At 41.7% G+C, this 138,895-nt stretch overlaps 1 protein-coding gene across 3 annotated transcripts; it reads right to left on the bottom strand.

Moving 5' to 3' along the window:
• Positions 1-17,623: 17,623 nt before the first annotated feature.
• PGR (progesterone receptor) lies at positions 17,624-124,407 on the bottom strand. 3 transcript variants are annotated; one of them, XM_089512777.1, is made up of 8 exons: positions 122,534-124,407; positions 114,662-114,813; positions 78,909-79,025; positions 37,677-37,982; positions 35,746-35,890; positions 29,532-29,662; positions 25,627-25,784; positions 17,624-18,723 (listed from the first exon to the last, which is right to left on the bottom strand). In XM_089512777.1, the coding sequence occupies exons 1-8, from the start codon at positions 123,829-123,831 to the stop codon at positions 18,568-18,570; spliced, it is 2,463 nt and encodes an 820-aa protein (XP_089368903.1). In that variant the 5' UTR covers positions 123,832-124,407; the 3' UTR covers positions 17,624-18,567. The 3 variants fall into 3 exon arrangements, with proteins under 3 accessions (XP_089368903.1, XP_089368905.1, XP_089368904.1); XM_089512779.1 differs by lacking the exon at positions 37,677-37,982; XM_089512778.1 differs by lacking the exon at positions 25,627-25,784 and having other exon boundaries at positions 18,579-18,723.
• Between the last annotated feature and the right edge of the window lie 14,488 nt (positions 124,408-138,895).

Raw genomic sequence — 138,895 nt, 5'->3', positions numbered from 1 at the left:
TTAAGAAGATATGGTAAATAAATTATAGATTTTTGTAGTATCCTCTTTTGTTAATTATCTGTATCTGTACATATATGGATGTAAATAATAACCAGTCTGGAATTTCTGGTGAATTTTGCTACTACCAGTTAACTGTGCATTAATTTTACACTAAAGAATGTAAAATATTTAAAAGAATTAAACTTACCTATTGTTTCTTTTGGTATTTGCATTCACTAATTTTATTCATCCAAGTGTAAGCAATCTATTGCTCTTATTTTATTCTAACACCATGGGAGGTTATAGATTCAAACTACAGGAAAAGAGATTCCACCTAAACATTAGGAAGAACTTTCTGACAGTAAGAACTGTTCGACGGTGGAATACACTGCCTTGGAGTGTGGCGGAGTCTTCTTCTTCTGAGGTTTTTAAACATAAGGTGCACCTGCACTGAAGAAATGGCCCAGTCTGAGACCACTTTAACTGCCTTAGCTTAATGCTGTAGAATTCTGGGAACTGTAGTTTTGTGAGACATTTAGCCTTCTCTGCCAGAGAGCTCTGGTGCCACAACAAACTACAGAATTCCATAGCACAATCATAGCAGTTAAAGTGGTGTCAAACTAGATTATTTCTTCAGTGTGGTTGCAGCTATAGGCTGGATGGTAATCAGCTGGGTGTGCTTTGACTGTGTCTTCTTGCATGGCAGAAGATTGGACTGGGTGGCCCTTTCGGGCTCTTCCAGCTCTATGAATCTATGATTCAGTACAACGTTCCACTGAGAATGCCTTGGGGAAGGGTGCTTCTGATGGGAAGAGAAGTTGGTAAACATACTTTGTTTTTAGTGCCTTCACGATGCAGACATTACACTGCCTGAGGATACTATAGGAGCCTCACCCTCCTGCCCAGTTCTCCATGTGCAGGATCTAAATGTAGTGGCAGTTCAAAAGTGACTTGCAAGGGACAGCATGTGAAGATGTCAAGTTAGCATAAGAGACAAGAGGCAGGTTAGCTTCTCGGCTGTGGTAAGATATGGCTGGGGGCAGGAGAGTGAGCCTTCTAACTCAGTCAAATGGCAGCTGTAACACTGGGTACCTTATAGACTGGGGAGAGGGAGTTAGATCTTTTAGGTATTGTTGAACTGCAGCTCCCATCAAGAATAGTTACTACAGCAAATTGGGAGATATGCTGGGTACTAGGAGTTTCACTTCAAGAATGTCTGGAGAACAACAGAATTCCCAATCCTGTAAACATCATAAAACAACCAAAATAATAACAGCCAATGTAGCCAGAATAGAATAAATGCCATATGTTCCCTGCAACTTTTACCTGCTGCAAGATCTGCTGCTACTTTCTGAACCCCTGAAGCTTTATATTGAGTGAATATAGTCCTTATACTAGGTTTTCAAGGGAATGGGCACTAATTCCAAGAAAGTCTATTATCTAGGTAGGGTTGCAGGCAATTATCAGATGTAGCTGGATCAGACTGTTAAACCAAGTTATTTAAAAGGCCACGTCTGGAAGAACTCCCAGACTGCAAGCCTGGGTCAAAGTGTTAATGTTAAGTAAGGGTGGAACCACTTTGTTATTCTCCAGACTGATTTCAGGTGAGATAAGATTATCCATGTCCTGTAAATTCTGTTAAAATTCTGGGTGCCATTCCAGATTCAATCTGCTGTTTGAATCTTCAAATGGAACCCATAACAACCAAGCAAGCCTTGCTGTGTATGCATGCAAAACTCACACTCAGGCAAGAGGCTGCTAAGCATGAAGCAATCAATGCCTTTTTTGAACACTGAACAAAAACATGTGGCAGATAAATACATTCTTGCACCATCAGGCACTTTCAAACTAACAAGGGTTGGCCTTTAAATGAGGTCTAATTTAGATATTAAAGTGCCCATATAGACAGGCTAAAATAAGGCTGCTTCGGGTCACTTTGGAGGTATGCTGTTTAAATGATGCGTGCGTCGTAAGAATCCGGAAGCCGCAGCAAAGTCATGCTCCAATCCTTAGGACTGGAGCATGGCTTTGACATGGCTTCCAGACTCTTAAGACACATGCATCATGTAAACAGCATACCTCCAAAGTGACCCGAAGCAGCTTTATTTTGGCCTGTCTGTATGGGGCCAAAGTTTGTATAGACTTTTTAACATGTTTTAGATTTTAATGTATCTATTTTAGCTTTTGAAATTGTTTAATTGCTTTTTAAATTTTACATTTATACATTTTAATACTTCTGAATTGTTTTTAAATTGTATTGTTTTAAATGCGCTGTTCACCACCTTGAGTCCCTATATTGGGAAAAAGGTGGGATATAAGTAAATATCATCATCATCATCATCATCATCATCATCATCATCATCTGCAGAAAGGATTTACATGGCTTCTACCACAAGCAACAGCAATTCCCTTGTGGATTCCATAGATAAATCTCAAAATGGACCAATAGACTCATCCATTTCAGTTCATGCAGAATACATGAACAAAGGTGGTGAAATACATAAACTCTGCAAAATCAGTAAAGCAAGCTCCTATTTCAGGCTAGGGAACCCTTTACCATTGGGTAAAATATTGGGAATGTTAAAGTTCCCCACCACTGTCTCTGGACTTGCTGCGGGGAAAAACCAGGCCTAAATCCTCTTGTTCATCTCAGCTAAAGCAGACCTGCTAAATCAAGTGTTCAATGGTAAGTAGTTTGTACTTAGGTGAATCCCATAGCTTCAATGGGTCTACTCTAGTGTGGACTACCAATAGAATTCAAGACCAATATTTAGCCTTGGTAACTTCAATAACAAGCATGGAATTTATAAAATAGAACTTGGGTTTTGTCTAGAAAAATCTTATAATGAATGAAAAACTACAACACTGGGATTGCAGGTATTACTGTTTATTACTGGTAGTTAATGCAACTGGCACAGGCTATGTTCAGTGGACTGAAATGTAAAAGATGGAGTAAAGAATTTCACAAAGCATCCAACTCATCTATGATCATCTGAGGCCACATCACAGCTCAGTGGCATATTATTTTCTGTGAAAGCAGTAAAATGTTTGAACATAGTGTGAAATCATCTCACAATTAATTTGACAAAAGGGCAGATTTTATGTTCTTCATATTGTAGGAAATTTACTGAGGCTATAATCCCTTGTTCATGGATTATTGACATTAATAAATTAACCAGCATGAGAGATTATCACACCAGAGAAAATGACGGGAGCATACTGTGATGCTCCTGTCACTATCGTGCTTGTGTGCTAAAATTATCAGACAATGTTGCACAAAGCCGCCATAATCCCATTGTTATTGCCTTAATAAAGTAATTTTACAGCCTCTTTTCATTCACAGAAAGTCCCATGAATAAAGCAGCCGTAGAATTCCTCTTTATTCACCTGATGATGATGGGATTATGGTGACATTGCACGACATCGTCTGATAATCTTAGCACACTAGCGCAATAGTGATGGGAGCATACCGGTATGCTCCTGTCACTTTCCCTGGTGTGATAATCTCCATGGTTAATGGCAATGCTGACCATAACTCCAATGATTTTTAGCATGGCCAGTGGCTATGCTGGCTAAAGATAATGGCAGTTTTAGCAGAAAACATTTGGAATACTAGGTTGGGGATGGTGGTCTAACACATTTTTGTACACTGCTGGTGTCTAGTGTCGATTGTGGGTCCAAAAGACCTGTAACAACTTTGAGAGGTGAGGGGCAGTTGCTCACAGAAGTTCCTTTTAGAGAACTAGCTGTATAATTTTTGAATTGATAATACTAAATCTAAGGATTTTTTGGTAAGATTCCAGAGAAAAGCAGATCCAAATGACTTGTGATTCTTCGCACTTTTCTGGAATAAGTGAAACATGCCTCAAATTCTCTTTTCTTTCACCTTTGGTTGTTCAGCATGCAGTTATCACAGAGTGTATAGTTGCCTCCACAATAGATTTTTTTGTAAAAAAAATCCACCATGTGGTTTGTCTTGATGTGACATACTGTGTACCAATATTTGAGAAAGCCAGCATGGTGTAGTGGTTTGAGTATTGGACTATGACTCTGCAGACCAGGGTTCGAATTCTGACTCACCCATGTAAACCCACTGCAAGTCATACTCTCTCAGCCTTAGTGGATGGCAATGACAAGCCCCTTCTGAAGAAACTTGCCAAAAAATCCCCATGATAGGTTTGCCTTAGGGTTGCCATAAGTCAGAAATGACTTGAAGGCACACAACAACAACAACAACAAACCAGTACTTGATAAGAGGTGTATTCCCTGTGAAATAGCCTACAGACTATTAGGAGCTGGTTTATACCATGTCACTATGGGGATATCTAACCCAGCATTTTCTGACTGTCACTATCTAATACCTGCTCCTTTTAGTTTGCCTTTCTTCAAGCTGAGTCCATATATTCTACATGTTTTGACTGCAACTTCCATTACCCTTGCCATTGACCATGCTGGCTGCGAATGATGGCTTTTGCAGATAAAAACATCTGGATGGGCCATAGTTGGGAAGGCAACTCTGACAAGCTGCTAGGGACTGAAACTGGGTGTCTTCTTCATGTGAACTTGGTCCCTTTGTGTGTAAAATGCAGGAAAAACAGCCACATGAGCAGACATCTTTCTGCAAGGTGCCTGAATTCCGATGGGAGCAGCCACAGAGTCAGAGTGGCTTTGCTGCAGCAGGATTGTTCTGCTTCCTTTTCACAGCATGCTGATCTATGGGTCCAACTGCAAAAATGGCAGCTGGATTGTTTTCCAATTGAAATACTGCTTTAAATTCTTCAGTGGTGGTGTCAAGACTCCTGGCTTTCCATTGTCCTTCCACTAACATAATTCAGATACATAACTAACCTAGCAGGAGACCCTTTGCCAAAGAGCATGGTGTACTTTTTGATATATAAACAGCAAAGGGCTTCATGGGAGCTTTCAGTGACCTTCACCGTCTGTACTGAAAGGAATCTTTTTATTTTCTCTGTCTCTTTTTTAAAAAATAAAAATAAAAATCTGCCAACGTAAGAGACATTCATTAATGAAGATTTACTGTGTTACAGTATACTTCACATGCCATTACCAGCAATGTATTTGGGTCTCCTTATAAGGGGCTGGAGTCCAGCCTGGAGGAAAGAAATACACACATATTCCTGCTGTTCTTATGTCCTTGCTTTTCTTGGGAGCCTCCCACATTAGATTCATAACTGAAGATGACATATTTTATCTCAGAATGTTTTACCGGAGGAATTCCAAATAAGTATATATTTTGTATGCTGGGGTTTTTTTCCCTGTGAGTATATCAACAGGCATAAAAAAATCTGTGCAGGAGCACAGCTACAATGGCCAATGCAGTAAGATAGTTGTCACTTCAAAGAACAGGGAATAAGAGATCACAGAGAAAATGTGTGCTTCAATGGAGTGGCACAACTGTGTTTTTGCTTTGCTAACAGCTGCCCAAAGTAGTTTGGTAATTTTAAACCATACCACTGGAGACAGAATATGATTCAGTTGTATGGGCTTCTCTTACTATGAGAGAGGGAAATGTCCATGATATGAAGAGGTGCTCATCATGCAAATTGGAATGTTTGGTCCCATTTTGCAAAATACACTTCTGCTGTCTTTATTAACTGGGCACAATGATGTGGGTTTGACAAGTTCATATCACCTTTGCATTGTTTAAGAGTGTAGTGTTGCAAATATAAACTGGCAGTTGCTTGGAAGTTGCCAATCATTCACTCAGATCTCATCCACTCAAGTAGGACATTTCAATCCCCTCGTCACATTTTGTTGTAGAATCCACACAGGACCAGGCTTTCATTGGACACAGTCTACAATATTATCGCCTGAATAGTTATAAACAATGTTTTGGCCACTTCCCGTGTACAGTATTTTGTTTTTAAGGACTAAAAAAATGGCTACAGTAAAGTTTTCAAAAGAATGGCATTGCATTTTTCCCCCGAGCTTTTTTTTTTTTTTTTTTTTTTTTTTTTTTTTTTTTGCCAATGTAATGTATTAAGACAAAAATGCCCCATGTTTTGTTTTGTTTTGTTTGCAAAACAATTATGTTGAGAAGGAGAACTGATATACTGTAGTTGTCAGCTGGTTGTCCCCGTGTTGACAGTTGTGAAGAACATTGGCATTCTCAATGGGTTGAGGGAATACAAGATGGTAACTAACTACACAGCTAACCCCCAATACATTGGAATTTTCATTTGGGTCAGAAAATCCCCTACAAATCATTCAGTGATTGATGGATAGATGGATGAAAAGACAGATGGACAGAGATACATAATCCTGCCATCTGAGGGTTAAGGTGGCATGGACAATAGTGCCAGATAGGGTGCTCAGTGTGGGGAGTTTATAGAACTAAGTTACAAATGACCTGAATACTTGAAGGACGGGGATTGTATTGTATCTGGCAATTTATTCACCTTTATGGGAATATCACAGCAAACCAATGCAGGAATGGCCAAGCATTTAGGAAGATCCAGAACAGAGAGAATTAAGGGCAAACACAATCAAAGTGAAGTGCCCTCCTTTATTTCATTGTCAAGATTATTTCCTCCCAGCAGTACTCATAGTGGACAGATTTAGTTTTCGGATGCTGAGAAATTATCACTGTAAAGGATCTTTGAATCTTACCCAGTTCCCAAGGTTGATCGAATGCGACCCCATGATAGCCTAGCCTGGGATAGCAAGAATCATATCATCAAGGGAACACATCAGTGACTGCCATAGTCATGTGCAAAGTGCCTGAATTCCAGTATTACATTTTTGTGTGTGTGGAGGAACAATATGGATAGTAGCTGATTGGGCAACAGGTGATGCTGGGTATCTTTTGAACCACAAACTTTTAGTCTAAATATCACCTCCTTGCTAGAAAGGGGAGGTGACACAGATAGGAAGGAAGACTGGACAGATGTCTTGCAGTGCATTCATGACCACACTTGTGTAACTTTTACAACATACCAGTTTGGCCAACCTTGTAGAGAAACCCTAGAGAAGGGTCTGTACTTGCTAATGAGTTCAGGAATGAGACGGGTCTCTGGAGCTGAAGAGGGTCAGCTGCCAAGACTAAAGAGCAGGCACTTTTTATCTTGAATAATGCAGTGGGATTTTCAGTTATGTATTTAGGAGGGAATAAAAAGGAGTAAATTCTTTGTGGTTTTATTTCTCTATTACATTTGAATATATATTTTGTATTCAGCACTTTAAGATTGCATCCAAATATTGCAATGCAACTGAGTAGCTCAGGCAGCAGTCCTGCACTGGAACTCCATTGGACACACAGAATATTTGAGAGCGTGCATATGTGCCAAATTTAATATGCAATGTGTTGCGTTCTGTAAAAATAATACATATTGGGACTTAAACTGTGATTGCGTTTACAAGTCACAAAACCCAGAAAGAGGTACACCTGCAGTTCAAGAAACAAGAGCTTCTGCTAAAATGAAAACCTACAAGCTAGCGAGATATAGATATCTTAATGAGGTAATTATTATGTCAGTCAACCAAATATGCACCAGCAAAGTCATCTGATGATTGTATTTATTTCCAGTTATTTCATTGCTGAGATTTAGATCCTGCCATTCAAACAAAAGCTCAAAATGTGGCTTAAAATAGACTGCAAATATTAACAGTAGTTTCCTCCTAGGTAAGACTTTAGGGCAGAAATTCTGGGACCCTTTCAGTGGAATGAGTAGGTTCAAAATATAGCAGGGCCACTGTAAGCGAGGTAACACACACTACCATTTAATGAGATGCAGAGAATAACTGTGAGGCCACTAAGGCCAGACCCTTTTAACTATTGCAGAAGGGAATCATATGCATAATTGTACTGAATGCAGCCTTTCATATAGGAGAAACAGGAAAGATCTTGGTCAACATGGAAATAAAAAATATTTAATAGATGTCAAAATAAAATATGTTCAAAGTCACTGTCATAGGATGAGATAAGCATGCTGGCAGACTGGTTTCAATAAGGATCTCTGTTCTGGCAACTGATCCCATTCTTCGTAGGGGAAGGTCAAAGAAGCACTGTGAACTGAGCATTTGAAGCCAGATATTAAAATGAAAGAAGAATTTAAACAAGCAATGTTCTTCATGAGTGGCATGTAAAAGAAGTGCTCCAGAGTTCCATGTTTTCCTCACGCCTGTTATTAAGCCTGGCATGGTACCCACCTGTTTGAATAAAGTGGGTGTTTTGCATGGAAATATTTCATGATTGGATTCATTATATTGCATTAATTTTTATGCACACTTGCTCGTTTGGGTTTTGGGTTGCTGTACAAAGTCTATAATTATCTAACTTCATCACTGAATGCTAAAAGAACAAAATGTGAACAGGGCTAGAGCCAAAGATTGGCATCATTGGGCACTTACTGAGGCCCATGTGCTGCTAATTCTTCTTGCTACCTGTTTGCCCGCCTCTTCAGAGTTAAAGTAAAAAGAACAAGAGGATCAAGAAGGGAAAGTTATCACAGCTTGCCTCTGGGGAGGCAAACTGACTGGATTTGAAGAGACTGGCAAGCAGATAATCACAGCAAGTTCCATGTCAGTGGACATCTCTAATAAAGTGTTCCTTTTCCTAAATTGATGAACCCCTGCCACTATCAGAGAAAAGGAACCTTGTAGTATGTACCAAGTAACAGGGTCCACAGAATGACATTACACCAAGGACATTATCTTTTATTAAAAGGCCAGGTAACATAAGAGGCCCAGCTACCTGGCATAGCACTGGCATCACCTTAGGCTCTGCCTTTTTGCTGGGACTCTGGCAGCCACATGAAGATGCCACGGGTTGGCAGCAGCTTTGACAAATGTAACTTTGCCAGGAAATTCAGTAAGAGCACAGTTAACAAAGAGCAATATGGTGGTCCAGTTGCTGCGTATTTCAGAGTTTATAATTTAGGCTACTCTTATAAATGATTACAGAAGCCCTCCACATTTGTTGGTGTTGGGGTACAGGACCCACATGAAAGTGGAAAAGCACACACACATAAAAAAACCACTTTTTTTTTTTTACCCAAGAGAACACCTCTCTAGGAATCTCTAGGTCCTATGATCTGCATCTGTCAGATGCTGAGCATAGAAATGTGCTGGAGGACCTACAAATGCCTAAATAAGTTTTCTCTCAAGAAATCCCTAGGTCCTTCAGTGCAGCTTTTGGCAAAAGACATTTCTAGGGAGAACATACTAATCAAATATGTGATTCACATAGAAATCTTATCAACAACTATTTGACATCATGTCTTTATGCCACCCATGGGCTTCCCAAAGGCTTTCATTTGTAATTTAGTAAGGTCTTCTATGGCCAGGTTGGTGAGTATACAAAGCAGGTGTCCTTAGTTGTAGAACTCCTTAGTAGAGTAGTAGTGGGTAGACAAGATTGCACTGTTTTGTATTCCTGTTGGGTCATAAAAATAGGATTTGCTGCTGTTTCTGTTTGAGTTTTTAAAACTTTCTAAAATATTTTGTTTCAGATAATTGTTTTATATAATCTATATATTATTTTCCTGAGAGGAGGGGATGGCAGTCTGAGATGTAACATAAACCATCTAACATGGAATTGAAACTGATGCAAAATATTTTCTTGCTTAAATTCTGGTAGTTTGATTGATAAAATTGATTGATTTAACTTATATCCTGCCTTTCCCCCTAAATGGGATCCAAGCAACTCAAAGAGGCACAACTTTGAAAATAAATAAAACTCAATGAGTGAAAATACTTGCAATACTACCTGCAACCGAAATGCCAGATTGTCTTGATGTTCTACCAGTCACTTCGAGGTGTACCACTGTTAAGGGCTCCAATCAGCCTGTTATCTATCCAATACTCCCCTATGGAAGCTATTTCCCCACTTGCCTGCAGTACAGAAGTACACAGGCATAGCTCCATTCCCTCCATGACCAGGACAAACTGAGAATGTCCTCCAAGTACCTGGGTAAGTAGTCAGCCACAGAACCCCAACCCCTCTGGTATTCTGGGGTCAGACCCACAATCACTCTTTTCATATTTGCTATCAAGTTGATAATAAAAGGGGTGTTGAGGTGGGTACCTAAGAAGCACTCCCACTGCAAACCATCTAGCCAGACCATATTTGAAAAAAATGGTTGACTCTATCAAGGGAGAAGCAAGAGCACCTAAGGCAGTGAGGTCACCCAAGACTAACCTCAGCATAATCCCTTCTCTGTTGAGGGTGATGATGGGCTTCTGACTTGAGGTGGGTGTGCATACACAAACAAAAAGGAGCTCCACGATGGAAGGAATTTTCTTTTGTTTGGGATTGTCACACCAAGTATCTGAACATTTTCTCAATCTCCCAACCATTCTTCTCTCCTGGTAAAACCATTTGTCAATGAGGCAATCTATTCATCCTGAAAATACTGCTCCAGGATGTGATTTTGAGTATAAACGTAACTGCCTACACACTAGTAATTTGGTCTAGTCTGGAACCAGCAGACACTCTGTTCGATTTCAGCTGGGCACCTCAACAGCTAGCCAACCCATATTCTGTTGGCAGCTACTGAGCCACTTCCAATCTGCTTGTCATGAAATTGGAGCTACACTTCAGGAAAGGTGAAGTATTGCCTCTTAGCAACCTTCAATGTCACTATTCAACCCACTTTTTCTTCATTCGTTCTTGTGTGTGTGAGAGAGAGAGTGTTTGTGTGCGTGTTGATTCTTTCAATAAAACTAAAAACCTTTTTTAAATTGCCTCTGGAGTTCTGTATGATTTGGAACTGTTATACAAAGAAGAATATCCCAGGCTGAACACTGCCCCAGCCAAGGTATACTTTTAATTGAGCTATATAAATTTCCTCACTATATATTAATCTGTGGGTGCTATCTCAGTAATCTAGCAGTTTGGGTAACACCTGGCACTGCTACAACCTACCTCCACACCACCAAAATTAAATATGATCTTGACTGATAAGAGGCAAAGTATAGAAAATATCTCATGTATCATTCTTGTTAGTGTAAATCTACACACAAGTTAAATTGTGGCCATGTTACATCACCCCTTGGTTTAATCCCAATCTTGTGCAACCAGTTGGATATTTGTGGTGAAAGTGTCTGCTTACTCATAATGGAGGCCTCTGCAATCCCAGTTAATGAAATGGTACATTGAGGGCATGAATGAATAGTTTTGCATCACCCAAGAATGCACAACGGCATGTGCAATTGTTCCACTTACACAACTGTGAACTGAACATGGGCATTGAGCAATGGCCAAAAAAGTATACTACAGGTGCCAGGGAGCTTATGTGAGTGTAGCACACCAAGAGGGTGCCAATCATTAGTTTTTGCAGCTTTGTTCTTTACTACCTAGCACATCTAACTCTATACAGTTCAATTTACTTTTTTGAAAGTAAAGGTGATTTTCCACTTGGGTTGCAGTCTACCAGAAAGAAAGGCTCTTCTTACAAGATTATTTTGTTGCCTTATATGAGCTGAGCTAGTTGAAATGGAGCTATTATATGAAGGTGGAGTAATTTCTAGTTCATCTCCCAGGAGTCTTGCAAAGGCAGAGAAATACAAAATCCTTTTTCAAAGACTGAATCCTATCAATAGCTAACATAGCTTCTTAACAAAAAGTCTAGAAGATATATACAAGGTGATTTTTAATATGAAAGATAGACTGTACTTGGATTACATCAATCCCACCCACAAAACACTCATATCTAAAAGCAATGCTTTCCCTTTATTCTACTGTTATTCATTACCCTATCTCCCATTTGTTAGGAATAAGTAAATTGTTTCAATTACTGATCTGTAATTGGTCTTCACCCCTGTTAGCCACCATGGCTGTTTATCTCAATGAAAGAAGCAGCTGAATTATTCTGATTTGTTTTCTGTTGTTCCCTTTCAAAAACATTCAGAAAATTTAGGCGATTCCAGACACAACAGCCATTTTTCTGAGGCCCACTACAGCAAACATACATATGCAAAGCATCACAGCTATAAAACAGAAGCCTTGAAACTTACACTTTCTGCTCATTGTAATGCCTTTAAGGCCCCTTTGTCTTCCATCATTCTTGTGGCTCTCCAGTTCTTATATGGCAGAAAACCTGGAACTTCTTGTTGTCATTTAACAATTCACAATGAATTAGCCAAGTGTAGTAATTAAATAATCCAGAAATAAAGGCCTGTGTCATCCAAACAGTTCTACTATTCTTGATATACATCAGTTCTTTTTTCTTCTCCATGCTACCTTATTGATGCTAGGGAACGCTGATATAATTTTTAAATCAACTCACCCACAAAATACAATGAAATACAATTTAAAAAAACACCTCATAGATAACTGAATCAGCTTCTTCGGGACAGAATGTGATGGATAGTTAGGCCACATAATTCAAAGGTTTCAGCTGTGTAGATCATTACACTTTGATGAAACAGTGGCTTCACATCAATTGGTTCAAAATCTTTAACTCAGTTAGCACTTTCAGCTTCTTTCAGTGTGAAATTGCAAGTCAGTTTCTTGTGTCATTATAAAATGATTAAATTTGACATACTCAAATTTTAACATGGCGTATTTATTTCTGAAACAAATATGTTCTGAGCAATGTATTCATAGACATATATTTCATGCAGCCATGGAAACCCACTGGATGACCTTGGGCAGGCCACAGACTCTCAGCCTTTGAGAAAGGAACGGTAAGCCTTCTTGGAATAAATCTTGCCTAGTCAGTTTACAGGTAATGTAGAGGGACGGAGGAAGGAAGTAGGAGGGAGAAAGATGCATTGCCAACATCGAGACAAGCTTGGATTTAGGCAGGGGCAGCAGATGGATTGATTGCTGTGAGGGTGATGAATTCATGCTCAGTTTACAGTTGTGTCTTCCATAGCTACTCTGGTTTGTACAGGAGGTATCCAGCTGTTGGATCCTATTTTTGATAGAGTGGCATTAGGAGTGCTCCCAAACAACCACTAGTGAGTGCATCAACTATACAACCAAGAGTGAATTTGCTTGCCTATGTTGGTGAATTTTCTGTCCCAGAAACCTAAAAGACCTGCTTTGTTGGAAGTACTCAACCTTAGTGCCGATTGTTTTTTTAAGCTGGAATTCCAAAATAAAGCCTTACAGGCACCTTGCATTTGGTTCAAGGTTCCAGAGAATGAGAGCAATAAAGGGAGGAGTGGTGACAACTGTCAGCATCGATGAAACATTAGTCTATAAATCCAGAAAAGCTTGAAAAAGTTACTGTTTTGGACCACAGGTTGCAGAGACTTTGAAAATGCCCATTCACCATACAGCCTGGGGGATTCTGAGAGTTACAGTTCTAAAACAAACAAACAGAAAAGAAAAAACAATCCCTGCCCTGGTTTTGTTCTATAGCTCCCATCAAAGGGATAGGAAAGTCTGCTAGTTTTATTTTCTCTCACATACATGTTTTTTAAAAATCCACAAAGTCTTTCCATCCAAAATAAGAAGACATTTATGAAATGTGGGAAATGGTCCAAACGGGACATAAATTATATTTGCACTAGCCAATAGTGAGTGTTTTCTTGTCACTTCTTAACGTACCATGAGGAGCTCCTTCTGACGACCCCCCTAGAAGCATTTAAAAAGAGATTGAAAACCCTTCTCTTTTGTCAAGCCTTCCCCCCTGAAGAATGAAGTTGTGTATTCTGTTGCCATCGATTATCCGCTTTACCTTTTGAATGATTGTGTTGGAGTTTTTAGTGTTATATATTGTATACTTGTAATATGGATTTTTATGAGATATGTTGTACTTGGTTTTATCGACTGTAAACCGCTTTGATCTTTGGAAAAGCAGTATACAAATAAAAAAATTTATTATTATTATTATTATTATTATTATTATTATTATTACTATTATTATTAATCTGTTTTAAAGATGAAGCATGTGTCAGAAGAAAAATAGAAAAAAAAAACCACAGGCAGAAATACTAAATCAGCACTAATATGACTGAACTGAAGCCATAGGGATTTAAATCCAGAAGTCTTAGGGTTTAAGCACTTAAGAGTCCTGGATGGATGAATTTGATCAATTGCAGTCTCTCTCATATTTGGTTTTTGTTTTTGTTTTTTAAAAAGGGCCAGGTTCTTTTGATCCTTAATGTGGAAAAACTGAACTGAAAATAAATTCTCACTCATCTCTTCTCAGGTCTTGTCTGTATACCAGGTAACCAGATATCCTCCCTTTCCAGGACATGTCCTACATTGCAACTTTCTGTCCAGGAGGAATTCCAAAATGTCCTCCATTTTGAGCATGACTAATTCATATTTTTCCCTCCTGATTCGCTGGGGATCTGTTCCGGACCCCAGACCCCCCACGAATTGGAAAAATCACAAATATTCAAAGCCCATTGGTTAAAATGGGTGTGCACTCCCACGTGTCATTTTGTCCCTCCTCGCTTGCTGACCACAAAGGAGCAAAACCAAGGACTCCAAGTCCACAAATGGGGGGGGGGGGGGAGGTTGAATATTTTAGTGTTTTACCTTTTGTTTTGTATTGTCCTACATTTTTCTTGAATGTCCTACATTTGCAGTGCCTTGTCCTCCTTTGTGGTCAGGACATCTGGTCACCATGTCTGCACAGGGCAGATAGCCTGTTTTCCCCCTGGTCTGGGATTTGTAGTTATTTGTTATTGTGCAAATATAGCAGACCAGTCTTGATATAATACTCAGGCCTCTTTCAAAAACTTGAGCTAAATGGTAAAAATGAGTCATTAGACACTAGAAAATAATGAGTGAATGAATTTTGAGTGAGTGAATTTTAAGAAGACAACTTCTCCCTGCCATACTTCCTTTTAATAATCTATACTACAGATCCAAATTCTTTTCATTTTTGACCCCCGTAGGCACAGCACTTTTGCACACACCTGGAAGAGACCTTAATCCGAAAAGGGGCTATGGTGAATAACAAGTTTCTTTTCTAAAAACTTTTTTAAAATGTTCCTCCCCCCTTTTGCCCTTTTCTATTACTCAAAAGGATGAGGAGGAGGACTGGGGAGGAAATTAAATTAAAAACAAACCCTGTGCTTGATACTAGGTCATCCTGACATCAAGCAGTAAAGGCCAATAAATCTAATAAGGCTGACAGATCAGACTGAGCCTAACAGTGTTTCCACACGGTTCTGAACTGCACAAAGCTGGGAAGATTTTGGTGACTGGGTCTGTATTAAGAACCACCCCCTCTCTTCCACCAGAGGAATGAGAAACTAGCAGCATACACCAAGGAAGAACTCCTGTTTCTTAAGAAAAGCAAACTCCACGCCTTAGGGAGCTGGAGATGTTTAGCCTAGAGAAAAGAAGGTTAAGAGGTGATATAATAGCCCTGTTTAAATATTTGAAGAGATGTCATATTCAGGAGGGAGCAAGCTTGATTTCTGCTGCTCCAGAGAACAGGACCCAAAACCATGGATGCAAGCTACAGCAAAAGAGATTCCAGCTCAACATTAGGAGGAACTTGCTGACAGTAAGGGCTGTTTGACTGTGGAACACACTCCCTCGGAGTGTAGTGGAGTCTCCTTCCTTAGACCTCTTTAAACAGAGGCTGGATGGCCATCTGTTGGGGATGCTTTGATTGAGATTTCCTGCATGGCAGGGGGTTGGACTGGATGGCCCTTGTGGTCTCTTCCAACTCTATGAGTCTATGATTCTATGATTCCAGTCAACCTGGTGTATATTGAGAACCAGTTGGGTGTTGTTGATAGCACTGGACCTGGAACAAAGGAGTTCAGTAGTCTACCAAGATGTTGTTAGACTACAGTTCCAAGCATTCCCAACTACTGGCCATGGATGTATGCGGTATGGAGTCTTATCAATATCTGAATGACCACAAATTTTTCACCCCTGTCATAAAGAGATGTAAGCATCAAGCTCACCCTGGGCCAATTTCAGTTTCTCAACATTTTCCACCTCACAGGATTATTGTGTGGTAGCAGGGAGATAACAGTAACATAGGGTGCATCTACACTGCAGAAATAATGAAGTTTGATATCGCTTTAACTGCCATGGCTCCTTCCTACAGAATGCTGCAAATTGTAATAATAATAATAATAATAATAATAATAATAATAATTTGTTTTATTTATATACCGCTATTCCAAAGATCATAGCGGTGAACAGCAAGTAAGCTAATCAGCAAGTAAGCTAATTTGCCCCCAACAGTCTGGGTACTCATTTTAGCGACCTCGGAAGGATGCAAGCCTGAGTCGAGCTTGGGCCCTTTTGCTGGTTTTGAACTCGCAACCTTGTGGTTTCGAGTGAATGGCTGCAGTACAGGCATTTACCCACTGCGCCACCAGGATGTGGTGAGTACTTTTGTGAGGCACCAGGATGCTTTGGCAACGAGGCTAAAGACCTTCTAAAACAGGGGTAGGCAACCTTTTTGGGCCGGGGGCCGGGTTGCTATCCCTCAGGCGACTGGGGGGCCGAAGCCGGGGGTGGAGCTTCCACCCTCCGGGGGCGGGGCCGCGTGCTGGGGGTGGAGCTTCCACCCTCCGGGGCGTGGCCACGTGACAGGGGTGGAGCTTTCACTCTCCGGGGGCCAGGCCTCCCCATCTTTGCAGGCCCCAGGCCCTGTCAGAGGCTGGCAAAAAAGTCTCTTGGAGGACCCCAGCGACGGCACCGGGCCTCCTGGAGGCCCCATGCGGCCGCCAGGGCCCTCGAATAGGGCTCCGATGGCTTCAGCGGGCTTTCCAGAGGCCCGATGCAGCCGTCGGAGCCCTGTTCGAGGGTGCCAGCGATAGCATCGGGCCTCCAGGAGGCCCGATGCGGCCGCCAGGGCCCTCAAATAGGGCTCCGACGGCTTCAGCGGGCCTTCCAGAGGCCCGATGTGGCCATCGGAGCCCTATTCAAGGGCGCCAGCAATGGCATCGGGCCTCATGGAGGCCCGATGCAGCCGCCAGGCCCTCGAATAGGGCTCCGACAGCTTCAGCGGGCTTTCCAGAGGCCCGATGCGGCCGTCGGAGCCCTATTCGAGGGTGCCAGCGACGGCATCAGGCCTCCAGGAGGCCTGATGCCATCGCCGGAGCCCTCGAATAGGCTCTGATGGCCGGATCGGGCCTCCTGGAGGCCGAAGTCGCGCGAGACTTCGCCGCCATTTTGGGTGAAAAAATGGCGGCGCCCAGCACGCGCCCTTTTGCTGGTCTAGGCGCCGTCATTTTTTCGCCCAGCGGTGGCGGCAGCGGCAGCAACCGCCCCCGGGGGCCGCAAGGAAGGCCTCCGGGGGCCGGATCCGGCCCGCGGACCAGAGGTTGCCGACCCCTGTTCTAAAACTACAAGCCCCTAAATTCCATAGGTTGGAACTACAGCACATAAAGATGTGTTGAACTGCATTATTTCTACAGTATAGATGTACCCATACATTAGCAAGAACTCCCTGAACAAGGTGAAACTGATATTCAAATACAGAAGCAGATGTATTCATGCAGGAGAGATCCTTGAAATATAGATTTCCATGCAGAATCCATCTATCTTTGGAGGCACCATAAGTAATGCTTTTGAAAAAGTAATTTGTCCTTAACTGAAAGGTGGCCTTTTGCCCACACTCATTAGTTAAAGGATAACACATTGATAACACATCACTAATCTGTTAGTAAGATGCCATCAATACATTACTTTGTTTATATTTTACTTTATTTTATTTTTAAAAAAAAACACTTCCAAAGAGAGAGAGAGAGAGAGAGAGAGAAATGGCTAAAAATGACCACCATCACTACTCTGGCAATAACAGAATAATTAGCATGTAGCATTTGCTCCATGAAATATTACCAGTGTTGCCGCTTGTGTTAGTTTACAATGGTATGTCATTATGCCCTTTCTATTCCAAAAAGTAATGTATTATGTCCAAACTCTGCACTTTCCAAACAACAACAACAGCAGCAATTAAAAGAAGAGAAACTTTATACCTCTAAAGTGCTCTCCCTCTTATGGTACAGTATAGGCACCTCCTAATTTTTGTGATGGCATGACAGTGAAAGAGGTTGGAGAGTAAAAGGAATATATTCTCAGTTTAGAAGACAATCTGCATTTTAATTTCACCATAATCTTCGATATTTATATACATATACACATATAGTCAAACACACACACACACACACAAATGTATTAAAAGCTATAGCTTTACTCCATTGCAGGAATTTAAAAATGAATAATATGAAAATGTACAAGTAACTTCCTCTTCTTAAAAAACAAAAACAAAGCGATTGCTATTGTATTCCTCAGCAGAAATCCAATCAGGCCCATTATAAAAACATTTCTTATGACAAATATTGGTCATACTTGAAAGAAAAACTGTTGTAAAGGAATCATGGAGGATACGGTGCAGTATTTGAAGGTTTGCAGACAAAATAGGCAGAATACAAACTTAATCACATTTAGAATGAGACACATTAAAATACGTAAGCCCTAATTTAGTCAAGACCGACTGAGGTCTCATTGATTTTAATGGGGCTCGATCCAATCCATAAACCAGTACACATGTGAAGTGGAACAGAGACGGCAAATATCTTGGCACTGCAAAATCCCAACCCCTCAAAAATCCTCAAGATATTTTTGTAGAAAAAATGCACATTTTTGTGTGTGTGTTATCTTTACAAACAAGAGAGCAGAGAAGAGGCATTTCACTTTTTGTGAAAGAGAAGAGGTTTCACCATTCCTGCTAGGATCTTGGGTAGTTGCGCGGCAATGACTTCTGACATCATCTCTGGAAATTCAACACTTAGCGCACGGGACTGGAGAAATGTGTTCAGACAGTATAGGTGGAGCTGTTTCACAAGCTATATTTAGAAAGAAGAGAAACACCAGGCATGATACACAAACCACACAAGGACAGACATCCTACATTTTCGGTGTAGTCTACCAAAGGCAGAACTTCTGTATGGCTTCCTGCTCACTATCCCAGGACACACAGTTTTGCTGTGATAGCTCTCCCGAACAGCCACTGGATGGCTGGAGGAGAGCAGATGAGGGGAAACTGGAGAAGCTGTGCTCCACAGTCAAACACAGACCGATGACAAGATCCACCAAGATCCCCTGCTTTCCAACAGCCACTCAGTGGTCATAACCATGAATTTAGAGGGGTTGGGCTTTGCCAGACAAATCTAACCTCTTTCTTTGATAAAATTACAAGCTTGGTAGATGAAGGGAATGCTGTGGATATAGTATATCTTGATTTCAGTAAGGCCTTTGACAAGGTTTCCCATGACATTCTTGCAAACAAGCTTGTAAAATGTGGGCTAGACAAAGTAACTATTACATGGATTTGTAACTGGTTGACCAGCCGAACCCAAAATGTGCTCAACAATGGCTCCTTTTCATCCCGGAGGGAAGTGACCAGTGGGGTCCCACAGGGCTCTGTCCTGGGGCCAGTGCTATTCAACATCTTTATCAATGACCTGGATGACAGAATTGGGAGCATACTTATCAAATTTGCAGATGACACCAAATTAGGAGAAATAGCTAATACCCCAGAGGACAGGACCAAGATTCAAAATGACCTGAATAGACTAGAAAGCTGGGCCACAGCTAACAAAATGAAATTCAACACGGAGAAATGTAAGGTACTGCACTTAGGGCAGAAAAATAAAATGCACAGATATAGGATGGGGGACACCTGGCTGAATGAAACTACATGTGAAAGGGATCTTGGTGTCCAAGTAGACCACAAGTTGAACATGAGTCAACAGTGCGATGTGGCAGCTAAAAAGGCCAATGCAATTTTAGGCTGCATCAATAAAAATATAGTGTCTAGTTCAAGAGAAGTAATAGTGCCATTGTATTCTGCTCTCGTCAGGCCCCACCTGGAATATTGTGACCAGTTCTGGGCACCACAATTCAAAAAGGACATTGAGAAACTGGAGCATGTCCAGAGGAGGGTGACTAAAATGGTGAAAGGTCTGGAAACCTTGTCCTATGAGGAACGAATCAGGTAGCTGGGGATGTTTAGACTGGAGAAGAGAAGGTTAAGAGGTGGTATGATAGCCCTGTTTAAATGTTTGAAAGGCTGTCATATTGAGGAGGGAGCAAGCTTGTTTTCTGCTGCTCCAGAGAACAGGACCCAGAACAATGGATGCAAGCTACAGGAAAAGAGATTCCACCTCAACATTAGGAGGAACTTCCTGACAGTAAGGGCTGTTAGACAGTGGAACAAACTCCCTCAGAGTGTAGTGGAGTCTCCTTCCTTGGAGGTCTTTAAACAGAGACTGGATGGACATCTGTCGGGAATGCTTTGATTTGGATTTCCTGCATGGCAGGGGGTTGGACTAGATGGCCCGTGCAGTCTCTTCCAACTCTATGATTCTATGATTGTTGTGACAAGTGAAGAGAATGCCAATATCAACAATGACCCAAAGGAGACATACACAGATATAAGTTGGATTCAGTTTGCATACATGACAGGACGTTAGTCAAGGGGTGTTACAAGTAATGACATTTCCTGTAACAAAGTAATGTATTGTTGTTGATGGCCGCAGTGTTTTTGTTATCACCATCATCAGCCCTCCTTTCTCACAAAATTTGGACTCAAGGCAGCTAACAATTAAAAACAAACAAACAACAGAGCTAAAATCATACAAAAAATAAACATTAAAATAGAATTAAACTATTGACAATATTAAAATGACTGAAAACTGCACTTCAAAAGGTAAAATACTACTGAAAGGTAAAATGCACAATGTAATAACATTACCTGTAACATTCTAGTTTGTTGGGTAATGAGAAACTAACAAAGTTATTTTTCAAAGAAATATAATGACTGCTAATGTAACCAACACACACACACACACAAATATTGAGTGACATTTACTATCTGCTTCACAATGAGATTTTTAGGGATCATTTTGGGTGATTTCGGTCTATTTTATCAATCCTTCTGAAATGTTTCTCAAAGTTTTTTCAGTAAAAATAATGGCTGAGTTCATGTATCAGACATATACATAGCCATGCTGTGGCTACAATCTGTTTTCTGATCTTACCTTTGAATCCCACCTTACAATCCTGCCAGCTGCACTTAGGAATGGTGTTCTGCAGTGCTGGTAAGCAGGGCACTGGAGGATAACACATCCAGCTCCCTCTTGCCAACAACGGGTAGTGTGCTGAGCAGAAGCTGTGACCCCTGCAGTGGGAAGGGACTGAACACTTCATTTCAATACCGTGCTTGCTAGCATCGTAGAAGTCTGAGCCTTGGTGCAGCTGGCTGGATTTTAAGGTGGGTTTTGGGACAATATATAATCATGGCAATGGTACCATAACCATAAATGTAAATAGGAAACAGTTATGAGGTTGTCAGGCTAGCTAACTAATGGGATGCCAGTCCATGTGTTTCATAATGTGTTACATAATGCATTGTGACCAAAGGGAACAACAAGTATTGCTAATGATTTACTTTATTAAAGTAGCATGTAAGAGGTTCAAGTAACATATTACTTTAAGAAAAGAATGTGAAAAGCTCTGACTTCAAATGGTCCCTAAAATTCATAGACGGCTAACATTTCCCCCAAGCTCCTGCATCAGCATGGTGGAGCACACAGCATCCCTGCCCTAAGTCTTTTAGAGATCAGGGGATTGGTGGGGGAATGCTGGGAACAATCTTCGTCTTTTTTCAGTGGCTGTCCCCATACTCCTGGAATTCCTTCCCCTGGTCATTTGTACATTGATCCTTTTAATCTCAAAGACTTTCTTGTTTTCCAGTTTGCTTTATACTATATTTTAATGGTTTTTGGATTTCCATCTGGATAATTTGGTCTACAATTGTATTGCATTTGTTTTATATTTTGTGTTCTCCTACACACACACACACACACACACACACACACACACACACACGTTGAGTCTCTCCTACCTAGAATGCTTGGGATCAGAAGCGTTTGGGATTTTGGCTGTTTTTCGACATTGTAATATTTGCATATGTGTAATGAAATATCTTGGAGATGAGACCCATGTCTAAACATGAAATTCATTTATGTTTCATATACACCTTACACACATACCCGGAAGGTAATTTTATGCATAATATTTTCAATAATTTTGTGCATGAAACACACACACACACACACAAATAAACACACACACATTGATAGGGATGGCTGTTTTTTTGTTGTTTTTCATTTCAAAGGGACATGTTTACTGATAGTGCCATATAAATAAATGATGTTATTATTATAATTATTATTGTTATTATTATTACCACTACCACACCTTTTTCTAAGCCCGGGACTCAGTGCATCTTACAAATGTATAAACAAATGCAGTATTTAAATTAATTTCACTCAAAAATTAAAACAGAATCAGACTAACAATAGAATTAAAAGTACTAAATCGTCGTTAGAAAGGAAACAACAAAACAACAAATAAACAACATAGCACATTCTGAAAAGTCCTTCTTCCTTGGAGCATCAACCCTCAAGGGTTTGGGGAGGGCATGGGCTGGTAGGTAAGTTGCATTAATACAGGTGTTATTATGCAAAGATTGTCCCAATTACCTCCTTCCACAAAAACCTTTAAAAGGCATAGATGAGGAGTGTGATGGGAATTTGTGCCTGCTTATGTCACCAACAGAATTCCAGCCACTATCTCAACATCTGTCAGGAATCTGTCAGAAACTGCTGAAGGTAAACCCATGTAGTGAACCACATAACTACAGCATCTTGATACAAAACCAGGAATTTAAAACTCCTTCTGTCTGAAGAACTTTTTATTTTAACAGGCATTTGGCAACTTGCTGGTAAGGTCTTTTAATGGGTTGCCTGTCCTATACTTTTATAGTCACTATTATATTACAGCAGGCTCTTGATATCTTCTGGGGGTTTGTTCCAGGCCCCCCTGTAAATGCTAAAATCTGTGGATCCTCAAGTCCCATCATGTTCGATGGTATAGTAAAACAGTATCACTTATATAAAAGAGCAAAAATTAAGGTTTGCTTTTTAGAATTGGGGGGGGGGGGGGGGTAATTTTCAAATTGTGGATGGCAGAATCCATGGATATGGAGGATCCATGGATATGGAGGGACACTGTGTTGTTGTTGCTGTTGTTGTTATTAACTTTTTTTAGATAATTTGTTTTCATTCATAATATGAGCAATCTTGGATCCATGTTGGGAGATATACAGAATATTAAACAAACAAACAAACAAGCGGATTTACATGAGCGACCTGTCTTGTTCATCACTGCACTGCAGGTGGCAGCTTCTCAGCCAAGAATCTTCCCAACTTGTATTAACTACAACCACCCAACCTACCCATTAAAACTGAGAAAGAACAGGTATGAAGAGGGGCAGGTTGAAAAGAGGCACTGGTGGACTGCTCTACCATCTTTTGTGATTCCAGTCTTTCTATTTGGCCCCAAATCCAGTCTAAGTCTAGTTTGCCCTCCACTCCCAATCCTAAATGCTCTTCTCTTCTGACTTGACCATAGCTATGAAATGCTATGTAGAATGTGATGTTGCCTCCAATATTTTCCCTGATTCTCCCAACTCTGGCTCAAGATCTGACCATGGATTTCACCATGGGAAGGAGTGATATATTCAGAGTCCAGGTAATTCAAACCCCCATATATTATTAAGGTAATAAGGGACAGAACTGTGGAGAAGAATTTCGGGGTGGCTATCAGGGTTTCTGGATGGTTTGAAAAGGAGGTCCGTGATAGGTAAGCATCTGCCTTTCATCAGTTGTCCTTCCCCCTATCATAAAAATGTATAAGAACAACAGCCCTGATGGCGCAGTGGTTAAATGCCCGTACTGCAGTCACTCACTTAAAACCATAAGGTTGTGAGTTCAATACTAACCAGGGCTCAAGCTCGACTCAGGCCTGCATCCTTCCGAGGTTGCTAAAATGAGTACCCAGATTGTTGGGGGCAATTAGCTTACAGTTGTAAACTGCTTAGACACTGCTAGTTCAGTATGGAGCAGTGTATAAATGAATCTGTTTGTTTGTTTGTTTTGTTTAGCATTCTTTTTGCAAATTAACTTTAATATCTCAATTGTCTTTATAGCTAAGGCCATGTGGTCTCAATAAATTAGGGAGGAAGAACCTCACGTGGAGTAATCAAAAATATAGATCCTTAGCCAAGAGTTAACTGTTACATAATTTAAAAGCCAATTAATATCCTATGGCTTAGAACAGAGAAAGCTGCCTTACATCAGAGGCACTTTGACACTATGTAATTATAGCACTATGATTCCACTTGAACTGTCACTGCAACAGCATGTGGACTCCTGGAGTCTGTAGTTTGGTACGGCTCTACAAGCTTGGGCTGGGAAATTAAAATACACTTCAATAAACACTAAATCCCATGAATCCATAGCATGGAAACATGGCAGTAAAAGTGGAATCACAGGGCTAGAATTGTGGAGTGTGAAAGAGACTCAAGTAAAGACCACGAATCCATCCAGCTCTTGGCTATCAAGATCTCCTCAGACTTTCCACAAAGAGTTTTCTCATCACCTACCTGGGACTCCTACAAACTGAATTTGGGATGTCTACCTACCAAATATGTGTTCTCAGCTATGACCCACCCCCATTTGGGGTATAAATTTACACAAATAACTGGCAAACAGCGAAACGCATCTGAGCAAGTAGACTTAAATCTACAAAAGCTCATGCTGCCAACTTCTTTCTTTAGTTAGTCTCAAAGGTGCTACAGGATTTCTCTGGCAAATAGCAAATCACATAAATAAAAATGATAATTTTTTAAAAAGTATAATATATCCTATAGTTGGGTTATCATCATGAGACCCTCCAGAAGTTGTAGAGTTGCAATATCAGCATTTCTCACATTGGCAAGGTCAAATGAGCCATGTCTGCATGAGCCAGAATACTCTGGAAGCAGCCAAGGCATCTTCTGACCCCAAAGCTGCCCTCAAGTCCCCCAATTACATGGACTCTTTGGAGCAATGCTGAGTGGCTGTTCACACATATGTCTCACTGTGCATCTTGCCAGCACGAGTCACTCCCTCTGAGGCTGCAAACAAGGTGCCCAGTATTGATCACATGGCTGAGAACCTTGTTCTGACCTCAGAGAGAATGACTCACACCAGCTATGGCAGAGGGCGGCACAGCAGGCAGCGTTGTAAACAACTGGTCAGGACTGATCCAGAGGGTTCTGCATTTTCTGGAAAGATCGAGAACAAATACTGAGTTTTTACAATTTGATTTAAGAGTGGTATAATGTGGGTTCAGTGCTGACCTGGGCATACATCATTAGGACAGGATGCACCAGAATTGGAAATTGGGTCCTATGTCGACCAGACCGATCACCATGAGGCTGGGGGGGAGGATGTGTTCTTTGGTCCATGCGGACATGCCCAGGACTTACAGTTCAACAACATCTGCAGGACCACGCAATTGCCACTCCTGATGTATCCATTCCTGCATACTCTGGAAGGAATCTGTGATAGGACACTTCTGTACCTTTGATGATTTCCCTTCTCTTCCTTTCCTGCAGGCCTTCAGTTGGGTGATAATACTATTAAGCACACTGGGCATGACTTCAAATGTCACATATTAGATCCAGTAAGCTCTGAACATGCAGGATGAGCTGAGGCAAAACAGCCAATATGCACAGCCCTCAAGAGGGCAAGGGATGCACAAAGCAGATTCTATCTCCTCAATGGGAAGCCACAGGTTTCTCTGCCCTGATAGAACATTGCACCCAATACTATTAAGAATTGCTAAAATAAACTTACATCATGCATGGAGTCCATAAGTTTGGTAAGCTGATAGAACCGTTGTGAACTGGCCACGACCCCTTTCTGTCGCAAGCCGATTGCCTTGACCAGCTCTCTGATATAACTTGACCTCATCTCATCAAATTGGCTTTGGCTCCTGAGACCTTCCAAAGGAACTGTGTTTTAAAAGAAAACAAGCAGAATACCCAATGTTGTACTTCTGTGGCTCAAAATTCTGAAATAAAGGAAAAGGTGTATTCTGTTGTCCCTTGATCATGTATATTCACTTTTGCTGCCCACAGTTTGCTGGTCAATCAAGAGATGAAACATCTCACTATGAAGGTAAAAATTCTGATTAACAGTCATTCTTAGTTGCTATTAAGTATTATCAATACTTGTATTGATATAACAATCATAGTGAAATGGCATTCTGAAGATACTTGATCTCATCAGATTTCAAAAACTAAACTAGATTAGCATTTGGACTGAAAACTACAAGGGAATACTGAGGATCTCTAGGAAGGATATGAGAGAATCCTGCATGAAATTCTGGAGGGCTGGTGCCTATCAGGGTTGACAATACTGAGACAGATAGCTGGTTGTCTGACTCAATGTAAAGAGGTGACATGATAGCCATGTTTAAATATTTAAAGGGATGTCATATTGAGGATGGAGCAAGCTTGTTTTCTGCTAAGACATGGAACAAAAGATTCAAGCTACAGGAAAGGAGATTTCACCTAAACATTAGCAAGAATTTCCTGATAGTAGGAACTGTTTGACAGTGGAACATGCTGCCTCAGTGAGTGGTGGAGTCTCCTTCTTTGAACTTTTTAAAATAGAGGCTGGATGGCCATTTGTCAGGAGTGCTTTGATCTTCCTGCATGGCCCTTTAGGTCTCTTCCAACTTTATGATTTTATGTAAAAACAACAGTGATTAGCAAAATAGAAGACTGTAGAAAAGAGAAAGACTGCATTCTAGATGGGTAGACTCAGTCAAGAAAACCACAGCCCTGAGTCTGCAAGACTTGAGCAGAACTGTTGATGACAGGGTGACTTGAAGGTCTCTCATTCATAGGGTCTCTCTCAGTCGAAGTTGACTTAATGGCAGTTAACAACAACTAGGAACGTGAAAGCAGTTATAAAGCATGGAAGTAACAGGGGGCAAAAAAGAAGAGAAACTGTGCTTCACAACTGAAATAACAGCTGTCTAGAGCAGGCAGCTGTAAGACTAGTATATCCTGGATCTAAAATTACTTGGCTGCACCACCATTTGCCAGGGAACTTCATGTAACCCTGTCAATCAATATCTAATGTTACCAATAATAACATCTCCTATAGTGAGCCTGATCTTGTAGCCAGGGGCCTCTAGCCAACAACATGACACTGATTGCTGTTTTTAGAACCCTTTAATGTGTTAACTAAAATAAAACAAATAAACACTGAGACTATTTTTGCAGGGAGCTTTTCAGTTTCTTGGCTTTCATGTTTCTACAATGGTGGGTTTTTCTCTCTATTTCTTCCTGAATATGACTGATTATGTAGAATTTTCTCTTATGTAATAGCAAGAATCAATAATAGAAAGGCTGCCAAAAAATCTTTAACAAAGAATGATAACAACAAAAAATTATATGCATGGCTCTTAGGGCCAATACAAAACTATTAGGAACAAATTGTACAAAATTATATTTTAAACTGCAATTGTTTATGCATTTATTTATTTATTCAGTTATTCATTCATTTTCCACCTTTTTCCCAGTCCAGGACTCAAGGCAGCTTGTTGTTGTTGTTGTTGTTGTTGTTGTGTGCCTTTATGACATTTCTGACATAGAATCATAGAATTACAGGGTTGGAAGAGACTACAAGGACCATCCAGTCCGACCCCCCCTGCCACGGAGGAACTCACAATCAAAGTCCCCAGCAGATGACCATCCAGCCTCTGCTTAAAGACCTCCATAGAAAGAGACTCCAAGGATATTCTATCACAGAGTCTACTTGGCACAGTTTATTCAGAGAGGATTTCTTTTGCCTTTGCCTTCCTTTGAGGCTGAGAGAGTAAGACTTGCCCAAAGTTACTTAGTCAGTGTCCATGGCCAAGTGGGGATTCAAACCCTGATCTCCAGAGTCCTAGCCCAATGAATGATCAAAACACTACAACATGCAGGCAGCTTACAAAGATTAAAACGAATACCATTTTAAAATTCATATCATACAAAAAATATTAAAATATAATGAAACTCAAATATCCCAAGTAGCTTGGCATTAGGAGTCATAGTTTAAAAACATTTTTTCCTAAGTTCTGGAGTTGTCTTGTGCCATGTTTGACTGCAGGTCATCAAGCCCAGTTATATCTACTCTGACTAGTAGGTGTCATAATCTCCAAATCCATGGAGGAAGAAGGAGAGAAAGAGGAAATAATAATAATAATAATAATAATAATAATAATAATAACAATAATAATAATAAAATTTATTTATATACCGCTATTCCATTCAATCACAGTGGTGTACAACAATTGCAATAATGATACAATACAAGATAAAAATTGCAATAGATAATTAAAACTTACAAAACAGTGCACAGTATACATAAAATCAATATTAAACCAAGCCAGCAATATACTCAAAGATGTTAATCATATGGGGGGGGCACACATATCACAGTACATCAGGGAAGGCTTGATGAAACAAAAAGGTCTTCAGTCTCTTTTTAAAGAGATCCAGGGAGATGGCGGTGCGGAGCTCCTCGGGGAGGGTGTTCCAGATCCCAGGGGCCAAGATGGAAAATGCCCTTTGAGAGGTTGACCTATATCTTGTAGAAGGGATCCTCAATAAACTCTTCCCAGATGACCTGAGTGTGCGGGGCAGATTATATGGGGAGAGGTGGTCCTCCAAGTACCCTGGGTCCAAGCCATTTAGGCCTTTATAGGTTATAACCAATACCTTGTATTGTGCCCGGAAGGAAATACCTGCTATGTTCCAATTGGCCAGTGAAACTATACAGGCATGGGGAAATTGGAGAGATAAAATGCCTATGGTTACTGCAGTGATGCAGGGGATGACAGCAAAAGAAATCTCTGTCAATGGGGAAATCAGTTAGGAGAAAGCTTTCTGAGAGACTCTCCACCATCACAATGCATGCTCCAAAAAGTGCCTTTATATAACTGTGTAATGGACAGTTATGCTGTATAAGGTACCAACAGGATTCCAGCAACTGTCTGTCTGCTCAGGGAAGAATTTCAGTAACTTCCTCTTATCTTTTCTTAATCTGAGATCATGGCCCTTCTGCTCTCAGTTTCCTCCACAATCACATAATCATACAAGAGCTTTTTCAAGACCAGAGAGCTCACACAAGGAAGCAAGTCCAAATCCAGAATAGGCCTTGTCAGGATAAATAACACAGAGTTTGGGAACCTATGGCCCTCAAAATGTAGCTGGATGATAACTGTCATGCCTGTTGACTGGTTATGCTGGCTAGTGCTGATAGAAACTGGAATCTAATAACATTTGGGCAAACACCTGTGTGAGATTCCAAATGGCCTCTGTGTTAAGACAACATTCCAGGGTCTACTGGGAGCCACCCAGAGAGCTGACCCTGGGTTAATCAGATTGCTTCAACCTGGCACTGTTGGACTGCTCCACCTTACCTTGGAAGCCCAAACCTCAGCAAAACAGAATTACAATTGCATTCCAGGCCCTCTCAGGCAACTAATCTTTCTCATTATCTGCTCCTATATTTTTCAATCTGGAAATGCCACAAAATGAATTTGGGAACTTCTGCACGAAAAGCATGCGATCTTCCATGGAGTGGCATGTCCTGCTGGAGGTATTGCAAACTCAAGGCTCTTGTCTTCACCCAAGATCAAACATAAGGGAGTTGTACAAATATTTGTACAAAGAGAAAGAAGAAGAGCAAGTATGTCTTACCTGTACTGAGGAGCAGCAAGGCTTTCATGCAGAGGAATTCTTCACTGCTGACTTGTAGCTTGACAAACTCCTGCGGGATTTGCCACATGGACAGGCACAGTGAATAGAAAGATGATTCTTTCATCCTCTGTCTTACCCCCAAAAAGAAAGATAAAAACTATTTCAAACATATGGGCATACACACAGGTGCATACAAAAACACACAGGTCTGTAGTTCTTTACCTATATTGGAAGACCAGGTGGGAATAAGATCACTATATTCTTCATTTCAGAGGTGACCAAGAATCCATTGCTCTGGGGGCAGTGACGCCATTCTCTGCAGCATCACATTTATGGAAATTCTTCCTCACAGAAGTTGGTTTTATGCTGTTCTAACCCTATGAAAGCGCCATCAAATCCATGAGGTTGCCATGAAAATTATTTTTAAGCTAATTTTAACAAGTTTTTCTTCAATCTGCTCCAAGTTGTGTGGGAGATCTCCCAGTGCTGAACCTCTGTCAGGATGGGGTCTAGCAATAGGAGATCTCCTGTGCAACTCAGAGCAACTGAGGACAACCTGTTATACAAATCAAAAATAATCTCACCATCTCTCTGGCAACTGATCCACCAGCTGGCCCTACTTACTAAACAACAAGAAATCTGTCACCAATGCAGAGTTTCATTTAAAATCCATCTTTCAAGTTGTACTGGATAAGAGGCTAAGGTGGAAAACCACAAAGAATGTTTTTTGACGGATGCTTTTATTGATTGACTGAATATGCCGAAGATTTTTTTTAATATGGATATGTGTGTGCTATACTTGTATTTTGATTATTATGTTTTTAAAATGCATTTATGCTGTTCAAAATTAGTGGTATGAGCCAGTGGGGTGCAGTGGTTTGAGTGCTGAACTAGGTCTTTGAGAGATCAGGTTTCAAATCCCCACTCAGCTATGGAAATCCACTGGGTAACCTTCGTCAAGTCACCCTCTTCTCAGCCTCAGGGGAAGGCAATGACAAATCTCCCCAGAAATAATCTTCCCATGACAGGTTCACCTTAGGTTCACCGTAAGTCAGAAATCACTTGAAAGTGCACAACTATAACAAACTTATTCTTGCTGTTGTTGTGTGCCTTCGAGTTGTTTCTGATTTAGGTGACACTAAGGCAAGCCTATCACAGGATTTTATTTAGCTGTGAGTGTGTGGCTTGTGAAGGTCACCCAGTGAGTTTCTATAGCTGAACGGGGAACTGAATTCTGTTCTCCAGAGCTGTAGTTCAATGCTCAAACCACTACTCCACACTGGCTCAATAACAAACTAGTGGAATTTTTAAAGTTACTGCATCCCAGAGTACTGAAGGAACTTGCTGAAGTACTCTCTGAATTGTGTTTTAAGTTTTTTGTGCTTTTTCAGCAAAAAAAAAAAAAAAATCAGAATTGCCTTTTAGCTATCTTTTGTTTCATTCTATTCTATAAGCTGCTTTGAGCACCATATTAAGCAAAAACTGTGATATAAAAATACATACATACATACATACACAGACACACAACTACTTTGTTTCATTTCATTTCTGTCATGAAAAGACCAGGCTGTCATTTCAGCGACAGCATCACATTTATGGAAATCCTTCCTCACAGAAGTTGGTTTTATGCTGTTCTAACCCTATGAAAACCCCATCAAATTCCTGAGGTTCCCATGAAAATTATTTATAAGCTAATTTTAACAAGTTCAGGGCAATACTAGGCGGAATCCCATGCCTAGAAATGCTAAAGCAAAAAGACACTCAGAAAGGGTGGGAGTTCCCAAAGAAGGAATTACAAAAACCACAATCACAAACAATTCCATGGAAGAAGAAAAATGGAAAACATCTAAAAAATCCAATGTGGCTGCACAGCAAACTCAAAGAGGAGGTGAAAAGAAAACATGAGCGTTTATAAAATATGTGTATGTAGCCTAAACTAGCACGAATAGTATAAAGAAAGATAAAGTTCAGAATGAGCTTACTGGTAAGGCAAGCAGGGCAGAACAAAGTTTTTTACCCAGACACATTCATGACAAGAGAATGACCAAGGAGACATGGGGCTGATGTTCAGTAACAAAGATAAAATGCTAACATATAATGAAAATACAGAACTATTAAATATCTATTTTGCTTCAATTTCCCTTGGACAAAGAACTGTGTGGTTCTATGCAGCAGCAGGCACCTTGGCAAGGGATGTAATTGCAAATAGGGATTGACAAGAAATTAACCAGGAATTACCTAACAAAATGAGTTCAAATCTACGGGGCCAGTCAAACAGCATCCCAGAGTACTGAAGGAACTTGCTGTAGTCCTCCATAGTTACCTGCCATTGTTTTTAGACGTTTCAGAGAATGGGTGAGGTGCCAGAGAACTGGATAGACATTGCATTTCTCTTCAAAAAAGGCCAATCGGCTTAACCTCAAAACCACAAAAAATATTAGAACAGATTATACAGGAATCTGTCTGCAAGTATCTTGATAATAATGCAGTGATCAACAGGAGCCAGTATGAGTTTGTCAAGAACAAATTCTCTCAAATAACCTTCTGTCCTTTAATGATAGGGCCACTAGTTTAGTAGATGGTGGACATGCTGCGGATGTCATTCATCTGGATTTCAGCAAAGCATTTAAGGTTTCACATAACATTTTGATTAGCAAACTGATTAAATGTGGAATAGATGGGAATACTGCCAATGGATCCATAATTGATTGGAAAACCATGCTCACAGAGTAGTCATCAATGGATGTACTATAGCTGCAGGTTTCTGGGATGGGACTGACACTTTTCAAAAATTTTGTTTATATTTTATAATTTACACTTGTGGAACTCTGCTTAAACAATTATGAATGGAACTATGTCCATTGCATAATAGCCAAAATAGTACAACCACCTGTGTAAGGGAATGTACACAGGTGTATGACACCAACAGCCTTCTAGCTCAGTCATTTTGTTTTCATTTGGTTACTGAGGAACGATGTCCTAAAGTTACACAATGGCCAGGGATGGTGTTCCATTGAAAACTTCTTTGTTGTGTTATTCTTAGGTTTCTGATAAGTTTTAGTTAGATAATTCTTAGTTTTATTTTGAAAGCAATGGACTTATTCTACACAAAATTTGCAGCAATTTCTAAATAGAAAATGCTATTTTTTAAAACATGGAAATATTATTTCCTGCACAGAAAAAGCTGTTTCCTGTGCAGAAAATGCTTCAATTGGGTACTCATTCAACAGGTGAGTGATTAGCAGATGGGTGATTTATATAGAAAACAGCATTTTCTGTTTCAAAAATAATATTTCTACACAAGACTAATATTTTCTATGCAGAAAATGCTGTTTCCTGTCTAGAAAAATGCTATTTGCCATGGAAAACAACTATGTGTAAATTTTGCACAGAACAAACCCCAAATTGCTAATAAGCTTCAAAAACTGTATGATTTTTTTAGGAGTTTCTTGCAGCAGGAAAAACATTGCTGAAATTACTCATTGCTTCTTTCAAGAAGAAACTTAATGAATAATTGCATCCCTTCTTAAAACACCTAGAAGTGCTATACCATTGCTAGGCACCAATACTGCTGCTAGCTTATCCACAATCCTTTTGGTACTCCAGTGTATTGGTCCATTTGCTGATGGAGTACAGCTAACTTTCACAAGTCAAGATAGCCCTCCTAGAATGCCTTTAGCTTCAAAAGTCCACCTACATGACAGGCATTGAGAAAATTAGCAGATCAGTAGGAAGTAGTTCCCCCTCTCTGTATGGCGATGGACAAGATTTTTCCCCCTTCCCTAGCTGCCACTGTGCCTTTTTTATTCCAGTAGGCACTGCTGGAATACTTGGTTATTCCAGCCAATGAGATCTTCTCCTCAGTCTGCAAGTAGTCTATTCCTTCAAAAATGATACACCCCTCTCAGTCCAATCCCCCAGATATACCGACAGAGGAACAAACATGCATTCAACCCCAACTAGACCCCTCTAACTCAATGGAAAATTGTTCTGTCAAAACTGACCATATTTCAACTGAGCCAATGTGTCTACACAAGTTGGGCCAGCATGGTGTAGTGGTTTGAGCACTGGACTATGACTTTGGAGACAAAGGTTTGAATCTAACTAAGTCATAGAAACCGATTTGGCAACCTTAGACAAGTCACACACTCTCAGCCTCAGGCAAAGGTAAAGCAAACCCCCTGTGAACAAATTTTGGCACAAAAACCCTGTGATAGGGTCACCATAAGGTAGAAACAACTTGAAGGTACACAACTACAACAGCCTGCAAGTTGGCTTGAGTCCCTATATTGGGAGAAAGGCAGAAAATAAGATAATTAATTAATGGCTCTAACTGTATTTCAGAGAGATTTGCTCAAGGACAATTGAACAGATGCCAACTCCTTCCCAGTTCTTCTATTGTTACGAGATGGATGGAGCTGGAAAAAAGAATAAGAAACCAACACAACCTTGCTTTTTGTCCAAGACACTTCGGTTCCAAGATCAAGCATTGTTGGTAGTAAATATTGCCTTTCCCTGTCCTGATCTCTGAGCAAAAATTAAACAGATGGGCCAGCACTTTCTGCAAGCCTACTGCACAACAACAAGCATCAATCTCCCCAAAGGATCAGAAATGCCATGACTTTGCAAAATTGTTATGTGGGCTGCTCAGAGATTGAAGAATCTTTATTTGCTTAACCACATGCCTTTTAAAGTGCAAATCTATACATGAGTACTCAGAAATAAGTTAGACTTACTGCCAGGTATGACATGAATAGTAGCCTTAACTGACTATTAGTTTTCTAGCAGATTAAGCAAATTTGCATATTACCAAATGTTGGGCTTAGAGTAAATTTATAACATATTGAAGGGCACATCAGATATTTTCTAATTACCAGAAGAATGTTTAAAGAGTGGGACTAAACCCTATCTCAGACACTGTTTGTTCCTTGCATTGTTGTGTTTTAAATATATTAAAAGTCTCCCTGCCACTTGTAGTAGCAGAAAGGCACTCTTTAGTTTGTGGTCCCCTATGGAAATAAGGCTAATTGGCCAAAACAGTAAAAAAAAAAAATACCACTGAGAAGTCAAAGGGCCAAACAGATATACCGTATATACTCGACTATAAGTCAACCTCATGTATAAGTCGAGGGCAAGTTTTGAGGCTAAAATTATGGATTTTGCTATGACCCATGCATAAGTCGAGGGTAAAACTTAGGGGCATATAGCAAAGGATCTAAACGATGAAACAAAGCGAAACAATGTCAAAGAACTTAGAAAATTCCAGAAGACACAACTCTTTGTGCTTACTCTTAAGACTGAATGGATGAGAGAGTATAGGGGGTCGGTGCTTCGCATGTTATACTCTTGCTTTTCGCCAGGAGATTTTTTTTTTCTTTTAAATAAGAGTTAAGATACAATACTTACATTGACCCATGGATAAGTCGAGTCAGTTTTCTTGGATCAATTGTTTGACCTACCAGTAAATTTCTAGACTTATACATGAGTATATACAGTAGTTTTTCCAACTAAATATGTAGCTCCTTCTTACTTCTCAGGGCTTCGACTAATCAAACAGCAAACAGTCCAGTTAATTAAGCTACCCACTTTCTATTCTCCAAATAATGTTATTGATGATGTGAATTGTCTTAGGATGCATCCACACTGCCAAAATTTAACAGCCAGTTGCCACTTTAATTGCTATGATTACATTTTACAGATTGGATTTGCAACTGGATGAGATGCCCTCCCCTGAACTACAGCACTAGGGCTCTCTGACAAACAATTTTTGAGTACAGTGCGCCCGCGTCATACGTGGGCGTGCTTTACACGGCTTTTAGCATACGCTGAAAGCCACGCAGGGAAAAGGGGCAGCGCATCCCATAGGGATGAATGGGGTGTGTGCCGCCGCATGCACAAGCCCCATTCATTTAAATGGGGTTCCTTGTGTAAAATAAGGGTGCACTGTACCTTGTGAATCTACAAATCCCATGGATGGAACCATGGCAAATAAAGCATTACAACTGTGTAATGTGGTTCTATGCTTAGTTTGTTTCTCAGTAAGGTACCAGAGTAGGCTAAAGAATTAGTTACTTCCATGACAATACTGAATTTTTAAACCATCATTTAGGTAGTCAGTATAATTTCATCTGTGTCACATCTAGCGAGTATGTAGATAAGAGATGAATGGATGGATGGATGGATGGATGGATGGAAAAAATAAACCTCTACTTACTCATTCAATATTAAATCTGGTGCAAAATAGAGCATCTGACCACTGACATGCTTATAAGACCTCCATCCCATGGCGAACACCATTAGGCTCATCCATGAATACTGGATAAGGGTTATCTGATCGTCGATATGTAAATTCCGGAATCCTGGAAACCAGACAACAGAAAGAGATTGAGAGATGATGTGGGATAAGAATTTACAACACTTTTGGATTAATATATATGGTGGGTGGGTTGGATTCATCTCTGTGCAGCTCTGTCTGCATGCATTCAGTAAGTAAGGTGTCCTTCACTCTACATAGTTGTACCACATGTGCTGCCTTTGCACTGTAGAAATAATGCTGTTTAACACCACTGTAACTGCCAAGGCTCAATGCTATGGAATCCTGAGATTTATAGTGTGTTGTGGAACCAGAGCTATCTGACAGAAAAGATTAAATATATCACAAAACTACAAATTCCAGAATTCCATAGCATTGAGCCATGGCAGTTAAAGCAGTCAAAGTGCGTTATTTCTGTAGCCTTTGATCCCACTTTAACTGACAAGGCTGCATCCTACAAAATCCAGAAACTAAATTGTAGTTTCATGCCATACTCAAAATTCTCTGCCAGAGATCTATTCAGGACTAATGTAGTTCAGCACCTCACCAAATTAGAGCCCTCGAGAAGAGAATTCTAAATGTTTCACACAACTGCAAATGCCAGGATTCCAGTAACAGATACATGGCAGATAAACCAGGATCAACTACACTGTTCTTATCTTTCTCTAACAGTTGTTGTACAGTGGTAAACTCTGAAGTGCAGGTGGTCATCTTAATACACCTGGTAGCGATTATCCTCAAGAGAGTCCAAACTACAGGCTGTAGTCTGTATATCTATATGCGTACACACACAAAGAGTATAAAACTATTCTATACCTTTATAGCAGCTTGATACCACTTGAACTATCATGACTCTATTCTATGGGATTCTGGAATTTGTGGTGTGTTCCATAAGGTCCCCCATGATATTTGGATTAGCAAACAGAATAAATATGGAATAGATGGAAACATCATCAGTTGGTTCCATAACTGGCTGGATCATCTTGGCCACCCTTATCAGGACACTTTCAGAGAAGCAAGGAAAAGTCTCTGGCATCGAGATAATGGTCCCCATTTCATTCTCATAAATGCAGTCTACAAATAAGGTTTGGAAAATTAATTTTGGACTATATTTCCCAGAATCCCCTAGCAACGCTGGCTACTAGAAGACATTGGTTGAGGGATTCTTAAACTGAGGTGTCCAGAACTGAACACAGTCTTGCAGGTGAAATCTGACTAAAGCAGAATAAAGTTGTTAAATCTGAGTCAACATAACCATAAATTGAAATCACTTGATAGAAATTAACAACATTATGTCTGGAGACTATACAGTAGTTCTGTACGGGCATCCCAAGACTCCACTTCTTTGTTTCTTTTTTCTTTTTTTACAGCACTGCATCTCACTATGGGCTCATATTAAGCTTGTGATTACTAGAGCATTTTCACACACCCTTCCAACTTATCTTCAAACTTAATGGGCTATTACACACAGATGATAAATTATTAACAAATGGGGGCAGTTTTCTCTCCAAGAAAAGTATTCCTCAAGTTGTCTTTTCACAACATGTAAATCAGTAATTAAATCTGCAAAATACACAGCTGTGGCATCAAATGTTACCCATCTTATATTTGTATATGTGGTTTTTTTTCTGTCCCAACAAGGGAGTTCTAAAATAAACAAAACACCAAGCTCTGTCTCCAGGACCCTTGCTTGTTTTGTCATCATCCTTTGGACACCCTCTGGTTTGTCCATCCTACCCTGTGGTGCTCAAAACAGGACACAGTTTTCCAGGTTAAGTCTGACCAGAGCAGACCACAACAACATAATTACCCTAATGAAATGATCTTATTACCTGGTAATGACTTGGACCACTTGACTACACAAAGGAGCTGCCTCTCACACAGCTGATTAAGGCTGGTCATCAAAGCACTTGGAGTTTCTGGTTGCGTGTTGTCATAGCCTGCGTAGACAACTTCTGGCTCGATGCCTTGTAAGACACTGATAAGTGGAGGGATAAACTGGATGTCTTGACTTGGAGAGAAAGAGAGCCTCTGTGCCAGCGCTTGGCTTTCATTCGGGAGAGTTGCTGGCTGCTGGAGTGCGACAACATCTAACGCTCTCAGAACTTTGACCTTGTTAAACTTCTTGAACTTCCGACCTGCAATCCAACAATACGATGACAGCTAAGAGAGACATATGCATAGAGCAAAAAAATGCCTTACACCATGTCAGACCTTTGGTCCATTGACTGGGAGCAACCTACCAGCAGCTCAGCCAGGAATCTCTCCTAGCCTTGCTTCAAGAAACTGAGGTTGACACTAGGGCCTTCTGGTTGAGATCCTATATGGTTGTGTGTAGTGTAACACTTGAATGTGGAACTGTGTTACAGTCTCCCTGTCACAAACTCCAGGGTTTACTATGTCATTTGGATAGCCCCCTCAATATCTCTTCCATGGCTGGTGGAAAGTGTGAGAAGCATCTGGTTTCTTCAGGGCATCTTCCACCAAGATCTCCTGGGGTCCTCCAGAGATCTTAGCACATGATGTCACCAGTCTGTACCTGGCTATGGGAACAATACAACGTATGGAAGATAGCCAGACACTTCACCAATCCTATCTATTCTCCACTGCTGTTGAACTGCTGTTGAGGGAGAATGCAATCAGAATTTGGGGGGAATTTGACTATTTGAGGGAGGAAGAGAATATCAAACCCTTCAACAATAAATAAAAGTACAAAGGCAAGCATCAGGTGGGATTGCATTTGCATATGTCATTAACAAGATGCCAGATTGTATGCAAATACCACCGAGATATGGACCTTCTGCTTGCAAACTCTACTGAGCTGTGCACACTCCCAGTGATACAGCACCTTGCTGGTTGAATGTGTGACTGAATAGTCTGTAACCTCCACTATTCTGCTATTGGTGGCTTGTGGCTTCCATGAAACTGAGTCAGTGGATCATCTGTGGATTTTAGTCTAAGCTTTAAAGGTTCTGCCTAAGCTGCTGAACTGATGAACAGGTGGGATTCAGCACTTTGGACAGGTCTTTGAAAGTTTGGACTGAAACCAGAAGTAGATTCACCACCCTAGGGAAACTGCCAGCCATCACTGCATACTGCTTCTTGGTGCTCACTGATGTCATCAAGTGGATGTCTTATTTCTTGGCTGCCTCCACTAAACTATTCCTCAACCCCTGCTGCTTAGTTCGTAGCCTAGCCAGGTCTCTGCCTTATGTAGTGTGGCATGGCACGTAGATGTGAAGGGACTGAGGCCTCTGACAAAGTTATTCTACGGCAAATTTTGCTTTTGCATAAAGATACGGTAATGCAGCATATCTATGGCAATGTGGCTTGAGCACTGGACTCTAGCTCTGGAGACCAGGGTTAGAATCCCTGCTCAGCCATGGAAACGCATAGATGACCTTGGGCAAGTCATATTCCTTCTGTCTCAGAGAAAGGCAATGGTAAAGCCCTTCTGAACAAATCTAGCTTTTGTATATTTTTACGTGGTTTTATATGGTTTTTAGATTATTTTAAGTGTTTTTATTGTAATGGTTTTTGATATGCTTTTTACCAGTGAGCTGCTTTGGGTCCCTTCGGAGAGAAAGACATCATACAAATAAATAAATAAATAAATAAATAAATAAATAAATAAATAAATAAATCTTGTTAAGAAAATCCTGTGATAGGTTTGCCTTAAGACTGCTATGTCAGGAAGGCACACCACCACAACGACCACAGCATGTCAATTAGTTTCTCCAAGGATATTTCAGTTTGAACAGTTTAAACAGAAGATCAAATAAAAAGAAACAGGAATACATACATTTAGCTAAACAACTCCTAGACATCTTCCCTACACCAGCCAATGCTTTCTCAATTCATCTTCTCTAGACTGTATCCAGACTCCATGCCCTTTTTTTCTTATTTTTTTGCAGCAGTGTTCGAATTTCATGTATGGCCCTCCCATTCTCATTTCTTCCTTCCTTGTTGCCAACTCTTCAAATCTGTTTGTTGTTTTGTGTGCTTGCAAATCATTTCTGACTTATACCGATCCTAAGATCATGTTCAGAGGTGTGCCACTGCCTTCCCCAAGGCTGAGAGCATGTGACTTGCCCAAGGTGAGTTTCATGGCCAAACGGGGAATTGAACGCTAGTTCTTAAGAGTTCTAATCCAATGTCCAAACCACTATGCCATGCTGGCTCCTCCTTCAAATCTCCCTTTGCTGTCATGACCATAGGCATCTAGTTGGCCATCATGGAAACCAAATGCTGGTCTGATCCAGCAGACCACTTCTAGGTATATTTCTGTTTCTCTCTATTGCCAAACTCCTGGGCTGAATTTTTGACTTTCCTGTAAATTCACTTCCCCTCTGACCTTATTTCACAGGCTATGTTTCTGACTTTCCTACTTAAATGCTAAATTCCTGGGATGATGTTTTAACCTTCCATGAACTTGAACTGTTCCCCCTCCCTGTCCGAAGAGCCTCTAAAGCAAAAACCATTTCACAATTGTCCAGCAGTCCAACACAAAATGGCTGAAGAACATTTCTTTCCTTCCTATTCCTCAGTGTCAAAGGCAAAAAACATGCCCTGAAATAATTGGAAAGGCTAACCATTTCCAAGTTCTGCAGTATGCAACAGTTGGGATGCGTCAGCCTCACTAGCGCTGCTAGAGGATGGGGTGACAACAAGATGATTTATAAAGTGTCTCAGTTATAATTGTCTGCAAAATTAAACATAGATAATTCTAGATTTATATTTATTTCTCCCTCCCCCTTTCCTGTAAAGAGTTTGGAAGAAAGTTGGAAGTGAAGATACCAAGTTGCACCATGCAATTTATCCTAAGTGGACAAGCTTCTCCGAATGCCTCAGTGTATGAGCAGGTGAAAAAAATGTTTGACAGTTTATTATTTCCTGACAGAAATATCATGATTCTGCCTTCAAGGTCACTGTGCCCTGTAGTTTTCTAAACCAGAGTGCTCTACTGCACTTCAGAAGGAGTTTACACAGCCTTAAGAGAAGAAAGAAGAGGCGATAAATCAAGATTTCAATGAAGAATTTGAAGCAACATCTGCTGATAAATCTAACTACAAAACTTTTCAAGCACCCTCTTGCTCTAGGATGTGACATTGCTAGGACAGCTGTAGGCTGTGTGAAAGGGAAACATGAAAGAGCTTCTTGCAGAGTAGATTACAAAAGGAGCACTGGAGACAACCCAGCAGATGTTAAAAAATTTCTAAGGCATGCTGACAATGATTTTAAAGAAAACTAAATATGTGATGACATCATTCCCAGGTAAAACCAACAGCACTGATAAGTGCTTTACATTGTCTTAATTGTAACTTGTCTGGATTTTAAAAAATTATTTTTGCAAATAAAGGGAAAAAATGGAGGGAAATAAATAATTGCCGTAGACAAAACAACAATCCTAAAATATAACATTTCAGTCCAACCACAGACTTTGTATGAGCAATTGCATGCATACCTATATAGTACATTATTAATTATTCTATGCATGTCTTCTTAGAAAATGGGGACAGATGTAAAGATTGTTCAGTGTTACACTCCTATAAAGAAGGCTGACATTCTGCTCTTTAGGTGAATGAGGTAAAGTGACAGAGTGGATTCAATTTCATTTCTAGCTTCCTTCCATTAAAACTACGGATAAGCATGTTTGGGGATTTAATAAGGTACTATGAAATCACAGTTCTATATAATATATCTCAACCAGGGAGCTTTTGGACTAGAGGAAGAAAAGCTTAAGTTGGAAAATGTATTTTTCAACTCGGCAAGAGCCAGGATTCATTTGCAGTATGGGCAGGGGTGTCCCTAGTAAGGTGTGGAGTGTGCACCATGGCTCCCCAAACATCTGCCTTTTGACAGAAATGGGCTATGGCATTTACCTGCATCCCTTTAAAATGCTGGAGCTTGAGGAGATGGGGTGAGTGGGGTGAGACTCAGTGGGAGGAGAAAGGAGATATCTCAGGGTTTTTTTTTAAATAAAAGTTTAAAGTTAAAAAATAAAATTAATTTTAATAAAAATATTATTCATAAATCTTCTTTAAGAAGATCACATCTTACCAAATTTTCACTTTAACAACATGAAACTAGGTACATGCAAATACATTTAGGCTGTGCATATGATATAGTAATTAAAAGATATCATTTTAACACCATGAGTTACTGCATCAGGTGATGTCAACCCTAGTGACACTATTGTTTATAGAAACAACTTCCAAGGTCCCCCGGATACCAAAAACTGTGGGTGCTCATTATATGTAATGGTTCAGTAAAATGGTGTCCCTTATATAAAATGGCAATATCAGAGTTTGCTTTTAGGGTTAAAATATTTTCAAGCTTTGGATGGTTGAATCTGTGAATGTAGAATTTTTGAATACAGAGGGCCAACTGTACCTCCTAACATCTGCAACTGTCATGTGAAAATGACCTGATTAAAATATACCAGCATATTATGGGTGGTCCATGCAGCCTGGTAGCAATAGGAAAACAATTCTGGAGGACTACAGAGGCACATTTCAAAAAGAATGAATAAGAAGCAAGCAAGCTCCAAGTGAGTTAGGCCTTTTCCTGGTGACACAATTCATCTGAGGAAGTAGACTCAAGTCAACAAAAGCTCATGTTACCAGCTTTTTTCTTTTAGTAAGTCTCAAAAGTGCTGCAAGAGCCTTTTGCATAATTAGGCCTGCTATTCTCACACAGTTAACCTTGGCTATCTTACAGGATGCTTCTTTCCAGGCTCACTTAAGCCAGGCATCTCTCCAGGTCCAAGAATATATCTTGCTCAGGTTCATTAAATATGCACCTGAGGTTTCATAACATGTGTAAGACACACATACTATAACTGAGTCACGGTTCATTCTGCAGACAGCATACATAGCTAGAAAAAGACTATAAATGCATATTCTTCCATAGTTGAGATGAGATAAAGTACTTTATACATCTAATATCCTTGATCTAGAGCTCCATGTACACTCAGGTCAGCATAATAAACTTCTATATAAATTGCACATAAATAAATAATAAAATAATTTTTTTATTTTTATACCGCCCTTCTATAAACCAAGGCGGTGTACAACATACATAAAATACATGGCATATCATATACATCTACAAAACACATATACCATATAACTAAAAACACAGTCCATTAAACCATTCCAGCCAGCTGCCACTGCTGACGTGGGGGGGGGGGGGAGGATTAATCGGGGCTTGTATCAGGGAACGCTTGCTTAAATAAAAAGGTCTTCAGCCCCTTTCTAAACTGGGCCAGGGAGGTGGCCGAGCGGAGCTCAATGGGCAGAGAATTCCAGAGGGTAGGGGCTGAGATGGAGAACGTCCTCTTAGAGGTAGAGGTTAGTCTGGCCCCTGGAACCCTCAATAGCTGCTGCCTTGATGTTCTGCAAGTGCGGGGCGGATTGTATGGGGAGAGGCGGTCCTCCAGATATCCTGGGCCCAAGCCATTTAGGGCTTTATAGGTAATAACCAACACCTTGTATTGCGCCCGGAAGCGAATAGGCAGCCAGTGCAGATCTTTAAGCACTGGTGTTATATGGCTGGCTCTGGATATGCCAGTAACCAGTCTGGCTGCCATATTCTGTACTATTTGTAGCTTCCGGGTATGGTACAAGGGTTGCCCCATGTAGAGCGCATTGCAGAAATCCAAGCGAGAGGTTACCAGAGCATGTACTACCGTTTCAAGGTCCCTCTGGCCCAGGTAGGGACGCAGCTGGCGTATCAGCTGAGGCTGGTAACAGGTGCTCCTGACCGTCGCATCCACCTGTGATGTAAGGTGGAGCGACGAGTCAAGGAGCACCCCCAGACTGCGTACCGAGTCCTTCACAGGAAGCGTGATCCCATTCAGGACAGGTGGAACCACCGCCATCCCCGGGCCAGGAGAACCTATCACGAGTACCTCCGTTTTCTCTGGATTCAGACTGAGTCGGTTTTCCCTCATCCAGCCCATTACCGACTCCAGACAGGCCATGAGAGGAGAGATGCCATCCCCAGTCACTGCATCAGTCGGAGACATAGAGAAGACTATCTGGGTGTCATCAGCGTACTGATAACCCCGCGCCCCATGTCTCCGGATGATCTCTCCCAGCGGTTTCATGTAAATGTTGAAAAGCATGGGAGACAAGATGGCTCCTTGAGGGACCCCAGATGTAAGGGCCCTCTTATCAGAGCACACGTCTCCCAGCTGCACCATCTGGAACCTCCCAGAGAGGTAGGATCGGAACCACTAGAGCGCAGTGCCCCCGATTCCCACCTCTGCTAGGTGCTCCAGAAGGATACCATGGTCAATGGTATCGAAAGCCGCTGAGATGTCCAAGAGCACCAACAGGGACACGCTTCCCCACATGAATTGGGGTGTATTCACAAATTCTAATTCATTAGGAGAGGTATGAACAGAGAAAGTGGGTTTGTAACACACTACCTGTATTAATACTTGTGTTTTCATCATAGTTTGACATATAACACTGATGGCGAACCTTTTTAGGTGGGGCTTTCCCCCGCGCCCTTTCCTGGCCTCCAGCTGTCTCTGAGAGACAGCTGGAAGTCGGGGGAAATTGGGGGAGGGGTGACAAGCGCATGCCTGCTCCTCCTGCCCTTCCCTTGGCCTCCAGCTGTCTCTCAGAGACAGCTGGGGACCAGTAAGGGCCTGTGGGGGGCAGGAGCAAAGGGTCCGCAGGCCGTGCTCCTCTCCTCAGGGCTTCGCCAGGCTGGAGGTGTCCTCCAAAGGACACCTCCAGCTGGGCAAAGCCCCGCGGGCAGGAGGAGGAGGAAGCTGGCGGCCTCTGCTCCTTTCCTCGGGGCTTCGCCAGGCCAGAGGTGTCCTCCGAAGGCAAAGAGGCCCGTTCCGCCTTCTCCCTCACCCCGTGCCTGGCGAAATGGCATCGCGTGCCACATGCCATATGTTTGCCATCACGGACATATAACAAAAGAATTCTCCAAATGGTCCACTGTATTATTTGTTATTGTTTCCCACCTTCATCCATAAGAAGAGGCAGGTAAACAACAACAATAATAACCGAAGAGATTCACTGAAATCCAAGAAAACTAAAATCAGCCTTAAAGCTTCTAATAGATCCCCTGCTTCCCCACTTTCCTATTTATTCCTTACAAACAGGATTCCTTTCCTTTAATTTCAAAAAGATGCAAGTGAACCTTCCCTTTCAGATGAAGAGACTGGGAAATCCCTCACAAGAATGGAAAGTTGTATGTGAATCAGAGATTAGAAAAGTTACTTGTCTGCACTATAGTTCCCAGACAACATAGTAATGTGAACTGTGGGAGTTGTAGACCAAAAGGTAATGATTCCATGTTTTGGTGTGCATGCACAAGATTGGCATGCTCCATAATGAACAGCTGGACTGGGTAAAAGAGTGTGGAATCCAAGGTTCTCCTTCTGTTTTGCAAACCTTTGACGCTATCTCAAGCGTCACAGGGCCCAGAATAATAAATAAAATGAAATAAACTAAATATAATGTGCAATTATGACCTGATCAGTTTTGTAGGGGTGAAAAGAGTTCACCTCATTTGGGACTTTGATCACTCATGAAACTGCAAGTGACCTCATGGGCAAAGGCATTGTCTGGGATCAGTAGCAGAACAATTGCCTTGACAATCCTTTGGACTGTACACTTGGAAAAATGATGACAGGACTGGCCTGGTGCCAATGAACAAGAAAGGAGTGCAGGAATGCACCATTTACAAGCAAAGAATGCTTAATTACAGTGCTGCAAATGTAAATGAGAGCAGAAATGCCCCATTAAACAAAGAAACTCCACAAACACTTAATGTCATTGTTTGGGGTTGATTTTTGTAAAAGGCTTCAGGCAAGTTCAGGACTTTTTGAGAGTTGTTTGGGAAAACAAGTTCAGCACTTCCCTTAAAGTTTTTTTTTTTTGGGGGGGGAGGTGTTTGCAGAAATATTGGACAAGGGGTTGTGTGGTTGCTGTGTGCTTTCAAGTCATTTCTGACTTATGGTGATCCCATGACCTCTGGTGTTCTTATCATGTTTTCTGTTCCATGCAAGATTTGTTTCTTCGCAAGAAGGGGTTTGCCATTGTCTCTTGAACCCTAGTCTCCCAAACCCCTAGTCCAAAACTCAAACCATGTGGGCTCTCATGGTGTGATAATGGGCTTTCCGTTATCTCTTTTATCTGGGCAAGATATCTGAGGGGTACAGTCTTTCTTCCAGGTCAACAAAGGGTTAATGATGCAATAGTTTTAAGTTACATTTATTGGGTTATCACAGAGAAGCAACAGAGATCACAAGAGACAATTGCCCAATGAAGTTGACCAGCTTGGAGAGAAGTGTAGAAACTTCCAGATGCTTACAAGTGAGGGCTTAAACAAACCAGGGTGCTACAAAGCAAAGAGACTGATTGACTTTGAGACTGATGGAGAGGTGAGGGGTGATGGAGATGCTTCCTGTCTCACCTTCCCTAGAGAAGTTTGGTTGCAGGCTGGACAAAAAGGTCCAGACTCCTAGCTTCCCATGAACATCCAGAATCCAGAATACCCTCTGCCTTGTGAATGGAACAGGAATGTTCAGCTAATGTTGTTAGGCCTTGTGTTTATTCTAACCTCAACTGAATAGGACTTAGGCTGCTTTTGAGTAACACTGAAAGGAAAGATAGACAATACCCTTTTGTTGATGTAAGATTGCTTGCTCAGAATAAGATCTTTTAAAGCTCTCTTCTTTTCCAAGCTCTCTTCATGTACCTTTGTTTTGGGTGTGTGCATGTATGCACATAGGATTCTCATTTCCCGCAGAAGGTGGAGGGAAAGTCTCTGCAGAGTCAGAGATGGAAAAACTGTGAGTTAAATCATTCAATAACTTTGACTAGGTTGCTGAGTCACATAGTGTTGGTAGCCAGACAGACTTTTTTTTTTTTTTTTTTTTTGGGGGGGGGGTCCATTCTCCTACTCAAGAGCAGGAGACAAGGCCAGATTCTATTATATATGGCATGGTGACCAAAACAAAATTTGTGGCTCACCTCTCCCTGAATTGGCAGTTTTATCCATGATTTTGTGCCACAGCTTGTGAAACAAGGTTCCCAGATTGCAAACTGGAGAGGGCTCCTGTGCCTTTAATGGTTGCAAAGAAAAGGAAATTTCAGCACATGTTCCAAGTAACAAGCAATATTTGCTAAAATGCCTTCTTCTATATAGCCATTATAGATACAGAGTCATCTCCAGTTTTCAATCTTGGAACCCTATTCTGAAATGCAATATGAGACCTTAGACAACCCCTTGGTAACCTCTCCAACTCCATTCCTCAGAAAAGACATTTCTATGCAATGCAAAAATAAGCCCTAGCTCCTTCCATCTTGGAGTTGGCAGCAAATCAGAGGTGTGCCAGGCACTCAGAACTTTTGGTGGAAAGAATAATCATTCAGATTTGTTTTCTGGCACAATAATTGATTTTCCAACTCTCTGGAAACCCCTGCAGAGAAGAATAGTCCAATGGCAAGATTCCTCACATTTTGTAAAGTGTCTTGGGGAATTATGCTACACAAAAAACATGTGTGGTTTTCCCCCCCCTGCACAAAGAACAAAAACTTCCTGCACATGAACACTTAATTTGCACAAAGAACGTATTTTTGTGCAGAAAAAAACATGTATTTCTGCATAGGATAATTCCCCGAGAGAACCCCCCCCCCTTCAGAATTGTGGAGAAAAATTTGTTTTCTCCTGGGGGGAGGGCTACTCATCCTTGCACATGAAGATAAAGGCAGCAGATTTACATTCCTGTTAAGGACACCCAAGAAGGGTAGTATCAAGCCAATGTGCCCTCCTCTGACCTCTTAAGTTTTGTCCTGGGAAGGGAATCAGAGGTGTGTAGGGAAATCATTCTTCACTAAAGTTCTTGAAAGCCATACAGTTTTGGAAGGTGATTCACAATTCAGGAATTAGTCTGTTCTAAATTTGCACATGATTGTTTTGCACAGATTAACAACATTTTTGTGTGTGTGCAGGAAGCAGTATTTCTTTATGGAAAAAATCTCAACAGAAAGATACTAATTTCTGTGCAGAAAATGCTTCCCCCCAAGCCAATCAAGCATGTGCAAATTTTATACTGAAGAAAATCCCAGTCACAGCATTTTTGTACTGAAATTAGTATTTCTGCATTGAAATTTTATTTTCCACACAAAAATGCAGTTTCATGTACACAAAATGCTGTTTTCTGTGTAAAACAACCACTTGAAATTTTTGCACAGACTAAGGAGTTTATCGCATTCACTTTTCAGCCTGGGAATTGGGCTGGAACTGGGGTAAATGGGTTTTATTTCACATGAAATTGCTGCTGCTCTGACACCTGACCATCACCCATCCCTGATCTGTGCTCTGCCAGCCAATTTTGGTAGTATGGAAAGCTTCCATACTACCAAAATTGCCAGGAGAAGCGCAGCAGGGGTGATGGTTGGGGGCAGCACGGCAGCAATTTTTTGTCCGATAAAACCCGGTTCTCCCCCGTTCTGGCCTGATCCCATCCTGTGCCTGGATCAGGCTGAAATGTGTGTGCTCCTAAGTCTGAACTACAAAGAGTCTCTTCAGTTCAGGAGTCATCTCATCACCTTTTCTCAATATTCAAAACATGTTTTTTGACCTTTTTTGGAATGTTTACAAATACAGTACTCTTTTATTTCTAGGGCTGTGTAAGTTTGCACCAACACAGCACCTGACAATTTCTGTGAGCTCAGGATGCCTCACCTATCTCCCTGTAACTCAGAGGTGGACAAATGTAGCAGGAATAGAGGAAACTTCTCTGCCAACAAGAATAGGAAAAGGCTACTTACTTCAGAAGTCCTTACTCCAGTTCATGAAGAGTGACAGCAACAGCAAGAGAGAGGGGGCAAAACTAGCAGGTTCATCCCTGTTACATCCACCTGCTAAAACCCACAAGTTGAACACCTGAATAGATTTTCCCTTGCTTTTCAATTAGGGCTGGCACAAGGCATTCTGCTGCCTGAGGCCAAGAAGCCAGTGCTAACCAACTCTAACTCACCTAAATCAAAGTTACAGCCAAAATCAATCACACTATTTTGGTATGTGACAGGACAAATCCCAAAAGCAACTCTCCCTACACCAATCAACAAATATATCTCATAATGAATTAAATTATTTACAATTTCCTACCCTTTCATACCACCCAGCACTGTCTACTTGAAGCAGCCGCCTCACTCTTTTAGGGCCAGCCTGGAGAAGCCAATCTCTCATAGGGCCAACGTGGATAACCTGGGACTAGCCCTGCTTGTAAACTCAGCAGAAGTGGAATGAAACCACCCAACTGCTAAAAGCAACACCAGGAAGTTCACTTTCTAATTTTATTACACCATTAGTTTGTAGAAATTAGAACATCAAAAAAGTCACAGAGCCTGGCAGGTGCCACAAAGGAGATGTCAATGATGCCCGCATTAGTGACCACTATCACAATGCTGGGGAGCCTTTCAAATTTAATTTGCATCAAGCCCACAGCCCTAGCAATTACAGTATGACTCTTGTAGCCACAGCACCAGTAACTGGATTAATTTAACTCCAGTGTGATTCTATGGTCAACCTCCACCATAAATGTAAGAGTTGCCATTATTCATGATTTTCATTATCTGTGGTAAGTCTGGGAATGTATCCCACACAGATACGGAGAGATATACTGTATAACAAATACAATACAAGCAGTCATGGCCAACATAAAAGCTTACTAAGACCAATACTAATACTAACCTTAGAGCTAGTGCATCTGTGCACTTTTTAAGGGAATAATCTTTTGGAACAATTTTTCAGCACAGTAATGGAGCCAATGATAATGCTATACTACATTAGTGAAGAATAATTTGAAATGTTGAAATTATTATTTTTTAAAATATGATTCCTTAGAATCAGGAAGGTTTTCATCTCCCCCATGTTATGAGAAAGTACAAGTTTTCTTTCAGGGCACTGAGCTTGGGTCAGTTCTTAGAGCCATCTGTATTTCTGAACTATTTCTGCCCCACATTCCTGACCTCCACTTCTGGGTTTACATTGTTCTCACTCTTCTTTGCAGCATTTCTATGATGCACATTGGTAATTAAGCTATGACAGTTAGTGTGATTAGTGGGTTTTGTGCTGGACTAAGAAAGACTAGGGTTCAAATCCCTGTTCAGCCATGAAAACTCACTGGGACTACAGCCACGCTATAAAATAATCCAGTTTGACATCACTTTTAACTATCATATCTCAATGCTATGAAATCCTGGAAAATGGAGTTTGTTGTGGCACCAGAGCTCGTTGACAGAGAAAGCTAAATGTCTTACAAAACTACAGTTCTCAGAATGCCATAGTATTGAGCCATGGCAGTTAAAGTGGTGTCAAATGGGACTATTTCAGCAGTGTGGATACAGCCTGAGTGAACTTAGGGAAGTCTCATTCTTTCAGCTTCAGACGAAGGCAATGACAAACCCCATCTGAACAAATCAAGCAAAGAAAACCCAGTGATATGTTGACGTTAGGGTTGCATTTAGTCAGAAACAGGCAGACAACCACAACCACAACCATTATGATAGCTAAGTCATAACATCATCATCATCATCATCATCATCATCATCATCATCATCATCATCATCTAGTTTATTTATACCTCCCCCGCCTCTCCCATGGATTGAGGTGGGATTACAACCTTAAAAGACTCTTAGTACAATTTACAATCAATACAACAATAAAATATTAACACTGAATTTACCAAGAATTCCTATTAGTTCTCTAAAAATTACAATTCGTCCATTAACCAACAATCAATCAAGGAAGAGCAGTTGTCATAACCTTTTTTATATGGAATTCAGTGGATAAGCCCGCCGGAAGAGATCCGTTTTGAGTGCCTTCTTAAAGGCGTCTAAGGTAGTAATGAGACGGGTCTCTTCTGGTAGGTCATTCCATAATCTTGGGGCCGTGGCAGTGAAGTTGTCATTAACTTGGTATTATAATATTCTAGTAAAAACTTCCCAGATGTTCTGAGAGTGCGGGGCGGATTATGTAGGGAGAAGCGCTCCCGCAAGTAACTTGGGCCCGAGCCATGTAGGGCTTTAAAGGTAATAACCAACACCTTGTATTGCACCCGGAAGCTAATTGGCAGCCAGTGAAGAGATTTCAGTATTGTGTTATATGGTCAAACCTAGATGTTCCGGTGACCAATCTGGCTGCTGCATTTTGAACTAATTGTAGCTTCTGAATTTGGTACAAGGGTAGCCCCAAGTAGAGCGCATTGCAGAAATCTAACCGAGAGATTACCAGTGCAAGTACTACTGCTTCAAGGTCCTTTCGGTCCAGGTAGGGACGCAGTTGGCGTATTAACCGAAGCTGATACCAAGCACTTTTGGCCGTTGCATCTATTTGGGATGTCAATTGTAAGGACAGATCCAGGAATACTCCCAAACTGCGAACCTCATCCTTTAGGGGAAGTGTGACCCCATCCAGGACTGGGTGACTAAACTCCATCCCTGGACTTGGGGTACCTATCATGAGTACCTCTGTTTTCTCTGGTTTCAGTCTGAGTTTGTTTTCCCTCATCCAGCCCATTACCGATCCAAGACAGGTATCCAGAGAAGAGATGCCATCCCTAGTCACTGCAATAGTCGGGGACATAGAGAAATAAATTTGGGTGTCAGCGTACTGATGACACCGCCCCCCATGTCTCCGGATTATCTCTCCCAACGGCTTCATGTAAATGTTGAAAAGCAAGGGGGACAGAATGGCGCCCTGAGGGACGCCAGATGTCAGCTCTCTCTTAGAAGAGCAGCTGTCCCCCAGCATCACCATCTGGAATCTGCCTGAGAGGTAGGAATGGAATCACTGGAGTGCTGTGCCCCCAATACCTAACTCCCTCAGGCATTCCAGAAGGATACCATGGTCTATGGTATCAAATGCCGCTGAGATGTCCAAGAGCACCAGCAGGGTCACATTTCCCCTGTCGATGCCCTGATGGAGATCATCGACTAAGGCGACCATGGCCGTCTCAACTCCGTATCCCACCCTGAAACCAGCTTGAAATGGGTCTAGATAATCGGCTTCATCCAAGACAGCTTGGAGCTGGAAGGCGATATCTTGCTTTGGAAATCAACAATGAAACCACATAACCACTAGAACCTGTCCTGTCCTGGCATTCTTAAACTTAAGCTCCAATTCACAGATGGCATTTAGTTCTCATCCAATTATCAAGAATAGCTAAAACTGCCCCAACATCATGCTGGAGGGGTTTCAAACAGACCAGCTCTTATCTCCATATGTGAACAGAATGTCCTAAAGTTAAAACATTTTGGACAGTGGTCATAAACCAGATCTTACTTATCATTTTAAAAAAAACATTTTTGTCCTGCATTTTTGTTATTCCATTTGTATAACGAAGAAAAAAGTGCTCTGAAACATAAAAACCTTATTGTCTTCTGGCTGCTTCAAGAACTGAAATAGCTGCCCACTGGAGGGGGGAAATCCTAGAATTCCACAACTGCATTATTTCTGAAGAGTAGAGGCAATCGCACGCTTGCTTGGTGAGGACACAAGAGGGAGACTTCTCAGTGGCTGGTCTCACCCTCTGGAACTGCCTTCCAGTGGAGACTAGACTGGCCCTCTCCCTGCTTTCCTTTTGCTAACAGGAAAATACCTTTTTGTTCAAGTGAGCTTTCAATGAATAGGCAGGGAAGGTTCTTATTTAGATGTGCTGTTTTAAATACTTTTAATTGAAATGGTTTTAACTATTTTGTGTTTTTAATTGTTATGTTTTAATATTAGTATTATTTAATTCTTTTTTAACTTTTGTAATTAATGTTTTAGTTGTATCCCTTTTATATTATTGTAAGCCACCTTGTATCTGATTTTGGGGGAAAGGCAGGGTATAAATCCAATAAATAAATACAAATACAATAAAAATAAATGTGTGGGTTTTTTTAACTTCTTTTTAGCTTTTACATGATTTTATATTGTTTAATATAAAGGGGTTTTTATAACTGACTCTTAGGAAGCCACCTTGAGTCCCACTTTGGGAGAAAGAGGGCATATAAATGAAACAAAGAAACAAAATAGGGATCACCCTTAAGTGAGAGCAGATACTGATGTATTTAAGTCTTTTAGTCCAAGTCTGAAGTCAAGTTTCAAGTCTCTACCTTCAAGTTTCTATCTTCAAGTCTCAAGTCCTTGTAAGAGACTTTCAACTCAAGTCTCAAACAGAGGTGGGTTATAGACCGCCCGTTTGGGGCGGGCTGCACCTGCCCCTTTCCCCGGGGTATCGGGGCCTCAGTGTCCAGAGCGGCAGCCGCTGAGGCCCCGATCCACTGCTTTTCAGGCTGTGGGGAAGCGGCAAAAGGCCCCTTCCCCGCAGCCTGGAAAGGGGTGTCCTTGGGGCTTCAAGCCCCAAGGACACCCCGCGGTGGTGGGGAGGAGGAGAAAGGGGCTGCTTGGCCCCTTTCTTCTTTGGTCCGCTGGGCGCAGCCGTCTGAAGGCTGCGCCCAGCAGACCAAACCAGGAAGGAGCTCCAAAACGGAGCTCCTTCCTGCTCCGCGCTAAGGGCGCACTAAGCGCCCTGGCACAGAGCGAGGACGTCACGTCCGCGCCGCCCCATATAGAGGCGGCGCGGTCGTGACATCCTCATGGCAGCGGCCATGTGGAACGGCCGCCACCATTTTGTGTGCATGGAGCGCGCACTAGGGTTAGGGGGTGCGGAAGCACCGGCCCTTTCTAACCCTAGTACGCGCTCTGCGCGTACTTTCTGGCCCATTTGTAACGGGCCAGAGTCTCAACTCTGGGAGCCAACTGTAAAAGAAAAAAAGAGGCAGGGTACATTTCTCGAAAGGAACAGCAAGCGTGTTAGGCAATGGGCTTGAGGCAGGGTCCGTACCCACTGCACATCGGAGGAGCCTTCTGAAGCTTTTCAAACACTTTAGAAGGTTCCTTTCACCTCAAGTCCACTGCCTAATGCATTTGCTGTTCTGAGAAATGTTTGGGGGTAGGTCTTGCCTGCTGCTCAAAGTGAATGGCACCAGCAAGTCAGTCACTTAAAATATAAAGTCTCAGGTCAAGTTGAGTCAGTGTGTCATTTTTGCCAAGTCAAGTCACTGAAGCAATTTGAGTCCAACTTAAGGCGGAGTCAACTGACTTGAGTCTACATCACTGGCAGCAGAGACTGCTCTTTCTTTCCTAGGTGGACAAGAGCAGCTGAAATGTGCCGTGTACAGCCCTGTAGTTAATCAGTAGAACCATTCCCCTAATTGCTGACATACAACTAGAGAAGAAGTTAAAGAAAAGAGTCAGCCTCTAAGCTGTGGAGACTTATGTACACTGCTGCCCATTGTGCACCGGATCGGGGCCGTGGCATGCGGTTGCCATGCCCCCAATCTGGCCTTTTTCTGGTGCAAAGGGTACCCCTTTCACCGCTGCTGACGCTCTTCTCCGCTCCGATGGTGCGGCGTCTAATTGCTGCACCACAGGAACATTCCCACACTGCCCGCCATCTGGTTGGATGGGCGGCGTGACTCCAGCTTGACAGCAGAATCAGGGCATGTAGCGTGGCATTACCACGCCCCCCACACCATTCCCAAGTCGGCTCTTATTGCCAATCTGTTTTGCCCTTTAATCTCCACTAGTGGGCTACTTGGATCTCAGTCATTCACACGCTGCTTGTTTCAAGTGAGTGAGGATAGATGTGTTAATCTGTGACAGCAAAAACAATAATGCCTTGTAGCACTTTAGAGACTAATAAATTTTATGTGTTAACAAAATGTATCTATCAGCCAAAAAACCCAACCACATTATATTGCTTTCTATCTCTGCTTTTGTTCCCACTCATGTCATGACTCTTTTGTTTGCATGGCCCTCCCTCTATAATATTGCAACCAAGCAAGCAAAATGCAGACCTGTGATTCTCACATCATTTTTCTTCCATTTACATGGTGTGTTTTTTTCCCAAGTGTATGCCTGATGAAGAAGCCAGTGGGTTTTGAAAGCTGACACAATGGATATTTCTTCTTCTGGTTGCCTAATAAAGTTATCACCACAATGTACACTTTAGATCTTTACATTTTATTTGGACACACTTTTGTGGATTCTAACCCGTATTATCAGACGCATCAGATGATGAAATGAGGTCGAGTTCACAAAAACACATGCCAAAGAAATCATCTTTAAAGATTCCACAGGACTCTTTATCATCATTACTTGCTGCTATTGTTTTTAAAAGCCACATCTTTCTGGCTTTCTAATGTGATTGACAAATGCAAAATATGAGACTGTGAATGGCAGAGTTGCCATTCTTCTTATATGGGAGGAATCACATTTAGCCTTTCACTCCCTTTTATTCAAAGACAAGAAAAATGCTCTCTGGTCCATACCATTTTTGTTTGTTTGCTTGCTTGCCTACTGAAAACAAGACAGGAGAAGAACTAGGAGCCTTGAACAGAGAAGACAAGGGAGCATAACGGGTGCCAAAAACAAATTCAAAACAGAGACGTTACTCCAAGAGGCCTATAAGCACAAGGCCATAGTTAAGCCTCCCTGAAATGTCCAAGCTGTTTCATTTGTTTTCTACTATTTGAATGATTAAATGGTGCACAGGATAACAAAAGAAAAACAAAGAATCCTAATGACTCATAATAAAAATGTCTTCTTTGGCTTTAAGTAAATATTTAACAGGTCACCAGTTTGGCAGCTACTGATGAGAGAATGGACTTAATAAATTTCAAATTTATAACCATCAACTGAAAAGATTGCTTTTTCCCCACCCTTTGGTTGATCTAATAAGAAAAGATGTATCTACAAAAAAGATGTGTCTTCAGAAGACATTCATGACTAGAAGATTTTAGCCCACTGGGTTTTGATGGTCAGACACTAGTAGCTACTAAGTGCATTTAGCAGACAGAAGTCAGACTGAGATCCTCCTCACACACCTCAAAACAGTTTTGTAATTGCAATGCAAACAACAACAACAGCTGACTGGGAGGTTTTCAGACAGCATATGTCATTTCCTTTTGGAAACACTACTTCAAAGAGTAGTGCCTCAATCCCACTGGTAAATTCAAGTTGAATATACTGACTGAATCCATTATACAGTAAGCCCTTCTTATCCGCTGGGATTTGGTTCCAGGATTTCCTGTGGATAACAAAATCTGTGGATGCTCAAGTCGCATTAAATACAATGGCATAGCAAAATGGTGTATTTTATATAAAATGGCAGAATCAAGGCTTGCTATTTGGAATTTATACTTTTAAAAAATATTTTCAAGCCATGTATGCTTGAATCCATGGATCAAAAATGTTTCGAATTGTTGAAACATCAGGGGCTTGAACGTTTGTGTTTTCTGGAGGATTTTTTTTCCAGGAGGAAGCCCACAGTCCTGTTCCAGTAATTTCCTAAGGCTTTTCAGTATGGACACTGACGGAACCATGGCAGTCACCTGCAACACTTGTGGGATGTTTGTCTTCTTGCCTACAGAAGTGGAGAACTTCACATGCCCCAAGTGCAAGTTTGTAGCCCTCTTGGAGGAGAAAGTGCAGCAGTTGGAGTCCAGGGTAGCTACACTTCAGCATATTAGGGAGCAGGAGGATTTCCTGGACACAACAGAACTAACAATTCTGGACGAATACCACACAGAGGAAGATGCTGGAGCCGAGGAGGTCACTTCACATACACAGGAGGCAGGCAGCTGGAGGAATATCACACAGAGAAGTAGGCCAAGAAGGGATTGTTCGGGGAGCTTGCAGCTAGAGAATCGATTCGAAGCTCTTTCCCTTATCAAGGAGGATGAAGAAGAGCAGCATGGACAGACTTCAGGGACAGAGCAGGCAAGCCTGAGAGTCCCACCCAAGGGAACAGCCGCTGCTAAACCTCATAGGAGGCATGTGGTCGTAGTGGGGAACTCCTTGCTGAGGGGTACAGAAGCAGTGATTTGTAGGCCTGACAAGATTATTTATTATTTATTAACCTTTATTTATAAAGTGCTGTAAATTTACACAGCGCTGTACATACAATCTTTTAGTCAGACGGTTCCCTGCCCTCAGGCTTACAATCTAAAAAGACACGACACAAAAGGAGAAGGGAGTGGTGGTGGGGAATAGGATCAGGTCCAGCAGATCTTCTCCACCTCTGAGGCCTGGACCAAGGCAGATGGACTGGAGGAAGGGCTTGGCTTCTTAATGGATGGTTAAAAGGAGGCTTCCTGGGTCAGGGAGGGGCTTGCCTCTGGGAACGCTTCTCTAAACAATATAGTCTTTAACTCAGTTTTGAAACTGGGTAGAGAAGTGATGAGGTGTGCATGTGGGGGAAGAAGGTTCCAGGAGTAAGGGGCAGTAAGCGAGAAGGGACGAATTCAGGAAGGGGCAGTGGTAGTCCTACACTGTGACAGGAGACCTTGACTACCAGAGCGGAGGGTGCAAGTAGGAATGTAAGGAGAAAGAAGGTCAGATAAGTATGGAGGGGCCAATCCATGGAGGGCTTTGAAAGTCAAAGATGTCTCAAGAGGTGTGTTGTCTCCCAGGGGCAAAGATCCATGATGTGACAGAGAGGCTGACAAGACTGGTCAAGCCTACTGACCAATACCCCTTCCTTTTGGTCCACATGGGAACCAATGATACTGCAAGACACAGCCTGCAGAACATCAAAAGGGATTACGAGGCGCTTGGTAGGAAGCTGAAAGGAATGGATGTACAGGTTGTCATCTCGTCTCTTCTGCCAGTTGAAGGGCACGGTCCAGGAAGGGAGAGGAAAATAGCAGATGTGAACAACTGGCTTCGCAGATGGTGCCGCCGAGAAGGATTTGGATTCTTTGATCATGGGCTGCAGTTCCATGAGGAGGGACTTCTTGCAACAGACGGGTTGCATCTCACGCCAGTTGGAAGAAATGTTTTGCCAATAGTCTCAAGAACTTGATCAGGAGGGCTTTAAACTGAGTTCCGTGGGGAAGGGAGACAATATTAAGGAAGGCGAAAGGGCTGAAGAAAATAGTCAAACAGACATAAAGGAAACAAGAAAAAAAGTGCAAGGACCCAACAGTGGGAGACAAAAAAACTTGCACAAGCAGCAAGTAAATGGGACCCGTGGTCTGCGATGTCTCTACACTAATGCACAGAGCATGGGAAATAAGCAAGATGAACTTGAACTCCTAGTACAACAAAGCAAGTATGATATAATAGGCATCACTGAAACCTGGTGGGATGAGTCTCATGATTAGAATGTGAAAATAGAAGGTTATAACCTTTTTAAGAGAAATAGGCCAAACAGGAAAGGAGGAGGAATAGCACTATATGTCAGAGATATTTACACCAGTGAAGAGATCCAGGACATCAATCATGGAAGCCAGGTGGAGAGCATCTGGATAAAAATTAAAGGGGAGGGAAAAAACAAGGATGTTACGGTGGGAGTCTACTACAGATCCCCAAGTCAGACTGAGGAATTGGATGATATCTTTCTAGAAAAGATGCCCACACAGCCAGAAAAGAGAAATGTAGTAGTGATGGGCGATTTCAACTATCCTGATATTTGCTGGAAGTCAAACTCAGCAAAATCCTCAAGGTCTAGCAAATTCCTCACTTGCCAGGAAGACAATTTCATTGTCCAAAAGGTGGAAGAGGCAACAAGGGGATCAGCTATTTTGGATCTGATCCTAACCAACAAGGATGACTTGGTTAATGGGGTGCAAGTGGTGGGATCATTAGATGGAAGTGACCATGTTCTCCTGGAGTTTGTTATACAATGGAAAGGAGAAGCCAGGCATAGTCAAACACGCATTCTAGACTTTAGGAGAGCGGATTTCAGTAAACTTAGAGAAGTATTGAGGGTGATCCCGTGGTCAGAAATACTAAAAGGGAAGGGAGTTCAGGACGGATGGGAGTTTCTCAAAAGAGAGATACTGAAGGCACAATCTCAAACAGTTCCAGTGAGAAAGAAAAACGGGAGGTGTCTCAAGAAACCAGGATGGATGACTAAGGAACTTTCAACCGAGCTAAGTTTGAAACGGAACATGTACAAGAAATGGAAAAAGGGGGAAATCACAAAAAAGAAATTAAAAGAAATAGCAGGCATGTGTAGGGGTAAAGTCAGGAAAGCTAAAGCGCAGCATGAGCTCAGGCTTGCTAGAGAGGTTAAAAAGAATAAAAAGAGATTTTTTGGATATATCCGGAGCAAAAGGAAGAAGAAGGAAATGGTAGGGCCACTGCATGGAGAAGATGGCAAAATGTTAACCGGGGACAGAGAAAAGGCAGAATTACTCAACACCTTCTTTGCCTCAGTCTTCTCAGAAAAGGCAAAGGGTGCTCAACCTGAGGATAATGGAGCAGAGGACAGAATAGGGGAATTTCAGCACAGAATAAATAAAAAGATAGTAGAGGAATACCTTGTTAATCTAAATGAATTTAAGTCTCCAGGACCAGATGAACTACATCCAAGGGTACTAAAAGAACTGGCAAATGTAATATCGGAGCCATTGGCAATCATATTTGAAAACTCCTGGAGAACAGGAGAGATCCCAGCAGACTGGAGGAGGGCAAACTTTGTCACCATCTTCAAAAAGGGGAAAATAGAGGATCCTAACAATTATTGTCCAGTTAGTCTGACATCAATACTAGGAAAGATTCTGGAGCAGATCATTAAACAGAGAGTCTGTGAACAATGCCATAATCACAAAAACTCAACATGGGTTTCAGAGAAACAAGTCATGTCAGACAAATCTGACCTCTTTCTTTGATAAAATTACCAGCTTGGTAGATGAAGGGAATGCTTTGGATATAGTATATCTTGATTTCAGTAAGGCCGTTGACAAGGTTTCCCATGATATTCTTGCAAACAAGCTTGTAAAATGTGGGCTAGACAAAGTAACTGTTAAATGGATCTGTAATTTGTTGACTGGATGAACCCAAAGGGTGCTCAGCAATGGCTCCTTTTCATCCTGGAGGGAAGTGACCAGTGGGGTCCCACAGGGCTCTGTCCTGGGGCCAGTGCTATTCAACATCTTTATCAATGACCTGGATGACAGAATTGGGAGCATACTTATCAAATTTGCAGATGACACCAAATTAGGGGGAATAGCTAATACTCCAGAGGACAGGATCAACATTCAAAATGATCTGAATAGACTAGAAAGCTGGGCCACAGCTAACAAAATGAAATTCAACACAGAGAAATGTAAACTACTGCACTTAGGGCAGAAAAATGAAATGCACAGATATAGGATGGGGGACACCTGGCTGAATGAAAATACATGTGAAAGGGATCTTGGTGTCCAAGTAGACCACAAGTTGAACATGAGTCAACAGTGCGATGTGGCAGCTAAAAAGGCCAATGCAATTTTAGGCTGCATCAATAAAAGTATAGTGTCTAGATCAAGAGAAGTAATAGTGCCACTGTATTCTGCTCTAGTCAGGCCCCACCTGGAATATTGTGTCCAGTTCTGGGCACCACAATTCAAAAAGGACATTGAGAAACTGGAGCGTGTCCAAAGGAGGGCGACAAAAATGGTGAAAGGTCTGGAAACCATGCCTTATGAGGAACGACTCAGGGAGCTGGGGACGTTTAGCCTGGAGAAGAGAAGGTTAAGAGGTGGTATGATAGCCCTGTTTAAATATTTGAAAGGATGTCATATTGAGGAGGGAGCAAACTTGTTTTCTGCTGCTCCAGAGAACAGGACCCAGAACAATGGATGCAAGCTACAGGAAAAGAGATTCCACTTCAACATTAGGAAGAACTTCCTGACAGTAAGGGCTGTTTGACAGTGGAACACACTCCCTTGGAGTGTAGTGGAGTCTCCTTTTTTGGAAGTCTTTAAGCAGAGGCTAGATGGCCATCTATTGGGGATGCTTTGATTGGATTTCCTGCATGGCAGGGGGTTGGACTAGATGGCCCGTGCGGTCTCTTCCAACTCTATGATTCTATGAAATCTGTGGATAAGGAGGGCAAACTGTATTATATCCTGAGTCAACACTTAATTAATCCTACTGGCTGGTATTCAGTACTGTAGTTATTGATTTGTTACCTGAAGTGAATGGATCCATAACTGCTCTGTATTCACTATTTTTACATAGTCACATCCAACCTTAACTGCCAGCAGCCCCCAGTCCATCTTAACGGCCATCCATCAGATGAAGGAGGTCCATTCAGCTGGTGAACCAAGTGCAAGAAGAATGACAATTCTACCCCATCCCACCAGAAATCATGCCTGCGTCCACCAGAAACAGGAGCCTCACCACTATTGTTTGTCATAGCTTCACTTGCTGGTGGGGTGATGGAAGAAACATTCTGCTCCTTGCACCCTGATTGTCAGCCGAATAGACCTCCTTTGCCAATCCAGGGTCTGGCTCTTAAGGGGGAGGGGGGGAGGGAGAGGAGACATTACTTAGTTATATCTCATTACCTAAGTTGCTTTTCCAAAAAGGTAGAGAGGGCTTCTCCCTCTGCAGCCCTCTCTACCTTTTTGTTTTTGTTGTTATTAATCCCCTGAAGTTACCCTGCATTCCCATTTGGTGTTTTGTGGTTAACAGGCAGGATTGAAGAAGTGTACAGTTACATCCCCATAGCCAGATGCAAAATGATGATATCTGCACTGGGATCTGACAGCATTCTCTGGGCAGTCTCATCACTGCTGCATAGCATAGGAACATTGTCAGACACTTCTCTGATACTGGCTGCTTGCAGCAGCAGGAGGTAGTGGTGGTGGTGGCATACATACTGTATCTACAGTAACAGCAATAGCAAAGTCAAACAAGGACTAGTGCAGAGTATGCAAAATGCTGATTGTGACTTTTAAAGTCATACACGTCCAGGTTATTTGAAAGTCCAGGTTATTGAAGGACCATACTCTCCCTTATAAAACAGCCTGTGTTCTGAGATCTGTTAGGGAGGCCCTTCTCTCTGTCCCACCCTCCTCACAGTACATCTGGTGGGAACATGTGAAAGGACCTTCTCAGTGGCTGCCCCTAGGATCTGGAACTCCATTCCCAGAGAGGTTAGACTAGCACCCTCCCTACTTTCTTTTCACAGACAACAAAGACATTTAATAATTTAATTAATAATTTGTTTTATTTATATACCGCTATTCCAAAGATCATAGCGGTGAACAGCAAGTAAGCTAATTAGCAAGTAAGCTAATTTCTTTTCTGGCAGGCATTTGATGAGTGGTGATATAAGGCCAATCTGGATATTGCTAATTATTGTGTGGGTATGTTAATAATATGTTTTAACTTGGGTTTTATTTTTTTCTGACTATTTAATTGTGTTTCAACTTCTGTGTTTTGTGGATTTTTAACAATTTTTTAAATTGTTGTGAGTTGCAATTTGGGGATATGATGGACTACAAATAACAACAACATGCACCTGAATCTGGAATGAAGTTATCTATGCTACCAGCAGTTCCCATATCTGTAATGAAGTTCAGTACGTGAACATGAGTTAAGTTCTCTTATTTATCCCATAGGTGGATATTGTACAGACTTTTAGATGTTTTTTGGTCTGCAATTCCCGGTAAGGTTAGCCACCACAGTCAAATGCAAGGAATACTGGAAAATGCAGTTAAACAGCATCTGAAGAATCACATAATTATGAAGTTGAAGGCTTTCACAGCTGGCATCCATAGTTGTTTGTGGTTTTTTTCAGAATATGAGGCTATGTTCTAGTAGAGTTTATTCCTGATGTTTAGCCAGAAGCTGTGGCTGGCATCTTCAGAGAATGCAGACATGGAAGAAAGTGGGTTATATATACTGTTGGTTGAGAGGAAGTGATTTACATGTTAATTTGTGTATTATTCTGTTGTTGGATGGCTAGGCCTCAGGGTATCTATTTAATCAATGATCCATTGTCTAATAGGAAACCCCCCTCACCATGGGTGGTTTTCATTTGCATTTGCTGGGTTTTGGTTTTAGTGTTTTTCAGGACTGCTAGCCAGACCTTGTTTACTTTCGGGGTTTCTTCTTTCCTGTTGAAGTTGTCCAGGTGTTTATGGATTTCAATGACTTCCCTGTGCTTTCTGACCTGATAGTTGTTGGCTATCTCATAATTCCCATCCTTGGCTTATAGTCTAACCTATCTCACAGAGTTGCTGTGGTTATAAAAAAGGAAACTGTATGCATGTTACTAGGAGCTACATAAAGCAATGATGGGAGGTAAATATTATTATTCTCATTATTTTCTTTTTTTAAAAAAAATCTACCAGTCGTACAGTTTGGTGTTAGGGTTAAAACCAGTAATTCCCAGTTCTCTAGAGCACTTGAGGTCTGTTTATGATCATCAAGACTGGAGGAACAGAAAGCACTGGCCCATGTTGTGAGACACGTATGACTCAGATGCCGCACAGTAACTATGCCAATTGGTAACTAGGCACAAACTGAAGATAACATCTTATTTCTTTTATTGAACTGGTACCCTGCCTTTGAAGCTCAGAGTCATTTTCATAGAAAGCCACACCCATATAGCACACCCAGATAGCTTCCGTGTAGTCTTGGAAATCAATCTGAAAAACTTGGCATATCAACAAGCAGATTTCAGGAAAGTGGGTGCCAACTGCTATGTCAGCTCAATAAATGTAATTTCCTTAGAACAGCATAACACCTCCAAAGTTGCTGAATGGCAATATCTTCCCCAAAACAAGTCAATATCTGCTGTAAAAGAAACCCCGACTGAGAATCCTTATGGCTAAGCATCTCACTAATTCAATTCTTTCTTCCACAAACTTCTACTTTGAAATATGAGGGTTATTTTCAGAGCCTCCTGCTAGGAAGCTTCCATAAATGCTATGGGTTTCAAATCATTCTTGTTGTCAGATGGGAAAATGAATTTTCCCCCTGAAGCCTGTCCTGCTTCTCAGCTAATACCAAAACATGATACTCCGGTAGATCAAAGATAATGGAGAACTTTGGCTTCTTGTTTTGGAAGCACTAAAAAAGTGCAACCTTTCCCATATTACTCTCCATCATCCATGTACACACACAAGGTGATTATGTCCATGTGATGGTGAACACTGGCCATGCTAAGTGAAAGAATCTGGGAAGTGTTGAAAGGTGAAATAGAACAATTTATCTATGGGTTTAGGGTTTTGTACACCCACTGGGTGACCTTGGCAAGTCACGCTCTTTCAGCCTCAAAAGATGGCAATGGCAAGCCCCCTCTGAAGAAACTTGCCAAGAAGAACCCATGATAGGATCACCATAAATCAGAAATGACTTGAAGGCACACAGCATTAGGCTTTCTGAAGGAGAAGGAGGAGGAGCTTAAAGAATTGATACGCAAAAATTAGGCTGGTTTAGATATGCACATGTGATGGGACAATTGGGATGATTACAATGCCAAAGACAATTTCTCTAATTAAGAGTTAGATCAGTAAAACAGGATGGGAAGTGAGGTAGAAAATTCTGAGTCTTTAGCAATGATGCATGATACAGGGCTGGACTGCAAAGTGAATATGAAGATAGAAAAGAAGAGATATTAGGCTGGCTGTTGTTTTATCCTAAAATTGGGGGGGGTGGGGGTGGGGGGTGTTCTATATATTGAAAAAATCCATAGAGCCTGGAGTAAGAGAGTGGTAAACAGAAATTTTCTTCATAATAAATAAATAATAAATTTGGATGCTTCCATTCATCTGGGGTTTGCCACTGGATCTGCTGCTATGGGACTGGTGAAGCCTTTCTGAATTTCACCAAGTTTTGCCTGCTCCACTATGGCGGATCCACCAGCTGCCTGAGAATTCAACCCCAGGTATTGTTGGGAAGGCTTATCATGATAGTCAGAGGTCTCACTTTTTTTCGCCCTATTCCCACTTTCTCTCACTCCTTTGTTTCTAAAACATTTTGTAGCAAGGTGACAGCAGCAGACGTTTCTTGGGAAAGAAAGGCAGAAGGCCACTACTATGCTGTGCCATTTAAACACTTTTTCCCTAAAGAAAGAAAAAGGAAATGGTGCAAAAAGAATGTAAAATGCTTAACACTAGGCATGAAAAATTTATTTGTGATTATTCATTTCCAGGGCAAAAAACAAAAACATTTCCCAACAGTCAGTGAATCCCCTGACAAGAACAATAGAGCAGTGAGAATTCTGTGCAATTTTCTCCTGGTGTTCAAATATACCAATTTTGTTCAGTGGAGTTATTCTGTGAAGAAAACATGGGGTGTTTTTGCACAGAAAACAATTTATTATACAAAAACTGCCTCTTTTTTGGACAGAATAATTCTTTCATAACACTTTAGGACGTATGAATATGGAGATAATACTTTGGAGCAATACTGATATCCTCCAACAGCAGGGAGAAAACCACTGCAATTATTTGCAGTTGCTTCCAAAATAATAAAGGATTTAAATCCCTAGCACTACAGCTCTCATCAAATTTAAGTAATTTAACTTTCCCTAAATTGTTCAGATTAATTTGCACAGGACACATCTTCTTCCATTTTAAGACTTTTTCCCCCCAAACAGCCACTAGCCTGCACCCTCAATCAGGTGAATTATGAGGAGGAGAAAAGGTGTTTACACAGAGTAGAGCTTATGAAGGTTAAGCACTTTCCCCTTTGCCAGCAGCCCTGTTCAGAAATTATGCTCCTACATTTAGTCAGTCCATAAGTGGGTTTTCCAATTAGATCTGCTCTGCCACCCTACAAAGCATCTGTGTTTACAGATGGTTTGCTTTCCTGGATGGCCCTTGTGGCCTCTTCCAGTTCTAAGATTCTATGATTCTATGAGTCCAGTGACAACTGATGTGCAGTTGAATCCACTCTGGGTTTTCATTCAAACCTTGGGTGCATCTACACTACAAATCCTAGGATTCCATATGACGGAGCTACACCACTTAAAAGTGGTGCTGAACTGCATTATTTCTCCAGTGTTGATGCACCCTTGGATAGCTCTTTAAAGCTTGGACTAAAGTACTGAGCAGATTCACAATGTGCTTGGCAGAAAAGCTATCAGCTATCCCTGAAGTGGATATCTTTAGCAGGAAAATCTTTACATCTACAAGCTGAACATGCAATGATTTCCTGTGTACCGGAAATTTATGCAATTAAAGTTCCCAGCAACACAAAACTTTGTGCCTTCCTGTTTGCACATGTAAAGATTCTCTTGTGACAAACATTGCTAGTGATGTGGCACTAACTGGTGCAGCTCCACTTTCTGGTTATGCATGGCTTGAGCATGTGAGTGCCATTTTTGGAGATGGGTACAGTTCTGCTTAAGCTTACACAGCACCCACAGGAAAACAAAAGGATACTTAAAGGCAGGCTAAAGGATTGTTGATCCACATTAACAGTTACAATCTTATACATGTATACTCAAAAATTAGTTATTTAACACAATGGGACTTAGAAGTAAGCATGAATGGAATTGTACTGTTAACATGCTATAAATACTTGCCTGAGAGCAGCTCCAACTGAACTGAGTGGACTTCACTTCTGTATAGAATGCACTAGATTGGGCTGTAAATTACTTGTACAGAATAAGGAATCAATTTTATTGCTGATGATGCTCCATACTGTCTCTTGTTCTATACAAAATTTCCTGTCACTGCTTCTTCAAAATATGGAACATGCAACAACGATTCACTTGCTGTGAAACTTATTAACGTACCTTGTCTGAAAGAGAAATGTTTTAAACATATAAATATACCACTGTTCTTTTCTCTTTTCAGAACTGCTGTAATTTCCTCTAACAACAATATAATGATTCACAGTCAGCAAGACTGCTGTGTGCATTATTAACTCATAATTTAAACCGACTGAAAGGAAGATTTTAGCTACCTCTTTTATAAAATCTAGTTTTCATTTTCTTTCACCCACTGTAATTTGCATATATTGTGACTGGATTGAAATTTTAAGCACATGTAACATATGAAAATATGTTAATCATTTGGGATATGAAATCTAGTTAGTAAAATTGCTTTTTCTAATGCTTTACATCGTACAGCTCAATAATTACATTTACAGTCAATTAAATGCACATTTGAAATTAAGTATTAATTTCATGCACTCATTGAACAGTGATTAATTGTCCCATATGAAAACTGCATTATCCTTATAAACTGAACTTCAAATCAGTAAGTAGAAAAATGAATGTGCATTTAAAAGTTAATTCATTCTTTTAAGATATGGCATTAAAAAATGGCTTTGCACATTTTCCTGCCAAAATTACAAGAAAGTGGGAGGGGGGGGACAATCTGCCTCCCTAAACTTATCTATGGCACGTTACAGACTGCCCAAAACGGGCGGTCTTGCACCACTGCCGTTGGCTGCGTCCGGGAACCGCAGCCGCCAAACCGCGCGGTTCCCGGGCGCAACAACAAAGAAGCACCAAAATGGCACTTCTTCCTGGGCTCCGGAAGAGGCGCCGCAAAGTGCGAGGCGTGCACTCGCGGCGCCACTTCTGGTGTGCGACGTCCGGACGTTGTTACATGCTTAAAGTTGATGTTGAACAATGGTGACCCTCTCCTAAGGTTTTCTTAGGAAGATTTAATGAGAGATTTGTCATTGCCTTCCTCTGAAGCTGAGAGTATGACTTGCCCAAAGTCACCAAGTGGGATTCCATGCCTGAGTAGGAGTTTGAACCCAATCTCTTGGAGTCCTAGTCCAACATGTAACTACACCATGCCAGCTGTGTTGTTTCTTTGTGTCAAATCCATTTTATGATTTATGACTTTAGGCGGGTTACAGACCGCCCATTTGGGGCGGGCTGTACCCGCCCCTTTCCCCGGTGTATCGGGGCCTCAGCGGCCAGAACGGCAGCCGCTAAGGCCCCGATCCGCCGCTTTTCAGGCTGCGGGGAAGCGGCAAAACGCCGCTTCCCCACAGCCTGAAAAAGGGTGTCCTTGGGGCTTCAAGCCCCAAGGACACCCCGCGGCGGTGGGGAGGAGGAGAAAGGGGCCGCTTCACCCCTTTCTCCCTTGCTTCGCTGGGCACAGCCATCTGAAGGCTGCGCCCAGCGGTGCAAAGCGGCGCCGCAAACCAGGAAGGAGCTCCGAAATGGAGCTCCTTCCTGGTCCACGGAAAGGGTGCACTAAGCGCCCTGGCACAGACCGATGACGTCACGTCCGCGTCGCCCCATATAGAGGCGGCGCAGTCGTGATGGCGTCATGGCGGCCCCCATGTGGAAGGGGAGCCGCCATTTTGTACGGACTCGGTCCATACTAGGGTTAGGGGCGTGCAGAAGCACCGCACCTTCCTAACCCTAGTACGGACTGACTCCGTACTTTAATGGTGGTGTATAACCCGCCTTAACCTCCTTATGGACACAGATAAATATGTGACCTGGTGTGTAGCGTTGTTTGCTCTTGCTGCCAAAAAGACTAGGGAGAAATACATAGCAGAGATTGCTGTTTCCAGTAATGGGGATAATTTGATTTTAAAGGGCCCAACTGTGAATCTTAATATATTAATATATGTTTTCCAAGTTATCCACAACTGTCAATGTTAAACTTTCGCTATTTAGTACAATCTGTTGTATACTGTTTTTATGCAAATTTTGTGTGTATTGTAATACGATTTTGATTTTTGCAATGGCCATTGGCCAAAAGCAATAAAGAGAGACTTACCTTTTATGATAACCCTATCCTAAACTTTTATTGGCAAGATTTATTCAGAAGGGGTTGCTTTTCTCAGATGTAGAGACAGTGTAACTTGCTATGGTTTCCATAGCCAAGTGTGGATTTGAACCCTAGTCTCCTGGAGTCCTAATCCAACACTCAAACCACTAGGCCACACTGGCTCTACAACTGTATAACAGCACACTCCCATGTGCCCTGGAAGTCCGTCAGAAGTCCTGCCCCCTGGAAGTCACACCCTCATAAGTGACCGCACTGGCTGTCACCAACCCTAGGGATGCCACTGAGCCCGGTGCCTTAATTTCCCCAAAAAGCTGTGTATTGAAGAGTATTATGCAGTGATGACTAGCTGAGGATTATATCATAGTACATGATTATAGAGCTATGATTCCACTCGACAACTTCTTATGGACTCCTGGCGTTGGTAGTTTAGTGTAAATGTAAATACCGCCTCCCAAAACCACAAGGTAGGAATCCTGGCAATTAAAGTAGAATCAAAGCAATATTGTATAGTGTAATGATACCCTGGGTGTCACTATAAAGTTCTCATGAGCAGGAGCCCAATGTTATCAGGTTTCTCGTTCATGGGAATGTTGTAGCCACATTCAATAGAATGCAGTTATAGGACTCTCTCCAGACCTTCATATTTAATTTGAAAACGTCTACAGTCAGCACTCCACATTCACAGCTTTAACATGTGTGGATTTGATTATCTGCAGATTTGATTAATATGTTATCTCTAGTAATCTCTAGGTCCTCCATAGCAACTCACTGGAGGTTGACCATAGAGTCAAACTGACACTTCTATTGACATTTGTAGGTCCTCCAGCGTGAATATGTTCAGCATCTGGCAGATGATGACCACAGAGTTGCACTGGAGGACCTAGAGATTCCTAGACAGGTTTTATCTCAGATAAAAAGAGACAGTGTTTTTTATCTGCAGTTTTCTGCTTTCACAGGGGTCCTGTGCCCCTAACCCCACAAATGTGGAGAGCCCACTGTAATTAGATCCAGGTACTTGTAGATGTGGGGTGAACTTATGCAAGTGCTTACATCTCGATGCTCAGTTTTAACCCTACATGTGTTCAGGTGATTAAAGGCTTCACTCTCAGGCTGACCTACCTCATAGGGTTGTTGTGAAGAGAAAATGTGGAGAAGGACAGCCATTTAGGCTGCCTTGAGCTTGTTGGAGGAAGGGCAGAATATAAAAGCAACTCATAAGAATACATAAAATAGATGAATCACTATCATTACCTTCATTATCACACAACACCAACACACGAATAACGTTTTACACAGTAAAAGAAGACAGTTCCCTTGCCTGGAGAACCTGGAATCCAATATTTCACACAAAAGAAACAAGGGGAGGAGAGGGCCAGTCATATTTGTACAAATTCTTAGGCACGTTGTTAGGCTTTGTTACAATGAAGCAGGGGTATAATAAAGGATACTATCTAGAATTCTAATTCTGTAAATACATGTTGCTGAGTGCACTTAATGCTTTAATAATTACCATCAAGAATAGCTCAGGGGCAATCTCAGAAAAGAAAAGGCACTGCCTTTTAAAAACAGATTAAGATTTTTTAAAAAGGATAAACTATCTACTCACAATGAAAATTTCACTTTATTATTGCATGGGCAGATCTAACATAATGCTGAGTTCAAACACTGGTTGATTGATTCAGTCCCCGTAACACCCCCCCCCCCACACACACACACACACAAGAGTAACTGTGCTTTGGTGTAAGATTAAGAAAATACATCTCTAGCCAGGCTTCTTGTTCTCACCAGATATGGTTCCAGGATCCTCTTTTCCCCCATAATTTTAATTAATATTCAGTTGCTGTAGGACAGTCAGGATGAATAAAGACACACCCACTTGACGGGCCAACAAACATGGGGAGGGGACAGGCACCCAGTGGTACATCTGGTGATTTAAACAGGCAAGTCAGGTTGCATCTCACTAATGAGAGTATTTTACAATGAATGCAAAGGTGCTTACATTTGAGTAGACATGCACAGGCTTGTAGTTGTAGGTCTCAACTGTTATAGTACTTTCAGACTTGGGGAATCTAAGAGCTGTAGTCCCAAAATCATCACCATCATCATCATCATTCATTGACTCTGGAATCCTTCCCCAAGGGAAGTAAAGGTGGCTCCATTCCTTCTGAGCGCCTTCGGCTGCATCTACACTGCAGAATTAATGCTGTTTGATACCACTTTAATTTCTATGGCTCAGTGTTATGGAATTCTGAGATGTGTAGTTTTGTGAGATTATTTAGCCATCTCTGTCAGAGTACTCTAATAATAATAATAATAATAATAATAATAATAATAATAATAATAATTTATATTTCCCACCTCTCCCTGCGGATCGAGGTGGGATTACAACAATAAAAACAACATTACAACAATAAAAGCTACAGTATCTTATGAAATACACTCAGTAAAACAGTAACACCACTGCCAATACAATGCATTGACTAGGGGCCATTCAGACTACCTTTTACTCCAGTTCAGAAACGGGATTAAAAGTGGGAAGTTCATATTGGCCCTCATTTTTTAACACCCGAATTCGAGGTTTGCACACCCATTGAGGGGCAAAAATGGAGTTTTACCTGTAACATTTGAGAAAAACCAGGTCCCGGCAATTGTGAACTTGGGCCCGGTCATGTTTGGGTCAAGTTCAGGGAGGGAGGAGGGCAGAGGGCAGAACATGCCTCCCCTTCATCGGGGCAGAGGAGGAGGAGGAGGAGGAAGGAAGGAACAGGACGAAGGGTCAAGTTCAGGGGAGGGAATTAGGTCAGAGGAGGGCAGATGGCGGAACATGCCTCCCCTCTCGCAGGCAGCTTTCTCTCTCTCTCTCTCTCTTTGAAATTTTTATTTTTGACAGACTATGCAAATAGTTCTATAGGTTGATACATATACATATTGATATAATGTGTGTGCTTGTGCTAAATTTCCCTTTCTGCTTGCTGCCGGCACGGCACCTCACTTTGCAAGAGGCTTTTTTTAAAAAATTATTTTTTGTGTCTGTAATATGCGAATACTACAATGCGAATGTTACAAATGTTTCCCTTTCAATTTGGGAAATTGATACAATATGTGAATGCTTTTTCTACATATGTAAAGGCATTCTGGGGTCGCAGTCAGAGGGAAAGCAAAGCAAGAGGATGCAGAGATGGCATTCTGGAGTGAGGAATTATTACTATTATTATTATTATTATTATTATTATTATTGTGACGGGAAGAGGACGGCATGGGGGGGGAGGCAAGGTATGATTGGGCTGGAAGCGAAAGAGAGGCTAGGGGCTGGCATGTAGAAACCCATGACTTTGGGGGAGTCACTCTCTCTCAGCCTCAGGGGAAAGGCAATGGCAAATCTCCTCAGAACTAATCTTGCCAAGAAAACCCCAAGATGGGGTCTTTTTAGGGTTGCCATAATCTGTAATGACCCATATACACACAACACATACACATACACCTGGAAGTTTTTAAATTTGACAAGTTGACAGAATTTGTGCAAACTGCTGCCAGGTTTTTTTGTTTTTTTTAAAAAAAAGGAGGGGAGAAGCACCCATTCCATTGGCCAATGGCTGTAGGAAACATCACCTTTGACGAAAGTGGAAGTGAATTTGATTGACAACAAAGGAGGCTTCATTTTAAACCAGTACTGCAAATGTGAACTTCTGAGGGGTAAATTGCCCCGATCGAGGTAAAAGATAGTGGGCACTTGTTTCCGAGCAGATTCGAGAGGAGGGGACCCGGGTCTGCCCAGTTCTATCCAGGGCAAATGGGCGAGTGGGAACGGAGCCTAAATCGTCATCTAAAATATATACCATTGCAAATGGAGGTGGAACATTTTTTACTCTCTTATAACAGATTGGGTGGATACACCTGCTGGAAGAGATCTGTCTTAAGTGCCTTCTTAAAGGCATCTAAGGTGGTGATGAGACAGATCTCCTCTGCCAAGCCATTCCACAATTTAGGGGCTATGGCAGTGAATATTCTGTGGGAAGTTGTTGTTAACCTGGTCTTTACATGCTCTAATAAATTCTTCCCGGATGTTCTGAGAGTGTGAGCCAGATTGTGTAGGGAGAGGTGTTCCCTCAAATAACTCAGGCCCAAGCTGTGTAGGGCTTTAAAGGTAATAACCAACACTTTGTACTCCACCCAGAAGCTGATTGGCAGCCAACGAAGAGATTTTAATATGGTTGTTATATGGTCTGACCTAGATGTTCCAGTGACCACTCTGGCTGCCTTGCTATAAAGGTAGCCCCATATAGAGCGCATTACAGAAATCTAGATGAGAGACTATCAGTGCATGTACTACTGCTTCAATGTCCTTTTGGTCCAGGTAGAGATGCTGTTGGCATATCAACCAAAGTTGGTACCATGCACTCCTGGCCATCATATCCACATGTGATGATAACTGTAAAGATGAGTCCAGGAGTACTCTGGTGCCACAACAAACAAAAAATCCCAGCATTAAGCCATGGCAGTTAAAGTAGTGTCAAACTGCATTAACCCACAGTGTAGACATGGCCTTAGAGGTAACTAAGACTATTGTTTTCCTTCAATACTTAAAACTAGGGGTGACTGATGGTTGATTTAACTCTTTAGCTTTAAAATTATTTTAAAGAAATTATTTTAACCTGTTTCTAACTGTTTTCATATATATATATATATATATATATATATATATATAAAATGCCTTGGGGGCCCTGGTGGAAAGAGGGAATGATAGAGAAATGCTTTAAATATTTTTTAAGTGCTAGTGTCAAGGTATTCCAAGTACATCAGGTACTCCAATGTCAAGGTTCTCTGATGCTGAGTAACTTCTCCAAGCTATGTGAGGATAGCACTTCCAGCACAACTGTAGAAACTTGCATCTGGCCTTCAAACCAGCTCTGCACTGTGTGAAGGGATAGTGGACAATTCTTATTATGCAGGGTCTCTCCCATGTTCAGTGCAAAGGCATGCAGATTCCACTTCCCTTCTTCCAAGTGTGAAGACAAACAGTAAACCTCCTGATCAAGGAATCTTCCAAAACTTGTGCAGAATTCAGAAATGCTCAGAAAAACAGCAAACTTCCATGCTTCTCCAAGACTTGGTACAAAAGGGGCACTATCACATGCCCATTAAACAACTTGGAAAGGAGCAAGGAAGATGTGTTTCATCATCATAATCAACATCATCACTACAGCCAGTTCCAAATGGATTGACAAAACATCTGAATGAAATCACCAGAATCACAAAACAAAAAAATGACACTACTTGGAATGCACCACATTATTTTATGGCACCTCTACATTCCTGGATAGAATCCAAATCAATGACGATCCAAAACTCTACTCAGGTACACTGACAGTTTGTGAAACTAAGATGATAATGATTGTGGTGATGATGATGATATACTGACACGTGCATTTGTAGAACCCTGGACACAGGATTTGAGAACCATATCCTAATAATCATATAACAAAGCAGATAATTTCCTTTTGTTAACTGAAATAGGAGCCAAACCACTTCTTAAAGGAGTCAGCACAGTTTATAAGGGGGGGGAATAAACAAAAAAGTGAGCAAATAAATGTTTTTATTTCTTATTGTTCCAGGAATGTATGCAAAGCCTTGTCTGCGCTGCAAAAATAAAGCAGTTTGACACCACTTTAAGGTCCCTTGCTCAATGCTATGGAATTCTGGGATTTGTAGTTTTGCAAGATATTTAGCTTTCTCTCTCAGAAAGCTCTGGCACCCCCCAACTACAAATCCCAGAATTCCATAGCACTCGCCCATGGTAGTAAAGTAATATCAAACTGTCTTATTTCTTCAGTGCAGATGCAGCCTCAAGTAACAATCTAACAGAATAGCATTCCAACTTGTAAAATGGCACCTGTGCCTAGAACCTGGATTAAAGTAAAAACAAAAATGTTCTTTTGTGGTCTTCTCACACTACAATAGCCTCTTGCTGTCTAGCAATATCCACTTCCTATCAACTGAATGCCAGTTTTAAATTATCTGTCCTCATCTTTGGAAAATAACAGGAGACCACAGATCTGAAGAATCACTTTCATGTCACTTACATGAATCAGTGCAATTAAAGCCTGAATAAAAGTAATCCTGCCAAGAGCTAATAGAATATTAGTGGCTTATTAACTTGGGGATAAGCCAGTGTGGTATAGTGGTTTGAGCATTGAACCATGGCTGAGGATACTAGGGTTCAAATCCCCACTCAGCCATGGAAACCCACTGCATGAGCTTGGCCACAAGCAAAAAAAAAACCTCTGAACAAATCTTGCTAAGAAAGTTGCCATAAATCGAAAATAACTTGAAGGCACACACCAACAATAACAACAAGCCTCATTACTTCAGTCTCCAAAAGTCCACCCCAGCTTCATTTCTTGCTGCAAAGGAGATTTGCCAGATCTTATTTTTTTTTTTTTTTTGTTAATTCTAAGGGGTTACGCCTGTTAGAAAACAAGCCCCCACCAAACATAGAATCATAGCATCATAGATGATTTTCATACCAGTGCTTACTGTGGGGTATGTGCTGGTAAATCACCCCTAAACATTGAGAAAGAACGTGTGTGTGAAAGCCTGGTGTGTTTCCTCAATGTCACTGAATCTGAATGGAAACTTTGCATTCAGAGGAAATGCCCTCTCCCCAAATGATTCAGTGATGCTGGAGAGGAGCCAATGATTCCCTGACATTGAGGAAGCGCATCAGGCTTTCAAATATGTGTACTTTCTCAATGTTTCAGCAGCGATTTACGAGTACTTAAGTGCTGGTATGAAAATCTTCATAGAGTTGGAAGATACCACAAGGGCCATCCAGTCCAACCTCCTGCCATACAGGTACACACAATCTAAGCACTCCTGACAGATGGCAATCCAGCTGCTGTTTTTTTTTTTAAAAAAAAAACAAAAACAAAACTCCAAGGATGGAGACTCCACCACTCTCCCAGGCAGCATATTTCACTGTCAAAAAGCTCTGACCATTAAGAAGTTCCTCCTGAGATTTTTGTGGGTTTTTTCGAGCTATGTGGCCATGTTCTAGAAGTTTATTCCTAATGTTTTGCCAGCATCTTTGGCTGGCATCTTCAGAGAATGCTAGCATGGAAGAGAGTGGAGTATACTATGTGACCCTACATAGGGAGGAGTGATTTCCATGTTAATCTGTTTATTGTTCTGTTGTTGAATGGCAAGACCTCAGAGTGGGAGGATATGCAAAGAGGATTAGTATCTGTTTAGTGATCATTGTCTGACCCTGGGTGATTTTTATTTGCATTTTGCTGGGTCTTGATTTTAGTGTTTTTCAGGACTGGTAGCCAAACTTTGCTAACTTTAAGGGCTTCTTCTTTCCTGTTGAAGTTGTCTTGGTGTTTGTAGATTTCAATGGCTTCCCTATGAATTCTGATCTAATAGCTGTTGGCATGGTCCAGAATTTCATTGTTTTCCAATAGCATTTTATGCCCAGGATGGTTTATAACATGTTCTGCTACTGCTGATGCTTCTGACTAACCCAGTCTGCAGTGTCTCTCATGTTTCTTGATTCGTGTTTGGAACATGAAAGCCTTTGACTTCACATTCCTCCTGAGATTTAGGTAGAATCTCTTTTCCTGTAGTTTGAATCCATTGCTCCTTGTCCTAGTCTCTCGAGCGGTGGAAAATAAGCCTCTTCCTCTTTGATATGACATCCTTCCAAATATTTCAACATGACCATCATGTTCCCTATTAACTTTCTTTTCATCAGGCTAAGGATTCCCAGCTCCCTAAGCCACTCCTCATAGGGCATGGTTTTCAGACTTTTCATCATTTTGATTGCCCTCCCTGGACACACTCTAGATTCTCAGCATCTTTGCTGAACTGAGGTGCCCAGAACTGGACACAGTATTCGAGGTGAGGCCTGACCAAAGCAGAATACAGTGGTACAATCATTTCCATTGATCTAGACACTATACTCCTGTTGATGCAATGAAGAATCACATTGCCATTGTGGGCTGCTGCATCACGCCGCCAACTCATGTTCAGCTTGTGGTCTACTCCTAGATCACTTTCATATGGACTGCTGTTTAGCCAAGTGTCTCCCATCCCAAATCTGTACATTTCATTTTTTTTTTTTTGACAAATGTAGTACCTTACATTTCTCCTTGTTGAAATTCATCTTGTTAGCTTTAACCCTCTAATCTGTCAAAGTCATTTTGAATTTCAATCCTGTCCTCTGGGAAATTAGCAACCCCTCCCAGTTTGGTATCATCTGCAAATTTAATCAGCATGCTCCCTATTCCTTCATCCAAGTCACTGTGGCACTTCTCTAGTCACCTCTCTCCAGGATGAAGAAAAACCACTGGGGAGCACCCTTTGGGTTTAGTCAGGTGTGATCACCATCAGCCATGATTATGGCACCGCCAGGCTTTGCGTCGGCCTGGCCATGTACTAGGGTTGCCCGGGGGCGGCACGTCTGCATGCCCCGCAACCCTAATATATGGTGGTGCTGTAATCATGGCGGCCTCTCATCTACATGGGGGCTGCCATGATTACATCACACACACGCTGCATCCAAATGCCATGGCACATGCATGATGTCTCTGCGCTGCCCCAGGAGCTCCTTCTGAGCATGCGCCTCGTTTCTGCAGCCACCAAACGGCTGCGGGAATGACGCCAAGGAGAAAGGGGCCAAGCGGTCCCTTTCTCCCATGGCTGCGGCTCCCGGGGTGTCCAGGGGCATGAAGCCCCAACGACACCCCTTTTCCATGCCACAGAGAAGTGGCATTTTGCCGTTACTCCGTGGTCCAGAAAAACTCTGGATTGGAGCCACAGGGCTGCCGGTGAGGCTACCCTGCTCCCAACCCAGAGCTAAAAGGGGTGGGTGCAGGCCACCCCAAAGGGGCAGTATGACCTTGCCTCAGTCAGCCAATTACAAATCCATCTAACAGTAGCACTGTCTAGGCCACATTTTACTAGTTTCTTTGCAAGAATATCATGGGGAATATAACAGGACTTAGCCCCAAATACAGATAATCAACTGTAAAAATGCTGCATATTCCTTCCCACCACTCCCTTCAACAAGGAGAAATTTATGGTTAGAATCAGTTAACCTCTCTCCTCAATATAATAGTTCCCATCACCAGAATGAAGGTATTTCCACCCCACTCTACACATTCCCCAATATAACCTCACAATGTGCTGCAGAGGATTGGAAAGGGAAAGAAAAGAAGAGAAATGGGGAGGAGAGATGCATTTAAAATAAAAAGCAAATTATGGCCTGGGGCCAAAAGTGGCGTGCTGCCGCCTATACTAGGGGTTCAGGAGTGTGCAGTAACCACATGCTCCCGACACCTAGCGTGTACTGGCGGCAGAATCATGGCAACGTTCCGTCCACACGGGCACCGCCATGATGACGTAAGCGACGTGCACCGTACAGATGTCGCTATGCGTCACTTATGTCACTGGTGCAACAATGGTGCTCACGTGACGTGCGCTGGGTGCCTTAAAAAGAACCTGTTTTTTCCAGGTTCTTTTTGGGGTGGAGGGATGCCGCACAGTTCAGCTGCTGCAGCATCCCTCCAGAGTAAAACCAGATGCCTCCAGCCCACCCTTTTGGGACAGCTACTGGAATTAATTTCTCTGCACCCAAATCATGACATCCTATCCTGACTTCAAATTGTTATGGAAAAAGTGGGAAAACCGTATAGTTTTTAGTCTATATTCATTTCAGTTCAATCAGAGCAGCAATATTTAGATGATTCATGTAACTGACAGAATACCCACTCCCTCCAAAGACTTAGGCTCATGAAGAAGTGATCACAGGATTAAAAAAGTATGAATTTTCTTGTTGTACTAATGAGGCTCATGCTGAGCATCAGGCCATTAAACTCAATAAGGACTGAAATAACCAAAAAACAACAACATGTCCCCTTGTTGTTTTAATTCACACCATGTTTGGCTGGCTTGAATGATGTAACAATGGAACTTGTGTCACATAAAGTGTCTGACACTGTGACAAACTTAATGCAAGACATGAGCCATGAAAATAATTGTTGTATTCTTTGTCAAAGAGCCTGTTGAGATCTGGTCCACCCTGTAGACCAAACAGTGGCAATCTTGGTCATGGGAAAGAGAAATGAGAGATCTGCCACCAGGAAACCATTTCTGTAAAGAGGTCTTCGATTGTTCCTTACACAAGGTCAAAAAGACACAACCTTTTGTGCAACTATAAGTTGCATTGCTATAGTGCCCCAATAAAATCCTAGCCTGGGGTGGGCAACTAGTCAGGGGTTAAGAAGTGACACTGGTTCCCGCAGGGATGTTGGAGGCCACATGTCCACCATCTCTCCACCCAAATTGTGCAAAGTAGAAGGAACCCAAATATGATCTGGGGGTTGTAAATGGCCATAGGATGCACTTTCCCATTCTTGTTCTACCCTAACAACACAAAACTCACACATCTCCTCTGACTTATGAACCAGTGGATCCTGAAGTATTTTTCCCCTACTATCTAACCTTTAATCCTTATTAATCCACTTTCTGAAAGGTGCCCACCTCCAAGTACCATGCCAGCTTGACAGCATTTCCTCAAGCGACATGCAGGACAGTTCTTCCGACGAATTTTATCTACTATGCAGTCATTCCGTCCAGCACATAAATAGTTATGTTGACCTGTAAGAAAGTAAAGGGGAAAGAGAAGAGATTACTATACCATGAAGCAATCTCAACTGTAGCTTCAACGGATAACCAGAATTTCCTGCCTTGAATCCCACTGTGGGAGAAAGGTGGGATATAAATCTTTGAAATAAATAAAAATAAATAAATTGAAGAATTATCCAGCCAAAATTAGAAATTTCTTAATCCCCTTGATATTCATGGGAAATAAACTAGAGTTTAGAAAAGATCCTTTTTGGACTACAGCTCCCACAATCCCCTATCCAGCATGGTTACTGACTGAGGGATCCAGGGAGTTGCAGTCCAAACAAGTAACCTTTCCATGGACTAGTTCTTTTGAAACAGTCACAGCTTATTTGGATAGTGACTCGATTCAAATAGTCAATAGTCAGCTTTTGTGTTGTCCATAATGCACTGTGATCAAACTGGTACACAAAGGAAATAATCATTATAATACATTAACAATATTGTATTAACTGAAGGACAAAACACCTAAAAGCATATAGGAAGTTTAAACGAACATAACACATACCAATAGGTCAGTTCACACCATATTCAGTATCAAGATTATCAGCACTGGAGTTGTATCAAGCTGTTCATTTTAAGAGGGATAGCAGTAAGATACTGCACCCATCCCAAATTTGGCATGGTAGATTTTCATTTCTTTTATTCTCTTTCACACCAGTCTTTTTCTGCATATTTCAGTGATTCCCTCCCTCCATGTGTGACTTCTTTGCAAAAAAAAATCTGAACTATTTTTTTGCTCCCAAACATTTTTTTTTTTTTTTGGCAGAAAAACACCCTCTCCCAATATTGCAGTATTGTCTCAAAGTGCGTAGGTAATTTTTTCTCAAGAAAATGTGCAAATATTCTTCTCTCTGTTTCTTTTGTGAAGGGGAGGAATATTCAAACTTTCACACACATGCAAAAAGAAACATATGTAACAAAAGCCCGGTACAAATGGGCCTCGACGCACGTCTTGATGACATGCAAGGGTTGCCTCAGGGCGTTGCTTACAGATGTCCCGCAACCCTAGCACGTATTCCGTACATCAAAATGGCAGTGGACTGTAGAGATGGACGCTGCCATTTTGACATGACGGACGCTTAGTGCCTGCACATCACGGCATAATACTGATGTCACGAGTGTGCCATTGGCTCACTGCAGCGTCAATATCGTACTGCAAAAAGTACCCGCTTTTTGTGGGTTCTTTTTGCTCCACGAGGAAGCAAAAAGTGGTCTGTACCGGGCTGAAAGATCCACAAGGTACCATCTAATTAAAAAGATTGTATGTACAGCACTGTGTAAATGTACAGCACTATATAAATAAAGAATAATAATAATAATAACAATAACAACAACAACAACAACAGTAATGGTACTCCAAACCACCCAGTCTCAAATAACACAGTGAAACCGTCCTTCCCATGCTTATTCTAAAGCCAGTCCCACTGACTAAATTCCATAATTAAGAACACCTTTTCCCAACCTGCTACCCTCCAGATGGATTGAATTACAAATCCCATCACCCCCAGTCAGCACAGCTATTATAAAATGTTCTTATGCAACCATACTCTAAAGCAAAATCCACTGAACTCAGGGAGTGTCATTACCAGATGCGCTCTGGAAAGGGTAAAATGATGGCTGCCAAAGATCCATTTCTGCTTTACTGCCAAAGCTTCAGGCTTTAAAAAGAAGTTGTTAAAAAAACAGAGAGGGAGATGTATGAAACACAAGAAAATACTCTCCATGCCAGATTTCCAAGCACACATCTTCCTCTCTAATCATCATGTCCCTAATCATTCTGATTCTCCAATGTTTTCATTCTTATCCCTTTTGCACCTTTTCAACCAAATTGCCAAAGTGAAAGGAAGTTGCTGTTGTGTGCTGTCAAGATGTTTCTGACTGCAAGGCAAACCTTTTCCTGGCAAGATTTGTTTGGAGGAGGTTTGCCAATGTCATCCCTGAGGCTGAGAGCCTGTGACTTGCCCAAGGTCACCCAGTGAGTTTCATGGCTGAGCAGGCAATTGAATCCTGGTCTCCAGAGTCATAATCCAACACTCAAACCACTACACCATGCTGGTTTTCGAAAGGACATTAGTATATGGCATATATTGGTTTATATCCAATTGGACGCTAGCACATGACCACTAGTATAATGGAGGTTCATTTACCATCCCTTCTGTCCCCTCTGCAGCCCTGTGTCACCCAAAAATCTTTTGTGGAGGTCTACACAGACCGACACAGATGTGTAATATATATATATATATATATATATATATATATATATATAATACACATGTAACCTGTATCTCACTTCCTAATATCACAAACTGTTGTTCGGGCTCAGAGACTCCTACATAGTACACATTTTGCTGTTCCATGCCTACAAGTAATTTCTGACTTATGGCAGCCCTAAGATGAACCTTTCACAGAGTTTTCTTGGCAAAATTTGTTCTGAGATGGTTTGCCATTGCCTTTGTCTGAGGCTAAGAGTCACCCTCTAGGTTTCCATGACTGAGCAGGGGGATTTGAACCTTGGTCTTGCAGAGTCTTAGGTTGCTGCCACATTGCAGAAAAAAAGCAGTTTGACACAAACTTTAACTTCCCTGGTTCAGTGAGATAGAATTCTGGGATTTGTAATTTTGTGAGATATTTAGCCTTCCCTGTCAGAGAGTTCAGGTGCCCCACCAAACTACAAATCCCAGTATTCCATAGCATTGAGTCAGGAAGGTTAAAGTGGTGTCAAACTACTTTATTTATGCAGTGTGGCAGTAGCCCAGGCCTAACACTCAAACTACTACACCATACTGGCTTCCTGACCTAATACAAATAGAAATCATTAAGATTATCTCTACAGTAAAGCCTTAAACTAATGTAACTCAGTTTCATTGAGTCTTTTTGTAAGACTAGAAGCAGCATAAGCTACCAAGTGTCCTCCAGGCTAAAGGCTCAGGAATAATCATTTCAAGAACTGGAGGGCATTTTTATTCGGGGATCAAACCAGGTATTACCATCAACTCAACCATTACTTAATTTTTCTTTGATTACTGTTTCTGTATTCTTGATTAGATAATTAAATACAACTTAAAACTGGTTTTTATTAATACTTGAGTGTGTGTGTCTTAATAACACAAACCTGGGTACTTGAAAGCAAATTGCATGGCCTGTAAAGTGCCACGTTTCTCTGTTTTCCTTGTGTTGGGTCACATTAAACAGGAACAAACCAATCTGTTCCTGTTTAACATGACTCAACAGATGAAAAACTAGTATCTTATGGACTTTAACAATGCAGGGGTCACCATGACATTAGCAAAGTGTTATTATGATCAGCCAGTTGTTATTGGTGAACTGTTCTCTTACAGACATAGATCTCAAATGTATTTTTAAAACAAGCCCTTTACTACATAAAGTTGCACAAACTGCTAAGGGGAAGGACTCTTAAGCTATAGGAGCAGAAAGACTTAAATGTACAACCAATGGTTAGCGTGTACGACTAGAAATGGGTAAACCTGAGTTCCAATGTCCATGTAACAATAAGGTTCACTTGATGATCTTGTGCCAGGCTTTATCTCTCAGCCTATTCTACTTCATAGGGTTGTTGTGAGAATAAAAATGGGGAAAACATGTGTGCCAGACATGGAATGATAACATTGGAAGAGACCACAAGGACCATCCAGTTCAACGCCCTGCCATGCAGGAATACACAATCACTGTTTAAAAATTTCCAAAGAAGGCGACTCCACCACACTCCAAGGCAGAGTATTCCACTGTCAGACAGCTCTTACCATCAGGTAGTTCTTCCTAATGTTTAGCTGGAATCTATTTTCTTAAAGTTTGAATCCATGAAGCATGGGCCTGCTGGCTAGGGATGATAGAATCTGCAGCTCAACACATCTGAGGTGCACCAGTAAGATGGGTAAGGATTTCATAAATGAATACTGACTTCATAAAGATGCTGGTAAATAAATACTCCCAAATATTGTTCTATGCATGGGACTCCAGTCCCAATCTACTTGGAAAGAGTTGTCTAACCACTAAAACATGTTAAAAGCACTGGCATTAGTGCCTAGAGGAAGTAATTTACATCCACATATGATTATATGATTATCTCATACACCTTTAACTGCTTTAAACCTGTGACAATTTTCCGGAGGGTAAACATGTTGCTCTGTTGCAGAGGAAAAAATGAAGTGGTTTGTGGCTTCTTAGACTGTGTCCAGCTACTGGCAAAATTATGCCAGTGAAGAGGAGGGAAAAGGCAGCAGGATCAATGGCGATGAAAGAAATAAGGCAAAATGTTGTTCTTCTTGTTGGTTGAAGATGGCCCTGTCTCAGTGCAGCCTATTTTTTTAAGGTCTGACTTCCCAAGAGATCATTGGGGGCAAATCTACCACACTATAATATGTGTGTGTGTGTGTGTGTGTGTGTGTGTGTGTGTGTGTGTATGTGTGTGTGTGTGTGCTTCCTAGCTACCTTGGGACATTGTGGTTCCCAAAATACATATCAGGTCATTGTCATAAATTTCAGTCATCCTCCATGATAGATTTATATATATAAATCTATCATGGAGGATGACTGAAATTCATGACAATGACCTGATATGTATTTTGGGAACCACAATGCCCCAAGGTAGCTAGGAAGCACCACTGTCAAGGTCATGCTGAGTTATGCTAAACATGACAGATTCCTCTTTCCCAGATTTCCTATGGGAAAGAAATGCAAAATAAGCAGGTAGGAGGAATCTGTCATGTTTAGCATTTTGCATTTCCTATGGTAAAGAAAGATGGGATGCAGTGGCTTAGTGGTTAAGATGCCAATTCTGATGACTGGAAGATCAGAAGGTTGGCAGTTTGAGGCCCAAGTGCTGCATGATGGGGTGAGCTCCTGTCACTAGACTCAGCTTCTGCCAACGTAGCAGTTTGAAAGCAGGCAAATATAAGTAGATAGATAAGTAGCACTTAAGTGGGAAGGTAATAGCATTCGGTGCACTCATGCTGGCCACATGACCACCAGAGCAGTCCTCGGACAACGCTGGCTCTTTGGCTGAGAATCAGAGATGAGCACCACCCCCTACAGTCAGTTATGATTAGACATTTATGTCAAGGGACTACCTTTACCTTTTATGGAAAATAAAACATCAGAAACAAAGGAATACATTTGTCAAAATAGACAAAAGACCAAACTCTATTTTCCTTTGTTGAAGTCCTTGTATTTCCCATGCCTGTCTTATCATCAAAGGATTATTTTACATCGTATTAACGCATTGATATCTTGGTGCTAAAAATCAATACATTTCCAGACCAGTTTGCCCACTTCTTGGATAGATCGTCAAACTTTTTGGGTATACAACACATACCCTGAGGGCACATTTTTGGGCATAAAGTCCCCACCCATCCACCCTAATCATCTTTGCCCACTTTTCCCAGTGCACCCTTGGATACTGTCCGAGTCTTCAGTGGAGTTCTGTCTACTAGATTGGTAAATATACTTCCTCTTAGCCCTTAAACTTCCACTATCCAACTTTCAACATTTTCCTTGTGTGACTCTCGATAATGAATCCATCTTTATATGTTTGTAAGTTTTTTCCCCACATTTTCTAAATTAAAAAAAAAATCTTATTTACTTCAAGGTCCTAGTAAGTTACTCACCTCTCACATGGCTCCTTTTGAGCTAAGTAATTCTCCAACATTCAAAAGGGATGCTGACATTGCTGGCCGGGATGCTATTTCTCCCCCTCTACAAACACACACACACACACACACACACATTTTTGGGGTAGCAACATGAGCAAGAAATACATCATACAAAAGTCTTGACTATCTGCATTGCTTCTTCAAAGTATGGACTTTTCCCCACAATCCCACCATCAGTTGCTTTGGACTTTATCGCACAGGCCCTGGAATGGGCCTGTTGTGTTCTAAAAGGGAACGTGATGAGAACGGGAGGTGGCACATCACGCATCTTATCACGCAGGGAGAACACTGCCGCCCCCTGGGGAACACATCCGGAATGCAATGGGAACGTATGGCGGCAGCGGCAGTGGCAGCATTCTCCCTGTGTGGTAAGATGCATTCTATGCCACCTCCCATTCTCATCACGTCCCTTTTAGAATGCAACAGACCCAATCCAGGGCCTGTGCGATAAAGTCCTTTGTCTTGTGACTTGTCTACATAGATTAAATACTCCTCATTCTATCTGAGTAATCTGAGCTTTTGGCAAGTGGGGTGGTCATAAACTCCACTGAAAAAGGATTCATAGTTTTTTACTGGAGTATCTATGAGTATCCGTGCATTATCAAATGTGTGGCCCTCCATCTGATTTGCATGGCTGTGCATTTACGGCAGAGGGAGGAAAAATAGATGCAAATTTGTACAGGAAAGTAAAGACAATATCTAAGTGAACACAGTGGGCCCTTGGTATCTTCTGGGGTTTGGTCCCAGGACCCCCCTGTGGATACCAAAATCCATGGATGTTCAAGTCCCATTAAATATAATGGATAGTAAAATGGTGTCCCTTAAATGGCAAAATCATGGTTTGCTTTTCAGAATTTATATATTTTTAAAAATATTTTCAAGCTGTGGATGTTTGAATCCGTGGATATGGAGGGCTAACTGTGTGAGAAAATTCGCAGTAATTGGCATATTACACCTACCTGAAGAACCATGCTGCATGTTACATTTCCCCATATGAACATCCTTGGGTAGGGTCCAGCATTTGAAGATGTTCACAGTTAGATTAAATTACAGAATTGTAACTTCGGATAAAAATGTCATTTCCCAACAGGAGGAAATCTCATTGCAATCTGTTTTATGTCTCTTAGGCACTTTACAGAGCGCCCAAAAGGGGCGCTCTGCCAGCACCCGTGCTTGCTGCGTGAGGGAGCCACAGCGGACAAACAGCACAGCTCCCCCGCACAGCAAAAAGAACCTGCAAAAAGCGGGTTCTTCTTGCAGCGCAGTTGTAACACTGCAAGGTGCCAATGGCGTACTTGCGGCGTCACATCTGCACCGCGATGTGTGGGCGCTAAGCATCTGTCATGTCAAAATGGTGGCACCCATGTGTATAGGGCGCCACCATTTTGATGTTCCCAGTACGTACTAGGGGTGAGGCCTGATTGGACACTGTGTCCTCGGCCAACCCCTAGCACGTACTGGGGGCTGAGCCAAGGCCCGTCTGGAACGGGCCTTAGAGAGTTATTGAAACTTAGGAGAAGAAAACCAGCTTCCAAGTTTTACTATTAGGAATATCAAAATCCAGACTTTTTATGAGGACAATTTTGTTAGCATTGCCAAACCAAGGCTTATTTGGAAACTTCACAGTAATTAGAAGACAGTATTTCGCTGAAACAAAAGCAAAGAAAACCAAACTAAAGGGCTCAACAGATTGCCCTGAAGGGGCGTCGCAATGCTGCCTCTTTCCTAGCCGCATCGGAGCTGTGGCAACCGCATGTCATGGCCCCAATCTGGCCCTTCCAGGGTGTGAAAAGGAGCCACAAAAAGCAGTGCTCCTTTGGCACTATGTCATATGGATGCAGCACCAGAGGAGCGCCATGATGCCACATGCCGTGTGGAGTGGTGCGCGATGTCATGGTGCCCTGGGGGTGGAGTCAGAGCATGCATCATTTGTATGCAACCCCTGACTCTGCCCCCAGGCCAGCCTTAATGGCCGGTCTGAAGAAAGCCTACTTGTCCTTAACAAAATGCAATTGTTTGCTCTTAGTTCAATTGGGGGTGGGATGGGGTGTGACTACCTGACACCATATGCCATCTAAGCTCTATCTAGCTATATCTTAAAACATTCCTGGAGCATATTTTGAAGAACAGCCCGCCATATAAGAAATTCCATTCAAATGAAATCATAAAGTCAATTTAACTCAAGTAGCAATTCTTGCACACTGCCAAGCGACTATGAAAAAATTGACTTGGAAAATCACCTACACTGCCACAAAAAGCATTTAAAAATAGCTTCTGCTCCACCACCATCCTCTTTCTGCAGTGTACCGGGAGCCCTAGAGCAACCACCATAATCATTGTCCTCTCCTTCTTTCATGGTTTTCAGGATACAGGAATTCTGAAGCCACTACTGCTTGCCTCTTCCTTTGGCACAAGTTTGCCTTCATCTCTGAAATGCCAGATGCTTGGCTGGTTGGTTATGTTCTTGTGCATGCCAACCATTTGTGTGGGGAAAGGATGTTTCACTTCCCATCTTTGGCAGGAAGAGAACTTAGGCCACCCCTGTCTGAGCCAAATGTAGCCACTTGTCTTGTATTCTGGCCTCTGAATAGTTGGCAGCATCTATATTTTGACAATCCTTGGCAGACACAGCAAACACTGAGGGTTTATAACAAATCCCACATGAGCCACCATACATGGTTTTTACAGGCTGCCTGCAGATTTATGGGGCACAGGCTGTGCAAGTTGGCCCAAATTTCTCCAAAATCGTAAACAAACAATAGCATTGGATTCCAAATATTCTGGGCACTGTAGTTCTGGCATCACCAGTGCTGGAATTAGTCTGGTTACCTCAAACTGTTCTTATATAACAGACCGCCCTGTTTCCTTCAATACTCTTCAAGCACTTATTAAAATAGCCCTAGCTGTAGGCTGAAAACACAGGTTTTTTTGCCTGTTTGTACCACACAAGAGCCCTTGGCTAATATGAAAATGATATTTGTATTTATATCCTTTCTTTCAGTGTGGAACATAATATGGTTTACATATTTAAAAAATGACACCATAAATTAAACTATTAAAATAATTAAAACCAGTTAAAAATATGAACCATTTAAAACAAAGGCTAAAAGTCCAGCATTATACAGTCCCGTTTCCCCCAAAATAAAAAAAAAGATAGAAAGAAGGGTTGCAATCTGACCTCTCTGCAAAGGGAGTTCCAGGGGCTTGGAGCAGCCACAGAGAAGGCCCTCTCCTATGTTTCCACCAGCTGTAGCTGTGAAGGTGGTGGGACACTGAGAAGGGCCTCCCCAGAAGACCTCGAAACACTCGTAGGTTTATGAGAGAATGGTGTCGTTGTGTTCCTTCAAGTCGTTTGTTCAGCGTTGGTTTGCCATTGCCTTCCCCTGATGCTGAGAGATTGTGTGCCCAAGGTCACCTAGTGGGTTCCATGGCTAAGCAGGGAATCAAACCCTAGTCTCCAGAGTTGTACTCCAACACTGGTTGGCTAGCGTATGGGGGAATATGGTCCAAATAATCTAGATCTGGGCCCATATATCCAACCTCTCTATGACAAGTTCCATGTATGATGAGAATGCACACCAAAACATATGTCTCATTGAGAGTAATGCAGTAAAGATAATATACACATTTCAATGTGCTTTCCAATGCATAGTAGCACATAGTCATCCTCTGTTCTTGACCTCAGGGGGTTGGACTGGACGGCCCTTGCAGTCTCTTCCAACTCTATGATTCTATGATTCTTTACTCAGTTTGTGTTTGCTTGCCAGACTACCATCTATCCCCCCCACATCACAGAAAATGCCCGAACATAAGAAAAGCATTAGATAATTGTTCACATCAGCAGATATCAAATATTGCAAATGACTATGCTTTTATGGTTCTATGATTCCATGATTCCTAGCTGCCAGAATTAAGGGGCAAAAGCATGGAGCCACTAATGGTGGTTTGCCCTTAGAGATAATAATTTGTATATCAACTACTATAATAGCATTAGGTATATGATGATATCCTTGTCCCATGCACCCTCCAACAGCCTCCCATAAAGTTTCCATTCCCAGGCTGGAAAGCAGGTATAAATAGGGATGGGAGGTGGGGAGGAAAAAAATGCAACCTGAGTTCAACAGCAGTTGAGTCTTTCTGTAAGTCTGCTTCTATCATAGCTGCTCCAGAAGCATGATAAACCAAAGAAATTCACAGAGGGAGACATTATTCGTTAGTATAAATAATGTTCAGCTGGGCCTAATTCAGCAACTTCTCTTGGCAGGAGGCTTGGAAGAAGACAGGAGTGTGCATTGCTGCCTAGTTTGTTTTATAAAAATCATTTAAACTGTCAGCTTCCAAGGACAAGTAATTATCTAGGGTGGGCAAGAAGCTGAAAATCAAAGGGAACTAAGAAATCTGTCTTTTACAACAATACGCTATTATAGCACTTTGATTTTACTTTAGCTGCTATGGCTCCCTCATATGGAATCTTGGGATCTCTTGGTTGGTGAGATACTTAGAATTCTCTAGGAGACAGGCACTAGAAAAAGGATTCAAATCATGGAGTCCTCCAGATATTGTTGGACTGCAGGTCCAAGAATATTGAGTGGGGAAGAATGCTGAGAGTTGCTGTCCAACAACATTTGGAAGGCCACAGGATTCCCATCCCTGTACTAGAGTTTTGTAATGGAAAACTCTGAAATACCTCTCACTTAAAATACAAATCCCACAGGATGGTGCCATGGCAGCCAAATTAGTATTAAATTGCTATAAATGTGTAAAGGGGATACATTCCTAATAGAAGACAGGGTTTTTTGTTTTTGTTTTTTGGTCAAGGCAGACTATTTATCCATCTGGTCCCATACTGTCTACTCTGACTGTAATTAGCTTTCCAGCCACTTAGGCATTTATCATTTTTTTAACTGGAGATGTTAGGAAATGAATTTGGGACTTTTAAGGCATAGGTTTTTCCAATCCAGTACCTTTCACACAGGCATGCATGGATGCACACATGCAAACAGAGTAACAAAATGTGTGAAATGCAGGAGAGCAGCTAACTTGGGTGTTTTATTGCAGACAGTGGCATAGGATTGGTTTCTGGTTATCACCTGATTTCCAGGAACAGGAAGACTGTGGTTAACAGTATTCTGACTTGTACTGACACAGGTCCTTGCTGCTGTTCTTAAATCGTTGCTAAATCATTCTTAACTCATTGCTGTATCCAGTGTGTGAATGTAACTGTTTTGAAATCATTTTGTAATCATTTATTGATGAATTCTGATATATCAATGATTTAAGAACACTAACAGCCTCATGTGAAAATCTTTTGGAATCGTCTATCTGTTAAGACGATTCCACTACACTTTGGGACGATAAAGGAATGATATAACAATGCTGTGTGAAAATCTTCTCTGTCAACATATGAGTAAGAGCTTTCTAATTATAAATTAGGATGCATTCCTATACACCCCAACCACCAAGAGGACTTGGGACAATTTGCTGCCTGATGCTACAAAGCACTTGGTAACTTCTCCCATTCCACCTACAAAAGGTAGTTAGACTGGCAGTTGAATCTTTCTTGGACACTGGTGATAGATGCCTACCTTGCATCTGAAGCTTAGCTTGGAGGTAGTAGCTCAACACCCGCTTAGCACCTGGCTCTCATCTTCACCCTAGATCCCTGGTGACACAGTGGTTAAATGCCTGTACTGCAGCCACTCGCTTACAAACCATAAGGCTGTGAGTTCAATCCAAGCCAGGGGCTCAGGCTTGATTCAGGCTTGCATGGTTCCAAGGTTGCTAAAATGCAGGGATGTAGCTAGGATTTTAGGAAGGGGGGGTCTAGACTAAGTGCCACCATTATAATGGGGTTTGGGTGCGGTGGCACAGCAGCACACACCATTCATTTTTCTAATGGAAGGGGAGGGGGGTCCGGACCCCAAGAACCCCCCCACCCCAACTTGGCTACGTCCCTGTAAAATGAGTACTCAGTTTGTTGGGGGAATTAGCTTACACATTGTAAACCACTTAAGGAGTGCTTAAGTGCACTGATAAACAGTATAGAAATGTATTTGCTATTGCTGGCTCCCTGCATCTAAGCCAATCTATCTAATCGTAGGGATGATCCTGACTTATCCAGAAGTATGGACTACCACTCTATTTAGGTTGTTTTCAGACACACATGTACAAGATTGCACTGTCAATTCTCCACACTATGAGAAGGAAAACAGAACCAAACCACATTTGGAATAAGTGAATAAGCAACTGACCCAGATAGCTGGAAGGCATATTTTCTTTCAGCAGTGTGGTAATTCTAAACATGTGGACAATCATGTCCCCTAAATATTCTTCCTGGTGCCACAACATGTCTAACTGAACAACTTGAATGGGTTTTCATGAAGCATGCATCAACCAATTCAGGCTAAATATTTGTGCTTTTAAAGTACAGAAGCTAGGAAATGTTGTCAGTTCTTTGACCTTTGCATTCAAATTCCAGTATCTCTCTGAAGGACAGAATGTGTGACTAATAGGAGGAAAATATGCCAGACATTTGCCTAAATTCAAAATTAGCAAATGATACTGCCTTGGCCCCAAACCATCTGGATAACTTTTGCAATCTTACTATGCAGCAATACTTAATGTTTTTCTCACTGAATTCTAATGGGGATTAATATGAAACATCATGTGCATGGTGCAGTTGTTACAATACACTGGTGTTCTTTCAGATTATTTACCTCAAGTAGATTTGTACAAAGTATTCTGCATTATAACTAGATATTTGAAAAATAAACTACTGACATGAATCTGTTGCCTAGTTTACAAACTAAAAACCTACATTTTCAAATTTCAGGCTGTAAACAACAGATCTAGTCATAGTTTCCCAGTAAATATGATGTGAAAAACTGTGGTTTAATATGCTAGGATAAAAGCACTGAAGTGAGGCATGTGAGGAAAGGATGCACCAATAGTTTCAGATGTTGGTTTGTAAGCATTGATTACACTTCACACAATACATAATTAATAATAATAATTTGTTTTATTTATATACCGCTATTCCAAAGATCATAGCGGTGAACATCAAGTAAGCTAATTAGCAAGTAAGCTAATTTGCCCCCAACAGTCTGGGTACTCATTTTAGCGACCTCGAAAGGATGCAAGCCTGAGTCGAGCTTGGGCCCTTTTGCTGGTCTTGAACTTGCAACCTTGTGGTTTCGAGTGAATGGCTGCAGTACAGGCATTTAACCACTGCGCCATGTAGTTTACAAACCATAGAAGTGCTAGTGTGTGTGTTGGGGGGGGGGGGGGAGGCTGATGAACCAGGTTGTCAGAAGGGTAGCTTGCTTCACGCAATGTGTGTTTGTGGATATCTGTACAAGTTTCAAGAAAATGGAGAAATTATAGGAAGAAATTATACTTCATTCCTCCAACATTCCAAATATCAATTTCTTCCCAGAACAGACATCCATTGTATTTGATGCACACTTGGGCAAATGACCACCACTAACATTTTGACAGAAGCTGAAATGCCTAGATGGCAAGTATGAGCAGCACCAACATACATGACAGAAATGGGGATGGATCACTTTAAATAAAACCGCATTGCTTATGAATAGCCTGATTCTGAGGCTTCACACTTGAAGAATTAGGTACACAGGATAACAAGATCATCCAGTACATGTGTCTCAGGTAACAGGTGAGTAATCGCTTCCCTTCCCCCCCTTGCAATATTGGGGGTATCATAGTTGAAATGGAAAATTAATGCTATTAATTTTCCAGGTGGCTAGGCATACACTGGAACGGATAATAAACTCAAAGCCCACTCAGCTTTTGGAAATGAGCAGGCTGCTCATGTTCCAAGCTCATACCAAGTTCCTACCTATCTTCTTCAGCAATCCCTATGCATAAAAAGCTGCCTGCCTACCCACTTCTTAATCCAATGTCATTCCTTTTATAGCTCCCCTTTTTTCACCATGAATCAACCAGGCTCTCGGGAAGTCTTTTATCTAGGCATTGACCAGCACCAGCCCTGCTTAGCTTCACCAAGGTGACTACAATATGTACTTTCAGACCATGCCCTGTGACTACACAGAAGGTTGGGAGGCAGGGACAGTTCAACCACCTGGAAATGGGTCACCATGTTCCTTTTTATAGAGGACACCTCATAATTTGATAAGCTGTTGGAAGTTGGCCTTTTATTTGAAAGGCTTTCCAATCCAAATCTGGTTTACGGATAAAGATCTGTAAGAAGGGAGAATTTAGGAGTTATAAGGTTGCCATCCACAATCAGCTCATTGAGAGCACACTGAGAAAGTAAAACCACAAGTTATCTGTTGCCAGTCCTCCCATGATAGTAAGAGACACTGTATTTCTGTTTAAACTGCAGGAAAGCTTCTTAAATGACTGTGTGGACATAGGCAAATTTTATGCAAATCTGAATTTCCTCATCTTCTGGTGTTACCACTTTCTCCAGAAACAAAGTAGCCATGGTCCAGACCTCTACTACAGCTAGCCTTGAAGACATCTCTTCTCCCCTAAATACATTAAGTGTGTATATGAGAGTATGTGTGTGTATTAAAATAATGGCTAGGTATGGCTCTTGCACATAGCAGATCACTTGCCAATACGGTGGCCCTGCAAGATACTCAGATTTAGTGATTCTAAAGTCTGGCTTCTTTCAGTTAAAGGATTTTGGTTTTCATTCTTTATTGGATAAATGCTTCATTACTCTGATGGAAGAGGAGTGAGATTCTGAGTCTCCTAGGGACTGCAATATCTACTTGACTAGTCCACACTGACTGTACATATACACACTTCACTTTTCTAGAAAACCAGCATTAAGGATAGAAGCCAGCTTCAGGGCTTCTGCTTACAGATTTATCACACCAGCAGAAGTTAATATAGTCACAGTAAAAAAATTATTGCTTCTGTATCTCAGCTTAACCATGCTGCAGTTTCATCATGAGGAACTTGAATTAGGGTAGCTCACTATGCCAACACTTGAGAATACTGGTCTATAGCACAGATGGGCACATTTTAAGAGCCATATTCAGGGTTTAAGACAATTATTCAGCTCTTCAGATCCCCCAATGGGTTGCAGCACTTTACCTAATACAGAGAAACAACCAGAAGTTACTCCCAGTCACCAGAGATACTTTTTTGTTTTTCTAAAATCAAAGACTTCCAAAAACAGTGGTTAGGGCTAAGTTGGATTCACTGGCATCAACTACAGTCAATTTACAGGGTCCCTCCCCCCACATGTTTATCAAATGTGGGGAGTTTGATAGGCTCTAAGAGAGCCAAGGTCTTGCACAGCATATCTCAAACAGCTTCATGTATAATACCTCCAACTGATCTAGAGCAAGACTATATTTTTAACTGTAATTCACTGCTTTCACTTTGTAAATGAAATGATTCTAAAGATGTATTTGATCTACAAAGTTATGCCACTTTCATCATAGTTCTATCCCAATGGGCTGTGGGTATTTGTAGTTAAAGAGAAAGGACTAGAATTATCATGTAAAGAATTCTAAGTACGCCACTGAACTACAAATCCTAGGTTTCGTTAGGATGGAGCAATGAAAATTAAAGAGGTATGAAGCTCTAATAACTGTACAGTAGAAATGCATTGTGAGGCTCAGCTGGGATTTTATGCAAAGCAGATGTGGATAATTCTGATTGGAAGAGAATGATGGCACCAATGATGATTATGGGTATTTATTAATCATTTCTCTGACTCCCAGGGCACCCTAATCAAAGTAAAATAATGTATTTTAAATTATGTATTTTGAATCATTCTTTAAAAACTGATTTAAAACATTTTAATTCCAGTTTTAAAAACCAAACTGTTCATTTGCAACCAGTCCCACAAGTGCCCAACAGCCACAAATATGGGAGTTGCCATCCAACAATACCTTGGGGACCACAAATTCCCTGCCCCTAATGCAAAGGATTGCACCTAGTGTACTTAGCATGTAACTGTTACTGCAAGATCCTCCATGTTAGTAACCTATGTATGCTATGCCGAGCAGAAATCCCCTTGGCATAACAGAGCCGTGAGCATAACCTTCCCCTGTCATCATATGGGTTACCTAACCTATGAAGCAGGCACTGCATGCTTTTAGGAGAGTGGTGGAAGAATTGAATCAAGTAACAGAGCCTCCAGCAGTTATGCAAGGTCATCTGGACTCTGGACGCTGACGCTTGTGTAATGAGAAAGGCTGCCTGAGGTTGGTTGTGAAGCAAGGCACAGACATTTTAACATTGGATACGTGGTGCAAATCACTATCTTTATTATTTGTCAGACATCTAAACCAACAGTTGGCAATCCAGGCAAATTATCTGGATCCCTTTCAGATAGCTCTCCAGGGCCCTGTTTGCACAGGCCAAAAAAATAAAAATAAAAAATCCTTCTACTCCCCCTCCCCCCCCCCCCCTTGGCAAGGAGTCCAGATGTTGCAGGACCTAGTCCCATGTTCTCATACGAACAGTCCAAATATTTGGCCAGTTTAGCAACAAAGTCATATAATTGTTGTTCACTCTGAGGTCAGAATGAGGTGCCCAGCCATTCTATAGACACTGGACACATCATTCTGACCTTGGAGTGAGTGACTCAGCACTGGGGTAGCTGCACTGGGCAGCACAATGGGATGCATTTGCAAACAGTCGCCTGGCATCACAATGGAGGACCCTAGATAATGGGAAAGGTCAAGGGATGTCAGAGCAGCTTCAGGGCTAGAATGTTCTAGGCTGCCCCCAGAGTATTCTGACCCATGCAGACATCACCCACTTGGAGCCTGATCTCTCCATAGAAGACAAAATGAGCAAGCTGAGGGCACTATACTTTTGGACATATCATGAGATGATAGGACTGGTTAGAAAATGCAATAATGCTCAGCAAAGTAGAAAGCAGTATGAAAAGAGGAAGCCTGGTGGATAGATTCAATCAAGGAAGCCACAGCCCTGAGTTTGCAGGGCTGTCTTGGAGGTCTTTCATTCATAGGATCATCATATGTTGAGGCCAGCATGACCATAATTAACATCAAACCAAGATTTGAGGGGGAGCAGTGTTACAGAGAAGCCCCACACTAGAAATGTTGGGAATCTCTGAAATTACATTATCTATGGTATCCAGTGTGACAGTTTTGTATAGTGGTTTGAGCATTGAACTGTCTCTGGAAAACAAGGTTTGAATCGCTGCTCAGCCATGAAACCTACTGGGTGACCCTGGGCAAGCCACGCTCTCTCAGCCTCAGAGCATGCTAATGAAAAACCTCCTCTGAAGAAACTTGTGAAGAAAACCCTGTGATGGGTTTGCCTGAGGGCCGACATAAGTCGGGAACAACTTGAAGGCACACAACATCCACAACAACAACATGGTATCCATAACTGCCCAGGCATATTTGCTACTCTAATATAACTCCCTGTGTTACCTAGCCAGCATGGTCATGCCAGGGAGATTCTGGGAATTACATTCTTAAAGAGGTACTTTTAGAGGCTCTGTGTCCAAAACCTATTTCTAAACCCACTAAGAACTTTCCTGGACTCAGTATATTAGTAAATTAGGGGAAAGGAGAGATGAGTTGGATGTGGAATAGTGGCTACAGTACAAGTGCATATATACAGTGGACATCAAGGATGATGAGGAACAGCAGCAGGGACAGACCTCAGGGGCAGAGCAGGGGACCCAGAGAGCTCCACCAAAGGGGACAGCCGCTGCTAAGCCTCGGAGGAGGTGAGTGGTGGTTGTGGGGGACTCCTTGCTGAGAGGCACTGAACCAGTGGTTTGTGGGCCTGACAAGATGTCTCAGGAGGTGTGCTGTCTCCCAGGGGCAAAGATCCGTGATGTGACAGAGAGGCTGACAAAACTTGTCAAGCCTACTGACCATTATCCCTTTCTTTTGGTTCATGTGGGAACCAATGATACTGCAAGGCATAGCCTTCAGAATATCATAAGGGATTATGAGGCTTTGGGTAGGAAGCTGAAAGAGGTGGATGCACAGGTTGTCATCTCCTCTCTTCTCCCAGTCGAAGGGCATGGTCCAGAAAGGGAGAAGAAAATAGCGGATATAAACAACTGGCTCCGTAGATGGTGCCGCCAAGAACGATTTGGATTCTTCGACCATCGGCTGCGGTTCCATGAGGAGAGACTTCTGGCAAGGGATGGGTTGCATCTCACGCCCGTTGGCAGAAACGTTTTTGCCAATAGTCTCAAAAATTTGATCAGGAGGGCTTTAAACTGAATTATGTGGGGGAGGGAGACAATATTCTGGAAGGCAAAAAGGCTGGAGAAAATAGTCAAACTGTCATAGAGGGAACAAGGCAAACAGTGCAAGGACCCAAAAGCGGGAGCAAAAAAAACTTGCACAGGCAGCAAGTAAAAGGAACAAATGGTCTTAAATGTCTCACACTAATGCACAGAGCATGGGAAATAAGCAAGATGAACTCGAAATCCTAGTGCAACAAAGTAAATATGATATAATTGGCCTCACTGAAACCTGGTGGGATGAGTCTCATAATTGGAATGTAGAAACAGAAGGATATAACCTTTTTAAGAGAAACAGGCCAAACAGGAAAGGAGGAGGAATAGCCCTATATGTGAGGGACATTTACACCAGTGAAGAGATCCAGGACATCAATCCTGGAAGCCAGGTGGAGAGCATCTGGATAAAAATTAAAGGGCAGGGAAACAACAAGGATGTTATGGTGGGAGTCTACTACAGACCCCCAAGTCAGACGGAGGAATTGGATGATGCCTTTCTAGAACAGATGACCACACACTCAGAAAGGAGAGATGTAGTAGTGATGGGTGACTTCAACTACCCTGATATTTGCTGGAAGTCAAACTCAGCCAAATCCTCAAGGTCTAGTAAATTCCTCACTTGCCTCGAAGACAGTTTCATTGTCCAAAAGGTGGAAGATGCAACAAGGAGGTCAGCTAGTCTAGATCTGACCCTAACCAACAAGGATGACTTGGTTAATGAAGTACAAGTGGTGGAAGTGACCATGTTCTCCTGGAGTTTGTTATACAGTGGAAAGGAGAAGCCAGGGATAGTCAGACACGCATTCTAGACTTTAGGAGAGCGGATTTCAGGAAACTTAGAGAAGTATTGGGGGTGATCCCATGGTCAGGAATACTAAAAGAGAAGGGAGTTCAAGATGGATGGGAGTTTCTCAAAAGGGAGATACTGATGGCACAAATTAAAACAGTTCCAATGAGAAAGAAAAATGGGAGATGTCTCAAGAAACCAGGATGGATGACTAAAGAACTTTCAACTGAGCTAAGATTAAAAACAGACATGTATAAGAAATGGGAAAATGGGAAAATCTCCAAAGAGAAATTCAAACAAACAGCGAGCCTGTGTAGAGATAATGTCAGAAAAGCTAAAGTGCAGAATGAACTCAGGCTTGCTAGAGAGTTTGAGAACAACAAAAAGGGCTTTTATGGATATGTCCGCAGCAAAAGGAAGAATGAAACGGCAGGGCCACTGCGTGGAGAAGATGGCAAAATGCTAACAGAAGACAGAGAAAAGGCAGAATTACTCAACACTTTCTTTGCCTCAGTCTTCTCAGAAAAGGAAAAGGGAGCTCAACCTGAGGACAATGGAGCAGAGGACAGAATAGGGGAGTTTCAGCACAAAATAAATAAAGAGATAGTACAGGAATACCTGTTTAACCTAAATGAATTGAAGGCGGGTTACAGACTGCCATTTAGGACGGACTCCATGCGTCCTAGGGTTAGGAAGGGGCATCCTAGAGTTAGGAAGGGTTGCCCCTTCCTAACCGGCCCCGTTCCCAACACGTGCAGAGCACGTCTTAAATGGCAGCGCCCATCCACATGGGAGCTGCCATTTTTACGTCTTGGACGCACAGCGTCCAGACGTGGCACACCGGAAGTGACACCGTGAGGGCGCGCTTCGCCCCTCACGGTGCCACTTCCGCGTTTTGAAAAGGAGCGCCATTTTGGCACTCTTTTTTCGCTGCGGCCAGAAGCCTCGCAGTCTGTCCGCTGGGGCTTCCCTCCACAGCGAATGGCGGCGGCGGCGGCGGCAGACCGCCCGCTTTAGGGCAGTCTGTAACGCACCTAAGTCTCCAGGACCAGATGAACTACATCCAAGAGTATTAAAAGAACTGGCAAATGTAATACAGAGCCATTGGCTATCATATTTGAAAACTCCTGGAGAACAGGAGAAGTCCCAGCAGACTGGAGGAGGGCAAATGTTGTCTCCATCTTCAAAAAGGGGAAAAGAGAGGATCCAAACAATTATTGTCCAGTTAGTCTGACATCAATTCCAGGAAAGATTCTAGAGCAGATCATTAAAAAGAGAGTCTGTGAACATCTAGAAGGTAATTCCATAATCAAAAAAAGTCAACATGGGTTTCAGAGAAAGAAGTCATGCCAGACAAATCTTATCTCATTCTTTGATAAAGTTACCACTTTGTTTGATGAAGGGAATGCTGTGGATATAATATATCTTGATTTCTGTAAGGCCTTTGACAAAGTTCCCCATGATATTCTTGAAAACAAGCTTGTAAAATGTGGGCTAGACAAGGCAACTGTTACGTGGATTTGTAATTGGTTGACTGGATGAACCCAAAGGGTGCTCAACAATGGCACAATTTTAATCCTGGAGAGAAGTGACCAGTGGGGTCCCACAGGGCTCTGTCCTGGGGCCAGTGCTATTCATCATCTTTATCAATGACTTGGAGGAAAAAATTGGGGGAATACTTATCAAATTTGCAGATGACACCAAATTAGGAGGAATAGCTAATACTCCAGAGGGCAGGATCAAAATTCAAAATGACCTGAATAGACTAGAAAGCTGGGACACAGCTAACAAAATGAAATTCAACAGGGAGAAATGTAAGGTACTGCACTTTGGGCGAAAAAATGAAATGCACAGATATAGATTGGGGGACACCTGGCTTAAGGAGACAACATGTGAAAGGGATCTAGGAGTCCAAGTAGACCATAAGTTGAATGAGTCAAAAGTGCGATGCAGCAGCTAACAAGGCCAATGAGATTTTAGGCTGCACCAATAGAAGTATAGTGTCTAGATCAAGGGAAGTAATAGTGCCACTCTATTCTGCTTTGGTCAGGCCCCACCTGGAATACTGTGTCCAGTTCTGGGCGCCACAGTTCAAAAAGGACATTGAGAAACTGGAGCGTGTCCAAAGGAGGGCGACTAAAATGGTGAAGGGTCTAGAAACCAAGCCCTGTGAGGAACGCCTTAGGGAGCTGGGTATGTTTAGCCTGGAGAAAAGAAGGTTAAGAGGTGATATGAGAGCCCTGTTTAAATATTTGAAGGGATGTCATATTGAGGAGGGAGCAAGCTTGTTTTCTGCTGCTCCAGAGAACAGGACCCGGAACAATGGATCCAAGCTGCAGGAAAAGAGATTCCACCTCAACATTAGGAAGAACTTCCTGACAGTAAGGGCTGTTCGACAGTGGAACACACTCCCTCGGAGTGTAGTGGAGTCTCCTTCCTTGGAGGTCTTTAAGCAGAAGCTAGATGGCCATCTATTGGGGATGCTTTGATTGGATTTCCTGCATGGCAGGGGGTTGGACTGGATGGCCCGTGCGGTCTCTTCCAACTCTATGATTCTATGAGTTTGATAGGACTTAAATGCCATGGCTCCATCCTATGGAATCCTAGGATCTGTAGTATAGTGAGAGATTTAGAATTCTCTATTCCACTTCTCTAAACTACAGCATTAAAACCCTCTGGTAGAGAGTTCTAAGTACTACAAAACTACAAACCACATGCTTCCATAAGAGTAAAAGTGGTATCAAAGTGCTATAATTATGTAGTGTATATGTTTGACTTCCCCCAAATTACTTCTCAAGAAGATGTAGGGACAACTAGAAGAAGGTGGTCCACTCTTCATTGTTACAAAAGAGACAGTGGTGCAGATTTACAATCTCAACGAGAAACACTGGAGAGGGAAAAAGTGACTGTTGCTTTAAATAAGTAAAGAAATTAAGGACACTTTAAAACACCAACAGGAATATTAAATTAGTGAACTATTAAGCTTTCTGAGTACAGCAGAGAGCTGGGCTGGGCTGGTCCTTTTTCTGTCCCTCTAGGATTGCATAATGAATACCAAGCTGGGAAACTCCTGAGCCAAGTGCCTATGTTTTTGTTTCCAAGAGCAATAATATGCAAAGCTCCAAAATAGAGGTTATTGTTCTGCCACCCAAAAACATATATTAGTGCTTTACATGAAACTCCTTCTGTCAAAGCAAACCACAGCCCCTATTGTGCAAATGGAAAGGTAAGAGCAGGGGATCAAAATGAAATAACAGCCAATAAAAGTTAAGCAAACACAACACTGATGTTGGCAGATAACTGGATTAACTATAGAAATGAAACAAATTAAGGGGAAATTAATCATGGCACATACACACGAGATCTGCTTTGGTAGCAGACAGATCTGGAAACCAGAAATTCATTTGTAATAGGAACAGTACTAGGAATCCAAAGTGCTACTTAAACTCAATCTATAATTTTTCAATGGGAATGTGGTTGCCATACTCATTGAGGAGAACAGGATGCATCATGCGCAAGTTCAGACTGTGATGCTTCAATAATAATAACAGAACAGAATTCTGCAGAAATAACTTCTGCTCTTATTTGTCAGGAAGGAAAAAAATGACAGGACAACAGGAAAGACTATGGTATTGCTCCTAAGATTCTTAAAATATTAAGGTTTAAAAATGGATGAGAAAATGGAAGACGACTCTCTGAAGTCTACTGATGTCTGAATTTTAGGAAAAAAATTGGCGTGAGAAAATAGGAAGCCTCACGGATCCCTTTGGGGGTATTAAATATGGAGCCAGGAAACACCGGGTATACTTTAGCTAGTAGGTCACATTAAGAAGGATTGATGAGCCAACCATCTTGGAAGCATTAGTCCTACAAAATGGAAGAATGCTGCTGAAATAAATGAATAAACAAGGAGTTTTGATGGACCACTTGCAAAAGACATTTCAGAAATGAGAGCAGTAAATGAAATTACTGTACACCTATGTAGAAGTCAGATTCAACAGCAATCCAAAATAACAAAAAGTATTATGGCTTTTAAAGACTAATAGATTTATTGTGGCACAGTCTTTCATGGACTTTAGTCTACATTATCAGATTCTGGTCCATGACAGTTTATGCAACAATACATTTTGAATCTTTTGATACTTTGCTGCTTTTTCTACAATAGACTGAAAGAGCTACATCTCTGCAGAGATATAAAATTCTGTCACAGGGTTGTCCCCTGCAAAAATTACACAGAACTTTTTTTTCACATGGACAAATTCTGACATAGCCAAGTTGATCACCTGGCTATGTCAGAATTGCTCCATGTGAAAAAAACAGGATCACAGGGTAAGATGAGCTCTGGTCCTGGAGTACTAAAGATAGTACTGACAGTGAAAAATGTTTCTGCATAGCAGTGCTCCAGGCAAGAGCTATGATGTTTGCAAACTGGTTGTCACAACGATAGGCTGATTACATAGTGGGCCTTCCAGTCAATGCTTCACAAACCCAGCAGCCTTTCATCCTACTATGTGGAGACTAGCCATTCGGTATTCTTGAATAACATGCCACAGAGTTAATCTTGTGCAGTGCTTCATCATGTATACGGATTTTTCAACAACACCTGAATCAACTCTAAGTAGTTCTGGGTTGTTGTTGTTGTTTTTCCTTGGCTCTTTTAAAATCAGACATTCACTCTTCTATATCTTTCATCACCCCCACAGTTCCTTTTTCTGAATTATAGGCTTAGTAAATTTGTAAATCATAAATGGGGAAGGACTGTCTCCCAGAGATCTTAAGGAACCTGTGGCTTATGGCTCTATGCCTAAGGGAAACAAAATCTGCAGATAATATTGATAAAAGGGATTGATCAAGATCAGAGGAAAGGGTTTGGATACAAAGGCAGGCATCCTATTAGTAACATGTCTTGTGGAGGTTGATGCGACATCTAGCATTCTATTCTCCCTCTATATCAACAAAAATCCACTCTCAGCTTACTGTAGAAACACTTCTCCAGCCATTCTCTGACTGGTGGAGAGTGAGGGGGTCTGAATAAGTATCTGGTTATATTCATGTAGGTAGATACAAAATGATTATTACATCATCTGCTGAGACCTCTGGAGGATTCCAGCAAACTTTAGCAGATAAAATAATATTTTTGCATCTGCCTATGGGGACACAGCAGATGCTACCATGTGACCTCCTGTAGGCATAGAATAGAAACAGTGAAGGCTACAGGAGTTTTGGAAAGCCAGTGTGGTTGTCATAGACTGTTGGTTCAAATCCCAGCTCAATCACACAAAAATAACTCCACTGGATGACCTTGGGCTAGTCACAGTTTCTCAGCCTCAGAGAAGAAACATGCCAGAAAACCCTATGACAGGTTTTGGGTTGCCGCAAGTAAAAAATGACATGGAGGCACACAATAACAACAAAACAGCAGTTCTACACTTAAGTCTTAGGGTCGGTGAATGGCAAGCTCTAGTGCAGTTCCTCATGCAGACTAAACTTAAGTCTCATTGACTTAATTGGATCAACTCTACCTCATGACTAAATTAAATCTAATTGAATTCAATATGTCTGCTCTAAGAAGGACTAGTCCCATCGATCTGCCTTGTTTGATGAACTCTGTATATTTAAAAGTTAGCACAACCTATTGAACCTACTGAAGTTCCACATTCACAAAAGCATTCAGTGTTTTAACATACAAAGTATGTTGCCTTGCTAATTTATGCAACTCTTTCCTTCCTCAGAATATGACTGTTTATATTCCCCTTCTTCCTCCAAATCCTTACATGTAAAATAATTTCCCTCACAGATCCAGAGAGGCGTAAATATTATGAACACTGCCCTGTGTACTACAGGGAGAGGTAACCTTTCAAATACTGAATGTCAATGAGCCAGAGGGATAAACTCATTAAAAAATCTCTGTTGTTTCAACATAATCTACTATAGTACTACTCTCAAACTATTTCCAGGAACATAATAGATTGCAAAACTACAGCTGATGAATATCTTGGACTCAACGCTACCATATTGTGTTGCTGAAATTGGCAATGACAGAATCCATAAAATTCAGGCTGTCAACAATTCTCACCCTCAGAAATAAGGAAAGCTGATGCACACAAGGCATTTCCCTTCCCTGGAGCTATTTAAAGACCTCTGTGACCTAGGATAAATACAAAATGAGGTAGTTCAATGGTAAATAACTTGGGTGGGAGGTGCATTCAAGAGCCACACTGGCAGCTCTAGATGCACATGAAATCCATACTGCCAAAATCTAAAAAAATACACACACACCTGAGAAGCTTTTGGGAATGTGATTTCACTGATATGTACACACCTTGCTTACAAATAGAATCATGCTTCCATGGTCTTCCAAGGGTGGCATTCCACTTGTAAACTCAGCACACATGAAGCACAGACTGTTTTCAAGGGAAGGTCTTCCCCTCCTCCATCTCACAGCAATTGCTGTGATAGCAAATTTGATAGACAAAAATGACCAGGGGTCCACACACCTCATGGGCCACAGATTACCCCTCAACCCATAGCTCATGTCATTTGATCCTAAGGAGACTATCAACAGGTTGAAAAAGAGTCCAGCTCTTTACATGCTGCTTTTACAAAGCCCACGTAACCTACAAAGAAATCCAGGCGAAGAAGGTTTCCCAAAGAGGCCATCAGTTTCATACTATGGCAAACAGAATGCTTTGACAGAAAGACAATAAATTAATATAATATAATATAACAACATTAATATTAATTATATAAATAAAATAGGTATTTCAATAGATTTTAAAGATATCTTTGAACTCTATATTGCTCCTATTTCCCGCTCACAAAGACCAAATTCACACTCCCACCCACACGCATGCTTTCAAGCACCTCTGCAGTTAGACTGAATACAGATTAAGATAGTTTTCATTTTAAAACAAAGCTGATACAAGTACTCCAACAAAAGGCCATGATCCACTCAAAATATTGCTCAGAGATTCCCATAATGGGGTTGTCCATCTTTGTGTTTCATAGTATCACAAACAATCCAAGAAGGCACCAAGTAATAGCTGGGGACATATAAATGTCACCCTGTATTTCACTTACAGGTTCAACATTGAATATTTTTCACTACCCTATTTGTGAGACATTTAGCCTTCTCTTTTTCAGAGAGCTCTGGTACCACAACAAACTACAAATCCCAGAATTCCAAAGCACTGAGCCATTTCTTCAGCGCAGATGCAGCTTTATTGTTCAGCAGCTGCACACTCCCCCATAAAAAAGGCCACCTGCTTTACAGTGAAGTTTTTTAAAAGCCTCAGTTGTTACCAATCATTACTTTACACAAACAAAAAAGTGCCAGCACATTCCAATGCATTTCATTTCCCCTTCATCACCATATTGTTGTTGTTGCTGTTGTTGTTGTACTATTAGTGTACATGGCACTTTATAACAGACAAAAACATTAACAGCTACTTCAATATACAAAATATTCTACTACCCCAAATTCTAACTTTTTTAAAACAGTAATTTCATTTAGTCTTTGTGCTGTACCACAAGTGTACAAATAAAGAATGATCTCTGTATTTCATGCTAAAGTGTACCTGTCTTGGTTTTTAAAAACAGACAAAGCAAATGGCTGGATTGCTCAGGTTGCAAAGAAAATAAAATCAGCATAATTCTGCCCATGTCTATTCAGAAGGAAGTCCCACTCAATTCAGTGTGACTTACTCCCAAGTAAATATGTATGAGACTGTAACCAAATAGTTTGAAGGCTATTTTCCAAAAGGCCAGCAGAGTGGGTATGGGGAAGAATAGTTGTTTAGGAAACATCTAATTAAAGGGCCAATTTAATTATTGCCAGTGGCTGAGAAAAACAGAAAACACTTTAAACCACAACTAATTGTGAGTCCTTTGTTGATTGAAGGCTATAATCTTAAAAGAAACTTTATTGAACTGAATGGGACCTATTTTTATTCAACCAACGTATTTACAATCCTGTCCTGAGGATATTGCACAATTGTTATGGACAATATACCACAAGAAAAGAAAGAAACTTTGGTAAATGATAAAATGAATGCAAAGAATGAGAGAAAAGCAAATAAATACGAGCTTTTTGAAAAATGGCAGCCAAGAGATATCATAATCAGGTCTCCCCAAGCTCATAATTTTTTTGGCATCTATAAATGTTCTTCCAAAGGACCAACTGCTATTCCCTGGCATGTATACAGGCTGCCAAAAGACCATGTATGAGCAATAAATGGCAAGAATCCAAGAAGAAAGAAATCCAGATATTCAAGTCCTTGCCAGAGCACATAGCTAAGAGAAGCCAATATCGTCTATCGCTCAAGTCTTGTTGTTATCGATTTTTCAAGAATATAAGAGATTTTACCAAAATCATAGTGTCAACTGCAATGTGTCTCACTTCTTTAGCTTTGGCCAAGTGCATTTTCCTAGGCCATTTTCATTCTTTCTCTTACCCTTCCTTTCCATGAATAGACTCTTCCTCTTCACCTTCTAATCGTCCCTTGGTTTTTCTGGCCAGTTCCAATTTTGCTTTCCTAGGCCCCATACAGACAGGCCAAAATAAAGCTGCTTCGGGTCACTTTGGAGGTATGCTGTTTAAATGATGCATGCATCCTAAGAATCTGGAAGTTGCACCAAAGCCATGATCCAGTCCTAAAAACTGGAGTGCAGCTTCAGCTCCTAAAGACACTAAAGAACTGGATTTCTATTATTCCACTTCAACTGTCATGGCTCTGTCCTATGGGATCATGTGACTTTCAGTTTGTTGTTTGTTGTTGTTAACCACCTTCAAGTCAATCCCAGCTCATGGCAACTCTGTGAATGAGACACCTCCAAGATTCCCTGTCCTCCACTGCTCTACTTAGGTCCTGCAAATTAATACCTGTGACCTCCTTACTAAGAATCCAACCATCTAGCATGCAATCATCCCCTCCTTCTACATCCCTCCTAGCATTATTGTCTTTTCCAGTGAGTTGTACTTTCAAGACATAGCCAACGTATGACAGTCTCAACTAAATCGTCTTGGCTTCCAGGAAGATTTCAGGCTTGTTCTGTCTTTTGGGCTGTCAATGGTATCCTCAGTATTCTTCTACAGCACCAATCTCAACTGAATTGATTTTCTTCCTATCAACTTTCTTCACTGTCCAGCTCTTGCACCCATACATGGTAATAGGGAAGGCAATAGCTTGTACAATTCTAACTTTTGTACTCAATTGTATGCTTTTACTATTTCAGTTTAGGGAGGGAGATGTAGAAGTCTCAGCCAGAGCACTCTACTACTTCACCAAACTACCAGGATTCCACAGCATTGATCCATGGCAGTTAAAGTGGAATAATAACTCTATAATTGTGCAGTGTGAATGGGTCCCAGGCAATACAGTCAATAGCAACCTGTGGCCCTTGAAGCACCTCAACTAATCAGAAGAAAATGCCAGGCCCCTTTATGAACCAGTTATTGTCAGAAGCTTATACAATAACAACACCATTGCAAAAACCCTTAGTGTAGCCAGGTGCCTTCCAGATGTGTTGGACTAATGCTCTCATCCTCACCAGTTGATAATGGTTATGCTGGCTGGGGATGATGGTAGTCATAGACCTAAATTCTCCTTTTGTCCTGACTGAAGCAGACCCAATGAATCCATTCGTTTCATTTATGTATTGACTCACCGTTCAACAATTGATTGCATGGGTCTATTTTAGTTGGGACGAACCAATAGGTTGCCAGTCACAGTCAAACACATCTGGCAGGCACTAGGTTGAGGAATTCAGCCTTACTATACAAAAATGTAGCTTGATATTTCTAACAACAAAAAAGACCCACAAGCAAGCTGGAGAGATTGGCAAGAAATATAGCTATGGAGGAGCTATGGAAGAATTCATCTTCCTGCAAGTAATTTAATATTGAATTTTGGCTAATGAAAGATGGAAATGTACTGAGGCTATGCCGTAGTAAGTACACTGGTATATGTTGCCTGCCCAAATGAGAAAATATATTCAAATAATTTAAAGTAGATATATATTTGTGGAAGGAGAGAAATTAGACTGAAACCATCAATTTATTTACATTCCAAAAATTTATATATTGGAAATACAAATGTTACCAAGAGAGCAACCTATTAAAAGAAGCTTTCCTTGTACCATACAATTACTAACTTCCTATATACTGTCTTGACCCAGTGACATCCAACATGGGTATTAACCCAATTATATTAATAAAAACTACAGATGATTTACATAACTTTAAAGTATGAAGACATTGATTTTCCATACCTTGTCTCAACCATTAATCAAAATGGACACTGCAGTTAAGAAGTCAGAAAAAGACTAGGACTTGGAAGGGCAGCTATGCAAGGACTAAACAAGATCCTGAAGTGCAAAGATATCTCATTGAATACTAAAGTTAGGATTGTCCATGCCATCATATTTCCCACTTCTATGTATGCTTTTCAAAGTAGGACAGTAAAGAAAGCTGACAGGAGGAAAATCAATTCCTTTGAGATGTAGCATTGGAGAAGAGTTTTGAGAAAGGGGACCACACGACTCACCCGGGCTGGTCCTGTTGCTGAGGGGGTGGTCGCCTTCTGGGGTGGCAGGGAGGCGCAGGGCCCCGCCATGACGGCGGCGCCTTTGTCCTGCCCTTGTGGGGCAGGGACTACCGCTCCTCTGGGAGCGGAAAGGAGGTGCCGCGCACCCGGGCTGCTTCTGCGGCCGGAAGCGGCCCTGATTGGGCAATGGCTCCGAGCGCCCGGGGCCTGATTGGCCAGGAGGCGGGTCCAACCCGGTTCCTGGTCAATCATTGGCTGAGGCGCCTATTAAGGCCCAGGCCTCGGTGCCATTTTGATCGGGCTCCCCACCCACCTCTCCCTATGTTGCTGCTCTCTGTCACAACTTCCAGTTGGGGGCAGTAGCATAGGTCTTGGATCTGAAAGGGCGTGGTTTCCGGGGCTGCGGAGCACGGAATCGGGAGTCCCCCGGGGACCCGGGGGTGCTGAGGGCTAGCGATGTCGCCAGTGCGGGGGCGGCATCGATTCTGCGCTCCCGGTGACATGGGGCGAAGATGCGCCCAGGTGCATAGCCGGCAGTGAAGAAGTGGTGAGCTAAGTCGGGCCGGTTCCCCCTCTGTCATCCCGAATGCCTGGGCCAGGCCAGGCAAGTAGGTCATCAACCAACACAGGTTGGTGGATGTCAGATCCAGACCTCATGCTTTCGGGCCAAACCTCATGTGAGGTTCTTATATGCAAATAAAGTTGTGGCCTTTTTATTGCCAAACATGTGTCTGTCCTTTTGTCCACCCTACAACACCCTTCCTCTGCAATACCATGGACAGCAGAACAGACCAAAACATGGGTACTAGACAAGATCAGGCCTGAACTCTCCCTGGAAGCAAAAATGACTAAACTGAGACTATAGTAATCTGGACAAACCATGAGAAGACATGACTCACTAGAAAAGACAACAATGCTTGTTAAGGTAGAAAGCAGTAGGAAAAGAAAAAGGCTGCATTACAGATGAATAGACTCTGAGTGTGCAAGACCTGAACAGAGTTGTTGATGATAGGGTGGCTTGGAGGTCTCCCATTCATAGGAACTCCATACGTCAATGTTAACAACAACAATATTAAAGTTGGGGAAACAGAAACGGACAGGGAGCACATAGTTAATTTACAACATAACCAATTTTCACTGCAACACTGGAACTAATACTTCATTTTATTCCTGCTGGATTTTTATGGCAGCAATTCTTATCACAGCCATTATGATTTATTCCCATTTCATGACTATGAATTAGTAATAAATTCTCTGTAAACACACAAGGCTAGTTTCTTTTTCCTATAAACAGAATCATCACATTGATAAGTCTGGTAAGGCAGGTCCCAAATTTGTGAACAGCTACCTTTTTTGGTTTCCAGTAGTATGCCCTATTTGTACATTTAGTATTTCAGGTTCAATTTGATCTGTTTGTCTACTTTTTATTTTCTGTTTTGGGAGCTCCTGGGATGAACAGAAGGATAACAAGAACTGAATACAAGAAATATTGGATGAGATCTAAATCTAGAAAGGAAATCTTGTGTCCTCTTTCTATGTTCACTGAGTAAAAACCTCAACATAAAAATCATAAAGTTGGACACTGTGCTAATATAAAATACTGTCATAAAAACTGAAATCCAGTTTAGATCCTGGGGATGGGGATCCTGTTGAACATACCAAGGCTTATTTTTAAGTTAATATGCAAAACACAGTCCAAAAATATCTTAGGGAAGGAAATAAAGGAAGGAAGCACTCACAACCCTGAACAGAATTCAAAGATATAGCCATGATACTCTCGAAAGTCAGTATGAAAAGGAATTTTGTAGCACTTGAAAGAGAGAAGTTGGTAGCATGAGCTTTAATAAACAGAAGCTTGTATCCTCAGATGCATGAATAGCTTTGATTTATCAGTTGGCAGAACATGGAAATGACTATTATTGTTATCATGACCAATCTGTTGATCAAATACTATTTATAAATTTTGTGGCAGTTGGTATCTAGCATGTTGATAATTTAACATCCATCTGCTGTCTTTGCACACTGCCATGTTATATGTTTCTCAGCGTATGACTCATCCACAACTTAGGGGTACAAATAGGTCACTAATTATTATTATTATTATTTTAAATGACTCTTTATTTTTGTTGAATTTGGTTTTAATCCCAAGTGACAAGTCTGAATTAGTTCAGTTTCCATGTTACATAAATTTGTGGGGGTCTGTTCAATTAACGTCTATAAGTAATGCCTTTTGTCAGCTTTATCCTCAAAATCTACCATAACAATCCTCTAATAACCTAATTGGATAAACAATAAATCTTTGACTAACTGACTGATTAAACCACACCAGCCTGAAGTCTTTTGGCGGCTTCCACCCAGGAAATCAATTCAAGGGCCAGTAGCATATAAAATAGATTACATAGCCATGTGTTTGCACAACCATGGTCACTTAGGTCATCCAGTCTTTAATTAACTTTCCTGCTGCCAAAAGTGTTCCTGCCTGTTGTGCTATATGCATTTGCCAAGTGCAAGGTCAAAGTCCTCAACTCCCTACACAATTAGATTGTGTAAATCCTGTTCATTTTAATGGGATTTGCATAGAATGTGTGCAGGACAAAGAAACTGCCTCAAGTGTGCATTATCAGCATAGTCAAGTCCAAGTGAAGTCCACACACTTAATTCTTGAATCAATGGGATTTTAAAAGGTAGAATTCAAATATAAAGCTGTAGAATCTGTATGTAGAGAAACTTCTTTCTTTCTTTCTTTCTTTCTTTCAGTTAGTCTCAAAGATGCTACAAGATCTCTCTATATATAGATGTAAAAGGGGTTATCTTTGACAGAATCAGTCCCTATTTTTATAGGTACTTTCCTTTGCAGGGGTTCAGTTTTGCTGTAATTATTGTTAGATACATGAGATTAGGCTTCAAAACACTCACCCTCCACCTGAAAAGGGACAAGATTTAAAGATTCCCCTGGTCAAGGAAAAGAAACTTTAGCATCCTGTTACTGCATCAAAACTCAGCAAAGTATTGTCGATTCAAAGTTTATTTTTAAAATACAACATGGTTTGATATCAAACAAACCAACATTTGCATAATCTAGATGCAAACCATGGTATGCTCCTAGTCCAGAATGGAAGTTGTAAAACGCCTTCCCTCAAACAGGAAAGAGCACAAGACCAGGCCCCACGTTGGCCCAAGAATACAACAAACTATGGTTTGTTTATGCATTTCAACCAGGCCAGATTTTCACACACCAGTCACTAAAAGTGACACTGCACCCAGAATGATTTAGAAATAAATTGCAGAATCCATTAGTAAGGGAAGCATGATAGAGGTGCTGAAAAGTGGCCATTCTGCATTCAATTGACTGTGTTAATGCCTCTGTATTGAACACATGAATCTTTCCTTACTTCATCTGGCTTATTGCCCTTGACTTAGCTGTCAATAACATTTCATTCCCAGCATTTCTCTGTATTAGAAAGGTTTTGACTTGAAAACCTGTTAAAGTAATGGTGTCAGCATATTTCCCTGGGAAAATACACAACTTGGTTGACAGTGCCAACTATACCTTTAAAAAAAAAAGAGGAGGAAAACAATGACATAGATCAGAGGGATATTTTGCAGCAATGTTATCTGAATTACTTTCTTTGATTCTCACTGGAAACTGAGCAACATTTGGTAAACAGAAATCATTCAAAAGAAACAGCTGAAAACATTTTTTTCAGCATATGTTTAGGCCAATACAGTGATACTGAAAGAAAAATATTTGATTTTTATAAGATAATTGTGTAAAATCTACTCCTACGTATTTTGCATTTTTCTTCTTTACTTTAAAATCAAATATGTTCAACAGTTGCAGACACAAATTATGCATAGGGTCAATATTTACACAAGCAAGACTGAGATGTAGCAAGCCCCACATTCATTCATTTCTCTCTTCCTCCTATACAGCTGTGAGGAAGACACTGGAAGAGTTGTATTTTTCATTCACAGTTTGCCATGCCATCTGGGGGAACTAACTGTGGCTAACATTAACTGCATTTAGTATAAAACAAATCGACGTCAAACCATGATTTCCCAAGCTGGCTTGTTTAAATTAATCATAGTTAATGTCAATGGCAGATGGTAGCTTCCATGAATGGGGCATGAATCTCCTCCAGACTTTAGTATGAACTTTAAAGGAGTTATCCACCGTACTGAATCCTGGTAATACAACTCACCAGCCTGGGTAACTCCTTTAAAACTTTAGTTTCAAACTCAGCGCAGATTCACTATCCTACTGACATCAGCCTCAAGCGGTTAATGTTAAGTTCCTGTTAAATGACTCAGACTGCTGCCACACTGCAGAATTAATGCAGTTTGATATGGCTTTAACTGGCATGGATTCTTCCTATGGAATCCTGGGATTTGTAGATTGTTGTCTGACAGTGCTAAATATCTCACAACACTACAAATCCCAAAATTCCATAGCATTGAGCCATGGCAGTTAAAGCGGTGTCAAACTGCATTAATTCTGCAGTTGTCATTAATTAAAAGCATAAGTGAAAACTTCCAGACCCCTTTTCTTGCCACAGAGCAGAAAGAAGAGGAAACCATGTAAGCCTAAGCACTCTCATCCACAATGCACTAAAACAGATTAGTAAAGAGGAGAAAGCAGCCAATAACCTTATAGTACAAGACAGGTTCCACATTATAGCTCTTTCTAAAGGGGACGGTTGTGTTAGTTTATGTTACAGCAGAAAACAGATGATAATCTTATGGTAACTTAAAAAATAAACACTTTATCATAAATGAAGAGTTCACAAACTGGGTATTGTCTTATGCCAGCCGGGACACTGGATACTGTTTTATGCAAGCATTATAAAAGTGTACAGTCTCATGTATGATATGCTTCAACTTCATTTTTCAATAACCTGAACAGTTCTCTGGGGGAAACTCACACAGAATTATAATAGGCACTTATCACAGAACATTTGAACTAGTGAAGAAGAACAATGTATTTTCTGAAATGGTTATTCAGTGTCCATGAAGACACTGAAAACAAAACCATGGCTGAATTGTCAAGAAGGCCAAAAAATAAACAAAATCCATCCATCTTATGCTGGTCTTCTGCACATAAATAAGCATAACAGTAGTTATTAAGCAATATTTAACCAAACATGTCACTGTGGTGAGGTTAAAGCATCTCTCATTACTCTTTTCCATGCTCTGAGCAACAAAATCAAATTATGTAAATACAGTTCTGTCCATTGTCCATATTCCTTCAATGTGCATAATGTATTCACATACTAACATCAAATTTTGTTCACACAGCATTTAGGAGCATTCCTAGGAAGAATGTTCTACTTCTAAAGCAAGGGGCATACATAGCCCTGGATAAAAATCCTACCCATTTGGAATAGCTGAAGATCATTGTACTGATCTATGTGTTTTTGTCTACTATAACTTGCAACATCTCTTGAGGGATTCCAATAATGATCTTTTCCACCACTTGCTACCTGATCTTCATAACCAGAGATGCCAAAGACTGAACCCTTGACCTTCTTTATGCCAAGCATGTACTCTGTACAAACCTATGCTCATTTTCTCTCCATACATTTCCCCCTAGCTCCTGGATCATTTCAAAGGATGATACAGCAGGCCAATTAACCAAATCTTTTCCTAGACATCACAGGAAAGTGTCAGTAGTCAGCCAAAAACATATGCAAAAATAAATTTGCATATAGGCAAATACAGTGGCCTAAAATAAACCTCATCAATCACCAGTGAGACAGAACTGCCTTCCCTTCAGTGGCTTCTATGTCATGCAAAAACCTGTAAAAGAAGGCTTTTCTGGTCTGCTGCAACAGGCAATTATTTAATTAATTTATATCCCAACTGTGCTGGGGCCACAGTTTCAAGCCTTGATTCTGCTAATAAAAACAGATCTGTCCAAAGAGCCATCTTTTTGGATTCTGGCCAACATTTGTGGGAAAAGAAACAGAGGTTATGTTTTTGAATTACCTGTACACATCAACTAGGGCAGGCACCATCTTAAAAGGGATTTATCTCTATGGCTGCTGCCACACTGCAGAAAAAAGGCAGTTTGACACCACTATAAATGTCACAACTTAATGTTATGGAAATCTGGGATTCGTAATTTTGTGAGATATTTAGCCTTCCCTGTGAGAAAATTCCAGTGCCCCACCGATCTACAAATTCCAGAATTCTATAGCATTGACCCATGGAAGTTAAAATGGTATCAAACTGCTTTATTTCTGCAGTGTGGCAGCAGCCTAAGAGGGAAAGCCTCTTCTAAGAGTGAGCCTTGTGATCAGTATAACTCACAAATGGTGAAGAACTCTGCTGAAAATTAGAATGCAAGAAAAGCCCTTGAACAGTACCTTCCATTGCTCTCTTGAAGAAAACCTTGCAGCTCCCACAAGTGAGGACTCCATAGTGACATCCTGAAGCTTCATCACCACAGATGAGACAGATCTTCTGAGGCAATGATTCAAAAGCATACTGGGGGCTCTGGCCAGCTTCCATATCAGACCTAAACAAAGGAAGACCAAGAGAAAAGGCATTTTTAGCCAAGCATACCCCACCTGATATGAATACCCCCCTGATATAATATGAATGATATGCCCCTGTCTGTGTATGATCCCTGTCTTGCTTGTTGATGCTATTGTCTGATGTTGGATATTTTATTGTTTTTAGCTGTTTTTAATTGAATTTTTATGTAAGCATTGTGTGCTATTATTTAGTCTGTAACCCCGCTTCGATCCACCGGGAGAGGCGGGGAAACATAAATAAATTATTGTTGTTGTTGTTATTATTATTATTATTATTATTATTATTATTATTATTATAACTGAGGACAATGTGAACAGAATGGAAAAAACAAACCTACTAAACTTTACTACAGGTAGACACTTGACTACCTCAAAAATAAAGCTGAGGAAAACCTGCACCAATCCTCTTGTAAAACTGTTCAACATGGCTTGAATGCCAGTCAGATCTCTGATGCTTAAGAACCAGGACTGAAGAGATACCACCTTCAAAAATGTACAATGTGTGGGAGGTCCAAATTTAAAAATGAAACCTATTATAGGTTACCTCTGCAGTCTATCCTCCACCTCACATTTTACTCAGGTAGGTTTTGACATCAGAGTGAGTCTAACTGAGAAAAAAGTACTGAAGCAGTGATGGCAGGTGAGGGTAAACTACAGAATCCAAAAGCTGATGGTGGGAGGATTTAGGTCCAAAACACACTGCAGAAACTATCCAGTTCAAGACTTCTTTAACTGTCCTGGCTCAGTGCTAGGGAATCCTGGGAATTGTAGTTTATTGTGGCACAAGAGCTCTCTGATGGAGAAGGCTATTAGTAACCTTCATTTACACTAACATTTGCTTTAAAAAAATCAGGCTCTTCTTCTCTGCATCATCTTTAGATATTTAAAGAAAGAGGTCTGATGATGTCTCAAAAATTATGGCTCTACATTTTACTAAACCTCCTAGAAAAAGAAAGTGTTTACGCTAGACACTTGTTAAATTTGAAAATCTTTTTCTTTGGGCAACTAGTCCTCAGTATCATCAATTTCACAAACAAAACCTAACTTGATGAATAGTTTCAGCATGCAAGAGAGTAACATGGAAAAGATTACAGGCGAAAAAACCAGAACTACTGAGAGACAATGTGGCACAGTGGTTTAGTGTCGAACCAAAACTTTGAGAGGAGTTGTTGTTGTTGTTGTGTGCCTTCAAATCATTACAGACTTACAGAAACACTAAGGGTTTCCCATTGGGTGACTTTCAGCATGTAAACTCTCTCAACCTAAATGGAAGACAAAGCAAACCTCCTCGAAATAAATCTGAACAAGAAAATCTTTTTTCATGGTCACCATAAGTAAGAGCTGACTTGAAAGCAACTACAGTGAGCCCTTGGTATCTGCTGGGGTTTAGTTCCAGGAACTGCCATGAATACCAAAATCCATGGATGCTCATGTCCCATTAAGTACAATGGTGTAGTAAAATTATATCCCTTATATCAAATGGCAAAATTAAGGTTTGCTTTTTGAAACTTATATTTTTAATATTTTCAGTCCATGGATAAAGAATCTGTGGATATGGAAGGCTGACTGTAACAACAAAACCTGTAGTCACAGCTAATCTTTCTTCAAAGAGCTTTCCTTTCCATCTGACTGAAGCAAGCAAATACAATTACAGTGTATGTATTCATTTGCAAGATGCAGAGCTCTGTTCCAACCATTGCAATGAGTGGGTTAACCCATAGTTGCAGGAGAACTATGGATTGTGCAACCACAATTAAACCTCTCCATGCAAACTGAGCTGACCCAGTCAAAAACAAATCTGGTGGATTTCTTTTTTTTTCCATTTCAAAGACCTACACTTGTGAAATCTCATCTGTAATGTGTGTATAAGGCAGCAGAGGAGAGAAATAGGACTCAGTGCTCACACTTCTATTTCTCTCCTACAGAACAGCATGAATTTACTGTTTGTGCTACTACCTTTCTTGGTCTCTGAATTACATTTCTGAGTCTGAGTTTTTCCAAAATTGGAGTAAAATGGTTTGCGAACAGTTTGCTCTATAACCTTGATCCAAATTGTTCTAACAGTCTGAAAGTCTTTTAAAGTCTTTCATATTCATAAAAACTACATGGTATTATTTACAGTGAGACTAGCAATACACACCCACACACACATATATGTTGCAGCATGTCTCTCATCACTTGGCAGGAGTATTCCTATTCAAAGTTGCCATGCTTTTCTTCCTTCCAGTGATGAGATAGGACAGGTTATTCCACCACCACCACCACCACCACCACCACCAGCAGTCTAAGTTTCCAACTTGAATTTTCCAGCCAGCTTTCTGTGTTTACCACAAGCCTCAAAATAGGTGTGTGTAAACTTCACTACCTGCCAATTAAAAATCTTCCCACATGGATTAGTCCATGCCATTAGCTAAACAGAATAATTTAATAAGGGAGAATTGGACCAGTTCAGAGATCCCAACAAACCATGTTTTATCACGAAAAGAACAAACTGCAACATGCATCGGATTTGTATTTTTCCTCCCTTTCATTCCAATTAACCTACTTCATTTATTTATTTATTTGTGGTATTTATACCCTGCCCTTCAGCCCTAAAGGTTATCAGAGCAGCTTACAATTATTATTTTTAATTAGACGGTTCCCTGCCCATTAGCACCGCATAACCCTAAACTAGCTTTAATTTTAGCTACAATTTGTTAAAACAAGCCAGTTTTTTTAACCCCTAATTTCAACTTGGTTCATTTCAAATTAAATAATTAAACTTAATCACTACCTGTCAAGGTCTAAGGAAATGACAAGCTGGACTTAATCAAAAGCTCAATTGGACGCAACAGAAGAGAGGCCTGAAGCATGCAACCTCAACTGCCACATAATAATAAATATCACAAATAATAAATATTATTATTTATTATCACAATAAACTGTTGTCTATATAACATCTTTCTGATCTGATCTCACCAGGTAAACACAGCACAACATGGCAGGTTGGCAAGAGAAATCTTACTGCTGAAAAATGAACACAAATCCTTTCCCTATCCCATAACAGGCTGGGCAGATCTGTCATTTTGCAGGAGTTTTCTTCTATCAGTGATGTACAATTAATGTCATCAAGAAGCCCCAGACAAATGAAGTTCTGATAGATTATTACTGGGGCTGCATCTGCTCTGCAGAAATAATCCAGGCTGACACCACTTTAACTGGCAGCAATCCATGCTATGAGATTCTGGGAATGGTAGTCTGTTGTGGCACTCTGACAGAGATGGCTAAATGTCTCACAAAAACAAAGATCCCAGAATTCCATAGCATGGAGCCATAGCAGTTGGTGTCAACCTCAATTATTTCTGCAATGTGGAAAAAACTTTAAAAGCATTTCTCTGAATTATAACAGACCAGAAGGCTGGGATTTGGATTCTGAAAAGCATTTATTTATTGCATACTGATTTCGAACAAGTTTTGATACCTTCTTATAACTTTATGGCTCAATCTCCACTTATATAGACCTTTAATATTATATTCTCTACAATTAAGAAGTACAAGAGTACCTAACTTTCCACACAGGATTAACATCCAGTGTATACCTAACTCTGGTGCATACATATATCTAAGGAAGTAGATCAAGCCTGCAAAAGTTTATGGTACAATATCATCTGCTCAGTTAGTCTCAAAGGTCCTACCAGATCCCTTTGTACAAGATCACTTTGCATATGATACACATAATATTTCTGCCTATACAGTGTATCTGCTGTTTCATTTTTTCCTGACTGAGTCTAATAATTATGCTAGAACATATGTTGTACTAACTTTTAAATGATCCTTAACAATATTGATTCTGAAAAGCACACATTCATCTATGATTCTATTATTTGTTTGGCAGAGAAAAATACATTTTCAATTGATGTTTTCCACAGTTTTGTGGGAGTGCCATGCAGACCTTTTTGGAAGGCTTTGCATCTATGACACAGTGATGCATTTTAACCAATAACTGGGCTTCTAAAATTCTGCACTTTTGAGGGACTTACTCCTATTACAAGTTAAACTTGGAGGGGGGCACAACCTGGAGAGCGTTACTACTGCTTTAAGCATGGGGTGGAAGGTTGGAGAAATACAGATGTTCATACCATGTATTTTTTATGGATTGTTCATATTATGGTATCTCTGAAAAAATGCAATAAAGAGCATAGGCTACAATATGAAATTCACTTGTCATAAGCCCCTTTGAACATAGTGAACTTACTCCCAAGTAAATTCATAATATATACAGAGCCAAGCTATTAGCACAGATTAAAAGTGCAATTTTGGAACAGATATTTTTTATTTGGTTTATTTCTATCCCTAACCTTCCTCCACACTCAATGTACAGTTTACCTCCACCTGAATTTCTTCTCACAACAACCTTGTGAGGTAGATAAGGATGCCGACAGGTGATAATTGATCCAAAGTCACCCAGAAAACACCACGACTGAACAAAAATTTGAACTCAGGTTTCCCCAGTAATAGTCCAACACCTTCACCATCATGCCACCCCAGCTTTTAAGAACCTCCTCTTTCAAAAACCTGTGTTTGAATTTCTAAAGCAGAATCGTTTTGGAGGCAATAATGTGTGCGTGTTTTTTAAAAGGTCTCTAATATAGGCTAAGTAGATAATGCGTTAGTAACAATCCAGGTTGCCACCCTGAATGCTGAAAGTGCCACACGGTATAAAAAGGGATAATAGCTACCACTTGTTACAGCTGTTAGGAAAGTGTGTCCTATCTTTATATTTAATCATTCACATGGCAAGTTTGAACTTGTTTACTCAGAAGCAAGCAAGTCCCACTCCTTCAACAAGGGCTTAATCCATATTTGTTATCAATTTAGGACAACAGCCTTCAACGGTTTAAATGACACAACCATTATGGGGCATGATAATATGCTTCTTGATTCCCCTGTAGGTCACACTTCACTAAATGGAAAATAAAATACACAGTGGATCCAAAAATGGTGGGAAGGATCACTTCATCAGTGGATTAACCCTGGCATCTCCAGTCAAAAGGGATCCAGCTGAGAGGGCCTGTAACCCAAACTCAAGACCCCAAAGACCATCTTGCTAGCAGAGTAGCAGTAGCAGTATTGACTGTATGTGTACATTGTGCTTTCAAGGGACCTGTCGACTTATGGCCACCCCATTAATTTCATAGGGTTTTCTTCAGCAAGGAATACTCAGAGGTGGGTTTTTGCCAGTTCCTTCCTTTGAAATACAGCCTACAGGACCTAGTATGTGTTGGTGGCCTCCCGTCCACATATTCACCAGAGCTGACCCCACTTAGCTTCCAAGATCAGATGAGATCCGCTGCCTTGAGGGTATTTAAACTACAAGGTTTCCATAAGTCAAAGCCAACATGGTCCCATGTTGTTGTGAGCGGGTGGCAAACACAATTTTTAAACACAGAGGTTCAATTAAGGGCATATTTTTATTAAGCGATAAGTAATAAACATTTTTATTATCTCTACATTTTTATGCAGTGTAGGAATTGGGTCATCCAGCCCTAAAGAATTGGGTCACCCAGCCCTAAAGAAGTGGAGGGGATCTATTAAACCTGATATTTAGTATTTGTTTTACATTTTTATCTGAATTGGGGAAAAGGCAACAATGAAGTCAGTTCTCAAATTATCTTTTTTGGGGGGATGAGGCCTTTCAAGACAGCCCCTTTGGTTCTATTTTTGGAAAATTGGGGGGGGGGGGAGGCATTGAAAATTGAAGGGGAGTCCAGGGTGGAGCTTGCAGACTCCATTTAGCACCCATCTGCTCATCCGTGGATGCACACATCTCCCCTGCGTAATAATTCAAGCACTGACAACCTACTCAGAAGTAAAGCTTCCGTTGGGTTTAAAGGCACTTACTTCCAGGTAAGTGGAGACAGAATTGCAGAATGAAGCAACAGGGGAGAAATTATGAGTTCATGAGAATCAGCATGATGTAGGCATCTGAATGCTGGACTATGACTCTGGAGAGCAGGGTTCAAATCCCAGCTCAGCCACAGAAACCCACTGGGTGACCACAGGCAAGTCACACTCTCTTAGTGTCAGGGGATGGCCACCTCTGAAAAAACCTTGCCACAGAAGCCAGTGTGGTGTAGTGGTTTGAGTGCTGGACTATGACTCGAGACCAGGGTTTGATTCCCAGCTCAGCCATGGAAACCTATTGGGTAACCTTGGGCAAGTCACATTCTCTCAGCCTCAGAGGATGGTGATGGCAACAGCAAACCCACTCTGAAGGAACCTTGCATTAAGAGGCAGTGTGGTTAGCTGTTTGAGTGTTGGACTACGACGCTAGAGACCAGGGTTTGACTCCTAGCTTGGCCATGGAAATCCCCGGGTGACCCTGGGCAAGTCACACCCTCTCAGCCTCAGAGGATGGCAAAGGCCAACCCCCTCTGAAAAAACTTACCAAGAAACTCCCAGGATATTGCAGGCACACAACAACAACAGTTGACACTTATTTAAGTGATTTAAAAGGGTGAAGGAGGGTGGGTCTTAGAGGATTCAAGCTCTTTTGGGTGGGGAGTCTGGGACGTGCAAGAGCCAGAGGTTTCAGCTAGTGGTTTGACTGGGTCTCTCTGGAGACCAACCCACTGGATGATCCTGGGCAAATCACACACTCTCAGCCTCAGTGGATGTCCAGGGCAATGGCCAACCTCCCCTGAACAAATCTTGGCAAGAAAACCCCATGATAGTTTCATCACTTTAGTGTCGCCATCAGTCAGAAAGGACCTGAAGGCACACAACAACAACGTGAAGGACCCCTCCTACCTGATACAGGCAAAAGACCCATGACAGGGTTGCCACAAGTCAGAAATGACTTGAAGACACAACAACAATAACGTGAGCTAACACTTATTTAAACTATTTAAAAGGAGGAAGGAGGGTTGGTGTCAGAAGGCACACACCCCTCTTCAAACTATTTCACAAGTAGGAAGAGGCTGAGTGCTTTTGGGTGGTGGGTGTGAAGGACCCCTCCTACCTGATATAGCCAAGAAGCCAAGAGGGAAGGAGGGTTGCTATCAGAGGAGAAGACTTGAAGGCACACAACAACAGTTGTCAAATTCAAAGACATAGCCATGTTGGAATCAGAGATCTCGCAGCACCTTTCAGCCTAACTGAAAGAAAGAAACTGGCAGCATGCACTTTTGTAGTTGAAAGTCTACTTCCTTAGATGCATTTGGTGGAGTGGAAGCCAGGTACAGGTCTAGACAGTATATGCCACTGGTATATGAAGATGTCAAGGCCTTGTAATTTGTACTGACATCCTCACATACCAATGGCCTATATATGTCTGTCCCTGGCTTCCACTCCACCAAATACATCTGAGGAAGTATGCTTAAATCTACCAAAGTTCATGCTGCCAACTTCTTTCTTTCAGTGAGTCTCAAAGGTGCTACAAGAGCTCTCTACGTAGTGAAAGAAAGAAAGAAAGTTGGCAGCATGTGCTTTTGCAGACGAAAGTCTACTTCCTCAGATGTGTTTGGTGGAGTGGAAGCAAATGCATCTGAGGAAGTGGACTGAAGTCTAGTAGGAAAGCTCCTGCTGCCAACTTCCTTTCTTTTAGCAAGGAGCTACAAGAGACTGACAGGGCTATATCTTTGGATTCCTTTCTTTAGCGAGTCTCAAAGGGGCTGCTGCCACAGTCGCCCTTCTTCCACTCTGTCTCCCTCTTTTCCCTACCTGAAGTAGCTCAAGTAGGGCGAGTAGAACGGAGGAGGCAGGCCGTCTTTGAGGCTGGCCAGCGAAGGCTGCGGGCCCGGGAAGGCCAGGGAGGGCTGGTAGAGGAGGGCCTGGTGGGCCGAGGAGGAGGAGGAGGAGGAGGAGGGCAAGCTGAGGCAGCCGGGCTCCCTTTGCCCCAGGCAGCTCGACGGGGCTTTGCAACTAGGCGCTGATGCTGCTCCTCCGTAAGAAGCAGAAGCAGCAGCAGAAGCAGAAGCAGCCGCCGCCGCCTCGGCTTTGTAGAGGATGGACTCCAGCGAAGAGGAGGAGGAGGAGGAGGGAGCCGAGGGGGCCTCCTGAGCGCTAGCCCCGAGGCTGCCTTTGGGGCCGTACTCCCCTCCCGGGCCGGGCAGCCCCGAGGGCGAAGGCTTGGCGGCCAAGTAGGCGGCGGAGGCGGCGGCAGCAGGGAAGTCGGGCCCGGCCTTGGCTGCCAGGGTCCCCTCTTCCTTGATTTTGAAGGCAAGGCCTTGTTGCTGGGCTTCCCCCCCGACGGCGCCGTAGAGGAAGGAGGCCGGGGCCGGCGAGGAAGAGGAGGAGGAGTACATGTAGGAGGCCAGGTCCTGGAGGCTGCAGGACGGAGGCGGAGGCGGAGGAGGGGAGGCCAGGGCGGCCAGGTGTCCCGGGGGGTCCCCCGCCAAAGCCCTGGCCCTGTCGGGGTTCTCCTCGCCGTCCAGCAGCTGCCGAGTCCGGGCGGCTAAGTAAGCCGGGTTGAGGGGCAGGATGGGCACGTTGAGCAGCTCGGGCCCGGAGCCTTGCGGGCGGCTGGGTCTGGGCTCCGTCGCCGTCGAGGAGAAGAAGGCCTTGCCTCGGGGGCCCTTCGGAGGAGAAGAAGCAGCAGCAGAAGCCGCCGCCGCCGCCGCCGCGCTGGGAAGCATTTCTGCGGCGAAAAAGGGCCACGTCGAGGAGGGCGGGGGGCTCTCCTCGGAGCTGGCTCTCGGGGCCAAGAAAGTCTCCAGGACCCGGTCCAGGGCATCTTTGTCCGGCGAGGAACGGGCCGCGACGTCGGGGTCGCTTTCGTCCTCTTTGGCTTCTTCTAAGTCTTCCTCCTCCTCCTCCTCCTCTTCTTCTTCCTCTTCTTCTCCGTCCTCCTCGATGTTTTTGGGGCCCAAGATGCCGTCGAGGGAGAGGTCGATGGCTTCGAAGGCCTCCCTCCGAGAAAAAGGGTCCGGAGGGGAAGGATGGAGGGGCCGCAAAAGGGACGAAGAAGGCGCAGAAGCGGCAGCAATGGAGTCCCGGGCTTCCTCTCCTTTGTTCTTCATGTCTCTCGCTTCGACGGGGACCAGGCTAAGCCAGGTTGGCACGGAGGCGATGCCAGACTCGGGCAAAGACCCCCGACGCCCACAGCGCCATCCCGCCGGAGGCTAGAAAGAGAAAGAGTCACGGTTTGGAGCCGCTTCTTGTTCCAGCCGTCGAGGCTTCAGATCCAAAGCTCCATGGGCCCCTTTAGAAGCAAAGAAGCAGCGGCTGCAAAGTCCTAAATGAAGGTGTCTTTTCTCTCTCACACACAAACATCAACACAAACACACACTTTGGCCCCGACGGTGCTTCTCCCCAGCTCCCTCCAACAAAGTCTTCCCCCCTTTTTGGGCACAAGATCCAGAAAGGGACTAGTCCTCAAGGCGTCTGGGTCCACAAAGCTCCGTCGGAGGGCTGTTTCCCCCTCGGTCTCTCTGCCCCCCAAAAGGCAGAGATGCCAGCCTCCAAGGCAAAGAGAGGGAGGCGGCGGCCACGAGGGTCACCCCAAACCCGACGACCTGCCGCTGCTGGAAGGGAAGAAGGTGCAGCCGAAGTGAGCAGAGCAGGAGAAAGAAAGGACTAGCGGCAGCCAAGCCAAGCCTCGGGACCTCCTTCTGCCAGCCAGGCGCCGCGGCCCCAAGGCGAGCCCAGCCTCTCAGGCCCGCCCCCTAGTGGCCGCTCCCTTCCCTGCTCCTGCTTAGACAGAATGATAATATCAGGGAACTGGGGAGGTTTAGCCTGGAGAAGAGAAGGTGAAGAGGGGATATGATAGCTCTCTTTCAATACTTGAAGGGATGTCATATTGAGGAGGGAGCTAACTTGTTTTCTGCTGCTCCAGAGAACAGGACCCGGAACAATGGATGCAAGCTCCAGGAAAAGAAATTCCACCTCAACATTAGGAAGAACCTCCTGACAGTAAGGGCTGCTCGACAGTGGAACACACTTCCTCGGAGTGTAGTGGAGTCTCCTTCCTTGGAGGACTTTAAGCAGAGGCTGAATGCTTTGATTGAGAGTTCCTGCATGGCAGAATGGGGTTGAACTGGACGGCCCTTGGGGTCTGTTCCAACTTTATGATTCTATGATTGTAATATACTATAAATATTTATTCTATCTCTCTCTGTGTGTGTGTGTGTGTGTGTGTACTATTTACACAATATTTATACATGCATATACACACACACAGATATATATATATATATATATATATATATATATACACAGCACGTCTTCAGCTTCCAGTTTATGCGGAAGCCACTCTGTAATAGTCTTTATGCTGCGTGTGGCCGCCATGCACGCACACCACACCACCATGTGCACAAGCTCCATTGATTATAATGGGGCTCGAGTAAAGGCAGAATTCGCCTTATGCGGGGGAGGGGGGGGGACATCCGGAATGGATCCCCCGTGCAAGGCAAGGTTGCCCTGTGTATAGTGTTTGTGTGTGTATGTGTGTGTGTGTGTATTATTTACACAACATAGTCATCCCTCCACATTCACTGGGGTTAGGGGCACAGGATCTCCGTGAAAACACAAATAATTATTTGTGGAAAACACACAAATAACAAAAACACTATGTTTTTAGCCAAGAAAACACGTCTCTAGGAATCTCTAGGTCCTCCAGTGCAACTCTGCCAGACATTGACCACAGAATTGCACTAGAGGAGCTACAAATGCCTAGTGGAGTGTTCTCTCTAGGAATCTAGGTCTTTCGGTGTGACTTTTGGTTAAAGTTGGCCATAGAGTTGTGCTGCAGGACCTAGATATTCCTAGAAAAAACATATCAATAAAATCCATGAATAATCAAAGCTGCAAAAGTCAAAGCCGCAAATGTGGAGGGATGAGTGTGTATGAATATAGGGATGCAGTGGCTTAGTGGTTAAAATGCAAATTCTGACAATCAGAAGCTTGGCAATTCAAGGCCTGAGTGCCACATGATGAGGTCCCAGTTTCTGCCAGCCTAGCAGTTCAAAAGCATGCAAAAACAAGTAGATAAATAGGTACCACATCACTGGGAAGGTAACAGTGTTTGGTGCAGTCATGCTGGCCACATGACCATCAGAGTTGTCTTCGGACAACACTGGCTCCACAACATACATATATATATATATATATATATATATATATATATATAGTGTGTGTGTGTGTGTGTGTGTGTGTGTGTGTGTGTGTGTGTATTGGAGATCCACTCAGCCATGGAAACCCACTGGTTGACCCCAGGCAAGTCACATTTTCTCAGCCTCAAAAGATGACAAGGCCAACCTCCTCTAAACAAATCATGCCAAGAAAACTCCAGGATAGGATCGCCTTAGGGTTGCCACAAATCAGAAACAACTTGAAGATGCACAACAACAATGTGCTGTCAAGTCACCTGTCAACTTATGGTGAACCCATGCCTTTCATAGGGTTTTTGTGGGCAAAGAATAATCAGTTCCTTCCCTTGAGATATAGCATGTGGTATTTTTGGTGGTTTCCCATCCAAGTACAAATCAGAGCTGACCCTGGTTACCATCCAAGACGTGACAGGATCAAGTGCCATTAGGATATTTAGACCATAGGGTTGCCATAAGTTAAAGTTGACTTGCAGCAAATATCAACAACAGCAACCTCATGTACAATCCATTTCTGTCTTTCCCACCTTCCTTCCATCTTTTCTTTGTTTCTTTTTTAGTTCCTTTCCTATGCTGGTTCTTGGACAGCAACCCTGTACCTTTTCCTAGATCTATTATTTATTATTTATTTATTTATTTAGGTATTTATATCCCGCCCTTCAGCCCTAATGGCTCTCAAGGCGGCTTACAATATTTAACAAAGATTCTATTGCCCTGGCATTTTTATTTCCAGCCATTTTCAGAGCCCTCTGTACTTTGGCCAAAGCTAAATGCAGCTCTCCAGATATTATAGGATTGCAGCTCCCAGCATCCATAGCTAACACAGCTAATGGTGAGGAATTCTGGGAGCTGGAGTTCCTCAACATCTGAAGAAACTGCTGTATTCTACTCCTTTAGTAGGGGCTGCCTTAGCCCAGGTGTGAGAAACTCATGGCCCTGCATATGTTGGACTGCAGCTCCCAGCAGCCCTCACCATTGGCTAGGCTAGCTAAGGATGCTGAGACCTGCAGTCCAGCAACAACTGGAAGACTATATTTAGCCCATGTTTGGCCTAAGATAGCCCCTGCTGATGGAGTGGTGTCAGGCAGCCCTCCAAATGTTTGTGAACTGTAACTCACAATTTTCTTCACCAGCAGCTGTGCTAGCTAGGGATGCTGAGACTTGCAATCTGATAAAATCTGGAGATCTGCATTTTGCTAACTGCTGGACAAAGACTGATGACAGATCTGTAAGGGTTGGTTGTTGCCTGGATTTTGGAAAAAGAGAGGAAATGAATCATACACTGGTACTTTAATACCTTCTTCACTGAATCAGCAAACTCTGCCTTGCAAATTGGTTTGCCAGTGAGAAGATTTGTGGACTTCTTATCCCTTCCCTGATTCTTGCCAATGTTGGACACCTAAGTCTGAAGAAGAACTCGAGTGATTTTGAGAGCTTCTCTTGTTTATGACATTTTAGTGTTCCAATAAAGGTATTCTTCAGGCATAAATTTTGTTTCTCTTCATAAATTGCATTGGCACATCTTTTTCTTTTTCTTAATATTGCGTCTTTCTTTACAGGCATTGACTGGAATCTTGTTGGCCTCTTACACTTGGAGAAGTCCCCCTACAGAAGCAGTTAGACTTTTTATTTTTGTCCAGCGTGGAATGCCCAGATTCAGCTGGTGGAAGCAAAAGTGGCACATGTTGTGCCATTATGCATGTATCTTGGGTTGTGCGTAGGATTGCCAAGTAAAATAGAGGACAGGGCTCCTGTACCTTTAATAATCCTGTATGAGAGAGAAGTACAGGAGTCCTGTCCTATAATTTGCCTGGCAGCCCTAGTTGTACAGCCATTCAAGCACATAATGCTGTATGTAAAGATTTACACTGAACATGTCCAATGTAGGATCTCAGCTGCTATCTTATGGCTCTGTCCTCACTCAGAGGAAAAACAGAACTACTCAGCAGACTCTACTTTGCTTGCTGACCTCTCTTCACCTTCTGATCAGGGTGATACCAGTAGGGATTGGGTCCAGTTAGTTCCTTGCAGAAGCCATCAATGCTTACTAGAGATTTTGGGATATATAGTCCAAAAGGTATTTCTCGCACACACATACACACCCCCAAATGAGCAAACAAAGCCCTGGGACATTGGCTCAGAGCCTGGGAACTTTTTTGGGGGGGATCTAGAACTCCCAGAATTCTGGGAGTTACAGTCCAAACATTTTCCAAACTTTGGTCATCCAGATGTTTTGGACTTCAACTCCAGAAATTCCTGACAGTTGGCCAAGGTACCTATGGCTTCTGCAAGTTGAAGGTCAAAAACCTGAAGGACCCAAATTTGGGAATTGCTGACCTAGTACAACCTCCAACCATGCAGGAATACACAACTAAAGCATTCCTGAAAGATGTTGGGCCCGATTTTGTCACAATCCATGTCGAGGCATGCACAAGGAAATGCCCCTTAGCGCGGGGTATCGAGATTCAGGGTAAAATCCATCTTTTCTGAAAAAAACGGGTTCCGCAGAATATGAACTTGTCCCCAATCATGATCGGGGCAAATTCAGGGAGGGATTAAGGTCAGAGGGCGGGCAGAGGTCAGAGCATTCCCTCCCCTCATCAGAGGAGGAGGAGGAGGAGGTGGAGGAGGAGGAGGAGGAGGAAAGAGGAATTTGACAGGAGGCTTGGGTGAGAGGAGGCTAAAGGGGAAATCTGGGTGACTGACGGGGGGGGGTGCAAAGGACTGTCAGAGGGAGGGCGGGGGGAACTGGAGAAAGTGATGGGGGAGGAGGAGGAGGAAGGAGCCGCAGGAAGAAGGGAGCCATGGAGGGCATTCTATAACGGAGCAGGACGAGGAGGATGAAGGAGCCAGGGTAGCTCAGAGGGAGGGGAGGGTCGAAAGGAAAGAGGAGGAGGAGGATTGCCAAGGGAAATTGGGCTGCGGGGCCAAGCTGGAGGAGGGATGTAGGGAAATCAGGTTGTAGAAGGAACCTCTCTCTCTTTTTATTTTTGACAAGTCTATGCACATGATTTTCTGGGTGACATAGAATGTGTGTGTGCTTGCTTGTGCTACTTTCATTTCCTCTTGTTGCTGGAACTTAAGAGCCATTATTATTATTATTAGTGTTATATGCGGGTGCTACAGTCAGAATGTCTGTGCTGCATTCCCTTTTATTCCCAATTGATTCCATGGGTCAGTTGGAACTGACAGGTCACTCAGCCTCAGTGGAAGGCAATGGCAAACCTCCTCTGAAGACAATGTAAGCAGGAGGAAAGGGTCAGGTCAGGTCAGGTCAGGTCAGGTCAGGTCAGAGGCAGGGCATGAATGGAGCTCACATCAGGCACCTTCCCCCCCTTTTTATATTTTTTAAAATTATTTTTGACAAAATATGTGCATGTTTTTTTTCTTGAGGCAGATATATAGATGGATAGAATGTGGCTAGCAGCAGCTTGTTCCCTTTCTCTTTCATTTGCTGGCTTCCAGCAAGCGGGAAATGTTGCAAAGGGCAACTTTTTTTCCTTTGCGAATGAATGCTACAATTCAAATGTTACATTTGTTGCTCTTGTCAATTTGGCAAATTGGCAAATTGATACATGCTTTTGCTACTGTTTCTAAGGAATTCAGGGGTAGCCCTGAATTGCTTTTGAAAGCACAAAAGAATACATGGCAATCGCATCCTTTTCTGGCATTTCCGAGGTGAGGAATTTATTATTATTATTATTATTATTATTATTAGTGTAAGAGGCATTCTGCGGTGGCAGGATGGTGGGTCATGTTGGAAGAGGGATCACAGAAGTTTTGAAAACTGCACCTTCTCAAATGAGATATAAGGGAATCCTATGGCAACTTTGAGATTGATTGTTTTTTTCCTAGCACACACTTTCATGGACTCCAGTCCACTTCATCAGATGCATGGAGTGAATCCTCTGTGCGCAGACATATATAACTTGGGTAGAACTGAGGAAGACAAAAGTTAACAAAACAGGAATATCTGCAATAAAATGGGAGGAGTATAAATTATAATAGAAATGCAAAACATGGATACGGTGATGGAGTGAAAAGGTCCATTTCAATCATGTTTGTAAAGAGTTGTTTAAATGACAAAGACTGGGAGATAGGTTTTTAATAAGCCAAGCTAAGCCGATAAATACAGCAATAGTGAAGGATATTCTTAGTCTTGTGCATTGATATCAGTGTGTGTGTGTGTGGCTTGCCTTCAAGCCATCTCTGACTTGTGACAACCCTAAGGTGAACCTATCACAGGGTTTTCTTGGCAGGTTTCTTCAGTGGGGGTTTGCCATTGCTGAGGCTGAGACACTGTCACTTGCCCAAGGTCATCAAATGGGTTTTCATGGGCCAGCAGGGATTCGAACTCTGGTCTCCAGAGTCAAAGTCCAATGCACAAACCACTACACCACACTGGCTCCAGGAACAAAAAAGTGTTGCAACCCTAAACGACTCTTGATGTTATTCATTGAGACTAAACTTTTCACTCCATCGTCATATCCGCATGCTTGCATCTCCGTCACAATGTGTATTCCCTCCCATTCTACCCAGGGCTATACCGGTATATGTCTGTCCACAGAGGCTTCGCTCCATACATCTGATGAAGTGAGCTGTAGTACATGAGAGCTTATGCTAGAAATCTATTTTTCTCCACTAGCCTCAAAAGTGCTACAGGATTCTAACATCTCTTATGAAAGGAGCCATGGGATGTGTCCACAGTGCAGAAATAAAGCAGTTTGACACCACTACCATGACTCCATCCTGTGTAATCTTGGGGGGTTGTAGATTGATGGGGTATTCAGCTTGGTCAATCAGAGAGCTCTAATGCCTCACCAAACTACAAATCCCAGGATTCTGTTCATTAGAGTAATGGCAGTTTAAGTGGTGTCAAACTGCTTTATTTCTGCAATGCACTTATAGAGCCACTCATACTTTTTTTCTGATTGATGGAGGGGCTTCATACAGCCAGTCTTAGGGAAGCACATGAAAAGCCCATTGCAAGGAACTCAAATTTCCAGCTTTAGTGGATGGAGCTAATAGCTGTCTACTATGTTTGGGGAGTTCTATTTCAATAAGGAAGGGAGTCCAGCAATGTAAAGGTATCTCTATTCTATTTCTCACTTTTGTGACTATCATGTAAAATGGTACTCATGTTAGCATAGCATGTAAGTAAATTAATGCGGTGCGAGACACTTTTACCTTCATTTCTTTATGAGCAGGTGGCCCTATTGGCACATTCTTAGTTATAGTTCAGTGGTGCTTCTCAGAGTGCATCTACTCTGTAGAAAAAATACAGTTTGACACCACTTTAACTGCCACGGCTCCTTCTTACAGAATACTGGGATTTGTAGTTTTGTGAGGCACCAGAACTCATTGGCAGAGAAAGTGAAGGCCCTTGTAAAACTACAAATACCAGACTTCCATAAGGTGGAGCTACAGTACTTAAAGTGGTATCAAACTGTATTATTTCTACAATGTGTAGATGCACCCTCAGTTTCCTATTTCTCAACAACTGGCCTTACTAGTTCTTCTTTTTGGTTTTGTGCCCTCTAAATTATAAAGAGAAAAAGCCAGGATCCTGCATTATGCTTGTATAATATACATTGGCGCATGTGTAGTTAATTGGTGGATGCGCTAATGAACTTTTCTTTTGCCTTCCAACATTGTGCAACCTATTACATAACTGCCAGAATTCTTGCTTATTTTCCTATAGTGCAGGGCAATGCACTGCAGCTGTTATTCAAGTTCCAGGGAATTGTATGCTACCTTGAAGACACTATCCATAAATGTGCAATTGCTCATGAAATTGTTACACTTGTGGAACTCTCCTTATGCAACCAGGAATCTAATATGTCTGCTATACAATGGTCAAAAAAGTGCAACTGAACAACTTACAGGTGTATGACGCCAAAAGGATTCTGTCTGATATGCTTTAATAGTCCCAAGACGTATAGTGTGCATTAGCTTTTATTGTGTCCAGAACTTGTTGGACAGAACCAGCCTCTTGGAAATAAGTGATTGGTCACTTACATCGAGTGCTACAAACAATTCCTTGTTCTATTTGTAGTTTAGTGCACACACAGATAGACTTGACTATCTAGATTTACACAGATATCCAGCTTGCTCATCATAATATTCACAGGCACATATATATTCCTCCCTTGTAAAACTATCAAGCACATTGCCAGGTTGCAATGTTCAAACAGAAATTTAACGGAAACACCCTTTCTCTTGTAAAACGCACCCTGATGATTTATGGACTCCTGTTTTTACATGCAACCCATTCAACAAGAATTAGGCCACTGACCTGGAGAGCAGATTGCCTGATTCCAATGTACAATGCCTAGTCTTTCCACTTCTCACCTGAAACAATACTGAAATGGTTTCCGTGAGCTAGCAAAAGAAAACTTTTGCATAGTTTAGCTGCAACCAAGCATGCAAAAATAAATATTCCTATGACACTTCAAGTAGTAAAAGGCTGGTGTTTTAAGAGAAGAAAATGGAAAAAGTAAGCTTTTGTAAAATTTACACTTTAAAAAGACAAAAAGCAATCAATTTTTGTTGTGATTCTGATCTGTTTCCTTTAAGGGTAAAAAATACATGTTAAGAGAAAATTAAGGCTGTAGTAGCAATGTATTATTTTAATCATGTGGCTGCCCCGTTTTTAAACTTTGAACAGTTTCTTATATGAGTTTTATTTTAATTTTTATGTATTTTTTAAACCATTCATCTGCTGGTCTTTTCCCATAATAAAGTTTATCTATCTATCAAAAATTAGGGCTGTCAATGAAAATATATCCGCATGTCATATTTTTCCATTACTTCTTTGTAATGGGCATTAAAATTGGTATGTCCTCATCTTGAGTACTTTCCCATCTCCTGCAGCTATAGCCACTGATGTGAAGGTGGAGTGGGACTGGAGAATATACAATAAAGGAAACCTGCCAGAGTCTTAAGATCCTCAGGGGAGGGCTTTTTTAAAGAGCCTTATGGCATTACAAAATGAATCCAATACGGGTGACAAAGAAGTATCTTTCTGTTTGCTTCTCTGCATGATGTAGCACTTTCATTCTCTGTAGGTCATAAAAGCATGGGAGAAGGCCATAAAATTGTCCCTTTTGCCAAGGGTTTTTCCAGCATGACAAAAGGGACAGTTTTACGATCGGAAGAGAATGAAAATGCTTTGACATCATGCAGAGAAGCAAGTAGAAAAACATTTCTTTGTTGCTGCATATTTTGTAATGCAAAGGCTCTCATTGCAACCAACTTCACAGGTCCATTTGGTGAGAACATGAGAGACAGCCTACTTGGTAGCTATTCCCAGACTATTTATTTATAATAATAATTTAATTAATAATAATAATAATAATAATAATAATAATTTGTTTTATTTATATACCGCTATTCCAAAGATCATAGCGGTGAACAGCAAGTAAGCTAATTAGCAAGTAAGCTAATTTTGCCCCCAACAGTCTGGGTACTCATTTTAGCGACCTCGGAAGGATGCAAGCCTGAGTCAAGCTTGGGCCCTTTTGCTGGTCTTGAACTCGCAACCTTGTGGTCTTGAGTGAATGGCTGCAGTACAGGCATTTAACCACTGCGCCACCATATTTATTTATATGTCATCTTTCTCCTAGATTGGACACCAGTGTGGCTTACAGAAGGAAATCAAAAATCTGTAAATACAAATTTAAAAACAATTAAAATAAATCACAATTAAAACAATATAAAATTATTTTAAAGCATACAAAAGTTAAATAAATAAATGCCACCATCACCCCAATTAAAAAGACTCCTGGCACAGTTACATATTCAAAGCCTGCTTAAACAACAAGGTATTTTCCTACCAGTAAAAGGAAAGCAGATAAGAGGACAAGGAATGAAGTTCCATAGGGTGGGAGCAGCCATTGAGAGCCTTGTGTCCTCACCAAACTAGTCTGTTATGGTGGCAGGATTGAGAGAAAGCCTTCCTCTGAAGATCTTAAGAGTTCTTGCAGGTTCATAGGGGGAGACAATGTGATTGCTTTGCTCTCCTTTCCCTGCAAGAAAATGTTTTTCTTTGAACAGGCATTCAATGCTTAATTGGTTGTGGGGTCCTTGATGGGGTCTGTGTGCTACAGTTTTAACTTAAAATTTTAATGCTGTGTTCATGTGATAACTTACTTTATTGTGTTTAACTTTTTCATTATCCTATTTTTAGTGTTATCTTTTCACAAGCTATCTTGTATCCCATGCAGGGAGAAAGACAACAGTAAAATAACACAAAATGTTACTATTCTGTTTAAATATTTGAAGGGATGTCATATTGAGGAGCGAGAAAGCTTGTTTTCTGCTGCTCCAGAAAACAGGACCCAGAACGATGCAAGCTGCAGGAAAAGAGATTCCACCTCAACGTTATGAGGAACTTCCTGACAGTAAGGGCTGTTCGACAGTGGAACAAACTCCCTCAGAGTGTTGTGGAGTCCCCTTCCTTGGAGGTCTTTAAACAGAGGCTTCATGGCCATTTTTCAAGGATGCTTTGATTGAGAGTTCCTGCATGGCAGGGGGTTGTACTGGATGGCCCTTGTGGTCTCTTCCAACTCTACAATTTTATGATTCTATGATTCTATTCATTATAAATAGAAACCCTTGATCTAAGTCTGTCATTTTTCATTGCCCACTTCATTTGCTAGCCTGATAGAGAGAGACCTAATCAATGGAGGGAGAAAGGAACTGCACCTCCTGAACTCACCAGCACTATCTAATTTGCAGACATTTGCAGATGTAATTAGGATTGACAGGTGAAACACAGGGCAGGGCTCTTCTACCTTTAATGATTGTGTAGAAGAGGAAATTTCAACATCAAAAGCAACATCCACTGAAATTCCCTCTTCTATAGTCCTGTTGTCTATTTTATTTGGCAATACTAGATGGAATGCATGTATAGTGCATATGCTATGAGAGATCTGGAAACCGGCATGATCAATGTTTCCACATACATAGAAACCTGTGAATATGTGCAAGTGTGGTGTGTGAGCTTTCCTTTCTGCAGATGTCTATGACCAACAAGGGCCAGGGCCAGTAAATGTGTACTGTGGGTAGATGGGGGGGGGGGGGGGCAGGTTTAGTCAGCTTACAGGAGACTCACTGAATCCAGTGAAACTCAAGGTGGCATAGATGAATCACTACATCTCTACTTTACCCTGATAGTAATAGTAATCCAGGTCTGCTCAGACTGACTGCCCAAGGTCGCCCTGGGCAATTTCAACACACTAAACCACTTGCAAAATACAAGGAAAGATTTAAAACTTTGACAGTACAAGGCCAACACACTGAAACTACAAAACCAAATATAAAAGCCCAGGTGACTTTAAAAAATTCAATATACAGTAGTAGAAAATAGGAACCTGCCAAGTAATAAAGCAAGAGTTAAAATTGGCCACTTGTAGTTAGAATTAAAATATTAAAAAACAACCATCATCCAGGCAGACTGTTAATACCTCAAAATCACATTTTGTTGAAAAATTCACACAGAACTAAATCTATGAGCTGACCGTTTTATGACATCGGCACCAAGTTATAAACCATGGCCCTACATTTCAGATACTTGCTATATGCATCTACTGTGTTTTTATTGCGTGCATTTGTTTGTCAACAAGAAGGGTTCGCATAAATTCAAAACCAATATTCCACTTCATATGAAAAGGTTCTCTGTTTCAGGCTATATTTGGGTACTAAGGAACTCTGGTTTTTAATCTGCTTTGATGAGACTTTTTCAAAGTCTAAGTATTGACCAACCGAGGGAAATAAAATATGACCAGTATTTCCTATCATTTACTTAGCTACATAACCATATTAGTTACATAGCTAAGTAATGAATTATATATATTAGAGCAGCACAAGGGAGTTGAATACATTCAGTTAAAAACATAAAAATGAAATGTACATATGTTTGAAACATAAAATGGATATAAAAATATTAAAGACATTAAAATAGTATGTAGACTAACCTAACCACCCTGTTTACAGAGCAATATCCATTAGATCAGATCTGTGACACTGGTCATTGTAGCTAAGTAGTGTCTTCTGACACAACCAAACCCTTCCCCACTTACCGAACAGCAGCTGTTGTGAGCAAAAGGGATCTGTTTCCTTATCAATCATTCACATCCCTCCTGTGAGCAATCCCCATTGTGACAAACAGAAACAGGCTTCCTTTTGCAATTCCCACTCATACCAGGAAAAGGGGGTGAAAACATAAGTCAGCTGCTTTGAGACTGACAGAGTAACAGACCTCACAGTGGCTTCAATCCAGTAAATGGACATTGGGGGTTTTTCATGGTCCCTACGTATTCCCTAAACAAGTGAACACATAGGGATCACAAATACTAACCAGTCACAAATGCAGAAAACATATCCAGAGGTAGCCATGTTGATCATATAGCAAAGTACTATATCATCCAAAATCCACAAAACAGCGATACCTTTAATGGGCCAATCAAAAAGCACAGTATACATGTTGCAAGCTTTCGAAGCTCCACTGACTTTTTCATCAAAGGTGTTAAAAATAATACAAGAGAAATGAGGGAAGGAACGGTGATGATGTTAGTCATAGGCCTTCATTTTACTGGGAGATTCTTAAAGCCCAGGAAATAAATTTTAAATTCCATTAGCAAGACAAAAAGGCACTGGCAGTGAGATCCTTTTTGTCTCAAATCCTTTCTGAGGCTATAAGCCCCTTTGTTAGGAAAAGATTACTATTCCTGGACTTAAAGTATCTCCCAATACCCAAATGGCCAGAGCTAGGAGGAGGCTTCATGAATACCCTTCCATGCCATCTGAACTGAGGACAACAATCACAACATCTTGACAAAATGCAGGCCTATGACTAGCATTGTTACATTTTTTACTTTCTTTCCCCTGTATGATTTTTAACACCTATGCCTGATGGAAAAGCCAGTGGAGCTTCCAAAGCTTGCAACATGCATATTGTGCATTATGGTTGGCCCAAAATAAGTATCACTGTTTTGTAGATTTTGGATGATATAGTACAGACACAAATATGTAATGCTAGATCATGTATTCAAAACTACATTAGTGAATTCTGGCTTATATTGGCACAAACTGGATTACCATGTGTTCTATAACCAGACCACTGAGAAGTCCCAGTTACATTCCAAGCTTCAGAAAAGCTCTCACTGGTACATAGATGGGAATCTAGGGGATGTGGTGTATCACGTAGATACTATGGTTTGAAACTGCAAATGCTTATATAGATCAACAACCATCCCTTTGATTTGAGCTTGAAAACAACCTGGGGTCAGCACCAGTGAGACAAGGTGAGTGTAATAGGTGAAAAATGCCTAACTCTGATTAAAGCTCTTGTTGCAATGTTTTGCGCCAGCTGTAATTCTGGACCATGTTCAAAGGCAATCCCAGATACAATCTTTATTAAAGCCATCCAAATTACTAGTTCCCACGTAAAGGCCAATTCTGGAAACAACAGCTGGCAATATTCATTAGTGCAATACAAATGATAACTGAATTAAAATACACACATGAAATTAAGACATTTCCAGGTACAGTGTATTTTCTAAGGCTCAGGGCATGTTTACAAGAAAGGACAAAAGGACAAAGATTCCTTTACTGATAGAAGAGTCATGCTGGCATTTTATGTAAATAACAGTTCTTCAGTAAAATGTTTCTCTGATTACCACAGATCTGGAAGGACTTGGTTTCTATTTAATTGTTAATTCTCAAAAGATACGTCATAATAACAATGTGCTTTACAATGGGGAATGGAGAGGGAGAAAAAGAGTTGGTTTTCTTAGGCGGGATACAGACGGGCAGGGGAAGACGTCTTGGAGGTGTATTCTGCTGAATACGGAGCCTCCAGACCGCCCGCCCCGGGGGCGTGGCTCAGGAGATGGGGCTTCCACATGGGGGGCAGTGAAGACGCCTCACCTGGGGCCGTTTCAGACCCGGAGTTTCCAAACCGCCGCCTCGGAGGACGCTGCAAAGAGAGAGGCAGCTTCCTCACGGGCGGCCAAAAACGGGGCTTTTTTTTTCTTTTGCCGGCTGGCGGGTGCGCAGCTGCGCAGCTGCAGCGCTAAGCAGCGGCGGCAGAAAGCCTATGGGCACATTTAAAGTGCCCAAGCCCCTTTAAAACTTTTTCCCCCGTTCTGCCCAAGAACAATGGTGGTCTCCTGCCAGCTGGTGATCAGCTGGTGTTGGTATCCTTGTCCGCTTGCACTTTGCCAGTGTCACCAGCATCATAGATGCCTCCTCTCCTTTGGTCCCCGCGCTCCTGCTGAATCTGCAATGCACAGCCACAGCTGTCTCCGCTGCCACCGCTGTCCCCCTGCCATCCCCCATCACCTCCCTTGTATATATGTAAATATTTACAGTTTTAGCGTTTTTTATTGTTAGGTGAAAATGGCACAGGAATGTGTGTAGGGGTTCACTTTAAAGTCCAAACTTTCCCCAATTCTAGCAGCGCATGCGTACATGTTGCTCTAGGGTTAGGGTTAGGGTTAGGGTTAGGGTTAGGGTTACGAGTCTTAAAATGCACTGCAGCTATGCTGCAGCTTCCACACCTGCATGGCAGCTGACGCTGCAATTAAAGCCTGACTGCAAACTGTGCATGTTCCGACTCATTATGCGACGCAGCAGACACGGAGCTTTTAAATGGGCAACTTAAATTAGCGGCGTAGTAATTCTAGCATACCGGTGCAGCAGCTTACAGACGGAGCTGCGCAGCTGCGCATCAAACAGAAAAGAAGCGGAGAAAAGCAGCACCTTTTTAATGCCGCTTCTTCCCGCTTGGGGCGTGCGGGGGGCGTGTTCATGGCGGCATTCAGGTAAGGCCCGTCTGAAGGCTCTACCTTCATGACGTCATGAATACACCCCTTTTTCCCCGTCTGTATCCCGCCTTAATTAATTTCTTCAGGAATTTGGGAAAAATTGAGAATAAGAGCAACAATGTTTCTCTTGCATCTTAATTTTTCATCAA

The sequence above is a fragment of the Sceloporus occidentalis genome, unplaced genomic scaffold, assembly GCF_023333645.1.
Source record: "Sceloporus occidentalis isolate IW3139 unplaced genomic scaffold, rSceOcc1.0.p SCAF_2, whole genome shotgun sequence".
NCBI lineage: Eukaryota > Metazoa > Chordata > Lepidosauria > Squamata > Phrynosomatidae > Sceloporus > Sceloporus occidentalis.
Note: the sequence above shows the minus strand (reverse complement) of the source record. Positions and strands in the feature narration are given on the sequence as shown.

Bases quoted from the DNA above. Each gene is read 5' to 3' on its own strand.
- PGR (XM_089512777.1), bottom strand. From the start codon at position 123,831: ATGAAGAACAAAGGAGAGGAAGCCCGGGACTCCATTGCTGCCGCTTCT. The intron at 35,891-37,676 runs GTAATAAGATCA...TCTGGTTTCCAG, and splicing joins GTGGTCCAAGTCATTACCAG to GATTCCGGAATTTACATATC. The intron at 29,663-35,745 runs GTAAGTAGAGGT...TTTGGGGGTAAG, and splicing joins CCAGATTTAATATTGAATGA to ACAGAGGATGAAAGAATCAT.